The sequence below is a fragment of the Arvicola amphibius genome, chromosome 5 (assembly GCF_903992535.2).
Source record: "Arvicola amphibius chromosome 5, mArvAmp1.2, whole genome shotgun sequence".
In the NCBI taxonomy this organism is placed as follows: Eukaryota; Metazoa; Chordata; class Mammalia; order Rodentia; family Cricetidae; genus Arvicola; species Arvicola amphibius.
Genome location: NC_052051.1, coordinates 153,089,296 through 153,211,191, shown reverse-complemented (window position 1 = coordinate 153,211,191; position 121,896 = coordinate 153,089,296). Strand labels below are relative to the sequence as shown.

The following is a 121,896-nucleotide window of genomic DNA, read 5'->3' as shown; positions in this document are numbered from 1 at the left end:
CTTTCCATTTCATCCTCGCCAGTCCCTAAGTCCCCACTCTCCCCAAGAGTCCTTTCTCTTTAAGTCTCCCCTCACCTCCCTTCGCGCCCCTATCTTCCCTCTTGAACACCTTTGCCCACCTCTGGGTGCCACTGCGCACCTCTGGGAGCCCCTTCCAGTCCCTTGAGTCCTCATTACCCCTTGCTGAGTCCCTTCCCTCTCTGTGTGACTGGCCGGTCCACCCCGAGGTACCCCTGTCCAAACCAGGGCGCCCCACTTGCCCAGTGAACTGCAGCCGCTGCGCACGGAGGGCGGCGCTCCGCGACTTGTCCCCCGGGCCCCGCGCCGGCTCGGGAGGGCAGGGGCGTGATGTCACTGCAGGGAGGGGGCGCGGGAGCGGCCGAGCGGGCGGGAGCCGGGGGAGGTGTTTTCCAGCTTTAAAAAGGCAGAAGGCAGAGCCCGGCCCTGCGTCAGAGTGAGCCCGAGAGGCTCCTAACTGGGCGGCAGAGTCGCCGCAAGGATCAGAGCGGCTGGGAACCGGCTCCCGGGCGCGGCACACACCTCCGAACGCGCGGCGAGTCCCGGCCGCAGGCAGGTCTGCCACGCGTGCACACCTCCCGCATGCCACCTCCCCACGGCTCGCGGCGCTGAGCCCGGCCCCGCGCGTGTCGGCGAGGAAGAGGTCCGACTAGGGAGCCGGCCGGGGGCTGCTCGCCGCGCCAGTTCCCGCTCCTCCTCCTGCTGCTCGCCGCTGCCGCCACCGCCGCGTGGATGCCAAGTACCAGCTTTCCAGTCCCTTCCAAGTTTCCACTCGGCCCTCCGGCCGCAGTCTGCGGGAGCGGAGAAACTTTGCGGCCCGCGCCGCCCGCCGGAGGCACCATGAAGGCGGCCGAGGAAGGTAAGCTCCGCGCCCCTTCCTTCGTCTCCGCGTGCCCTGGCCCCCCCAAGTCCGCCCGCCGCGCCCCTCGCCCATCTCTAGCCGTCCTCCGGGACCAGGCTGCCGGGGCCGGTCTGCGCGTCCAGGGAGGGGCGCGGGCGTCCGGCCGGACAGCGTGGCACACACTGTGAAGGGTGTCCCCCTGGTGTTTCCCCGGCGCAGCCCAGATTTCTAGCGCGCTTTCTTGCCAATAGGTGTCTCCTCTTCTCTAGCGCCGAGTACTCAAACTTGGCTTTGGCTGGGGTCTCCGAGATCCCAGTTGGGGAAACTTGATTCACAGGGGTGAGATTTAAGGATGGGGCGGGGAGGGGGAGGACCGTCAGAACCTGGGGGGTGAGGGCGTGGGGACACCCTAGGATGAAGTGAAGCTTCTTTGGAGATCAGATAAGGCAAGACCACCCGTTAAGGTGAAGAGCGAATCCACGACAATGAAGTTGGAGGGTCTTACACCCTCCCAAGTGGGTCCGATGGTAGGTGCTTCTCACGAAGTAAGGGCTTGGCCAATGGCTCCAAGTGGTCCAGGCTCCTAGATGCTTCTCTAGTTCTGCCTTAGAAAACGCCTTGGAAAAGATGGAAGAAGGACTGCCAGGTTTCAAGCTGCTTCTTCCAGGTAAAGAATAGACGCTGGAATCTTCCCTGACTTGGTAGGACCAGAAGGATAGCATTCCCCAGACCCTCTGTCAGGACCCTTTGTATCCCTTCACAAGAACCAGAAAAGTAACTTTTAGAACATGTAGGCTCCTGCAGGTGTCTTTAGAACACCCTTTAAAGGATGGCTGGCTTTTCAGCAGGAGATTAAGATAGCCTGACCTGTGTACGATGGAACCTGGGAGTCATGCCTTCTAATTCCTTTTTGGCTCCGAAGATGTTACTTAAATTAATGACCACGAGCTGGACCCCTGCTAGGGTTGGGGCTCTCTTATTTATGAGGGTAGCCATCCTTTTAGACAAGCACTTGGAAGGGAACTTTAGCTTCCTGTGAGACTCTGAGGAGTGTGTCAGGCAGGGCCAGGGGTCCCCAGAGTCAGCCCAGGAGACCTTGCTTATCTTCAAACTCAAGACCTATAAGTTCAGCCCAAATGGATCCAGACTTTCCGGGTCGGCTGTCCTGAGTGGAGAGTATCTGAGTCAAAGGGGGCAGGTATTGCATCTACCACCCATCGCCCCCAGTTTTAAAGAGGCCTAAATGTTGTCGAGGATGTGTCGGTGGTCACAGAAGGAGCTCTTGCTACCAGGAAAGTTAACAGTGCTTTTGTTGTGGTTTGGATTGTGAATTTTTTGACACTTATTTCCACACACATTCATCACCTCTCTCTCTCTCTCTCTCTCTCTCTCTCTCTCTCTCTCTCTCTGCACTTAAAGCCTACATTTCTTTAATTGTAGAGTTACTATTTCATTACTCAATAAGAAATCTTTTCTTCTAAGCTGAGCTTGATGGCTCGGCCCCATAATCCTAGGTGTAATCGCAGCACTTGAAAAACCCAGAACAGGAGGATTGCCATTAGTTTTGAAGCTAGCCTGGGCAAGAAACCAAGTACCAGGCCAGTGTCTGGCTACAGTATAAGACCCTGTGTCAACAAAACAAAACACACAAAAATGATTTTGTGTGTGTGTACAAAAGGAAAAGTCATTATGTATATCTGTGTGTGGGGTGGGGTAGTAGTCATCTCTTGTGTAACCTACCTAGAAAAGGAAGTTTGAAATGTCTTTGCTGAAGCAGTGGACTGGAGGTAATAATGCCCTCTGACCAAATCATGTTGGTCATGTTTTGTAGAGAGTATGTGTACATAACTGGGCTAACCAGAGTCTGTGTGATCCAGGCCTGAGACAGTCAAACCCATACAGGGGAAGGGAACTATATGAAGCAGATCAGTGTCCGCCATTGCTGAGGACCATGGGGAAACACTGTTCTTCTTGAAGAGGCCTTGACCTGGGCGCCAACTGCTCTCTAAGGTCTTCCCACTTGGTAGGCTTCTGGATAGAGGCTCACCAGGCCCAGCCATTTCTGAAGGCCTTGTTGCTCTGCTCTGAAAAATTCCAAGAAACACAAGCCTGTAGGTAGCCACGGCGTCAGAGTTGCCTCACACAACACCCCACGGGCTCTCCGGAGCGGAACAAAGCTTGCCCTGTTCCTCAGCCACTTAGTTTCATGGCATTGTTTCCTAATCCAGATTAGAAAATGCTGTGGCCTTGTACCCTGCTTCATCACACCCAGCACTGGAGCCGGCCCATTAACATCTTACAGACTTGGGAGGAATTAGTCCAAGTTAAACACTTCTATCAAAAGTGGAGTGTCTGCCGAACTGGCAAACCAAGCTTCATATCATGTAGAGGACAGGCAAGGGGGCTGGCAGAGGCGTGTGGGAGCATTTCTTAAGTAGCTGTGTTGACTGACTCCTGTGTTAGTGAGCAGACAAGGAGGGAGCCAGAGCAGCCCCTGAGAGAAAGGTCCTGTGGCTTCCTTCCTATGGTCCCAGCATCTGGGGGCATGCGGGCAATAGAAGCCAAGTGCTTTGCAACTTTAGCAAAAAGCTTTATTCAAAAATCAGACAAGAAGGGTTGTTATGTGTAATTGGGGAAAAGGTGGCTGAAGAGAGATCGAGGTTTCTCCACAGAAAACAGAACTTCCATTTCCCCGAAGGTCAGCAAAAAGCAAACTAAAACCAAACAAGGCTCCAACATGCATCTCAAAGTAAGAACTATTATTAGAAACTAAATCAGGCCAGACTGAACTATAGTTTATCACGGGAGAAAGCCAGCTATTGAAACAGGGTCTTGGGAGAAGTGGCAGCCCACGTGAGGCCCAAGTTAGCCTCCGGAAAAAGCCATCCCCCAGGGCCCAGGGCTGCAGGGCAAGAGGAGAACACAGGGGACACTTGCATCTGGCGGCAGATACTGACACCGACCTTCCTCCTCCTTTCCTTCCTGCCTCCCTCCCTCCAGGGTTCTGATACTGGCCTCTCCTGCACTGGCCACCATTTCCCTGATATTCCAGATGTTGGTTTATGTGGTGCCAAGACACCAGGAAAGTCAGAACAAAAAGCTGGGAGAAACAGGAAAAGATGGATGGGGCTGCACAGGCCCAGCCTTTTCCTCCTGATCGCTGTGTTCACGGCACTGTTTGAGTGGGTAACACCCAGCACCCAGTCAGCTTCTGGGAGCTCTGAAGTCACCCCTATCAAAACGGGAGTGTTTAGTGTTCTGGGAGCCGAAAGACGGAGGTCATTAGCCCATGAACAGCATTTGCTTTGAGTGAGGTGCCCACGGAATGAGGTGGCCACCATGGGTAAGCTTGAATGGTTTGTGAGCAACTGTGTCAACCATCAGGAACCCCGACCCATTTCTTCTTGTCGCTTTCAGACAATTTCTTTAGTAAAAGCAGACTTAGTTACTTAGTTACTCCAGCGCTTACTGCTAGAAGTTGTTCAGCTCTGAGGTGGGCTCTGGGATGCCTCCTTGAAGGTGGGGTTCTTCCTCCAGTCATGCTGCTCAAGAAGCAACCTGGAGGAAGCCCTAGACAGATAAGCAGAGGTCATGCTTTTTCATTATATATTTTTTTCCTTTCTCTTCGAACTTTTGAACTAATCCAGTAGCCTTGGTCTTTTTCCTGGTGCAGGGAAACAGCACGACCCAGGGCACCTCCTTCGGCTGTGGACTGCGCACCACGCTGAACAGGAACCAGGGACCGGCTGCAAGGCCCGGCGCCGGGTCTAGGACGCAGCTCCAGCGCCGCCGGCCCTGCGCTCGGGTCTGGAACGACCGCGCACCCCTAGGCTGTTGCGCTCGCCTTGCTGCGGCAGGCAGTGCCGACGTTGGGGAGCGGACGCCGGGGCTGCTTGCGGGGGACAGGGTTCCTGAGGGGAGGGGATATCCTACGGGAGACCGAAGTCCCACGGGGAGGCGGCGGCCCGAGGAGCTGCGCGGGATCCAGCGGGGGACCAGGCATCCTGCTGAGGGGCGGGGATGTCCCTCGGACCGCGCGGTCCTGCGGGCGCGAGTGGAGCCCAGGCTGCGCTCGGGCTCGCGCGCGGAGTTTATTTAAAACTCGGAAGCCGGCGGCCGCGAGCCGCTTGTTTATGTAAACCCGGAAACACCCGGGGGGACAGGGGCGGGACCGGGGCGGGAGGCCGGGGAGGGGACAGGGGAGGGGACAGGAGGCGGGGGCCGCGTCACGCCGGGGACGCGCGCGAGCGCCGGGCGCACCAGTGCCGCGCGACCCCGACATGACAGGGCTGGAGCAGGACCCGGAGTTCGACTTCGATTTCCTCTTCGAGTTCGATCAGAGCGGCGGGGGTGCCGCGGCCGCAGGTGGGTCCGGCGGGGGGCGGCGGGCGCCTGCACCCCGCCGTGGGCCTGAGTTTGCTGAGGTCGCCGGTGCCCGCCCCAACCTGGCAGCAGTCGGGACCCCGGGCCGCCGCCCTATGCGGCCAGGAGCGACAGGGACCAAGTTACTGCCGGCTGCAAGGAGGCGGGAGGCCACCTGTGGGGCGAGCCTGCCGCGCTCACACGCCGGGCACTTCCTGGCATCGGAGCACCGGGCCGCGGGAGAGGGCTCGCCCCTCCTTCCAGGAGGCCCTTACCCGAGGGGAGGCTGTGTCCGGCGCAGGACTTGGACCTCGTAGTTCGGGGACAGATGGTCAGCGGCGCTGCCAGAGGGCGGTCGGAAGCCGCCCTTTCTGAGAGCCCGACTGCTACCGCCGGGCCCGGGATCCCGGAGCCAGGAGGCCCGGCCGTGTGCTGACCGCCACCGCGGCTCCCTCAGCAGGAAGGCACCACCACTTGGGTTTTCAGTCCACACCTCAGCAACCAGAACCTGTCTTTCATTTTCTCTCCGTCAAAAGTAAACCTTCCAGCTAGGCCAATAGTCAATGTGCTCTTTCCCTAAACTTGGTTCTCCTCAACAATAATGTCCGCCCCCCCCCCCCCCCCCCACCCCCAGCAGTTTGACTCTTTTCTCCATCTGACTTTCTGGTCCAAGTTGCACAGGATCCCAGGCAGCTTTCTGTGCTTTCCTTGGGGTCTGCATCCCAGACGTGGGGATGGACACTTGTAGCGCACCTCTGAAGTGAGCGTGTCATGTTTCCCGTAACATCCACTTAAAGTTCAACATCTTGTTTGCCTTTGCAAGTGAGTTCTCCAAGTTGACTGTCACCACCCAGCAACTATCATCGGCTGGTCGCTAAAACCCTTTCCTGACTGGTCTCTTTCCTTCTTCCAAGGCCCAGGTTACAGGGCTCTGGAGTCAGCGGCATCCAAGGCAGGCAGGGTCTGAAGACCTGATGGGAAGAGATCTGGGGCTGGAAGTGGAGACTCTCTTGGCCTTGTTGCTTTGGGGAAGTTGGATTTGGCCACTGTGGCAGTGCCTGGGGTGTTCTTGAGTTCTCTCCAGAATTCTCTCTCATGCTCCAGGCAAAAGAGCCTACTCCTGACCTCTTCTTAGGGTGTCCATGTTGGATTTGGATGAGAGTGGGTCACTGTGGTTCTGGTTCGCCTATGATGCCTTTAGTTCCTGTCTCTTTAGGGATAAAGCCATGGGGAAGGGCATAACCTTCCTGGGCTCCCCAAGCTGCCTGCTATTTGGGTAGGGCCTCACTGCCTTCCTGTGACCCACTTGTTTGCTCTGAAAGATCGAACAATTGACTACAGGCCCAACAATAGGAACAGGGATAAAAATCCAGAACCACATCCAGGTACCTCATGGTTGCCTGTGGACTGCTTGGGGGAAGAGTATCCTGCTGACCTGCTGACTGTTATCATATCTTTTTACCTGGGGGAGGGGTGCTAACTTGGTAGTCATCTCCCCAGACCTAAGCTATGTATCTCTGAGGGCAAGGGTGTGTGTGTGTGTGTGTGTGTGTGTGTGTGTGTGTGTTTGTATACTTGCTCAGGCCAGCATTAGCGACTCTCAGCACCACTAGTACACACCCCCAGGATCTTGACTCAAAGTTGGACACAGAAGCTCTCTCACCAGGGTCTTTCCATATGGAGACACAGAATGCCAAAGCTGAGACTCCTCCAGGCCCATTCATGGAAGGAACACAGGATGCAGGTTTCTGCTGTGATCCATGAAAACGCTGAGTAGCGGCTCTCGTGAGCCCCAGGCTCTCTTCTGGCCTGGGAAGCAGGTGGCTCCTTGAACACTGAGTGGCAAGTGGGTTTAGGTCACATCCTCCCCTCAGGCACGTGAGGGAGCTTTTGATGGTTTTTGTCTGAAGTAGAGTTGGGTGGAAAGGCAAAGCCTTGTGTGTCTCACAATAGCTCAGGCTAGGTGTGGCCCTAACAATACAGTGACCCTGGAAGAGAGTGCACCCTAGAGCCACACAGAGGTGCAGGGATCTGCCTGTGGATGTCCCTGTGAATTGTGGGTCTAGGTGCTGCATCTAAGTCCAGCGCTTGCAGCTTGCAGGTCACGGGTCACTGGAGAAAGCCTGGAGCAAGGGAGGTCAGCACTGGGACAAATTCTATTCTCTTTCACAGTGTTGACAGAAGGTGCTGTAAGTCATTCTACATGTAAATATATGCTACATTTCTGTGTGTGATGTGTGTGTGTGTGTGTGTGTGTGTGTGTGTGGTGTGTAAGAGAGAGAGAAAGAGAAGGGGAGAGAGAGATAGAGAGATTGACTCGGACTTTTCTCTTTCTTATTACCAATATCATAATTACATTTTATTAATTTCCCAATTACATTATTTATAATACCTAGTCATATGAAGTCACTAAACTCTCCAGTCCCTACTGAATGGTAGAAAGACCTTCGCATTATCTGAAATGGGTCTAAACATACATTCACTAATGAGCAAACATTTCTGCGATCAATTGCAAAACCAAGTAACATTTGAGTTTTTACAGATCATACTGAGCACACAAATTCAAGTCCTTTTTTAAAAAGGACTTGGCCACCTCAGAACAAGGGGACATGGTCCCCCTACCACTTATCCATAGAGGGCAGGCTGGGCTGCAGTGGGCCTAGGCAGGTTCACTAGGTTGCTCCCATCGTGTCTCTGCCCTGTTGGGCCTTACCAGTCTCTTTGGAGGGAAGGATACCTGGTGCTTTATTTCCAAAGCGCTCAGCACCTGCTAGCAATGGTGGCTACACAGCAGCCATTTGTGAGCGGAGGAGAAAGAGGGTGTTTGGAGTAAGCAGCCTAGGGTCTAACAGGACTAGACCAACACTCCCTTCCAGTACCAGGCATCCTTCTGTCTCCACCCTGCCAACCAGTGGGCCAGGATCAGTTTTGGAGGAGAAGACAGGGCCATAGGCTCCCTTCTGGGGCTCAGGAAATAGCTGCTTTGCTCGTCAGCTGGGAGGCGGGTGTGCCGCTTCCCGCCCCAGGGGCTCCTGTTTTGTAAGTTATTTTGGCCTGGCCGCTTAGCTCTGTCTCCGTGGCAACTCAAGAGGAAACTGGCCAAGGCCCTGGGCCCAGACAGCTCTGCCCACCGGCTTCAGGCTTAAACAGTGTTCCGGTGCAAAGGGGGCTTTGCCGCCATGGGATTTGGAAGAGCTGTTATTCTCAAGTGTTTTCTTTTGAGGGGTGCACCTTCTCTTTTCCCAGCGGGATGGAGCGGAACCCATGTTGGTCTGTCACTCCCCACTGTAGCAATCCATGGGAGGGAGTGGGCCTTGCCCTAGGAGAGTGTGCCCTGAGTGTGCTAAGGTTTGCTGTTTCTGGAAAAGGACTTCAGTCTTTGCTGGAGCAGCCTCCCTGTGATCAAGTTCTAGAGACGTTTTAATCAACGGCAGACTTGTCCGTGTGAGCAGGATCTGTTAGCTCTGTATCAGGTTTTCAGAGGAAGCCCTCGGCTGGGCAGAGCACCTTGGAAACCGAAGAATCGAAAGTAATGTTTTACTGTGCACCTGGGGGAATGTTGGTGTTCTTCGAGGAAAGATGTGGACCCAGGCTGGACACGGGACCCTTAAGCCTGCTGTGGTGAGCTTACTCGTGGATCGTTGGGTGACATTTTCTGTTACTCCAGCAAGCCCAGTTCTCTAGCCTGTAAATCTCCCTTCAGCACATCGTGGCATGACAGTTCTTCAGAACCTGTTGCTGTCTGTCACTTCCCAGGACTGGCACAGTCACCTCCATGCTGTCCTCCCTAGGTAGCGCCAGCCAACGCGCTAAGGGACCAGCAAGGACTCTGCCGCCCCTGTCCTGTGGTCTTCTTTTGTTTCAGCCCTAAGTGTGGAAACGTTCAGCCTCACCCACACCCCTGCAGACAGGTGCTATGGCGTGTAGAAAGACCGGGGTGGGCAGGCATCTGGGGGACAGGACCTGGCTGGCAGGCTCTCGCTGGTTCTATTTCTAGCATCAAGTCCTGCAGTGTAGTGCGAGGAAAGGCTAAAGGGGTGTTTCCTTAAAACGAAAGGTGAATGTTGGCTGTAATGTGCCGTGCTCTGTGTGCATGAACAATGAGTTCTGGTGGTGGTTCTGATAGCCATGCTTATGGGAGAGGGTCACATACATTGGTGTGGCGGACACACAGCATTGTCATAACTCACCAGGCAAGAGGCCAAGTGCCCCGGATGACAGCTCTTACAGAGTGATTTCTCAGCAGGTGCCATAGGTCACCTGGTGGGCAGCAGGCATTCTCCTGCAGCTGCAGTGTGTTAACAGGAGATATGCCCGGTGCGTTCATGGCATGTCCTCTTCAGAAGCAATGCCTTGGTACAGCTGAAGTAAATTCTCCCGCAGGATCAGAGTATTTTGGTCAGCACTGGCTTGTTGGTTTGCTGAGGCCGGTGTGGAGCTGGCCAGCCGAACAACTCTGGGTTTGTCCAGTGTTGCCTGCACCCCATTGCATCTGCACGCAGCAGGGTGACTGAGAGAAATGAGCCAAGGCCCGATGACCTGTGGTCTCTGCAGAGGACGGCTGTGCCTTCATTATGTCTTGTTACGTGGCAGAGTAGAGGGCGAGCTGTGAGAGCTCTTTGCTTTCGCCTGTGCTGCTCTTCTGTGGTCCCTGCACCTCCATTTAGTGACCCGTTCAGCAAAAGCCAGGCTGCCAGGCATAGCAGTGTCTGATGTTACATAATCACTTCCAACATCTCAGGGGTGGTAAGGGAGTTACTGGGAAGCTTGGCATTCCCTATAGACTCTACAGAGCAGCCCCTTTGTATATATAGGTGGAAGTTAGTGCAGGTGAAGGGCTAGCTCTGCCCCCACAGGCTCAGGCTTTGTGGCAAGAGGAAGCTCAGCTGAAGTCAGCCGCCCGCCATGGAGTCAGTGGGCATGCTTGCTCCAGAGGACTCTGAGAAGAGAGGCAGACACACCTCTCACAAGCAGGCATTTAAGCTTTTATTCTGGAGTTTGACTAAGGAAATTAATGTGTAGGTTAGTTAGTTTTGTTTTTAATATGTTTTTGAGAAGGGGGCTCACATAACCCGATGCTAGTCTCTAACTCACTGTGTAGCCAGGATAGCCTCTAATTCATGATCCTCTGCCTCCCCCTCCCGAGCGCTGAGCTCACAGGTGAGCCTGGTTTAAGTGGTGCTAGGTATCAAACCCAAGGCTCCTCCAATGCCAGGCAAGTATTTACTTACTGAGCTGTCTCCTTAACCTGTTGTTTTTTTTAAAAAACATTAATGTTTTATGGATTTTTTTTTGCCCTGTTGAATACTATTTTATTAAACATTCTGGTTTAAGTAAAGGCCCCTCTTGTAATGTCCTGGGGCCTGTGTGCCACGTTCCACAACTTCCTCTTCCTCTGCATCTGGGCCCAGACTGAGAAAAACCTCCTTCTTCCTCCTTCTTGGGGCCTTAGAAAACCTGTTGCTAGGGTGGCCCCAAGGAGACAAGCAGATATTTGCCATGCTGTTTTTCCTCTCCCTGCCGCGGCCTTGTCTTCTGGAATCTTCCAGTTCCACAGGCAGCTGAAGCCCGTGCCTCATATACTGCAGGGGTGTCAGGGCAGGACTGAGGAGAGCTCATTGCTGGGAGTCTCCAGAGAAGACTTCCAATTTCCCCTTCCCACTGAGAGAAGGTGGTCAGCTGTGGGGCCAGCCCCGATCTGGAGTACATCGGATCCTTTCACTTGGGGGACAGAGAACACAAGAGCCAGGTCTCACATAATCGCAGGTGTGCCACCTTCGGGGTCTCCACACCTCTGTATGGAGAACTGGGCAAGCCCTGGGCTCGGCTTTCTCAGCATATGCACAGCTGCTTGGACGCCAGTGTTTCCCATTAGCCTTAGGCTCATACTGCCTAGTCTTCCAGAGCTGGCTTCCTTTAAGATGAAAACCAGTTCTTTTTTTTAAGATTTATTTATTTTATTTTATGTGTGAGTATTTTGCCTACATGTATAGATGTGTACCACATGTGTGTTTGGTGCCAGCCAAGGTCAGAATTGGGCATCAGATCCCCTGGAACTAGAGTTTCAGGTAGTTGTGAACCACCATGTGAGAGACGGGAATAGAACCTAGGTCTTCTGCAAGAGCATCAAGTTTTCCCAACCGCCAAGCCATCTCTCCAGTCTTGAAAGCCCATTCCTCTCGAGTGTTAGGTTACTGGCAGGCTTCCCGCTTTGCAGAAAGCTCTAGACACATGTGGCAGCATAATATTGGCAAGACTTGACTTCCCAAGCTGATTAGCTGCCTGCTCAGGGCTGGGGCCTGTGAAGTCAGCTCACCTGGGTGCTGTGGGCAACCATGGCACCCCTATGGGTGTTGCCACCGTTCTTAGGATGTGCACCTCTGGCACCTTTGTTCAGAAGTGGCGCCTCTGGCAAAAACTTGCCTTGCCATGCTGCTCCCCATGCCTGCTTAGACCCTTCTGGACCCTGGTAGTACCACGGCTCAGAAGGCTGGAGGGCAGAGCACAGATGAGACCTCATCTTCAGGGTCCTTTGAGTGATGAGCAGGTGGGGTCGTGAAGGGGTCACCCATCTGTGGTGGAACGGTGTCTGTAATTTCTGAAGACCTTGGGAGATGACCAGAAGGAGAGAAGTGATGACTGCCAGAGAAATTTCCTGAAGGGGGCATGTTTCAGAGGATGCCATACACCAGAGAGCACTAATCCAGAAATCCTAGCTCAGAGGTAACCTGAGGAAAGAGAGGCAGACATTAGTTTAAGTAACTGCAAGCCTCCAACACTGGTGAAAGTTTTTTTGAAATAAGTTACCAAAGCACCCACCGTGTTAGACTATAGTTTCCTTCTTCCTTCCATCAGTATTCTAACTAGCAATGACACAGTGACATTTTGGAGTCCCCGCCTTACACTCTGGCTTTTGTGGACTAGTTAAGACCTGAATTCTTACCTGAAGATGGGCAGATCCTGGCCTCTGAACCATAGAACACTGATTGTGCTTTTCTATTGAGAGTTCCTGATTGGAAAATGCTGCGCTAGTGGAGGGAGATCTCCGCAGCAACATCTTTCCTTGTGTCTGCTACCTGTGTGCGACAGCAAAGCAGAGCATGCGTAGAGAACCCTTCCTCCCTGGACCTCCCTCTCCCCCTCCGCCTCCTTTTCGCCTCTCTCCTCCTTTTGCAGAGATGGCTCTTCAGACAGCCTCTGGCAATAACAACAGAGAAGATTGCATCTATCAGTGCTGCTCCCACATGGGGTCCCTGGTAACCTGCTCCAGACTTGCCTGTTGGTGACCTCACAGAGCAGCCAGGTGCCTTTTGTCTTAGGCCTGGTTTTCCCACTTGCTCATCTCATACCTCTACCTACTGGGTCCTTTGGGACTAGTGTTCTTTCTCATTATGTACCACGGACAGTCCATATCCACCCCATCAGTCTTCCCCATTGCTGTACTTGGGGTGGCCTGCCTCTGTCCAAGGCTGGGATACACAGTTGGACATGAAGGGGGGCTTAATGACAGTGGACAGCTCTGCCATCTTGTCCGGTGCTTATGAAGAGAGCCCGAGCTTAGGATTTCAGCAAAGGCCTACTCTGAGACCAGACAGCACTAGCCACCAATTCCGTCTCTTCGGAAGCGTTGCCTTCTCTAGAAAGTGGCTTTAGAGTAATTTAGAACAGTGTCCTTTTCAGCATTAGGCTCCAGCTTCTTGAGGTGTGGTGTTCTGAAGGGCAGCGGTGCCTTTGTATGACAAGGACCCTCCAACTACAGCCTTGGCTGCAGGGTCCACCTGGCACAAAGGCAGCTTCCTGTTTCAGGTTGCTTCTGATTCCTCCAGCTGTCCCTTGTTCCTCTTTGTATCAGCTCTAGTCTTTCCAGAGGGCCACAGTGACCTAGGGATTGAGGGCTACAATGTATCCTCTCGCTGGACTCCTGAGTGGGACCCTTGCCTACCTCATAAAGTGGCTGCTGTGTGGCTGGAGGGATTGTGAGCTCCCCACTAATGGGAGAAGACTGCAGTAAGCAATGATGGAAATTTTCCAACCTACCTGAGGCCTGGCTTGTTCCTCCTCAGAAATATCCTAGGGTTTGGCTAGTGCTCCGAGACCCTAACATTCCTGGAGTTTTCCCTACTGATTTCTGAACCAGGGATCAACAGCTAGCTGTGCCTTCCCTGAGCACACTGTCTCCCAGGCAGACACAGAAGCCCTGGAGCTAGGACTTTCTTGTGCTGATTTCCATTATTCAGAGACCTGGAAACGCTTGTCTCCAGACACACATGAATGGCTCTGGGATGCTGAGAGCCTTTTCTGACGAGAAATCCAGAAGCAAGCCTTTCCTGTTGAGTGCTAATTAGAATAATGATTTTAAAAAAAGTGTTTATCAAGATATAATTAGCACATAATGGCTCCGAGATCTAGCCGTGCCTTAGAACCATCTGTTTTGTTTAAGAAGCTCTAGACGATAGATTTCTAGGTACCAGCCAGCCTTGGTAGCATAGAGAAACTTCAGAATTCACATTCACATCCATCCTTTGAGTGCGCTCTTTGCAGTTGAGCATGTAGGCTGCTGGATAGCGATTTTCCTGTAAACACCTGTTAAAATGTCCGGGTCCCTGTGTCTAAAGCACACACCTCCGTTGACCTATACACCTGTCATTCTTCCTCCCTCCCTCCACAGTCTCCCCAGCCGCTGTCCATTTTTCTGTCCATCATCTGCACTCATGCACGGCCATCCGTGAAATACAATGAACACCTGGCTTGGAACTCACACTCCCCTTGCCTTGCCCAGCCTCTGAAATGCTAGAATTACAAGTCCAAGGCTCTGCAGACAGCCATGAACCAGAAGGCTGGAGCATGGCTTCTACTGGTCAGAGGGATGGAAGGATAAAAATACATGTTAGCTGGTAATGCATGCCAGAGGGAAGGATCGGAGGGGGAGGGATAAATTGGAGAAGATAACTCAGCTATTGAATTAGGATATGGAATCATTACAGTGGCTAGGGAATGTGGAGTTTAAATATAGAGGACAGTAAGGGACAGCTGTGTGGCATTTGGCGGGGAACATCTGGCCGAGGAAGGCTGTTGGGCTGGAACAGAGTGAGGTCTAGAGTCAAGCAGGAGGCCTTGAAGTCCTTGGGGCAGCCTGGCCTCAGGATGCTTCCAGAGGCTACTCCTGGGGCCTGGAGTCCTCAGGGGACGGCCCCCGGTCTTGCCTTTGTGAGTATCTGATGCTGCTCACTGGCCTCTTCTCTTTCTCTTTTCTTCCAGAACACTACAGTTATGCATCCCCTGGCATCACCTCGACTCTACCCCTTCCCACAGCGCACACCTCCCTGCCAGCCCCATGCCATGACCTCCAGACATCAACCCCGGGCATCTCAGCTGTTCCTTCAGCAAATCATCCTGCGAGTTATGGAGGGGCTGTGGACAGTGGGCCCTCGGGGTACTTTCTGTCCTCTGGAAACACCCGGCCCAATGGGGCCCCAACACTGGAGAGTCCCCGAATCGAGATCACTTCCTACCTGGGCCTCCACCATGGCAGCAGCCAGTTTTTCCACGACGTGGAGGTGGAAGATGTGCTTCCCAGCTGCAAGCGGTCGCCATCCACGGCCACCCTGCACCTGCCCAGCCTGGAAGCCTACAGAGACCCCTCCTGCCTGAGCCCAGCCAGCAGCCTGTCCTCCAGGAGCTGCAATTCCGAGGCCTCCTCCTATGAGTCCAACTACTCGTACCCGTACGCATCCCCCCAGACCTCTCCGTGGCAGTCACCCTGCGTGTCTCCCAAGACCACGGACCCAGAGGAGAGCTTTCCCCGAGGCCTGGGCGCCTGCCACCTTCTGGGATCGCCAAGGCAGTCCCCCTCCACCTCTCCACGTGCCAGTGTCACTGAGGAGAGCTGGCTCGGTGCACGTGGCTCCCGGCCCACATCCCCCTGCAACAAACGCAAGTACAGCCTCAATGGCCGGCAGCCCTCCTGCTCACCCCACCACTCGCCCACACCGTCCCCGCATGGCTCCCCTCGGGTCAGCGTGACCGAGGACACCTGGCTCGGGAACACCACCCAGTATACCAGCTCTGCCATTGTGGCAGCCATCAACGCTCTGACCACTGACAGCACCCTGGACCTGGGAGATGGCGTCCCTGTCAAGTCTCGAAAGACAACCCTGGAGCACGCACCCTCGGTGGCCCTCAAGGTAGAGCCAGCTGGGGAAGACCTGGGCACCACTCCGCCCACCTCTGACTTCCAGCCTGAGGAGTTCGCCTTCCAGCACCTTCGCAAGGGTGCCTTTTGTGAGCAGTATCTGTCGGTGCCGCAGGCCCCGTACCAGTGGGCGAAGCCCAAGTCTCTGTCCCCTACGTCATACATGAGGTAAGCAGCCTCCAACTGGAGTTGAACTGTGTTTGGGGGCATGCAGGAGGGGAATGTGGCTGGGGTGGAGGACAGCATTGCCCTGGCTTCTCTGTAGAGATATGGTATGCTGGTACATGTAGCATGTCCCTGCCCCCTTGTGGCTTCCTACAGGCCATCTCTGTCTGCCTGTTCCTTTTCTAAGGACACCTCAAACTAGATTTGAGGGCCCCCAAGAGTATTGCTTCACAGACACTAATATTTTGGAGGTCACATTCACAGGGGCCAGGGCCAGGGTGATAGCACTAGAATTCTGTGGCTGCCGTTCTGCTCAGACTGAGGGTCATCAGACACCCACAGTTGTGTTTTGAATAAGCCCAGTGAGGCAGTCACCCCCCTGTGTGTTCTGCCTGCTGCCTACCAACTTCCTTTCTCTCCCTTAATTGCTGTCGCTGTGCTGGTGCAGATGGGGATCTCAGCTCCACGGTCCCCCAGAGCCGCCAGCTCACCAGAGTTCCAGCACCAACACTGCCACCACCTCCCAGGAGACCAATACATGCTTGCTGGCAGTCTGCTCAACAGGGAGCTAGAGTGTGTTACAAAACTCCACTCTTAAGTTGTTGGTTTTTCTTTTAAACAGGATGTATAGGCTGCTTGCCATTTGCCAGGTCCATTTAACCAGCTCAGGGCTTTTATTTTGAACTAAACAGCTTTCCGGACAGGTGTGCCCCTTGTGACGCCTGGCAGGCTGCTTTCTGCCCCAGGGTTTTCACATGAGGCATTAAAGCATCTACTCAGCTGTTGAAAGCACATGCGACACCAGAATCTGGACCACTTCCACGCGCTGAGGCAGCTCTGATCCAGGTGCCCGTCATGTCGCAGGGACTGTCTAAGGCCTGGCGCTTCCCTTTTGCCTCCTTCCCATCTCTATCTCCACAGGGCAGACTCAGGCCCACTTGAGGCATGGTCACCCAGTATTTGGTACCCTGATCTCTAGTGACTATGAGGCCACTAGCTCCAGAATTTAGTTGGAGTTTTGGGGTTCTTGTCACACAGTGCAGCCACATGGCCATGTGGGACTGGGGCCACGCGAGGGGATGTAGTGACCGGCTGTGATACTACTGGACGCTTCTGTAAGGGGCAGCAGTAGGAAGGAACACTAATGTGAGATGAACTTGTCTTGGGCACAGAATGTGAGCTGAGGGCAGGAGGGTGGAACAGAGCTCTTTCTTGTCTTGCTGGATACAGGCCTCTGTCAGTCTGTCCTCTGTCCCTCCCTCTGTCTGAGGACCTCAAAGGGCTGACAGTTCAAGCCATGTCATCAGAACCTGTCAAGATTTATCTAAAATACTGGAAGCTAAAATAATAAACAACTGTTGGCCGGACCGTACTATCACTGTATTTAACTAAAACCAATAATTTTCAACACTGGCCTCCCAGCTCACAGCCATCAGCATTACACGATTTGTTTGTGGTTCATGGACAGTGAAGGCCATTGTCACTCACTGAGACTTAATGGGACTCCTGAGATCAAGGGAAGAGGGATGTCCTAAAATATAACTGAAGCCATAGCAGTAAGAGCCTTGTAAAATTAAGATTCGGGTAAGCACATGGGTGGTGCACTGGGGCTGGAGTGACAGGAACCACACAGACTGGTGGCTTTCCCACCAGGCATCTGCTCTCTCCCAGGGGCTGGAAGCCCAAGGTGAATGTGTGTGTGGTCAGCTGGCTCCTTCTGCGACTCCTTCCTTGGCTTCCAAATCTCTATCATCTCCCCCGTGTTCCACGGTCATTCCTCTGCCTTCCTTTAACTCCCCAGACCTGGACGTGGTTCATGCTAGTGACACCACCTTGAACACCTTTAAAGGTACTTTCTCCAGATCAGTAACCCTCTGGGGGGCCAAGAGTGCAAGTTAGAACTACGGGGACACAGTTCAAAACTGACTGCATGTCTTTCTTTTTCAGGGAAATAGCAAACCGCCTCTAAACATGAGATCTGTCCCCATGTTATGTTTTTTGGTTGGGTATTTCTGGTGGCGCACAGCTGGCTGGCTGCCCATCTCAGCCTGCCGGCGTCACAGACCCTGGAAGGCGGTTGATGTTGTTTTCCTCTGCTTAGGAGCACTGACAGGAGCCTACTGGCCTGTGAGCCTATGGCCTCTATCTCATAGCCATGAAATTCCTGTGAGCTAACACAAACACCACCCTATCCTGGGGGTTAAAGTTCTCCTTTTCCCACTGTTTTGCTTCACCTAAAATATGTTTCCTGGTCCCTTTTAGTGGATTTCCATAAACTCACTAATGGCTGCTCCAAGCAGCTGGGAGCTCCGGTGGAGAGGAAATGTGGGGTGATTTGGCCATCACCGTGTAGAAGCCAGACTCCCTCCCCACAGATGCTCTTAGCGGACAAGCACCAGGCAGCAGGGACCTGGAGGTACCCCTGGAATATGTCCAGGGAATGTGTCCCCTAGATTTGGTCTGCCTGAAGAGTTCCCCCCGGGGGTGAATCCCTGCCCCCACCCATCCTGGGTACGGTGCCCCGCTCGCTCATACTTTCAATTTCATTTGGGGATCTCGTTTGTTCTTTTCTGTGGCGTGCACTCCCTGTCCTGCTCAGGGCTCTCCAGTTAGCTCCATGGCAAAGATCAAGAGTGACACTGAATTCTTGGTACAACTGGAGAAATTACATCTGTGGCGCTAATAAGAACAGTGGACAAGGTTTCGCTCACGGTTTTAGCCACAGGCTCTAACTGGATGTTGCTGTGGGAAATGGCACAGTTGTGTGGCAACATGCTTGAATCTCAGTGATAGCAATAGTTGTGGCAGATACCTACTATGCAGGCAGAGCCACCATCATGTTGCTGCTGAGCCTGGGGAGGAGTGGGCCGGGGGTGGCAGTGTGAAACCAGGGCACTGGCACCTATTGAAGTGTGGGAAGAGGGCACCCCAGAGTGCCTGTGTCTGGAGATGCCAGTTCACATGCCAGTTCACATTAGCTTGTTCCGGGATGCGGTTTTCAGATTGTGACTTTTAAGGAATTGTGTGTAGTGTATGTACGTGTGTATGTGTGTGTATATATGTATGTGTGTGTGTGTGTATGTATGTATATGTGTGTGTGTGTGTGTGTGTGTACGAGCATGCCCGCATGTGCTCATGCACGCACATGTGGAGATTATAAGTCAACTTTAGATTATTTTCTTTTCTTTCTTTTCTGGGTTTTTTTTTTTTTTTTGAGAAAGCACACAGACCCTGCTAGGCTGGTAGGCAGGTGAGCTTTAAGGTGAGCTTTAAGGATTCACTCACTTTCCCACCCCTAGTGCTGTGGTTACAGATGTGTGCCACAGCTTCCAGCTTTTACATGACTGCTTAGGCATGTTTACATAAACAGCAGGCACTTCACATGCTATTACACAGCCACATGAAAGGACTTTTGGATTAACCCGACTGTCCACCCATCCCATCCAGACTTCACAGCGTACCTGTGCTGTGTGTCAGAGCTCGGGCCAGCTCTCCATAGAGGCATTTTCTTTCCTTCTAGGACAGGCTCATGGGACATGTCTTACTGTCCTAATGTCCTCAGCCAGCACGATCTCTGGACTTGCCTATAAAAAGGCAAAATCACATGAGGAATTCAGATAAAAAGGAACTGGTTTGGGGCTGGTGGACGGCTTTTAACTGTGTCTGTGGCTTTGCTGAGTTGGGTTGCGATGCACCAGCCATTGCTTTCTGAAGAATAGCATTCCCAAAGGGTTGGGCAGGCTTGGCAAACAGCTTTGATTCAGGGAGCTGGCTTGGTTCAGATGATAAGAAACGGGTGCTACGTTCAAATCCGTTTATGTCAGCCGTTGTTTCTTTCAGGCTTTGGCTGTGATGTTGGACGCCTTGATGATACCAGTGGCTTTGATGCTATGCACAAGTGTTAGCTTCAAAAGGGCCAGCCAGCCCTCTTGCATTTAAGGTTATCGGAGTAGCTCAGAGTTTATCCTACGTGGGAATAAGATTAAATACGCCTGTAGATGTTCACAGCAAATCCAGGTCTTGTCTTTCTCCACGCTTGCTCAACCACTCTCATCAGGGGATTTTCACTTCAGATAGCTCCTCTGTGGATCCAGGATCCTTGTAGCCCAGGGAGGGAACAATGTCTGCGAAGATTGTTCTGGCTCCTGCGGGTCCTCAGGTCCTTGGTGGTGACAGCCCACCTCAGGGCTCTAGTGGCCAAATTGGCCTACTCGCGTCTCTGGCATCGGCCAAGAACATCCAGTCTCTGGGCTCTGGGAGGCTCAGTAGAGCCATGATGATTGTGGATTTGTTGTAAGCTAGAGTCTAGGAAGGCCCTCGAATTTTAAGAATCTGCCAAACTGCTAAAACCCTGACTTGGAGGGAGTGTCCAAGGCCACATGCCTCTGTCAGTAACTACTGATGAAGTAGTCGAATTTCTGCTCACGGGCTTCCATCTGAGAAAAGTTGCGAGGAGTCATTGCTAGTTAGAGTCAGGGCTGCCTGAAGAGCAATGGCTGCCTCGGGAGGAAACCCAGGTGAGAAGTAATTGCTCACTTCTAATACACAACTGTTAGCTGCAAGATAATAGGGCTGTGTGTGTGTGTGTGGTGTGAGTTGTGTGGTGTCAGTGTGTGTGTATGTGTGTGAGTGTGTGTTTTTGGTATGTGTGTATATGTGAGTGTATGTGTGTGGTGTGAGTGTGTGTGTGTGGTGTGAGTTGTGTGGTGTCAGTGTGTGTATGTGTGTGTGGTGTGTGTGAGTGTGTGTTTTTGGTATGTGTATATATGTGAGTGTATGTGTATGGTGTGAGTGTGTGTAATGTCTGTGTGTGAGTGTGTGTTTTTGGTATGTGTGTATATGTGAGTATATGTGTGTGGTGTGAGTGTGTGTGTGTGAGAGAGAGAGAGACAGAGACTGGAGGACATTCTCAGGTATCATTTCCTTAGGCTCCAGCAACCACTAGCTTTTTCTTTTCTTTCATTTTTTTTTTTTTGAGAGAGAGGGGTCTCTTACTGTTCTGGAACTTGCTAGGCTAGCTGGCCCTGGAGCCCAGGGATCCACCTGTCTTCCCTTCATAGCCATCATAGCCAGCACCTGGCTTCTCCCCATACTCCCAGAATATGGGTTCTGGGGATTAACTCGGGTCCTGTGCTTATAGAGCACACATTTGACTGACTGCTAGCCCCACAGTTTGTCTTTTTGTAATCTACTCTGAAGTCTCTCCCAGTGGCAGGAGTGTGATGTGTCGGGACCTATGCAGCCTAGTCTTAAAGGCCTTTGCCAGGGGAAGCGCCTGTAAGGCAAAGGAGGACTTAGCTACTACAGAAGCTTAGGCACGGCATATGGACACTGCCCACCACACCTGGCCAGCATTGCAGATGCAAGGGTTCCAGCCCCATGGGAAGGTTTCCCTCGGGGCATGATGGTCATATGCTCATAGTCTTCAGATGCAGACACTGTCGGGAGGTTTGGCACAGGAGTGTCACGCACCTTTGCCCCTGCCATGGGCAATCCTGCACAGGTTAGCACCAAGCTCTGCCCCTGCTCTCTGGGCTGCTGCTTCCAGAAGAGCCACTCAGGTCACTAGGATGAGCACAATGCAGACTTTGAGACCCATGAAAATACTTAGCTCACCCAAACAGGCGAATGTGGCGGTATGTGCCTAAAGCCCCAGGTAGTACTTTCCTATGATAACCTTGTTTTTGCTGGAACCAGGATTCAAGAACCAAGGAGGCCTGGGCAGCCAGTGACACTAATGGCCTAGAATCTCTAAGCTAGGCGCCGAGCTGTGACACCTTATGTGGGTGTTGATTCTACGGGAGACAGAAGACCTGTGGCATGGCGAGGTTCTCTGACCTTGGGCCAAGGTGCCCAGCCTGTTTCATGTCTCCTGATGACTGAGGGATATCTGTCTTGTGACCGCTCAGAGCATCATAGCTAAAAATGAGGGAGCTTGCTTTAGATGACCATAAACGGCTGTGGCTTCTCCGTGGGTTGGCACGGACTTAACCAACTTTCAGAACTTGACCAGCGACTGTTTCAGTATCACTTGGGCACCAAGATGTAGGAAGTCACAGAAGCGCCATGTGACTTGCTTATCCTTGAGCCTCTACTCCCTTGTGCCGCGCTGCTCACGACGCTGTGTTAGTTTGTTTTGTTTTTCATTTTTTCATAAATAACTCATGGCAGGTGTGGCCTAAAGCATTCTCATTATTAAAACATCAGGGATGTGTGTGTGGATCAGCGGCAGCTGCTAGGAGTTGCTCGGTGGCTGGAGGGAGGCACGGTATGGAAGAGGAAGGGGGTGCGCAGGAGAAATGCCGGGTATGCAGAAGTTGGGCCTGCCCCGGGGCCGAGGGAGCAGGAAAGGGCACACGGTTCCTTTCCCACAGAAATCCTCCTGGGAAACGCTCTCCATCTGTCCTTCCTCCTTTCTTTGTTCTTTGTTTTCCAGCTTGAAGCAGGTGGGCAGGGCAGAGACCCAGAGTCTGGTCTCACGGTGCCGGGCTCATGAGTTCAGCCCTCCACACCCACCCGGGTGCCAGGTGGTAAGAGTTATCCGGACAATGATGGGATACCAAGCCCTAGAGGGCAATTCTTGAGCTTTGGATGCACAGGAGGAGGCTCCTGGGATGTCCTTGGGTCAGGGAGGTCTGGGAGTGAAGGGCAGAGTGTCCAAAGAACTGGAAGAAGTGTTTCCTTGGAGACACTCCACACCCTCATTGATGAGATCTCAGAAAGCAGCCAATGTATGAAGTCTGTGAATCTGCAGTTCTAATACACACATGTAAGCCTGGATGAGCACACCCTTGCTTGTGTGCCTACTGTCTGTTTCCTGGAAGTTCCAGATTTGTGACTTTGACTTGGTCTCCTGAGCCAGGCATGTCCTTTGCTTTCTGTTACAGGGGCTGCCTGCCCACCGGACTCTGCTCACCTCCTAGGCAGGAGTCCCTAGAATTCCCTGCCCCACCCCCCACTACTGGAGCAGCACAGGGGTAGAATGGGTAGAGCACAGAATGAGTGGAACACACACTCTGGGCTATTGCCGTTAGGCTGTGTTGGGTCCTAGAGTGCAGGGAGAGCTTTGTACCACACAGCAGTCATGGTAGAGGCTGGACACAGATGGGGGAACCAGGCAGAGGGCAACTTCTTTACCCTGAGCCCAGCTCTAGGCAGGAAACTTGGGGATCGGGTCACTTTCCTTCCCTATTCCTGCTTACACCTGGGGTTGAGGACCACAATGAGTACCTGTCTCCCCCTTAGATGTAGAAAGGAGTCGCTTTTTAGTGGCATGCCCAGGATACTAGTCCAATAGACAAGAATGTCTGGACACTAGTCTCTGGCCAAGACAGTGGCATTCTGGAGCCCTTAGAATACTCCAAGCTGTCCTAGTTAATAAGGTCTTGCTTGTACCTTTACCCTTACCAACTCAAAAGGAAACATTTTTGCTAAGGCTCTGACTGTTGAGTCCCCAGGTCCCTGAGGCCCTCCCAGCTTGTCTGAGAAAGGCAGAAGCTCAGGAAAAAGGCAGGAGCTCAGGAACCAGGGCTAGGCAGCCGGAAATCCTGTCAGAGGTGACCCTGGTGTTCAGGTGGAGTGAGGAAGGCATAACCCACACACCTGCTCCCCATCAGACCATCTTGAGGTTGTCCATCTTGTCTGAGGTAGCCATTGGTCCTCTTCTGTCCAGGCACCGGGTCAGTCTCTAGGAAGGCCAGCCCTGCTTGGGTGAGGCAAGCTTTCCCAAGCCAAGAGTCCTATGGTCAGGGGCCATGGCCCAGATGCGCCCTCTGGACAGTGTTGCTGGGTGGTCCTGGCTTGGCCTGGGATGGATGGACTGATGGAACCCTTGAGGCCCAACCTTTGCAGAAACAGCCAAGAAGTGTACTCATTGACTTCAGCAACCCTTTCTCCTCCTCCCTGTCTCTCCTCCTCCCTCTCTCCATCCCTCCCTCCCTGTTCTATCCTTCCCTCTCTCCCCATTCCATTCCTTTCTGCTTTCCCTCTTTCTTTTTTCTTAATTAAAGGAAGGCCCGTATCTGCTGCCTGGGACAATGTGTTACAAAGCTGAAGTTCTTCTTGTTTCCTTTAACTTGCTTCGATTTTCTTTCATGTGGGCAGACTTTAGGCTTAGATTGGGCTTAGAATAGCGTCATGGATTTTCGCATGATGGAAGCACAGATAGCCCTGTAAGACATGTACACATAGCGCCTTTATCTATGGAAGTTTCACAGTCAAAAGGATTTCACCCAAACTAAGCAAAACCGTGCTCCCCCACCCCCCCGGCAGGGTTCTGATTCTCAGGGATTACTCTGAACTCCTTTGCTCTTGTACCTGGATCTGGGATGACTTTCCATGGAAGCTGATGAATACAGCTCGAGGAGCTGAGTTGAGCTCTCAGACGACACATAAAGCCGGAAATGGTGTGAAGCTGGAATTTCAGCACTCCTAGGGCAAACTGAGAGGTAGAGACTGGCTTCTCTTTAGAAGGTCATGGGCTGCCCTATGCAGCAGGGAACCACCAGCGAGACCCGGTCTTAAGTAGGTGGAAGCCGATGACCTCACCCGTAGACACATACACACACGTGCAAAACTGGGCTCATTACTGTGTAATCGTTTTCTCTATTTCTTGTTTTTCCTGTTTTTCCAAAACAAGGTTTCTTTGTGTAGCCCTAGAACTTTGTGGCTGTCCTAGAACTCACTCTGTAGACTAGGCTAGCCTCAGACGCGGAGATCCTCCTGCCTCTGCCTCCCATGTGCTGGGACTACAGATGTGTGCCACCACAGCCCAGCTGCCATTACTGTGTAATTAAAAAATACATAAAAAGAACCACTTATCATGTATCTTTCTGCCATGGTGATCGTTTTCAGCTCCAGCTCTCCAAATCTGCCCCTCTCAAGTTTCAAGTCTATTGCTTTCCGGTGTAAGGCATTTTAGGTCTGGAGCCCCAGCATGGAGGGTCCTGGCTCTTGTCCTTCACCTCTGCCATGCTCACCCTATCCTCTGAACACCCCTGGGTTTCTCAGAGCTCCATCTGTATGTGTTTTAATGTGCATAAGACAGGAATCCAACCTTCAAAACTGACTGTGACACCATTGACACACCTCGGAACTCATATAGCATGAGCCCCGATCTCAGGCCAGGGTTCACAGCTCCAGAGTCTGGAATTTGTTTTAGCAGTTGTTGGGCTCGGGTTTGGGGTGGATCCCTTCTTCAGTCAGCAGTTCCCTCCCTCACAGCTACGCATTTTGTTTTCCTCCCCTTTTTCTTCCTGGCAGAAATTGTTCCGGACACTCACACCCCCACATGGATCTCGCTGAAGGTGTCACTTAGGGCCCTCTGGATTTGGATTCTATGGTAGCCCGATGGCCTTTGTGTGTGGGGGCAGACGCCTATGTCCGTCCATGGTAGCCCAGGTATCCAGTGACTACTTTAACCCACTTGCCCTTTCTACTGCCTCCCACACAAGGTGGCTATGAGGCCATGCCCTGCCCCCCTCCTCAGAGGTCGCTTAGGAATTTGAAAGGTAGAGGAAATTGCGTGAGACTCGGAGTCGTTAGAGGTCATCTACCCAACCTTGGCTTTGAGCTCTGGGATGAGGTTCATGTTGGCTCCAGTCAAGGCTGTGGTGCTTGTGTGACAGGCTCCTAGCTGGGATTTGAGAGAGACCTGTGTGCCCCCGAACAGCCTAGCTGAGCTGGATGAGGCATGGATGAGGTTGTACAGAGGGCTGCATGGAGGGAAAGTGATACTGGCAACCCCCAGTGGCCAGTTGTAGAGATGAGCGCCCCAGAGAACCTCATGGTCCTTGTGCTTCAGCCTGTGCTGGGAGATGGTGGAGCTGGGGATTGTGGGTCCCGTGTAGACAGGAATCAGAGCCCCCTTTGGCCTCATGTCTGTGATCTCATAAGGAGTTGGTCTCTGTGTTGTGACCTGTGTGCCAACAGCATTTTCACGCTTCCTGTCAGTGGGAGGCGGAGCCCTTTCTCATGGGAACAGTGATTCAAAACAGGAGAGCTGGTGGCTTCTCCCTGCACTACGCCCACATACCAAGCACTGTGGAAGGTCTGACTCGCCCGCCCGTTATCAGGGGAAGCTGCCCATCATTCCCACGCAGCCTATCCCTCCCCCATCCTCCCCCAGCATAGAGGCTACATTAGCCATGGTCCCTTCAGCCCCTACAGCTGGAGGCCAGGATCCTCAGGACCTCAGAATCAAGAAAAAGCTACACAAAAAATTTCTTACAAGAACTCAAGAAAAAAACCTAAATTTGTTCAGAACCACTGACTACCTGCTTTAAGCAGGCTAAGAGGAGCAACGGGTGCTTGATGTGCCTGTGGGGAAGAAGGCGAGCTCCAGATCTCTAAGTCTAGTGGCATGGCCCAACCACAGGCTGCTCACCTCCAGTCTGCCTGTTTTATTTTGTAATCTGTTTCTTTTAGTTATCACTACATATTTATTTCATTATTTATTTTGTGGGCGTGTCACAGTACAGACATGGAGGACAGAGGACAGCTTGCAGGAGGACATTCTCTTCTTCCACCACGTGGGTCCCGAGGACCAAACTCGGGTCTTCAGATGTGGTAGCAGGTGCCCTTAGCTACTGTGCCATCTTTCTGGTGCTTAGTGTGGTTTTTGAAAGATTTCTTTTATTGTTTTTAAGTGTGTGTGTGCGTGTGTGTGTGTGTGCTCGTGCATGCGCATATGAATATTCACACCTGCAGAGACTAGAGTTGGCTATGTGCAGTCTGACACAGAAGCTGGAAGTAAACCTCAGATTCTTTGCAAGAGCAGCCGCTACTCTAAACCACTGAGCCGTCTCTTCAGCCCTGGGACCGTGTCTCAGGGTGTTTGTCATGTGGAGTGAGCAAGGCCTGACATTCTCTCTTGGCATCATGAGACTGTTCATCACAGACGGCAGTTTTAGACAGAGATGGTCCAGACACATGCTAACTGACGAGGGGTGAGTTGTAGAGTCATGGCTAGCCTCTGTTGGGGTGGCGGCTGAGCCCTGGGAAGTGTCGCGAGGTCCCAGAAGATCTTCAGGAAGACACAGGACGGAACTTCAGCAGGTGGCGAGGGGCAGGAAGTTCCACTTTCCTTCAGGGAGAGCAGAAGCATCGCTTTCTTGCAGATGTGTGCTTTACCCGCCACCCACTGCTTTCTGCTCTGAATCCAGGGTTGTGTGGAGGGGCAAACAGCAGCACATGAAGCCAGTCTGGGGGTACAGTTTTGAAGTGAGTAAATATGTTAGGTTAATGTTATGACAAGTTGGGGCTGAGGTAGGAGGCTCCCTTATAGCTCAGGGGAGTGTGAGGCTAATGCCTCAGGAACCCCAAAATGCTGACTCTGCATTCAGGATGGGGCAAATATTAACCCCTGATTTAGTTATGTGGACATCAAGTCAATGGCATTTATACTAGCTATGGACTATGTAGTAATCAAAGTCCAGCTATAAAAAAAATATTTGTGTAATAAAATGTGGTGTGGTGATTAAACCGCTTTTTATCAATACAGTAAGATGCTCAAAAATTGGTTCTTTTTGTTTTAAAGGTCGGGATACCAAATTCTATGTTTTATGTAAAATTCATGCATCTCCACTCCCATTTATTTAGACAGTAGCTTTGGATCAGCGGTGTAGGATACAAGGTTTTAAAGTATGCAGGGAACTACTTCGAATGACTTCATTTGTAGAAGTCGAGGGCTCTCAGGGCCCTGCCTGGCCAGCTATTCCCTGGGTTGCTTTGAGTGTGACTTCCAAAAGGTGTGGAACTGAATTGACCGTGTGCACAAAATTTTGGGTCAGTCCTGAGTGCTCGTCTTCAGCAGGCAGTCACAGCCCCTGCGTCTGATGTCAGCGACCACCCCGGGGGCAGCAGAACCATGGCAGTGCCCTGAAGTTCAGACCCCAGGAGGGCGTAAGTGGGCAAATGGTATTCAGCCCGCTCCCGCCTTGTCTGCAGCTCTGACCCGAGGTGCAGCCCCGTGGTGTTGGAGAGATGTCCGATTTGTGGTGGACATTTCCAACCAGAGTTGACAGTCTTAAACGTGTAAGTCATCCTTCATCCTGCCCCTTCCACAATTTCTGTCTGTCACACTCTTCTTAAGGGTTTCCTAGGGGTTGAAACTAGTTCTTTTCATTGTGAAGCTTTCGTTGTTTTGTTTCTGCTCACGGCAGAGCATAGTCTCTCTGTGTGGATAAGAAACTTAAATGCACGTGTAAGAAATACGACAGAGAGCTACAGGTGTGGGCTGCTTTGCAATTGCCTCCTGCACCACACCTGGGTACCCACGCGGCCTCTGGCTTGGAGCACCATGACCCCACAGCCTTGGAAACACATCCCCTCCTGGAAGCAGGAGGCTGCTTGGCTCCCATGGGGCACCTTCCCCAGGATGGGGCCTCCCTCCCGGGCCGAGCCCTCTGCTCTGTGGCTCTTCCTTCCGCCTGACAGCTGCTGGAAACGGGGTGTGTGACATACACAGGAAACGGCCCTGACAGGCGTAGGTGTGAGCTACCGGGCGCATGGCAGCACTTCTAGTGTCAGGAAGCCTGTCCCTTCGGTAACGCTGCTCTGAAGCCGCAGCGGGCCGAGCTCCGCCACCAGCCAGCATTCATCTGTGCTCGGCAAATGCAGCCCTTCAGGACTGTGGGTTTGCGAGTCAAATTCCTGAAGGGATGGCCCGCCTTGTACCCGCATAGTAACAAACACAGGTGCATCTTGTTAGAATTGGAAGAGAAACAAGGGGCATGCCAGTCTGGAGGAGGGAGTGGGCCCAGGAGTTCCTTTTTTCTCTTGGGTCTGCTGTAACTTAGCATTGCAGGGTAAGTTATTCCTAGAGCCCCATTTGGTCAAGGGTGCCTTGCAGGGCTTCCCCTAGAGGAAGGTGTCCTTTACTGTTCCTAGCAAAGGGTATTCAGAAGCCTGCATTCTATTGGTGGCTCTCCTAGGTACGAGCTGGCTATCTGTGCCTCCTCCGTTGCTCTGGGCAGTAGGTTTGGTTAGCATCTTAAAGACTGACTGGTTTCTTTTATTCTTGAAGCACTGGCAAGCTGTGACCACACATGGTGACATTGTCACTGGCCAGACGGAGACTTTGCTCGGCAATCAGGATGCTAAGGGTGTCGTGTCTGTCAGCGGTGAGCGCTGTCCCGCTGCTGGTGCCTTGGGGACAGCGTGGGTGACTGTGTCTTGGTGTTTACCTGCACTGAAAGCTCCTCTGTTCCTTTGCAGCCCATCTTTACCCGCCCTTGACTGGCAGCTGCCATCCCACTCCGGTCCATATGAGCTTCGGATCGAGGTGCAGCCCAAGTCCCACCACAGGGCTCACTATGAGACAGAAGGCAGCCGGGGGGCTGTGAAGGCCTCAGCTGGAGGACACCCCGTCGTGCAGGTATGGCATCTGCTGTGACCTGCCAATAGCCCATGCCTTGGCATTTCTCAGTCTAAAACTGGTTTTGGATCCACAGCTAGGGACTTCCCTCAAACTTTAGACACAATCACCTCAGAGCTAGTTAGTTAAACGTGCGCTATGTAGTGCACCCCATTTCCTTCTGAGTAGGGATGCTCCTCATCTTCTGTATGGTTGTACCCCAGTGAAAATGCCAGAAGTCAGGATACATTCGCTGTACCTCATTGACCTTGTGTCTTCTCACAGGCACAGCGAAGGCAGAATGTCAGCCACTCCTCTTGTCACAGAGGGGCTGGCTGAGTAAAATACGAAAAATTCAAAGCGTAGTTTTTCTGAATGGGCATCGCTTTCATACTAACCTAAAGTTAAAAGGAAGACAATAAGTGGACCCACGGTGAGTCAGGCGCTGTCTGTGGGTACCAAACAGTGCTTTTCATGATGTCTGTAATGGTTTAAAGGCTCACCCCAAACTGACTTACTCGCAGGCCTGGTTCCATTGCATCAATCCTTCTGCAACCCTATGTTTCCCTTTCTGAACTCTCTGCCCCTGGAGCAGATGCAGACTCTCCACCCACACCACAGACAGGGAATCAGTGGTCAGCCTATGCTTGTGCGCCTGCCTGGAAGTGTCAGGGGTAGGGTCCGAGGGAGCAGGTAATGAGATGGCATGCCAAGGGGAAGAGGGCTGAGATGGGCACAGTCACACCCTTGGGACTTTGGGGAGGGAAACATACTCACTCAGAGGGAAGATTCGATGCTCACCCCTGCTGGCCAGGAGGCACGCTGGAAACTAGGAGGTCCGAGAACATCACAGATCTAGCTTGCCCCTTCTCTGCCTGCACATCAGTATGATATCCCAAGGGGCCGTATGAGGTTGTCCTTGCTTCCCTGTGTCACACCTGTTACCTCGTGAGCTTTAGACCACCCCCTCCCCCCAGACATTACTGTTTTAAGTGGCACAGGGAAGTGCTTGTTTCTCTGGCTGGCTCTGGTCACATGGTGTTATAGAGAGCTCTCTACCCCAGTACCCCAACATCATAAACCCGGGTGCCCAACCCTGTTATTTCAGGACTGATGCAGACTGGAAGGGGGGCTCGGCAGGGAGCCGTGTACTTTTATTTTATTCCATTTAGGTAAATAAAAAGCTGGCCAAGGCAGGAGGCCATGGAGACAAATGGCTGTTTGCCAACGCAGCAATCAGCCCCATGGAATGAGCCAGCCAAGGTGCAGAAATGAAGCACTTTAGCAGGGCTTGTGGGTGATATTAAGGTGATATTTGTGGCCCGTGTGCTTGATGCCAATTAATACCCACTTTGTTAGTGGCTTGATGTGATAAAATGCGGCAGAGACGTCAGCACGCAGCAGCCAGCTTGACATTTTAAGTTTCTACCTCTTCCCAGGTGGAAGTCAGGTAGAGCTGGCCCTCAGCTGTGCAGGGTAACTACAGGCATTTACCGCTCCTTTCCTGCCGTGGTCGTCACTGAATGGAAGTGCATTATTGCTGAATGGAACAGGTTTTAATAAGAGAGGGCGTAAGCCCGTTAAAGGAAGGCAGGAAAGTTAGCGGAGAGATAATGACCAGCCTCCTCCACTTACTTGGATCATATAGGCAAGGGGCGCTGGGCAAGAGCCAGGGGGTGGAAGTACTGTGCCTTCCTCAGAAAGATGAAGCCGCACACGCGAGTCTGTGCCTTTCGGAGTTTGATGGTGGTTGTAAGGATCTCAGTCGCTTTGGGGAGACAAAGCCAGGAGGAGTGTGGGGAGCCCTTGTGTTTGGGTGGGAGGAGTTTGCTGTCTGCCAGCCTCTGATACTCGTTGACTGTGTGTCAGGGGCCAAGTGGACCTGCAGCCTCTGGAGAGCCAGGCTCTGGGCATCTTGGGCACAGGGCAACGTTTATGTACCAGTGCAAATAATATCCAGGAAATTGAGGCATTTCTGAGGAATGGTGAAATTTAAAACAGCGTTTAAGAAGCACCCTCTAAATTATTTAAAGTGGTATTAAGGGAAGGTGGCAAAACCAGGTCAGGCCGGCACTGCTTCCACCAAACAGCCACCCCCTTCCCCAACAGTGTTGATAGGCAAAGAAAAACAATCCCTAACCAAAAATGCCAGGTTCTGTCGCATGTCTCATGGTGAGAAATTAGGAACCCAAGGAGTTTCCTGGAATATTCTTACAAAGTAAGCTCACACCTATGCCAGTGTGAGGTAAACAGCTAAAAAGAGAGGGCATTTTAGGGGGTTTGTTTTCTTTTTTTGGTTGGTGGACCACAAATTAGATAAAAATAGAATTTGCACATAATTATGAAACACGCGAAAATAGAAAATTCTCTTGGTTGCCATGAAAGCGCCGTAACCACAAAGTTCTACCCCGAGCTTCTGGGTTATTTTGACACACCCTTAGTGCCATCAGCTCTGTGCCTAACCTTTTAGCTCTCAGAGGTGGGTACCTTGCACAGTAGTCTGGGTGAGGCCACGGGCCAGCCCACATGTCCTGTGTGCAGCCACTGCACCAGCCACTGTGTGGCCAGCGGTATCTGTTGTGCTCCTAACTGTTCCTCCACCTCACACATGAGCCCCTAGAAGCTCCCTTTGGTCCAACCTTGTCTCTGTAGTGAATACAGCATCCTATTTTCCTTTGAAGTTGTCCATAAAGACAGCAGCAATCTGCAGAATAGGAGACCCTGGTTGTACCCAGGAGGAAAAGGGTGGAAGGGAGGAAGATGTGCCCTCAGAGCTGGGGTCCAGAAAGAGCTTCAGGTCAGTGACCTCTTCCTTGTATGTATTGTCCAGGACTGTGTGGACCACACTTGGACATTTTGGGAGAGTCAAGGGCATGCATTTCAGAACAGGAAGGGGCAGCTGTATCTGGCCTAGCTGTGCTTTCAGTGAGGTCAGTACCTGTGAAGGTCCTGCTTGAACAACCAGCTGTCTGGTGGAAGGACTCTCCCTCTGACACAGACTTTCATTTTGATTGGTGTTCTCTTCTCAGGGATCATCGTTTCCCACCAGGATGGTGTCGCTTCTGCTTCTGTCATGCTAGGACCTAAGTATCCAAAATGGCCACAGGCTCCCACTAGCCATTCTATTACCACAAGCTACCCAGTCTTCAAGAACACTGGCTTTATAATCTGACATTATCTAAAGAAAAAAAAAAACAAGACAAGAAAACCAAAATGTCATGCCAAATCAGAATGAGCAGCCATGAGTTACTCTGGGCTGGAAAGGGCTTACCTTTAGACCGTCTTGGCAGGGCCAGGATCAGTTCGAGACTCACCTTGCAGTGTCTACATGGACATGGTCTGTGTAAAGTCTATGGGGAATATCCTTGGTGACATGGTAGCTCCCCTTATCTCCCTTCAGTTGCTGCTGTCTTCCATTAGTTACCAAGGCAGCGGCTCCCACATCTGTCTACAGTGTGTTGTGGTCTTGCTTCCAATGTCACATTGTAACCAGTGAGAAAAGGCCTAAATTTCCCTTGACTCTGAAATTTGCTTTGGTAGACCAGATGTCTCAAATACTGTCTAAGGTAGAGACACCTGCCTCTCCAGGTCCCCACAGTATGACTTCAGTATTGAGCATCACCCCTATCCAGCAAGGACCCTCCTGACCTTAATCTGGTCTCTGGCTATCAGACCTCTGTGTCTGTTGGGTCTTGGCCACTGCTGACAAAAGTGGCTGAGGACCCAAATTCTCCAGAAATGAGGCAGGTAATGTCTAGGTTATCCTAAAGTGAACTGTGGCCTTGTGGGCTCCTGTCTTTAGGGGCCCTGACTGCAGCACATTGTGGGGTCTGAAGATCACCTCCCACCCTGGGGGTTACAGCATCCAGCTCTGCTTACCAATCACCAAAATGACTTGCCTGATGGTATCTGCAGATCACACACAGGCCGGCTCTGCTTGAATAATTGATAGGCTACTGACATATGAACACTCAGAAGCTGGTCAGTTCCTAACATTTAGGTTTGCAGCATGGGGCTTGCCATTTAGAACAGTGGCCAGAAGAGCCCCTGCCTGGCCATGAAGGATTCAAGTCAAAGAAACACAGATAGTGACCCAGACAGGTGACCCAGCACTCAGCGTGCATAAGTAATATACTGTCAGGGCACAGACAATCGGTACCTGAGATTCTAAAGGAACCAGGGCAGTGTCATAGAGGAAGCCATGATAAGCCTTGGCTTGTGTTCATGTACCAGGGCCAGGCAGAGGCCTTAGGGACCCTTCAGAGGTCACTTAGCTTGCTCCCTCCCATATAGATTTATGGCAGATGGTTTTTCTGTCATACATGACATTTGGCAGCTGAGGACGTCCACTGGGGGATGACTTGCATTTCTCAGGTTGTTAAAATTGTCTTTGAGACAGGCTGTTGTTATAATTACTTTTCTTTCTTGGTGGTGTCTTTCCTCAAGTCCCAGGGGAGGTTAAGGGCAGTTAAAATACTGTGTCGGGGGTTGGTGAGGGTGTCTGACCTGTGGGTAGAAGGTCATTTGGTTCAGTGGCCTGGGATGCTCTGTCACGTGTGAACCTGCTCTCCCCAGTCTCCCAGGCTTCTCCTCTGGAATGTGCACACCTGGAGGCCGACAGAGCCAGGTCCTTCAAGGGCCAGTGAGGGGTTTTGCTAGGTGTTCTGGTCAGAGCAGCAGGACGGGGGTGGGGGAGTGGGGGTATAAAATGCAGCACTTCATGCTGCCTGGGGCAGCAAGCTGTTAAAACATGCATATCGCAGAGGTTAAACTGCAGCCTTGACCCCAAAGCATAAACCCGCTGGCCCTGGTCTGCCCAGAGTCAGCTGACTCTGTGAGGTCTGGATTAATTTTTTATGGATCTGACTGGACAGTGCATGGAGTCCTCTCTTTTTTCAGGACATTTCAATGCAAACATTTTCTTGTCCCTGCCCACCACACACAGGCTGACCCTCCCGTCCCTGCCCACCACACACAGGCTGACTCTGTTGGTCACTTAGATGTTGCTTCTCCCTTCCGCACGTGCCCTCAGCCCCCATGTCCATTATTTAGAAAACACAAGGGTTCCCCTGAGCACACTGCAGCTTTGCTTACCATGCAAGCTCCCAGTGGCAGAGCTAAGGGTCGACAGACAATTGGTGGTGAGAGACAAGTTGTTGTACTGGGAAGACCTCTGGGGACAACTCCCACACCAGTGGAGATGGCCCTGTCGGCTTGCTCTGTCTACAGTAGTGTGATTGAAAAACTTCTCTGGCCTCTGTTTAGTTGCACGGATGTACTCAAGGCTGGGGCTTCCTGTGGCTCTCGGTATCTGCGTGTGAGCTTGTTTCAGAGCCCTGCTCTGGAGTAGAGTGGGAAGCAGCGAGGCCACTCTATGTGCCTGGGAGCAAAGGCAAGGCAGGGCTACAGGCAGAACCCTCCCCTCTCCCAAACAAGGAGCCTCTAGACCTGTCACCAAGTCCCCAGAGAAGACTTGGAAGCTGTGGCTTCTTTGTTCCAGTCTAGAGAAAGTTTAAATGATGACATCTTGGGCATGGAAACTGCAGATGGCTCTCTAGTCGCGCGCGTGCCAGCTGAGCTTGTTCTTAGGGTCCAGACGAGACAGGCCCAGTCGAGCCCCTCTCCTACCCTGGGATCTCAGCTGCCGAACTGGGGTGCCATGAGATGAAGAACGAGAACCAGCAGCACTGACCAGGAAGAGGCATATCTCCAGCTGGCTCCTGGCCATGCGTGGACTCCCCTTCCTGGTGACTCCGTGGCTTTCACTGGCCCCGAGGACCTATAGGCACCCCGAGTGTCACAGTCTACCCCTGTGCAGCTGTTCAGATGTGAAGAACATACAAATAGCGTGTGCAGAGCTAGACTGTAGACAGTGTTCTCTTGGGAGCTGGGGAAGGACTGGTGCTTTCTCTCTGAGTCTGTTAGGTGACTGTCCCCAGCGTGGGCCCACCATGGGAGGTAGGGGTAGAGAGAGACTATTTTTGTATGCCTGCCCTGGCCCAGCGACCTTTTTCTCTGCCACCTGGGAGAGGAGAACACTGGGCTTTTTCCTGTGTGGATGGAGGCAGTTTGCTCTATATCAGCACAGAGGGCCACAGGCCTGGCCTAGGCAGGCACGCACACAGTCACCACCTCACTGGTCATGTGGGCAGATGCCCTCAGCATGGAACTCAGGGCCGAGAGAAGGAGCAAAAGGAGAGCCCGTATGCCTCTGGTGTGACACGCAGGATCTGGGTAGTGTCATGGGACCAGTGCAACAAGAAGCCTTGGTGAGCTTTCAGTATCTTCAATCCCGCCCATCACATCCCAGCCCTCCATCCTCCCTTGGCATTCCTGGGGCTCTAATAGTCTAATGGCAAGGCTCACCCTGAGCCCTGGTAGCCACACTGTAAACAGCAATATTCACCGGCGTGCTGGCAGCCACAGGCCGGACTCTACAAGCTGGAGGCGTCTGGGTTCAGGACAGCAGCCATATTCTCTGGTGTTTCCTTGCGTGTCTGGGTCTGAAATCCCCACGGTGGCATGTTGCAACACACTACCTGGCATGATATAGGGAGGCCGCTCCTGAGGGGCCTCCGCCCTGTGTACAAGGTAAGCAGTAGCCTAGAGTGTCAGTGTGGAGCCTGGATGATTCCCAGGTGGTGGACAGGTGGCTGCTTCCTGGGTCTATTGGGCCTAGTCCACAGGGCAGGGAGGGAGGAGCCTATGTCGGGAGTTTCTGTATCTGCTTGCCAGCTTTGCAAATGGAATCTGCTAGCTTTTGGTGCCTCTTTCCTTGGATTTGGGTGGACAGAGAGTGGGTAAAGGCTGCCATCTGCAGGGCCAGCCTCAGGGATGCTAAATGCCATGCTTAACACAGAGATGATCCAGGTTGGTATGCATGGGGCTGATTGGGCTGTGATTCCTGACCATACTGACAATTCCTAAGGACACCGAGGCCGTGGGGGCTCTTTAAAGCCTTCTTTAGATCACAGAGAGGTGAGCAGTGAGGTCTGCCCCACCTGTATGTTGCCCGAGTTTGTGCCTCTCTTTGTCCCTTGGCCCCTTTCGACCCCTCAGGCCTGGCGGGAATCAGCCCTGCACAACAGTCCCATTGAGCCTGTACAGAACAGATGGGTCCTGATTCGGTCACACGCCCTTGATTTAATATCCCCACACTGTCTTGCTGATGCCCAGATCTTGAAGAGTGATCCTATCCACTTCCATCCAAGAAACCTTCAAGTAAGGGGCATTTCCAGCAAGGGTGGGGGTGGGACTCCCACTCTCCCAAACCAGCATGCAAGGCAGGAAGGTGGCCATTGGGAGAAGAGCAGAGGTGCTGGCCTAAGATCCACAACCGGGTGCATCCAGCTGTGGATGTGAAACAGCGTTCCTCCGATGTCCACTCTGAGCTGTTCTGTGGCTCCTACCTCACAGGCCATAGAATTCGCATCTGATGGTGGTCTGAGGCGCAGGCCGTGTTCCCCTACCCTACCTCCTGTCTGCCCCAGCCTTCTTCAACCCAGGAGAGGAAACATGAAATTTGTGAGTGAATTATTTCCTAGGATGGGGCCAAAGCTCACTTTCCAGGACCCTATAAGAAAGTGGACCTGGACCCTTTGACCCCAGGACGGGCAGCGCTTGAAGCATCTGCAAACGTGCTCTCTGAACATGTGCAGTGCTTCAGGGGTCTATGGATGAAGACAACAGGGAGCCAGGATTCTAAAATCTGACCGGCCAAACACCTCACCAGTTCCAGCTGTAGGCGAGCCATGAAGCTCACGGTCCATCTCTGAAAGCCGTGGAGTGTGGCTTCCTCCCTGAGTACCTGCACTAGGGCCTTTTACCTGAGAAACTCTACCAGATGCTGGGGAGGGGCTAGTCCTGGGAGGTGGGAGGTTGGATTCAGGAAGGAAAGGCATGTTTGAGTCCAGTGCTTCCACAGACAGCACATGCTTTCTCATTGGGGCTTAAGGACGGCAGACTTTCTCCTCAGGGAGACTGTTCCGTGGCGCTGGGGATGAAGCTTGGGTCCTTGGGTGTACCAAGCAGGCATTCTGCCTCTTGAGTTACACCCGCAGCTCTGAGACATGGTTGAGCAAATTAAACAACTGGATCAGCCTCAGGCCCTCAGCAAGGTGGGAAGACTTTGCCAGTGGGAATCAAGTCCCCATGAGGGTGTGACATGCAAGGTTCTCAGGGAGGATCTAGCAGGCATTATCAGTGTGTGTGGTCTCTGGCTTGTATACCCTTGAAGTATTTACACAGATAGGCCCATTTCAGTTCTTTTTTTTTTTTTTATTAATTTGACTTCTCAGAAAGGTAGATAAAGTGTGTACATGAAAAGACCTGAAGGAGCTACGTGCAGCCTCTCACGGTGTCCCTGTGTGGCCCTCAGCTTCAGGCTTTACTGGAAGGGGCCGTGTATATACAGGCCACCGTCCCTCGGGATCTGAGGAACAACTGTAGGCCTCATTTTGTCTCTGTTTATAAATATGGTTTTGATCTTTAGTATGATGATTGTCTTCATGGGAAGAGTCCTCAGAATTATGTTGTATAAATTAAGAACTGCTGTGGGCTCATGGACACATATGTGCACACACAAAACCAAGTGCACACATTACCATAACCGTGTGCTTGCTCACTCAGGCACACATTCATGAAACAAATTGCACAGGCTCCAAAACACATGTATGCTCATACAATTCAGGGTCAAATGCACACCACATACACACATACTTACCTACATACATTCATAACATACACATGTACGCGAATCCAAATAGGTCATATACTTTCATAACATACACATGTACACAAATCCAAATAGGTCATATTTACAGATACTTATATGCTCATACATGTATAGACACATGCATAGACATACACAAACAGGTGCCCACATGTCACATATAGCAGTATACACACACATATACACATACTTGTACCACCCTAAAAGTCAAGGAATAGTTTCTGTGCAGACACAGCCCACTGAGCAGCAGTGACGGTAACTTTGCCTTCTGTGCTAGGGAGCTGTGCCTGGAAAGTCTGCCCTGTGCCTGCCTACCTCATGGGGAAGCCCTGGGACCCTATGTCCTGCAGCCCATTTGCTGGGACAGAGGAGCTCAGGCAGTGAGTGTTCCCACCTAGTTAGGCAGAACAGGACACGCAGTGTCTGTCTGGCATCCTTCCAGGTGCTGCTGAGTACGTGAAGCTGTTTTTGTTTTTGTTTTGTTTATGCGATATATGCCAGGCAGATCATTTACCACTGACCTACATTCCTAATCTCTCATTTAACTTCTAATCGTGAAATAGCAGTCTCCTTGAGTTGCCCAAGCTGGCCTTGAACGCACTCTATAGCCCAAGCTGACTCTGAATGTGTGATCCTTCTGCCTCAGCTTTCTGAGTGCTGAGATTATAGTCCTGCAACACGCAGCCTGGCTCTGGAGTTGTGCCTTAATTGTTCTACTGAGTGTCTGTGAGGGGTCCTGACCCCACTGATCACTTCTTTCCTCCCAGAGAGGTACATGGTAGCATCGGGAGTGACAAACAGTTCCACAGCTGGTGATATCTCCATGATGGTTGTTCTGAAAGGGGTCACCCATGCTTAAGAATAGCAGCTCCCCAGGGGCTGTGCCCCTAGCTGAAGCTGGTGTGGTAGCCCCCACCTCACTAGAGTGGCATTTGGCTCCCACCTTCTCAAGTTGTGAGGCAGGGAGCTGGATCAGACCTGGCTCCAGTGGGTGCATCGAGGTCTCCGGGGCAGAGTGGTGAATTCCCAGGGAACCCCTGTGCCCTGCCTGGAGACCAATGCTCTGTAGTCTCCAGGAGAGGGAAATAGAACTTCCAATAACAGAAAACTTCCTGTCTCCTGGCAGTGGTGTTTGTAATGAGGAATTGGGGCTGAGAGCAGTCTGAGATAATGTGAGTTTTAGTACAACACATGAACTCTTGGTTAACCAAGTGGAGGGAAATGGGTTTAAAACAATAGTGAAACCCACTCTGGTGTGATCCCCAGCAGGAGGGAAAGCGAGACCAGTGTGTGAGCTGATTTCTCTCGTCTTCTGGGACGAGGTGGCATGCTCATGTTACTCAGGGTCTTAAATGCAAATTTCCCTTTAAGTTGATTATTTCAAGTGCACATTATGTCCATGTGGAAGACTGTCACATGACGCTGTCCTTTGCTTAGTAACAAAGTCAGAATGGCTGGCTGAAAGGCAAACTGTTTTCCCCAGCTAATTGGCACTGCTAATTCAGATCTTCCCTCCACCGTGTACGAAGGTGTGCACGCTGGCCCGACTCCAGCACTGAATAAATTTGTCCTCCATCAGTCCGTTGGCCTGTCATTTCCCTGTGTAAGTGCTGAGGTGGCACAGAAGCTAAAAACAAACATTTTAATGTGCAGGAAACTGAGGAGTGCTTACGCCTTGCAAACGAAGTGATGCATTTTGCTTCGTTTAGAGGGAAGCCGAGGAGACTTGGGTTTGACAGGTAACTTTAGAGATGTAGTTCTGACAGACATTGTGAGAAGCCGGAGGGAGACGGTCCCTGCCGTGGGATGTGTGAGGCAGCTTAGATTTCTTCTCTTAAAGTGAACTTCGTGCTTTAAATAATAGATATTTACCTCCCAGCCTAAGCCTTAAATATTCCTATTTTCACTGAAATGGCATGTTTCTAAAGGATAAAATTATACCGTGTTCACTGCCTTCCATCCCGTAGGAAGCCTGGAGTAGCAGGGGTCCTGGGGGAATTTTCAGTTGTCATTTTAAAGTCATCTGACCCAAGCCAGGCTTGGCCTTGGGCCTCTCTGAGGATTGCCCACTGAGAAGGTTTTGGTCGTAGATTCATTTATATATTCTTGTGTTAAATTTCACAAGATAGAATACTAACTGGCACAATTTGCCACTGAATTTCTGATATTTATTTATTTTAGCACATCACATTGTAAAACTACTCTAGCCCCCATACAGAGTCGTGGTTTCTTAGTGGATTTATTCCATTGCAAGAGACAAGTGCCTGGCTCCCAGGTGTTAAGGGGCCTGGACCAACCAACCTTGGTGCTGACCATTCTGGGCACTGTTTGCAGAGACTCTGTGCTCCACACGGAAGATTTAGACAGTTGCTAGCCTAAGGTGGCAGAGATAGCTTTCTGTGCTGATGGCCTTGGGTGGGGGATTCTATGTAGTATCCATTCATTTAGCCAGCTAAGCCCATGGCAAATTGGGGAGAGATTCCTTGTACGCTTTGACTCACCAGACTTAATCGAGGGTTGTCTCAGAACGGCTGGGTACCTGTGGCCTGCAGGCACCCTCCACACTCACATATATGTGCCCTTGGTACTTAGCCCACCTGAAAATATCCACACAGGTGTTTAGTGAATCTGTCTGAAGTGATCAAGTTCATGGCCGCTGTGACTACATAAAATAGAAACAGATGCCTGGCCCGTAACTCCTGACCCAAGCCCAGAAAGAAATCTTTCCAACCTGACCTAGTATCTATGAGTACGCGTGTATAGACAGACACAATTACACTGCCACACAAGACTGTCTCATGCAGGGGTTGACACTTATAAAACCACCCAGATGATGGTTGGAGTCTGTCGGCTGCACCGCATGCATCCATGGCTCGTCACAGGATGAGCATTAATTTTAAACATGAATCAGAGGTGCTGGTCATGCCACGCAGAGGCCCGAGAGACAAGGATTCTCTCGGAGTCACCTATGGTGTCAGGGAGTGGCTGGGCTGCAGATTCATGTGTAGCACGGCAGCATTTCCCACCTCTGCAGCACAGATTCTCCTGTCCATGGTTGTGACGTCTGCGTGGTGCCCGCCACGGGGATGGGTGGCTGTTTTGCTCAGCCCCTCCACCATGCAGTCCGCTGTGAGCTCTTGATGCCCTGCCCTGTGTGGCAATTCACCATAGCGACTGCTGTTCTCAGCACCCAGATGCTCTTACACATCCAGAAGTGAACCGGGGTAAGTCCCATCCCCGGCCCTCAGCTTGCTTGTATAGACTTCTCTCCTGAACGCTGTCAGTAATGGGCCATTTGACAGCGTTCTTTTCTGGGAACGCAAACTCAGAAATAGTTTCTTTCCCTCTACAGGAATCAGAGGAGGGTCTGCATCTTTTGCTAATATAGCACGGAGGGATGGTTCCTGCAGACTGAGCTGGGCTGTGGACACAGATGTTAGATGGGCACAGAGGTCTCTGGACCATTTTTTACTCTCAAGCCTAGACCTTGCATGTCTGTACTGAGGAGTCTCTTGGGTTGGGGGGAGTTCGTAGGCTCACAGAAAGTTCTCCCCACTTGCTTCACAGGCCTTTGCATTGGGAAAACAGAAGGTTTTGCTGAAGAAAATGTTGGAGTACAGGGTCATCCCTCAGATGAGTTCTCCTCACATTTGCCTTCTCAAAGTTGCCAGTGGCTATCACTTTGTATCAGCTCAGCAGGAAAAGGATAGAAGTCCCCCCAAGCCCATATGTAGGTCAGCCAGCCTCCATGTGGAAACTTTCATTCTAGTTGTCAGCCCTTTGTGGGGTTCCTAGTCCACCTGGTCTCCTTTGCTCTTGAGGCAACAAAGCCCTAGGCCTCTGCCCATTAGCCTCTGAGGAGTGGGGAGCACATATTTTTCTTGCTGCGGCTGCTGGCGCTGGGCTGATAATTGACCTTGAGGATCTTAGTAGTACCTGTTTGAATTACAGCCTTAGTCCCCAGTCCTTTCATCTTGAGGTAGAGCTGGCACTGGCCGCATGCCACATGCTGGTGGATCACAGGACGATTGTGCCTCTCCTAATGAACCACTGGCATGCATCAGGCCAGAGGCAGTGGCTGAGGCCTTTGCGTGAGGGACATGCGAGAGGCCCGCTGCCTTGTAAAAACCCAATACCCAAGACCCACATCAAAATCCAGCAGCAGCTAATTACACTGTCTGATTTTCTTGTTCCCATTCCTAGGTTTCTTTGTGTCCTTCCCAGTGTTTTAAAATGAAAGGCACAACCCTCTAAGAGCCCGTAAGGCTTATGCTGGAAAGGCAAGAGGTAGGTGGGTAGAGCCTGGGGTCCCCTGTACCCCTTCTCTTCCCTGTTGCCTCCCTGTCCTTTGGCAAGAATCTGCAGATCCATTTCTTGTGGCTAAGGTTTTTTCCGTTAGGTCTGTTCCATCACAGAGCTTCATCCTCTTTGCTTCAAGATCCTCAGAGACTGCTGGCTTTCTTGAGGGGTGTCCATAGTCCTCCTGTTTGAGGGTGCTGAAACCAAACCCCTGCACTCCAGCAACTCATTTCAGGTTCCCACCTACATGTTCCTCTTAGTTCTGAATTCTGTGTTCCAGCCCTCAGCCTCTCTACCCCATTGTGGCCAGGCTATTCCTTTGTGGCCTCCATGAGGGGCTGTGGCCTTAGGCCTTGGTAAAGTGGGTGACAATGACTAGGGGAGGCTACACTTTATCATAGACTAAGACCTCGATGCTCATTGCAAGCACAGGTGGCTCCTGCATCCCACGGTGTATGTCATCCAACCCGGGCTTCTTTCAGGGTAGCGGGGCACTATGGGACATTGTAAGCATGGCCCATGAGGTGGGCAGATCTCAAGACTCTGAATAGAATGACTGGTGGGGGGGCAGAGCTGCTAGGGGTAAGGAGGAGCCAAAGCCTTGCCTGCAGATCGACTTCCCTCAGCTTGTGTGAGTCTCTCCTAGGATCCTCTATGGTTGGGACGAGCATCACCCTGTGCTGGCATATCGCCTGCACCTGTCTGGGGCTCTTGCTCATGCCTAAATGTTCGTCATGTGTTTGAGTGGAGGCTGTAGTCCTGGGCTCCTGGCCCAATGGAGTTTGAGTTGCTCATTTTGTGGCCGTGACTCGTCTGCAAAGAGAATGGCTTGTCATTGTATCAGTTGCTATTTTCAAAGACTTGGGAATTAGTCCAGAGAGAAGAGAGACCAGAAGAACAGTAGAGAGTGAGCACGCCCTATAGGACCAAGCAGTTTCAGGCCTGGTGGTATCAGAGTCCTCCAGTCCTCTCCTGTCCTCACAGAGCCTTGGAGGCATCTTCCTACCCTGTGATATAGTGCAAAGGGCCCCCATTTGTCCACAGTCTCCACGAGGATGACATTCATTAGCTAATGACCAAAGGCAGTGCTGGAGATGGGGCACACGGGGCTAATGAAGAGCTCTTGAAGGAGGGAAGTTGCACTGGGGACGAAGGAAAGTAAAGCTGATACCCGTGGTGACCCCACTTCTAAACTCTGGTTGTTTATCTTGAAGGATGACTTTTTCTAGCACAAGGCTACTTTATGGTTGTTCCCTGAAATGTAGGCCACCCACCCATGGCCTGCAAGAAGCATCTAGTTTTCTTGTCCTGGTTTGATTTATGCAGATATGGTAGGAAGGATAGTGGCTACGAGCATGGGCAGTTTCTCTGTGTCTTATCAGTGACTGCAAGATATTCTGTCCTCCTGACGAGACAGCTGTGGGGCAGCAGAACAACTGGCATTGATAGGATGTTTGTTGTTACCTCTTTCTGAAGGAGGGGTACTCAGAACAGCCATGAAAGGATGGCCTAGACACAGTTTGGGGTGTGTGTGTGTGTGTGTGTGTGTGTGTGTGTAAAACATTGCACGTGTTTGAACTGTGTATAACTTTTGCATATGATGTACACACAGTGTTTTATGGGAGTGTGTGTGATGGTGTGCATGTGTGCACATTTGCACATTGCCTCTAGGCGTGCATGTGAGTGCATGTGCACACTGCCTGTCTGGTTATCCCTGTTCAAAGGCATGTGTGAGTAGTGCATTTGTACACTGATTGATGCATGTATATGAACATGTGTTGTGATTGTTTGAAGATAGGACCAGAAATGTTCAAATTCTAATCTAGATTCCCACGGCCTTCAGGATAGTGAGGTTTTATTTTATTTTTATTTTTTGAGATAGGATCTCACTGTGTAGCTCTGGCTGTCCAGACACTCTCTATATAGACTCTGGCTAGCTGTGAACTAAGAGATCTGCCTGCCTTTGGCCCGCAAGTGCTGGGATTAAAGGTGTGCGCCACTGTGCCTGGCTGCATTTTGTATTATGATTTTAAGAAGTACTGATGTTACACCCCACGAAGCTGAGGGACTGGGCACCGGGCACTGGGCACAGCTTTCCTTCTGAGCTTTCCCCTGCTGACGAATGGACCCCACTGTTTCTGTGCATGGAGCTCACTGGGAGTTCTTTGTTTTCCTGCCAGCTACATGGTTACTTGGAAAACGAGCCGCTCACGCTACAGCTGTTCATTGGGACAGCCGACGACCGCCTGCTGCGGCCCCATGCCTTCTACCAGGTCCACCGGATCACGGGGAAGACTGTCTCTACCACCAGCCACGAAGCCATCCTGTCCAACACCAAAGTCCTGGAGATCCCTCTACTTCCAGAAAATAACATGCGAGCCATGTAAGCTGAGTGGGGCTCCCTTGGGGATGGGCTCCCGCGCTCTGCCCCAGCATCCAGGGCTCTGTTCCCAGCTCCCAGGCCCCAGAAACTTTACAAATATTTACAACAGATTTGCTTTGCTCTGGGTTTTCAGTTGCTATATAGTGTGTCACCTACAAGAACTGTCTCAATCACAGAGCTGTAAACGCTACCCCCGGCGCCTGCATTTCGTGCCTAAGCACAGCACCTGTTTACTTCTGAATGCAGCCGTGCTCATTCAAGAAATGATTGAGATAAATACCGGAAAGGTAGGGAGGGCAACACCTCTGGATTGTGTTTTCAGTGGAAGCTGCCAATGCAGCTGATGTGGCCAGCTCTGGTGCACAAAGCCCATACGGCACACAGGTTGCTTAGAAAGGAATTCGTTAACAAGCTGAGAGCGCATCACATCACATGACGCTTTGAGGGCCCCGAACTGTGAGTGGAGCAGAGAGACCAGGTGCAGACTGGAAGGCTTGATCTTGCTCTCCAGGATCTGTGTCTCCCGGGTGATGTCTGTCAAAGGAGCCGTGTGAAAGCCTGAGCCGTACATGCAAAGGCTACCGGGCATGGGTGAATTTGGGGTATGTGTTCATGCATGAGGAGGCCAGCATGGGGAGGGAAGGGCAGAAGACAGACAGACTGGTGTGGCTGTATCACGCAGTACTTTGTGCGTGTGTTGATAAGTTCTCCATAACGTTAAGCCTTCTAAGCCCATGGCAAAGGCAGAGCTCTCTGGGTGCGTCATCCTCCATGGATCTGAGGGCGTTACTGATCAGGATTTCACTGTCAGTCCCTAGGTTCTCTTCTCTAACTGTATAATCCAAACTTCCCAAGGACAGGACAGAGCCAGCACATCTCAGAGGAGCCAGGTTCAGCTACAGCTGCTTGGCCACTGTGATACAGCATGCTCCAGCAGGGGACCAGGGTGCTTATTCTCTTCTTGTATGGGGGAAGGAAAGGTACTGGTTTTATTATATCAAGATTTTTGTCATGTTTGGAACATTTTACTGGACTCTAGATTTGAATGAGATTATGAAGTAAAATAAAATTATGTGAAACCCTAGAAGACAAGTTTTACAAATCATAAAGATATCAAAGTGAACAAAGAGAATAATATTTCAGGCCTTGAATACAATGGCTAGAGTACTACAGGATACACAGGGAGCGGAGCACTGTAGGACACACAGGGAGGTGGAGCACTGTAGGACACACAGGGAAGCGGAGCACTGCAGGGTGCACAGGGAGGCAGAGCACTGTAGGACGCACAGGGAGGTGGAGCACGGCAGGACACACAGGGAGCGGAGCACTGTAGGACACACAGGGAAGCGGAGCACTGCAGGATGCACAGGGAGGCAGAGCATTGTAGGATGTACAGGGAGGTGGAGCACTGCAGGACGCACAGGGAGACGGAGCACTGCAGGACGCACAGGGAGGCGGAGCACTGCAGGGTGCACAGGGAGGCGGAGCACTGCAGGACGCACAGGGAGATGGAGCACTGCAGGATGCACAGGGAGGCAGAACACTGCAGGACACATGGAGGTGGAGCACTACAAGACGCACAGGGAGGCGGAGCACTGCAGGACGCACAGAAAGGCACATTCTTCTAGGCTTTTCCTCTCAGAGCTGTTCTGGAGTGTCTATGATGTCTGGGACAGCGACTGTCTGGTCTCCAGGGACTCCAGGTGGAAACTACAGTCTACATAACTGCTCAGTTCCCACCCTCTGACATACATAGATGCTGTAATCTTCTCATAGGCTTCTCTTCAGGGACGCCTGTTCAGCATGGACAGGCTAGGACGTCTAAGTCTTTTGGCCTGGCAGCCAGATGGCTGGTGCGTCTCATATTCGGTGCTGGGCTTTAAAGACAAGCCATGGCTTTTGTTTCTGGCAGCATTGACTGTGCTGGGATCCTGAAGCTCAGAAACTCGGACATAGAGCTGAGGAAAGGGGAGACAGACATCGGGAGAAAGAACACCAGGGTGCGGCTGGTCTTCCGCGTTCACATCCCACAACCCAATGGCCGCACGCTGTCTCTCCAAGTGGCCTCAAACCCCATTGAGTGCTGTAAGTAGAAGTAGAATGAGCTGTTGTTATAACTCGTGAACTGAACTATGCCATCGAAGGTGTGCTTCAGCCTACTTCCTGGGAAACAGGACTCCTTGCAGGAGTCCTGACTGCTGCATCACCATAAGAGTGTCTGGCTGGGGTACATATCCCACATGAAGCTCTTTAGTACCTGACCGAAGTACACAGCGTTCCTGCCCCTGGCAACTACAGACATAAAAAACAAAGTTGGCCATGAAGCAGTCATGTTGACTGTATCTACATTTATTCCCTCTTTATTTGGGGGAAATTGGGAAAAGGAAGTTTGGCTTTGTAGCCACCAGACTGGGCAAAGTGAAACAATTCCTCTCCATCCTTCTCTTTTCCTCTTCTGCGTTCTGCTCTTCTTCTCTTTCTTACCCAGTTCCTCTTTTCCCCCTCCTCTTTGCTACCTGCATCTCCCTTATTCTCCTTCTCTTCTCTTCTCTTCTCTTCTCTTCTCTTCTCTTCTCTTCTCTTCTCTTCTCTTCTCTTCTCTTCTCTACTTTTTCCACATCCCCAGTCTCTCTCTCTCTCTCTCTCTCTCTCTCTCTCTCTCTCTCTCTCTCTCTCTCTCTCTCTCTCTCTCTCTCTGTGTGTGTGTGTGTACATGCTCACACATGCACACACTTCTGGGGATGGAACTCAGAGCCCCATACATGGTAAACCAATGATCTGCCAGTAGACTGTACACCATGTCCCAAACCTGAATTTTGTAACTCTATAAGATTATCTTCCCTGGTGGTACCAAGGTTTTGCCTTTAATATGTGCGGTGGCCACCAGACCAAGAACAGGTATGGCTATTGCCTTCTTATGCTCTGCTTGGCTGGTCCCTGGTTAGCAAGCCTGGTCACTGAAAACCTGTCGGTTCCCATCCTGTCTACTTCTCTGAATGCTGAGAATTGGACTCTATGGGACCAGCCAGACCTCTGAGGAGAGACATAGGCTTGCTGCTTATTTTTGGTGCCTTCAGACTGTTTTGCCCCCTCCCCAGATCTCCTGGCTTTTTCTCCTAAGAGACTCCCACTGTGGGGTCTTTGGTTCCGTGCTCAACTCCCTATTCTACACACCCCTCTGTCAGTGACCCCCGGACTGTGGAGCAGGTCCACCTATGTATCCAGCTAATCCCTGCTTCCCCCAGAACAAGTGGGACCTTCCACAGTCATACACGCTGAAGCCATGTGGCTCTGCCCTCTGTCCCCTTCTCTCTCAAGCCTCTGGAGACACAGATTTCTAAGGCTGATCCTCTTCCCTGTGAGGTTAACTCTTCCCTGCCCCGAACTGTCTGACTCAAGAGAGTCAAGGTCACCCATCTGACACAGATGTTGAGAATGTCACCCCTCTCTCTGCAGCCCCCTTGCATCTACTGCCCTCCTGGAGCTGCCAGTGCTCCACATGGTCCCTCCCAGACACCTGTCAAGCTTTCCACTTTGCCCCCGCCCTTCAGGCTCAGTCTAACGCTAGGACTGGCTTTCCTATCCAGCTCTTCTGAGGGTCACACTGCCCTCCCACTCCAGGGGCCAGCATTAGGAATCGCCAAACCTATTGCTGGCAGCTTCTGAAGACAGCATTCCGTTCTACTGTGGACCATGTCCTGATGGGTTTGCTGCTATACTCCTGACCAATTGGAGCAGCACACCTATGGTAGTCCGCATAACACGGTTTGAGACCCTCTACAAAGTTCTGGGCTTGGTCAGTCCCTTATGTCGAACTGCAGAACACGGGGCCCAGCATCCCAGCCAGGGTTCCTCCAGACATCAAAGACAAAGCTTTACAACTATGACCTCCTCTGATACAGCCCAGCGGTCGGCCCAGGAGCTGCCCCTTGTGGAGAAGCAGAGCACGGACAGTTACCCAGTCATTGGCGGCAAGAAGATGGTGCTGTCTGGCCATAACTTTCTGCAAGACTCGAAGGTCATTTTCGTGGAGAAAGCTCCAGGTATGTTCTCCAGGATGGTGGATGAGCTCCTGCTCTGGGTGCTGCTGGGAACCGGCTCCTGGTTCACAAGATATAGATTCTCCACCTGCATGATCCATCTGCAGAAGGGTGTTGGTCGTAGCACGGGCAGTCACCAGGCAGACAGTCACCAGAGAGTCACCAGTTACCCACAGTGCTCTGTATAGCCTGTGATTGCATCCCCTTTGCAGTTTTGTGTTGCTGAAAGTCAGGTGAAAGCTCCCCTTGGCGTCTCCAGTCCCAGACTGGAGTTAAAGAAGCCTGCAGGCTGGGTATTTGAATGGTCCTTGCTTGGGGTCGGCTGGTTGCCTAGAGTGGAGACTAGGCCTGGCACCTGTTTTTTGCTCTTCCAGCCCTTCCTCCTGGTATCCTCCTCCCCATTTCCCTTTCATGAGGGAGACCTCACTTGACTTCTCTAGGAAGTCAGTCCCCTAAGCAAGTGCCAGTTAGTACCATAGTGGATTTAAGTATGGACCTTCTGACCTTCTTGGTGTCCATAACATGGACATCACAGCCCAGGACAGTATTTTCTTTATTACTGGAACCTTCGGTGCCACAGCCATGTGTGTGAGTGTGCTGTCTATCTCCACAGACCCCTGTACCCTATAAAGATCTCCACAAGAAGACAGAACATGATACTGGCCCTTATAGAAAGAGACAGCAGTTTTGTTTCCCAGCCACTCAGACTCAATCACACAGAAACTATATTAATTAAAACACCGTTTGACCAATGGCTCAGGCATATTTTTAGCTAGCTCTTACATCTTAAATTGACCCATTTCTAGTAATCTATATATTAGCATGGGGCTGTGGTTTACTGGTAATGTTCTCCTTCGGTGGCTACATGGCATCTCTTTTACTCTGCCTACTCTCTGTATCTCTGGATTTCCCGTCTGGGTTTACCCTGCTAAGCCATTGGCCAAAACAGCTTTATTCATCAACCAATACAAGTAAGACATATATGAAAGGACATCTCACATCAGGCACTGTCTCAGCTTTCTTCTCACCCTGTTCCATAATGGAAATACTTTACTAATTGCAGATATGGGGAATCAGAAAGGGTGGTGTCCTGAAGAGTTGTGTGAGCTGTGTATTTTCTTTACATCTGGAGTCATGGTGTCTGTGTAATCCATGGGCCAAGAGGGCAGCCCAAGTCACTTCATTTAGACACTGGGCCAGTTGCTTATCATTTCTGGAACAGTGGGGACCCTTTCTGACTTCAGATGGAGGCAGCAACTTGGTAGAGCTGTGCTGGCCAAAGAGGCTGCTGGGCATAATAGAAAGACCCTAGTCCACTGATACTCAACTTTAAAGAACAAGGGGTAAGCTGGGCATGAGCCTCTCGGGTGTCTATGGGTAGGTGTGCACTCACCCAGAGGTCCTCAGCTATCCTCCTCTACAAACACTGTATGGAGTTTGGAATTTTGGACCCAGGTCTTCCCGATGGCATTTCTCAGGGATGCCGCATGGGCAGCCGGGGCTGCCTCTACTCAGGGCGGGTATGTTAAAGATTTTTCCCCCTTTTCTTACTTACCCACTGGAGTTTTCTTGGAGGTGGTCAGTTGGCACTTACCCTAATCACCGGAAAGCATGGAGACATTCAATAGCCTCCATAATGGGATCTTGATTTTGTGCCATTCACAGGAAACTTAAGCACTTCAATCAACATAGGCTTTCAGATTTAACTCGGCTCGCCTCTGTAATCATGCATATAATTGGAAAATATGTTTTAAATCATAAAGAAAACCCAACTAAGTACAATGATAAAGAGAATTAGCAGTGCCCACACCCTTCTCTGGGGAGGTTCATTCTGAAACCATTTGACCTTCAGAACCTCGGGTACGCCTCCCTGTCAGACGAGGAGCACAGACTTCATGCTTGCACTCTGAACAGAGTACATCTCTGTGCTCAGACTGAGGATAGCCGTGCCCACCCCCTGGCCTTGTCACAAGCAGGATCCAGACAGCTTTTCTGCCTGTTTATGGTTCTTTGGAATGGGGAGGCCTAGGATGGTGCCTCTCACATTGGAGAATTGATCAGAGCTGTAGACTTGGCAGTTCTCAGCCAATAGCAGGCAGCTGGGTCAGAGCCTGGCATGGTGCAGCAAGAAGGTGCAGTGGGGAGAGTCACCTTCCTGCCTACTAAGAGAGAAGCCCTCCACTGACCACAAGCCCCCACTTCACCCCGCTGGAAGCTCATCACACTATCACTGGATTGTTCCTGCCTTCAAGCTAAGTCCACAAGGTTGCATGCTGAGTCCCTGACTTACTCTCCCGGGTTGCTGGTGATCTCTAATATGCATAAGGCAGGCAATACATGAGTAGCTGTCACCAATGCATACAGCACTGTGAGCTTTGGCGTGTGGGAACGCTGCAGTTCTTTGTCTAGACGATGTTTGTTGTTTCATTTTTTTATAATTAGATTATTTGCGTATCCACTCAGGTGTGTTCATGCAAATGGTATTTTTCTGAAGGAAGGAAACCAACATCTGCATAATTCTCTTCCTCTACAGTTGGTTTTCTAAGCAAATGCCCTCACTAACCTACCATACCATGTGAGGTGTGTAGAGATTAGCTTTTTCTAGTTGTTTCTTTCTGAGAAACTACTAAGCTCCATTTGAATTAATAGCAGAACTGGACTCTTGTCTTCTGATAGTATGTCTGGTCCATTTTAAAGTTCTGTTTTTAAACTGCTGCTTGCAGGAGGACCACACTGGGGTGCGAGGAGCCATAGCTCTGTGGAAGCTGCGAGTTGGGCAGTTGTTACCCTCTCTGGAAGGGGCCACCCTGTGGCTGTGACTGTTGTGACCATTGTTGAGTCAGGCAATCAGGACTACATCCAGGGTTCTGTTCTAATGTTACTTCCCTGTGTGATGCAGGATGCCTGAGTCACAGGTACCCCGCTATTCTGTGGGCCACCATCCAGTGCTCTGGGTCACAATGTTCAATGACTCAAAAGTTCTGTGTATCCATCAGAGCCGTTCCCCTGCCAGGAGGGCCATGGGAGTTGGGGCATTTCTGCTGCAGTGACTTGGGTAGGGGTGGTAGAGCCAGTGGCTAGCTCCTGCACCATGCACACCTCACTCTGCCTCTGCACTTAGCAGTTAAGGGAAGTTACCCTATGGTCTCTGAGGCTGGCCCCTCCATGGTCGTCCGTTAATGCTCTCTGGGAGGAATTGATACCACAGGGCATTAAGCAGCCTGACTCTGGCTTATCCGTAATGGAGAGGCTGTGGCTCTTCTCGGGCCTCTTCATCCTATCAGGCAATTGGTTACTAGTTGAAATGAGACTTTCTTTCAAGGATGAAGGTCAAAGGTTTATTCCTGAGTACCAGGGAACACTGCCGGATGATGTAAACCCTTGGAGGATATTTGTCCAGGAAGCTGAGGTAGGAGGTGAGGTGTGTGGGCACTCATGTGGGTCCACACGTCCTGCTAGATGTTGTGGCAGACTTTCGACCCATTCACTCCAAATGCTGCAGGTATCTGTCATGGGAGATGACAAGCCAGCTGTTTGCCCAAGTATGACTGTGTCTTCAGACGTGCAGCCTGGGGGGCATGTTTGAATGTGAATGAGAGCCCCCATCCTTGAGCAGTGAAAACAAGAGGTATCTTCCTGAGGTAGGCTCACTCTTCTTTGAAGAGTGACCCACGGTGAGCAGAAGGTGCTGGTTTCTAAAGCACCACCCAGCTCTGGATGTTGGCATTGCATTCAAAGTTTATACACTCACTTTCTGCTGTTTAAAAACTTTATTGAAGCCTGTTTGGGCCTCTATTACTGCATTGAAACTGTGCCGTCTGAACACCCAAACCCCAACACAGACAGATGACACTGACCCTCCTTATGCCATCTTCTGAACTCAGTGCCACTGCCCTCTGAGGCCCCGAGATACATCTGTCCCCAGAGCACAGACCTGGTATGCTCTGCTGCCCACGGATCTGCTTTCCCGGCTGACCCTTCCTCTGTTGCTTGGGAAGGTGTTGGTGCATGGACACAGGCATGGGTAGGCTGATACTGGAGCATGCAGACAGAAGGTAGAGTTTGGAAACGGTGCAAAGTTGTCTTCTATGTTTCTTTCAGTGGGCACGGGAAGGCAGAACTGGCAGGTGGGCACGTTCCATCCCTCTGAAGTAGGGCAGGTGCTCAGATGGGGATTGCACTTCCTTGCTAGCTGACTTTCCCCATCCTTGCAGAGTAGGGAGGTTTGAACAGGCATGGCGATGTGCTTTGATGAGAGCCAAACAGAAGGTGAACCATGGGAGTGGAAAGTCTCAGGGTAGAAGGGCAGACATGGATCCTCCTGAGTCTAGGAGACTGTGTGTAGGAGAAAGCGCCATCACCACCTAGCCAAGGGGGCCAAGAGACACCAGTTCACCTGGAGGATGGAGCAGAGATACTTCATCACGGCGGTGTGTCTCTCTGGAAACAGCTGGTCCCAGGGCTGGCCAGAGGAGAAGGTGCTAACCTGGGGAAGGGAAACCTCTGGATAGCTGAAGACAGCAGGGCCCTGGGAAGGGTGGGGACCTTGGGCTCTTCATGGGCCATGTGCTCTGACTTTCAGCCTGCATGTTAATTGTGATGCATTCCAAGGGATCTCTGTGTGGGTAGCACCCACTCCTGGCTAGAGCACATGGCCGGGAACCTTCAGTCTCCAGTGCATATAGCTGACAGTCTTTGCTCATTTCTGTTTTATTTTCTAAAGTACAAGTCTGTTCATGATTGCAGACTTAAGGGCATACTGTCCCGTGTCTAGGAAACAGTCTCCAGGGAGATCTATGGCTTTAAGACAATGTGTAGAGAGTAGAGGGTGTCAGTATGGAGTTGTGTCCCTGCATGGGGTAGGTGTGTCAGTATGTATATGATGTATTGCAGTGTTTAATGTATAACCGAATGTGGATGAATGTGTATGTATGTCAGTGTGTCACGAGGTGTGTGTCTGTCAGCGTGTGTATGTGTTGTGTATGTGTGTGTATGTGTGCGTGTATACGTGATGATATTAGTATGTGCATGTGTGACGTGACCGAGTACTCCATTGGCCCCAGGTGGAATGTCCCTGCCACTTTCAATGCTGAGCAGGAGCACTCAAATTCCATGACATCTTTCTACCATATGGCTGTTCCAGTTAGAGACAACCAGCCGTGTTTCATCTGCCGTAGTTCCTACAGTTCCTACCGCCAGGCACTCTCCTGCCATCTATAATCTCCGTGCCTCAAGCCATGTGGCCACAGAGACCTCTTCTCTCCCGCTTCCTCAAGAATTTCTGAAAGTACCCCAGATGCAGCTGCTGTGGGCTTTTTTACTCACCGGGTGTCTCAGGGTCAGCTGTAGGCATTACACATACCCTGAAGCGGTGACCAGCTGTAGGAAAAATGTTTTCCTTTTTCCAGTTCCCTGGCTGTGGTGCTGGGGTGGGCCAGATCAGAGGACAGCGTCTGCGCCCGGGCTCTGTACGTCATCAGCCCTCTGTGCATGCGCTTGTTTTCATCATGGGCATAAAAATACCACTGTGCTGACCTGGTCAGGCAAGGCTCCACGTGGCTACCGTCCATGGTCACTCAGCAAGATTTGGGGAGAGAGCACCCTTGAAGTTCTGCCTCACAGACATGCCCAGCTATACATGGTTCCAGAAATCACTGGCTCTGTGAGTAAAGGAAGCTGGGGGACTGGACCCAGAATCCTTTGCACAGACAGCATTTCTAAGAGCCTTAGGAGGAAATGAATTGGAAAGACAATGATAGACCCACCTTGGGCATTCAGAAATTAGATGTTGCCCAGAAGCCTCCGTGGTAGGAGGGGTCTGCCTTAGCTCCTGGTGCTGACAAGCTGTGTAGAAGCTGTATATCGCTGGTGGGCTTCATGGGCAGTGTGATGGACGCCACACAGGGTTCCCTGAGTGTTGTAGGATCCCATTTGGCCGTCACACTCACAGTCCCACTGGGTTACACCTTTCTGCCCAGTGCCTGCAGACAACAAACAACCAGATCTCTCACGGGGTGCGGTTCCCGTGGCTTTATGCTGTCTGCTCTGTGCCCAGGATGCTTTCATTTTGACGAGAGAGGTCCCTTTTCCATGAGCAGTGGCACAGGTGTGACTGGGTGTGTCTGTGACGCTCTGGTACTGGAAGTACTCATTGGAGAGGCCGTGTGGGAGATGCTGGACTTCATGGGGGGGAGTCTAGTGAGAAGGATGGGTGTGTGTGTCTGTGTGTGTCTGTGTGTGTCTGTGTGTCTGTGAGTCTGTGTGTCTGTGTGTCTGTGTGTGTTTGTGTGTCTGTGTGTCTGTGTGTCTGTGTGTGTCTGTGTCTGTGTGTGTCTGTGTGTGTCTGTGTGTGCTGTGTCTGTGTGTGTCTGTGCATGTGTGTGAAGTAGGGGGGGTCACCCTGAAAGCGACCAGAGTGTTGGTTAGCCAAGCAACCTGTTGTGAAGGGCAAGCCTGGTCCTCAGCCCTCTGGCACCCTGCCTCACTGTGGATCCTCTTCCACACAGACTCCCACATGGTACCATTACTACCAGCCCCCTTCTCCCCGGGACAGAGTGGCTGCTGAGTCACAAGCTTCAGGTGGTCGCCTGAGAATCTATCAGCTCTTTTCCTCCCCATCCAAACGCCCACACCTTGTGGATTTGCCTCTGGGATAGTTTTTGGCAGCAGAGTCAAGAGAGTGTCTGTGTTTTGCTGTCCTGTTTCTTTCACAGGATGGCATTTTCATGCCCCTAGTAGTAGATCCCAGTGCTCTGCTCATTTCTTTGACTGACCAGTACCCCCGTGTGGCCAGTCCACACAGATAGGTTGCACAGTAGATAGGCATGAGTTGCTCCACTCTCTGTGCTCGTCATGAATGAAGTTGTTGTGAACGTTCATAAACAAGGTTCTGTGAGTGTCTGTGCCTTCCTCTTGGCACATACCTGGGCGTGTGTCTGTCCTCAGCTAGCCAGTGCCACCAGGCTATTTTCCAAAATGCTGGGCAGTCTTGGTCTACCTTGGGGTGCTGCTGAGGAGCGCAAAGCTGCCCTCCTAACCAGAGAAAAACAGGCATCTCAAAGGCCATTGGCTGAAGGAGTTTCCCCAGCAGGAACCCAAGGCATACATATCTGCATGGTCCATGGAAGGTTAGAAAACCCACACACGTACCAGGCTGTCCACACTCAGAGCCCCTCTGAAGTGCAGCTCTGCATGGCCTCTGTTGTGCTCCCCAACCTCCTAACACATCCATCCTGGGGCTTCACCAAGCTGGGATGTTTGGACCCGCCCCTCTCTCAAGGATGGTGTGATGCAGATGCAGAACAGGAAGGGTGAAGCCTCCTGCCCCACCGGCGCGGAGGAGGTAGAAAACATATCCCAGGATGCTCCTCCACTCCTGAGGAAACTTCAGCTGGAAACAGTGGCTCAGCCCCTTCCCTGGCCTGTGACTGGCCTGTGGTGGCAGCAGCGTCCTGCAGCCAGTGGAGCCGCTTCAGACCTGCAGGCTGGCTGTGTGGAAACCTTGGGTGGGTGTGGTGGGGAAGCCTTTCCGATGACTCACACTGCAGGGAATTCCCTAATGATTTGGAATATTTTTACTTCTGAACTGGAGCACAGTTTCCTACTGAGAGCCTAGGGAGCTCCCGATAAGATAGGACACAAAGGCCCTTTTAGGATGGCCGGCTGGCTCCCTGCTGGGAGAGGCGAGATTCTCAACAGGGCTGTGTTAACTTGCCTCTGAGCATGGGCTCATTGTTGAGGATGCCATGGGCTCCTCTGGGTCAGTTGACACTCTGATGATTTCCTTGGCATTATAAAGGGCCATCTCCACAGCACTGGGCCCCTGGGCTCCTGCTAGAAGCAGCCTGCCCTGTGTGCATTTGATAGTCTGGTCAGCTGTGTCAGAACAAGAAGAGCCATCACTCAGTTTCCTCACTGTGTGGCAACTGCAGATGGAGGAGTGAGGTCCGGATGGGACCAGTGCTTTAAATACCCTGACCTGGGAGGAAGTGATTGACAGCAGCCCCTTCATCTTGGTGGCTGCAAGGAACCATAATTCAATGGGAAACGGGAATCTGATGAGTTATCTAACTTGGTACAAGTTAGAAGACAGGAATGGAGCTCTGTCTTGTCTGCTGTTGGTAGGCGTGGTGCTGGATGAGAGCTAGCCTATCATGTCATGGCAGCTCTCGATGTCCTCCTTCTCAGTTGCTCTGATAGAGGGAGCATTCCTCATAGGCAACTGTGATAGAGGGAGGGATAAGACCTTTCTTCTTTTGTGCAGCCATGCCCAGAGTGCCCAATCCACCTGTATGCCTACATTTCATTAACTTTTTGCCACATGATTTGAACTCAGGAATTTGAGCATCTCTCCATTCTCAGAGGTGACAGAGCTGCTACACAAACTCTTAAAGGGCATGGGATGTAATTTCCCTCCACAGAGAGCCCCAGTTTCCTTCTTTACGTCTCCAGGCTTAACTGCTGCCTCTCCTTCTTGGACAGGAAGGCTGCACCTTCTCCACATGGTTCTGAGTCTGTGCTGGAGCTTTCGGGATGATGGGGGCCACCCTACAGTTGGTGTGCCTCTGTCTAGGCAGAGAGTGGCCTTGCTCAGGGAGATTTCAGAAGCTGTGGCAGAGGTGGCAGAAATGTGCCGCCTCTGCCCTGTAGACATCAAACCTAATCTTCACATGCATAGCATGTGGCAGGGCTGCACAGCCAGCGCGTGGTCAGAGAGTTGCATGTCGGCACTTCCTACTTGACCCTCATGGTGACATGGTGACAATACTTCTGCTCAGCTGAAGTCCCCGAATTGCCAGGGCCAGGGGGTCCACTCTCGTGACATTCCAATGCTCTAGGGATGGCCAGGTGTATTTTTAGTATCCTGTTGTTTTCTCTGAGGGGTGTGGCTAGGGAATCCAGTTAGAGCTCCTCCTGAGCTCAGCTGATTGGTGATTTGCTCGGGGCCTGGAGCGTCTTGTAGGCTGCTGTGGCCTGGTGAGCCTGGGTGGCTCTTGGAGCCTCCGATGACTCACATTTCCACCCTGTGCCTCCACCCTCCACCCACCCCTGTTCGGGACTGAGGGAAGGAGATGGTGTTTGATTTATCAGTAATGTAGGGTTAGCGACAGACAAATGGACTGGGAGCAGAAATCAAACTGCTCATCTCAGGAACTGAGTTCATTTGGGAGAAGATAAAAGTTGGGATGGATATCTGTCAACTCGGGGGGTCACCCAGCTGTCCCCAGGTCATGGGCCTGTCAGCAGGCCTGGGGACCCAGAGCCTGTGAGTGGCAGACACCCTTCCTCTAAGCACTGGGTCCACACCTCACCGCCAACCGAGAACAATAAGAGCTTTCACTGTGCCTATGGGAGCCTTTTAATTTTTTTTTTGTAACATGCAAACGGCCACTGGACTAAGGTTAAAAATACCACGTGTTTTGCATTTCCAGGTCCTGATGTGGCATGAAATAGCCAAAGAAAGACTTTTCTTATCCTCAGCATTTCCTCTGGACAGAGGCTTGGGCATTGCCCGGAGTTCTCCCAAAACACACAGGGAAGCTGGTGGGATAAGGCACCAAGTGGCAGCACCAAGTTGGGCTCTGTACATGTCTTGCTGGGTTTCGGGGTTTCCCTGCCTCTCTCTCTCTTCTGTTTTTGTCTCCCTCAGAAAAGGCTGAGGTAGGAACCCTCTCTTGATGTGTGCTGGGGCCACTAAGATGTATGTAAACATGGACACAGGGATGGACCATTAGAAACATTCTTGACTGTGTGGGTCCCTCCTACTCAGAAGTTACTCTGGATTTTGTCTTTGGACTTTACTAACTATACAAGGCCAGTCCTTTGAATCTGGTCAGTGCTCACTACTGGAAGGGCCAAATGTCTAGAGAGCCCAGAGCGCTGCCCTGGCCCACACCCTGAGCAGCTAGCTAGGCACTGTCGTTCCCTGATATCACCATTCCTTCCCATTCTCCCCTCCCTGATCTTTGGTTTCTGGGTCACCTGTTTTGAAGACAGACTATGCCCACACGAAGTGACAGATTTCTTCCTGCCCTTTGTTCCAGATGGCCACCATGTCTGGGAGATGGAAGCAAAGACTGACCGAGACCTGTGCAAGCCAGTAAGTACTTAGGATCCTGAATCAGGGACTAGAGGCCAGTCTAGGGCTCCTGTTAAAATGAAGAAATGCAAAAAAAAAAAAAAAAAAAAAAAAAAAAAAAAAAAAAAAAAAAAAAAGACAGAGGCGGTGAGAAAACACAGCCAAAAATCCCTTGCCCAAATAAATGCCATCAGGATAGAGTTGGAGCAATAGCAGTGACCGTGAGGACAGAGACTGGATGGAACTTGAGGCCTCTTTGTGCTGTGTTTGCTTTGTCTTTTAGAGGTACCAGATCCTATCTCCTCTTGCTAATGCTCTACCTCCGGGAGAGCTTGGTGTTCTAAGTCTCATTCATGGACACCAAGCACCTGCCTGGACATGCCACCCTGCCTGTGTGACTTGCCACCACCCTCTCCAGAGAATGCCTCAACTACCGAGCGCTCTTGTTTTGAACTTCACATGGATGAAAAGGGTAGACCTAACCGGATAGCTTAGATCTGCTGGTTGGGTTTGCTGATGAGCTGTGGTAACCGTGTGGCATGACCTGTGGGTGACATAATTAGTCTCCCGCCTGCTCATAGACATGGCACCTGCCAGTGCTGCTTCTTCACCTTCACATCAGGCCGTTGTTGTTTGTGATTGGCTAATTATGTTGGAAATATGTTTTGCTACACCAGTGTGCTTCTGACTGTTGATGTGGTCTCCTTTCTCACGGCCGCCGGTTTCTTCACCTCCAATGGCCGCTGGGGACAAAGTGGAGTCAGGCCTTATTTGCTAACTACAGTCTGTCTCCACCATTCTCATGATTTTCTCTCTGGTTTGCTTGGCTTTTACAGTGCCTGAAGTTGAACCAAGAGCCGCACATGCTGGGCAAATGCTCCACCACTGAGCTATATCCCCAACCCCAACAGTGTATTTTAATTGGACATTTGGCCAGGGATGCTTAAAGCAATTATTAGTTCAGACAAGTCAGAAAACCCTTGCTGAGTTCTGTGTGTGTTCTCTCCAGTCTCAGGATAACAGAACATACTACAGCCAGGGAGCAGGTTTTCGTGAAGGCATCTAAAATCCTCCCCGACTCTATAGCTCATTCCACTGACTGCTTTCCAATAGTCCGAGCAGTGCTCTTGTGAACACAGGACAAAGGGGGCCTTTGGTGTGCTCTGAGTGTGTGGAAGTGGGGTTTAAATGATTTAGAAACCCTGGGCAAGTATGAGTAAAGGGCTTTTTCTCTTGGGCCACCTGTGAACACTGGGCAGCCAGAGTCACATAAACAGGACATGCTGGTAACAGGACTCACAGAGCAGACAGGTGGTCACGGCTCTCATTAGCGTACAGTCGCCAGGGTGTTTGCTTCACTTGTAGCAAGCACAGGCTGCCTTCCCGCCCTCTGGGTGACTCTGTCAGAATGAAACAGCTTTGCTTTGCTACTGCAGTTCCTCTTCCAGGCACCTATCCACTCTCAAGAAGCCTTTCAGAGTCTTTGTCAGGTGGACGAGTCCTCTCTGGCCAGGATGATACTTGTTCATGAAGGTGAACATTAATCATTCATCGGCAGCGCCTGGCTTCCTCCCTCCCACTGAGGAAGTCTTTCTCTGCCTCATTCTAGTTTCTCAACTTCACACAAGAAGCCCTTGTGGAAATATTGAAGAAAGTGGCATGCACCTACGTGCACATGTGCACACACGCGTGCACACACACACATACCACATAGAGGCACACACAAACACACATGCACTGCACACACATTGCATCTGTAGGTATTTCAAAGATGGGTTTCTGCTGTGTTTGTGGTTATACCTTGCATACAACTGAGAATATGAACTTGAGGTAGCCCGTGCTAACTGCAGCTCGTGTTGTCTCTGACAACATTGACGATCTCCCATCATTAGATTTCAGGTCACATTTCATCCAGCTCCTCCCCTGTGTCCTAGGGCGGAGCTCCTGTGGAAGCGGTCTTGGGATAGGGTTGAGGTGCCTTGACGTGCCAGGGAGGAGAGCCTGGCACTCGAGGCCATTTTGTATTCCTTACTCAGGGGCTTCAGAGACTTTTTTTTTTATTCTTTCTCTTTCTTTCTTTCTTTCTTTCTTTCTTTCTTTCTTTCTTTCTTTCCTTCCTTCCTTCCTTCCTTCCTTCCTTCCTTTTATTTTTTTATTTTTTAGGCTTCAGCTTGAGCATCAACAAGACGTGTCTCCTTGTGTCTTCCCTTGCTTCCTTTTGAAGAGTTGTTTCTTTCATTGACGTGGTAGCAGCTGCCGCCCCTGAGTGCCAGCTGTACCTGCAGCTTCCTTCAATGCAGCAGGTCCTAAAAGCCACCCAGTGACAGTCTCTGTCCTTTCACCCGACTGAACTCAAGCTTCACAGTGAGACCACTAAAAGCTGGACACAGCCCAGACCTGAGTGGCCACAGTTTGGGGCAGCCCCCTACAAAGGCGACCATGTAGCCTGGGGAACACACTGCAGCCTCCCTCAGCCGCCTTTTATTTGCCCCTCCCCCACCCTCATTTCTTCCAAATGAAGGGGAGGAAATGCAACAGCTGCAACAGGTTGCTAGAGTGAGCGTTTCCTGGGGGAGGCATCCCAGGGGACAGAGCCCAGCGCACCCTGGCCAGTCCTGCCCTGGGGCTGGTGTCTAAGGGCTCTTAGCACCAGGCTCCCTCTGTAATCCAAGAGGCTGGATCTGAAGTTCTCCTGATTTCTGTTTCTATTACTGAGGTTTTATTATTAACACAACTCAATAAAGTTTGCTGCAATTGATTTGCTACCTTTATAACAAGCTATGGGTAATTACTTTAACAAAAGAAATGATACCATGGATTTTCTGATATATTTTTTTCCTAGTCTGTTAAACTAAAGTCACATGAAAGAAACAAAATGAAGAAACTTCATGGATTTGAAATCGCCAGCAGAAATGTGGTATAACGCTCTAAAGCACTGACCTCTTTAGTGTGACTGTGCCAAGTTCCAGGTTCACCTAGGACCAGGCACCCCCGGGAGTCCCCAGCTCACCGTCTACATTTGGTTGTTTCCACTGAGTTCCAAGGGCTTGTGCCTTGCATATTTGTTTGCCCTTGAAAGAGCATGTCCAAAGCTTGTATATTTCTGTTTAAAAACAGGAAAGACAGCCCCAGCCAGCACAAGCTGTCCAGTTTTATCTTCCCTGTGTTCTCAGCTGTTCCAGGGTCCTGGGCTGAGAGCTGCTTTGTCTTCATTTTGAGGAAATTGGGGATTGTGGCAGACACCGCGACTGTTGTTACAGCTCACTCTGGACAGTGTCCACAAGGAATGCCCCCTCTCATGTCTCCAAGTAGGCAGAGAGCAATTCTTTTTGTCTGAAGGTCACTGGGCCTTGGATGTTGGGGCAGTAGTAGTCCTTAGAGTCTGCTGCCCCAATAGCAGGGAGGCGACTCCATTTTCTGAGAGATGCTCGTGGGTTCTCTCTTCTTGGGCTCTGTTCTGGCATACAGGTCTTCCAGCCTCTAGTGTGGGAATTCAGGGTTCCTCTTCCCTGTGAGTACACCCTATGGCCGATTCATGATCAAACGTGAGCGGGTCACACACCGAAGTCGCCGTCGAGTAGCCAGAGACGGCTGTTTGAGTTGATGGCAATGCCTCAGCATTTCTGGTCTGTGAGATCCTGACTTTCTCTCTGCTGTTTTCTCACCAGAATTCCCTGGTGGTGGAGATACCACCTTTCCGCAACCAGAGAATCACCAGCCCTGTCCAAGTCAGCTTCTACGTCTGCAATGGGAAGCGGAAGAGAAGCCAGTACCAGCATTTCACGTACCTTCCTGCCAATGGTAACGCTGTCTTTCTAACCTTAAGCTCTGAAAGTGAGCGGCGAGGAGGCTTTTACTGAGCCACAGAGGCCGTGAGAGGATGTTGTTATAGAAACAGTGTGGCTGTGTTGCTCTGTTCACACCACGAGATTGCCTATTCACAAGACCAAGTCGCCCACCCACTCAAAGAAAAGCAAAGCCCGGGTGTGTTTGCCTGTGACTGGTGCATGCTGGGGGGATCACTTGCTAGCCTTTCTGCAAATGCTCAGCAGCCAAGCAGCCAAGCAGCGGCACTCAGAAGCTGATAAGGTCGGGGTATATCTATCTACCCTCTTTGAGTCTTTGGGGGTAGAACAAGCATTTGTTAGAGCAATCTTGTAGGTAGCTTCAAAAATAAGCCTGCCACAGCCACTGGGGAGCATACACAATGTTGTCCTTATAGCGATGGTCCCACACCGCATGCAGGGTCCTCGCTTAATAATGCCATCCCCTGGTGATGTGACGCCTTCAGATGAGAGGTCTTCTGCTTGAGTTTGCTCATTTGGGGAATGGCTTCTTTTCATTCAGATATGATCAGTTCACCGTTTCAACTTTCTAGACTGTTTTATTTAAGAAAATACTGTTATTGTTTTTGGGTTTTTTTCTTTTAAAAAAAAAAAACTCTTTAAGGTTGTAGAAAGGTGTGTCCCAGGCATCTGGGGTTTTCCTGTGTGGTGCAGGCCATTCTCCTGTGGCAGGATGTGTGTGCAGAGAACAGAGTGGGCTGTTATCCTGAGTTTTATTGTATTTTGAGTAAGCTCAGCTATGTCAACAACCTTTTTATACTGTTCCTTCCCCCCCAAAACCTTAAGATATGCATATCATTTAAGAACCCTGTCCAAGTCAAGACTTTCACTACCCGTGAAAGTAGCCACATTGCTGTCTTAGTAAAATCAAGATTTTTTTTTTAAGGTTTCAGGGTCTCTTTTTGAAGTGTAAAGACATTTGGAATATCTTAGTAAGAAAAATCGGTATTAAGATGCTGAAATCAACGGTCTAATCAGGCGAGCCCTAGGGATGCCCTTCAAAACTAGAACAATAACTTTGTTAAGTTCCCATACAAGGGCATCCGTGTAAGCAACTGTGAGAGCCATGGTGAGCCTCAGCACAGCTGCCCACACCCCATCCTGCTACTGCTCTGGAGCTTATTCCACAAGGCTTTTTCTTTCATGAAATAATGTACAACCTTTCTTACAAAAACAAATATTTGGTCTTTTTTATTTGTTTGAAAATGCAATGATTATGTCCTGATTATACTTCAAGCATGGTTGATCCAAAATTTACAAAGGTCTAAACCTTATAAAGAAAAAAATTATTTTCTAAAACAATGTAGAAATTTCATGAAGATTAATGTTCCCTTGTTCAGTGGCATATCTGAGTCCTTGACGGTGATTCTGTACGGTGCTCAGTTTAGTAAAGAGCATTGGGGGGGGGGCTCTGTGGTGCAGTGTGTGCAGTGAGGCCTCAGGGCCTGGTGGCCGAAGTTCACCACTGCCTCCCACACTGCCACCCCACATGGAAGCAGCATCTAGGCAAGCCAGATGCTCCACACTTTGGTCTGCACCAGCCTGCCTCCCGCAGTCTGCAAAGCCTCTTGCTGGAACCTCCCAGCTGCCCATCAGCCTCCTGCGTGGTGCAGGTCTTCCTCAGCACTTCTGGGTTCAGCCATATGGTCCCGACTTCTCTTCAACCTTTTCATCTTGCTCCCCTGACTCTTGCCTCCAACCCCAAGATGGCTGTCCACCAGCAGCATGGCCCCGGGGACTGGCTGTGTTTCCACACCACTAGACTGTGAGCTCCTTCAGAGAGACCTTGGCCATCGTAGGGTTGAATCTCCAGCATTATTCATTGCCTGGTGCCTGGCTGGCTATCAACATGTGTTCTTTTTTTTTTTTTTAAATAAATAAACACACAGATGGAGAACTCCCGCTCCCGTGTCCCGTGTTCTGTCTGGTGTTCTCCCTCCGTGCTCTGTGCCATCTCTTGCTCGGGGATGTGTCTCTGAACATGGTCATGCTGACAAAGGGCTGTATTCATAGCACCTGTGTTCCCGGATCGCTGCATTTGAGTCCTGGAGACCCTCCAGGGCATGAGAGCTCGTAATTAACCTGGGTCCATAGTGCTTGCGCTTTGCTCCTTAGACATTGGCTGTGAAGTTACAAGCCTTCCCCTCAAGTCGTCCTGTACTATTAAATGGACTTCACGTACATCCCTATTTCATGTACCTGTGACCACTGTGGACGCAGGTTCTCAGGGCCATAAAATATGCTGTTAGGTGTTTGAGAAAGCAGGAATAAATCCTTTTAAACCCTACCTGTGAAATTCATTTTCTTCCATAGACATATAAAATCAAAGCTCATTTTAGTTTTCCTTCAAACTTAGGTGTGAGTATGCTTCAAAGGACTGCATCAGACCCCCTTGTGGAAAGGTCCTGTTGTTGCACAAACCTGCCCCATGTACAGGCTCCTCTGAGTTTCAGGGTGTTGGAATCAAAGTGCCCAAGGTACTCTGCTCCTTAGGAGGCAGGAGGGACACCTCTAGCTTTCTGCCCCATAAGCTCGATGGGTTGACACCCACCTTGTACCATCCTCCTCCTTCCTTACTCTCAAAGTAAAACCATGATAGGAATCAGGTGGCAGAAAAATTCGATGAGTTCTAGGACCTCTAGGTTCTGGGGCAGTGGCGGGGGGGGGGGGGGGGCTATGTCTTTGGTGCATGGTCTGCGGTGGCTCTGGAAGGGCAGTTTGGCCTCTCCCCTCCCCGCCCCCATTTGGGGTGTGTCTAGCAGGAAGAGTTTCCACTTGAATGTAAGGCACCATCCCATTGGTGAACATCCCATTGGAAACCCTGCACCGGGCCCTGTGGTGTCTCTGGGATAGTCATCAGGCCCAGATGGTAAAAGCACCTGCAACCTGAGAGGAGGCTTCAGAGTCCCAGAGCCAGCCAGAGAGGGCCTCCCGGGCTTCCCGAGCCTCTTGCTCATCACTGGTTTAGCTTTTCTCCCTGCAAGGGGAATATACTATCTTCCTCCCTGAGCAAATAGCAACTGAGATGGACACCATCGTGAGATGGGGCTATGCCGGGAATGTGTAGGTCTGAGCCCATATTCCAACGTGTCAGAATTACAGAGTGATGAGTGGGTGTGGGGATGTGTCCCATCGGAGTTCCAGGATGAGCATCTCTGCCAGTCTGAGCCCCCAGAAGAGTTTTACCCACAGCTGCAGGGGTACTCAGAAGAGAATCGGTTTACCTTAAAAACACACCCCAAAGTCAGTGTTTCTGTACCATGAAAAGATAAATGGAAATAAACTGTGGGATTCTGGAATTCTGTCACCTCATCTGAAGCTGTTTCAGGTGGTTAGGAGCCCTGCCCTTCCTAGCCAGGACAGGGCTGTGCAGGTGAGAGTGAGTGCTTCCTGTCCTGAGCCCAGGACACCTGTCCCTGCCCCCAGCACTGGGGACTCACCTGGTGGCAGAGACCAGTGCCTGACTGTAGGACAGTAAAAACACTCCAGCGGAACCGGTGTCTGGCAAGCAACCCCCTGAGCAGGTGAAGCCCAGAAGGACAGAGCTACCCTAGGATCAGGAGTTGCACCCCGCCACACCCTTCTTTGCATGGACTCTTGGGTGGAGCCATGTGCGACCTAGAGAATAAAATATCACAAGTTACTTTCTTGAACCCTTCCTGGTTATTAAAAAGTGTATCTTCTGGTCATATGCCAGTTATGGAGATACATTTCCGTCTCGGAGAAATAGGGTCAACCATGAGACTACTTCTGCCAGGTCCAGTTATGGAGATACATTTCCGTCTCGGAGGGATAGGGTCAGCCGTGAGACTACTTCTCCCTGGTTCTCGGTTGTGTCACTAGGTTCTGGAATCATGGAGACTCAGATGCAGTGTAGCAGAGAACCTGGGCCCAACCATAGAAGTGGAGCTCCCACCTTATGGTGGATTTCAGGCATCATGGACCCTGTGGCTCAGTCACGGAGCTGAGACCATGACAACCATAACTCCATTGAAAGTATCAGGCCTCAACTTGTAACTGCCCTGGCCTGGGTTCAGAGACCATGATGACATGGCAGAATTGAGCAGAGTTTATGGCTGTCTGCTGTGTACCCACCACCGCTCATGCAGCTGCTCTCCTATTAGAAGCCTGGGGCTGGAGAAGAGGACCAAGATTGCCCTGTTCCAAGAGTGTCTTAGGAGGGGTCACAGAACACAATAGCCTATTAGGATAAAGGGCGGGACAGTTTCCCTCACTTGCCGTTGTTCAGCTTGACCCTGCCTTCTTTAAAGAGCCCATGACGACTTCAAACAACAGGGATCACAATGTGGTGTGTGCCATATATATGGTGTTAATTCTAGGGACTGTGTTGCCTGATTTCCTTCCTGCAAGCTAAATAAAGTCCTCATGAAGATAGCAGAGGGCAGGTTGGGTAAGGGAGAGCTGTCTCCAGCTCCTGGAGCTACAGGTGCCAACTACTCTCAACTCCCGAATGGCCTCAGTAACCAACTGGCCATTGTAGCTGTGGCAGGTGTGTACCTCGATGTTCAGATGACACTGGCCAGTAGGCATTTGGGATAATGGCCAAGGGCTGCCTAGACATCTGGATCATGGAGTCCTGATCCCTTAAACTCTCAAATCCATCTCCAGCAAGGAGGGATCTGTTTGTCATCCTGATACCAATGTGACAGAGAGATTTGACTCTTGCCCTATGCCAGCCTTCTGCATCCATGAGGAATGTTGGGCACCGAAAGAAGCCATTTCTGCATCTTTGTGGTCTCCCAGGTCTTTCCAGCTGTCAGAAGGCCTCAAATTGGAGTGAGAGCTGCTGGCACCCTTGCCTAGATGCTAATATGATAGCACTGAGATGTAGATCTCTTAACATGTGCTATAACTGTGTGCACACACCTGTGTCTGTGCACTTTCTGTTTTCATGTAGGGGAGGAACTGAAGGGTAGAGATTGTCCTGAAGATCATAGGATGAGAGAGAGAGAGAGAGAGACAGAGAGAGAGAGAGAGAGAGAGAGAGAGACAGAGAGAGAGAGAGACAGAGAGAGACAGACAGAGACAGAGAGAGAACCATGGAACCTATGTGACACCCAGTTGCTGAGGAAGGAAGGGTTGGAGAGGGAGGCCCCAGGAGCCCTGCCCTGTGGCCTCTCATGGAGAGATAACAGGACACAATAGCCCATTAGGATGGAGAGCAGGAAGGTAGCTTTGTTTAGAAATCTAAGGGCCATGTGCCACCAAAAACAAACAAAAATATGAGTCAGAGTGAGCTGAACACCCAAGGAGATGAGTACCTAGGCGTGCATGGGCAGGAGGGTGGGCAGAAGGTAGCTCCGCCTGTGCTCTGCCAACAGAGCTGCCTGCCAGACGCTGCCTATGCAGTACTTTCAGGTCCCTGGCTGCCCCACCCAGCTCTGTCCTATGTGGTATCACAGTCCCTGAGCCCCAGCCGCTGGAGGGGGAGTTTTCGTCACAAAGAGAAACTCCGGCAGCTATTGGCTAGAATATCACTGATGAAAGTTTTTGGCGTGTGTGGCCTTTTCAGACCACCACTGCCGTGGAGCATAAATGGCCCTTATCACTCCCTACCTGACTGCGTCACGGCTGATCCATGCGGGCAGTGGGCTGGTGTTCCTTCTTGCTCTGTGTCAAGAACAGCTCCATCGCTGGGAGCTAGGACCTAGTGACACATCTAACCTCCATGTTCCCTTGGATGCTCCCAACCCTCACCTGCAGGACAGATGAGAGGACTAATGAAGCTGTGTACAAAAGGCTTGAGTCAGCCAGTCTTGGCATATGCTGGGGATAGCTTCCACTGCCAGCCCCCAGGGGGCTGAGCTTCTGTCCTTCAGTTTGGTGCTTTCTGCTGGAACATAAACTTCCTTAAGCACCGCCCCGCCCCCATACATCCCTCGGTCCATGTCTAGGCTCTCTGGGAGACTAGCTCCCATGTTCCCAGGAAGCTGGAAGCCACACACATGCATAGCCGTTTTGTATGCTGGATGACAGGTGTGTTTGTCCGTCTGCCAGCTCTTGGGTCCTTGACCTGCAGAATTTGTGGACCCTCAGTGGGAAGATGTGTGAAGCCTTTTGGCCTGGACTTGGATGGCTCTATGTGTTCTCTACCCCTGACGTCTTGCCCCTGAGTTGTCATTCCTGAGCTGCTGATGTTGCTGGTGAGACTCGGGCTTTAATGCCCCTCTGCCACGAAGACAACCTGACTTCTGTTCTCTAGGAATTTTAAACTTTGGACAAAACCTCTTTTGTATGGAAACATAGTGAAGTAATTCGAGACAGAACACTGGAGTGTGCTTGAAAAGGCAGGGGTAGAGCAAGGTGGCCTGGATGGCAGAAGTGCCCGCCTGGACTGAGCATGCTAATGAGGAAGGCCATGGGATGGTGTCTGGTGCCTGTTTCTGCCCATAGCCAGGTTTCACTGAAGGGGTTCTATAAGGGTACCCGACTACCTGCTCCACCACAGTGACAAGATACCGCCAGCTGGCTAAACATTAGTCACCAACCCATCTCCACATAGTCCTGTTGGGGCTTGGTTCTTTATGAATTTGGGGGGGGGCATCCAAGTTCCCCCAGCTTCTCTAGATCCAGAGCTTAGGAAGTAAGGTATGGCCTGTGATTGACATATGCCCAGAATGCCAGGTGAAGCAGGCTGTGTACCCACAGCTCTGCCTCAGAATCCTTAGACAGGGTCCTACTGACTCAGAGCTGGTAGAGCCTTGAGCCGTAGGACTGAATTAAGCCAATGCTCATACCTTGGTCATTAGAGTTTCCATCCTGTCTCGTGTGTTGTGACTGCATTCGTGAGTGGTGGCCTCCCACGTGGTATGCAGGAGCACCTCACACACTGAGGCCTGAGCTGGGCAAGCATACTTAAACAGAAACCCAACACAAGCACCAGCTACACAATTGTGTGGTTTCCCTTTGTGCACACACGCCTCGTGTGTCAGGTGCTGGGTCTTCGACAGAGCGAGAGGACTGAGGGCACAGGAGTCAGATGTCAGTGAAGCTTGGCGGGCGTGGTTGCTCAGTTGTCCATATTTTCTTAGCAAGCTGTCGTCTTTCCCCAAATAAAATGGCTGGATTTGTGAGGTGCTAATAGCTGGGGGAGCCTGGAGCTGATACCCCAGAGTAATGCATTTAAAGTAGGAGCCATTCTGTCTGTCTGTCTCTGTCTGTCTGCACAAAGGCCTGTGTGATGTTTGACTAATCCCAGGCAAAGACCAGGCCCATCTGCATGGCTCTGGCCCACAGTAGATACATGCAGGTTCCCCCGAGCACAGTGTATGTGTCACCAGGCCCCGGCCACTACCCTGCTCCCTGTTTGAGAAGTCAAACCTAGTGTGTCCTGCACCCTGGGCGAGCCACATTCCAGTCCAGCTGGAGGTTATTGACGCCAGTGTGACACAGTGTGCTTGAGATGTCCCAGACGCCTCTCAGGAAGATATACACTATGTTAATCCACAGGAGGGCTGGCATCACCCACTCCCTCATCGAGGCGGCCAGTCTTAAGGTCCAAGGCCAAACTGTGAATCAAGAGCCTCCATCTCTTCTGGGTCCTCTTGAGGACCCTCTGGCTGCCTCTTCTCTATTCACCTAAGTTTCTCAGTGGGTGTTCACGAAATACACACCGAAGTTCCTGGGTGAGGAACCAGCTGTCCACTAGCAAGCCCACAGGGATATGGGGCAGCAGAGGGAGCTAGGATGGTTAGGCAGAAGTGTTTCCAGGCTCACCTTGTAGATGGCTTCAGAGGGGCTGTGGCGAGCAAGCACAGAAGAGCTGGATCTCCTGGGAGCCCTCAGTGTACACACACAACCCCGGTCCCAGGAGGGACTCAACCCACGGTTTCCTTAGCCACGATGTAGAGAGTGCCTCCGCTCTGAGTCACAGAGACCCTGGCTCTTGCTGAGCCTTGTGCACAGCAGGCAACTTTGGAGTGCGCCTCTAAGACATTTTAGAAGCAGAGCTGCCCAGAGTCTCCCAGCCTGACCTGGAAGGACATGTCCCAAGAGGTTAAGGACATGTGAGGCCTAGGAGTAGAACACCAACAGACCGTGACCTGCCCAGTGGCACCCAGATGAAGCCTATTGATCTCATTGGGTGGCATCCTCCACTCGCTATTGCCATGTAGGAACAGGAAAGCATTTGCTAGGCTTAAGTATCAAGTCTGGAGGCCAGGGATTCTCTTAAGTGCTCTTTGGCCCACAGACCATCAGTGCAGGAGCTGCGAGATATTATGGGACTAGGAATGAGCCTTCCCCATCACACATCTGAGCATCTGTCCCACCTATACATGATTTGAGGAATTCTGAAGGCCAGTGAACCCCAACCCGGGACACAAACTCTGAGGTGACTCCAGGCCAAAGATGACAGCTATCCTTAGTCTCTGTGAGGACTGGGCTCCCCGCACCAGCACCTGCCTGGGAGAGTCCCTCTGCACCACGCAAGGGACTTGTACCGTAGGAGGTTGCTAGACTAAGGGTGGATGTCTGTCGGGTACCCATGGAGTCAGGTACGCATGATGACACACCTCTCACGGCAACACAGACACAGCATTGTGTTGTACTGGGTGTGAGGGCCCAGTTCCAGCAGGAGCCGGCAGCCCACCTTCATGAGGGCATTCTTTGTACCTGACAGCTGGCCCAAAAGATTGCCATTAATCCTCCGTGTGCTCGCTCCCCGTAATAAACCGTGTATTACAAACTCACAGCTTGGGTAATGCGATGTTTTCGGCGTGCCATTGCATTGCCCTGCAAGTGAGCGCGGCACCGGATCCCCGTACCTGCCCCCCACCCAGCCTAGCCTGGAGACATTGCGTCACATTCCTGCTTCCCTCTGGCACAGGAGGCAGAGCAGAGCCTGCACAGCCTGGACTTCTGCACAGCACATGTTCTTTCTATTTCCTGGCTAATAGGAAGCAAGAGGCCCCGTCCTAAAAGACCCTCTGCTCCACATGAGAAATGCAGACGACACAGACAGTCTTGAGACGTGTAGGACTTCATGGACACTCTGAGGGGGGGTATGTAACTTCAGTTGAGGAGGCAGCCGTGGGGAACCTCAGGAAAGGGCCAACAAAATATGACTCTTGGTTCAGTTCTCTGCCAGAGGGGTAGGCCAGTCTGGCTCCGAGCAGTCCTCAGCTGTTCTGAGTGACCACCCTATCATCGATGGCCTCCATCTTTGAACGCTATGGGACCCAGCCGCCTCCCTCAGAGATGGACGTGTCAAGTGCGGGACCGTGACAGTGTCCTCAGGACAGGGATCAGGCTTGCCACCTCAGGGTCAGCAGGTGCTAGGAGAAAACACTGTGGCTTCTTTCCCTCTGTGTGGAGTTGTGTGCCATTGCCGTGCCTCCCCCCTTCCCCCCCCCTGCTCCCGCAAACACTGAGCTGGGGTCTAGCTTTGGGGATAAAGGACCTGGATATAAGATAGTGCTGTTGGAATGGTGGTTCCCAAGCCTCTGTCTGTCTCCCTCTGTCCAATCAAACAGGCCACATCCCCAGGGTGGTTGTGTGGCAGTTCTCGAGTGGCACTGATGTCATGGTCCCAGATGGTTAGAAAGAAAGAGACAGCGGCCAGGGTGGAAAAGGGGTCGCAGTGAGGTGTTGGTCCCCAAAAGGGACTGCATAGGCTCCACCGCAAATCCCCATCCTGGTCCACTCTGCCCCTCCAGAGATAGAAGCCTGGGAGTCCGACTGAGACTATCAGGACTCGTGTTCCTGGTAGCCAAGCAGTCTTTTACATTCGTCTTGTCCAGGCGACCGAATCCCAGGAAAAATCTGAGGTGGTCAGCAAGATGCTGCGCCGGTTCAGGGCTGAGGTAGTTTCAACAGGTCCTAACAACAGAATCTCCAGGGCTCCGCAGAGTAACCACCACACCCACACTTTGCCTGGCCTCTGGATTGCTGGCCCAGGTCCAGCCCACGCTCACTGTCCCTGCCCCTATGTGGCAGGTAAATTACATTCTCTGGCTTTTCCTGGGCAGCTGTGTTTGGGACTGTGCCTTTCATGTCATGCTGGGCAGTTGGGGCTGGGTTTTACAGATCTTATAGGCTGCTTTATGGGAGAGTTGCACTGGCCTTGGGACCTGGCTGGGGACCCAGTGACATGAACAGAGAGCAGTTTAGTCTGGAAATAATTCTACCTTCTAGTCATGTACAGTTTAAAAAACACTAGCTCTGAAAATGACCAGTCTCATTTGGAATTGAACCATCATGTACGGATATGGGCTTTGAATGGAGCCGCTCCTACCCAGGAACCTTGTTGCTGGTCTAGTTGCGTTCTCAGCAACATCGGTACCTGTTTCGGGTTAGGCCTGTGCTCACAGACTGGCTGGATACGGTTCTGCCTCCAGGTGCCTCTCAGGGCCTGTCTTCTACCTGTTTCTTGCCAATTCTGCATTTACAACGTGGTTGAGCCAGCTGGACTGCTGCTAAGTGGGGGTCGTTCCTAAAGCACGGCTTTACCCCCACAGAGCTGTCTAGACGGGATCGTGCCTGGAGCTGAGTTAGTACCTGAATAACACATTTCACTGCAAGCTGGAGAACCCAGATGGCCAGGGCTTTCTGCTCCTCCGCAGCTCCTGGGAGATGCCGTCCTTAGGAAGGGTGGGACCCACAGCTGATTTCACATATTCGACTTTCTAATGTCAGAGGGATGGGTTTCCCTTCCTTCCGTTTTTTGTTAAATGCCAGGATGTCCGCCGTCTTTTTTGTTCCTAGCAGAGCCTCCCAGCCTACAAAGCAGTTGGGGAACCTGCTGAGAAAGGAGCCTGTTACCTACCTGAACCTGGGATTTCCCTGGCCTAGGCGAGAGGACAGACAATATGGCTGTTGAGTTGAATTAGGCCTTCACCCCAAGGCTTTTCTAGGAAGCTCTGTGTGTGAGGAATACTTGCCTTGAAGATCCTATTCCTTGTGGGTCCCTCTGCCACCAGAGCTTCCGAGACAACTAATGACCACATGAATGGGGAGGATAATGGGGAGGATTTGGAGAGGAGCTCTTCCAGGTCCCATGCTGATCAGGCCACCAAGGGCCTACCTTCAAGCAATCTGGAGCCTGAGACACTACCATCTCAACGTGCATTTAGTCTTCTTCTGTGACTAGGTCCCCACCCCATCCAAAGGTCCCTTCCTCCTTGCCATCCAGGTTGAAGGTCAACCCTGGATTTCAGGCAGGTGAACTTTAATAGATTTTGTCAGGAGGCCACCCATAAAGCCCACTGCCAGGCCCCCATATTCCCTCTCTGTCATGTCTGACTCACAGGAAATGCTGGCAGCACATGGACCACCTCCCCATTCTCTCACATGACCGACTGACCTCTGACTCCTGGCTAGTCACCCTGGCATCATATGTATGTAGCATCTCTGGCATGAATCCAGCGCAAGCAACCTGGTTTCCAGAGTCATGGTGAGCCCGTGACAAGGTGTCATGAGCAAGGGACCCACAGCCTCTTGGAAGAAGGTTGGGGTGCCACATGAGGGCCAACTCTCTGTTAGCTGTCAGCTGACAAGTCGCACTCTTTGAATGAGCCACCGTGGGATCATCCTGGGGTCACACCTAGGGACGCCTGGACTTGCATGTAGAATCCAGACCTGAAGAACCCAGTGCTACGTCTGCCAAGTTTGGCTTCTGGGCTGAACACAAGTGTCTCAAACTGAAAGTCTGAGTAGCACAAACCGCTGTTGTCGCCTCAGATGGAATGTCTGAACGTCAGCGTCTCCTGAGACTCGGCTGCTGCAGAGCCCGCCTCATCCGTTCAAGCGGGGAGACTAGGATGAATGAAAACGGAATGAGGGAACCGTGGCAGCCAAGGGCTCGATTGCCTTCTATAGGCTGAGCCACTGGCGCTGACTGCCGTGCAGACTTACTACTGAGAGCTGAGGAGGGGCCACCTAGACCAGAAAACCACAACCTGCCCCAGCCCACGTCTAGGGCAGAGCCTCCAGGCCTCCAGTGGGGGCTGTGCTGTGAGGGAGGCTGCCCTTCCCAGGAAGCTCCCAGTGGAGCCAGGCTTCAGAAGAGCTGCGTTCATCCCTCACAGCAGCTGGTGGCGCAGAGGCCAGGCTCTAACGAAGAACACATGTACATTCCCGCTGGTGCAGACCGTGGCTAAAGACTTTTTCCTCAAAATGCAAATATGCTTTTATTTATTCATGGAGAAGCCGGGCCTCCCTTTGCGGCACGTGTGTTTGTATGTGGAGTATGTGCGCCTCTTGAAGAGGCCACAGTGGTTGGGCAGTCCCTAGGTGGCTGACCTGCTGCCAGACCCAGCCATGCGCAGCATGTGAAGAGGTGAGATGTAATAGAGAATTATGCAAGCGTTCACCATGCACACGACTTATGCAGCAGAGTGCTGCTGGGCAGGGGGTCCCCAGAAAAGTATCTCCATCACACAGATGGGTCTCTGTTGGAAGAGGTGGACTAGCAAGAGAACAGTGACCAGGAAACAAATGGGGAGGGTAGGACCCCAGGGTCTGTGTGCCACCTCTTCCTCTGCCCGTGTCCTTCGCTTCTTAACCTGCAGAAACTCAGGCCCTGAGGAGAAGCCCGGCATATGCTCTGGGGCTAGTTCCAGGCCACAGAGGTTACCTGTCTCTGTGGTTCTTGCCTGAACTGAGGGCCTTCTTGCTAAAAGTAGAGAGGGAGAACCGGGAGGCCCTGCTCGGTGCTGTGGGGTCTCCTGGGGCTGCGGGGTTTCCTGGGGTTACCAGGTCTCCTGGGGCTGCCAAGTCTCCTGGGGTTGGCTAGCTGCAGAGTCCTCACTTGCGTGTGGGAACCAGAAGGCATGCATGGGAGACATGGTGCCCTTGCCCAGAGTGCACGGTGTCCTTCTCTCTCAGCGTCTACGGGCTTCCCGACGATCTCAGATGGCCATCCGCCTCTGGATGCTCACGGAAGCCAGCTCAGTGCTGCTCGGTTTCCACACTGACAGACTCACTAGAGCCGTCAGTAGCAGCATTGCTGCAATACCCAAGCTGAAGTTTTCATTTTGATTGCTACAAATCCACGGGCCCTCGGGCCCAAAGCTCCCACTGCCATTTGCAAATAGATTTTTATAGCACGCTAGTGCTGGGGGAAATTCCAAGGAAAATAGCCCTCCTCGTATTAGAACCAGCTGTGAGTTTCTCAGCCAGTGACTCACCCTGCTTTTAATTGGGTGGGAGAACCAGCAGAGACAGAGGGGCTCAGTCAGGACACTGTTTGTTTTGCACGGGGTATCCTAGCCACAGCCTAGCCTACCCAGCTACAACTTAGGTTTATTTAACTTGCTCTTTCCTCCTCACAGTTCCAATTATAAAGACGGAACCCACGGACGACTTTGAGCCAGCTCTGACCTGTGGACCCATGAGCCAGGGACTTAGTCCTCTGCCGAGGCCCTACTATAGCCAACAGCTCACCATGCCTCCCAACCCCGGCTCTTGCCTCGTGGCTGGCTTTGCCCCCTGCTCACAGAGGAGCGCACTGATGACCACACCTCCCGATGCAAGCCCGAAGCTCCATGACCTCTCTTCCACTGCCTACACCAAGGGCCTCACCAGCCCAGGCCACAGTGGTCACCTCGGACTTCAGCCACCAGCTCCGGAGGTCCCCGCCATGCAGGAAGTGCCGAGACCCATGGCTGTGCAGCCCAACTCGCCTGAGCAGCCCCCGCCCGCCCGGCTGCCGCTGCAGGTGAGTCCACATGTGAACAGTAGCTGTCCCCTTGGTTGCCAACAAGTCCTCTGTCCCAACAGCCCCTCTTCTCCACTTCCGCCTGCTGCCCACGAGCCAGCCTGCTTACAGCCCTCAGCCCTCCCTCCTGATGTGGGCCACCGGCAGCAACAGCTGCAGAAGGTTCAAAGGAATGAATCTCCAGCCGCACTGCCAGAGGTGCGTGAGGACAGTGATCATAATTTGGCCCCTATTCCTGTAGTGATCAAGCAAGAGCCCGAGGAATTGGACCAGTTATACCTGGACGATGGTAAGTGCCTGCAGCCGAGCAGGAGTGTGCACAGCCGTGGAATTTGGGAAGGAAGGGGTGACATGGGTGGAAGATGAGTCCCCATGTTGTGCCGTGCAGAACAGTCTCCAGCCAGCAGGCTGCATGTCAGTGGTTTTGCTCTGGTAATCGTGGCAACCCCAGCCTGAGCAATATTGGTTCCAACTTGAGACTCGGATTTGGTGTGAAAAGTGAAGCGAATAGCTGTCCAGGTCACCCTCAGAAAGTCACATCAGAGAAGGCCTGTCGCGGAGTGAGGCCTTTGTGGTTCAAGCATCTAGAAGCTTCCTAGAGAAGAGTGTCTAAGTTAACGCCCAGTTCAAGGCAATGGTCCTGTAGACAGCTATGTACAGGTATTCAAATGTGACAGCGGTGTCACGAGCCCAGGGGTTGGGAGCAATGCCAAGTGGCTGTCTCCACAGGCTTTGGCAGGATGTGATCTCCTTCTGGGACCGTACTGCTTGCTCTGGGCAGAGGGACATACTGGATGTAGTGTGTCCAGCTGTGTCCAGGCTGTGTGTGGTGGCACAGGATCGCTGAACATGAGCGTGGCCAGGTGTGTCTCTGCTGCTTCGCGTGTGTTTGTAACTCTCTCTTTGGACACCTTGCTGCTGTTCCTGTCAAGTGATAATTACTGACCACGTGACTGCCATAGTGGCCAGACATGTGACTGACACACTGCCCACTGGGAATGGGTTCAGCGGGGTTTTCCAGCTTGTTCAGATAGTTTGTGGGTGTTGGGGCCCCCTCGGAGGCCAGCTGGTCTCCCCAGATGTGGGCTGTTTCCCAGGCCAGGTGCAGAGCTGCACACCTGGAACAAGTCCAGCTCCTTGCTGCACCTGGAGTCAGGTGAGGCACAGGACCAGGCCAGGGCTTGCGCAGCTCCCCATCTCTGAGGTTGAGGCCTTGCAGCCTCTCCTTCACTATTCTCCATGCTTCTGTCTGTGAGCCTGATGCTCCTTTTCTCTTAAGGGAACCTTTGAGAGGAACATTTGAAAGAGGGTACTAGGTCCCAGGTTCTGCACCTTCTCCTTGATAGCTTGGGTGTGGGGTGAGCTGGATTAGGGATGAGAGAATATCCCAAGCTCCCTGTGGACAGGCCCAGTGTTGGCCTCCGGGCACTTGGTTGACAAGGATCTTGTGTTCAGAGTTGTAAAACTTCTTGCTAAACATCTCCCTCCAAATTCACAACTTAAAGCTTTGGGGAAATGATTCATGCAAAAATTTTTTCTCAAAAATATGTTCAGTCCTTGAACTTAGAACCCAGTGTCCCGCTCCATGGTACATTTGTTAGCCATGCTCATCTGCCCCAAATAAGCCCTCATAGACTCCTGAGAGGGTCCTGGCCTCGCTGGCCTCTTCTCTTTGGATTCAGTGGAGGACTGTTGCTGCCCTTATCCACCTCCACACCATTCTACTTACACGTCACTTGGGGCTAGGATCACAGTGATGGTGCCCAGTGCAGCTTCCTCAGCCTGAGGATTCTGCCCATGTTCCTCATACCTGCCCAGCTGGACCCTGTGGCCAGGATGGGCACTGGTGCCTATGTCAAGAGTCCCGCCTTCTACTTGGCCTCGGCGAGTGCCGGTGTAAGCCTGTGGGATCATTGTCATCTGGTTAGAAGCAGCGTGACCGGCCAGCCCAGGACTCCCACATCTGGGCAGTGCCCTCTGGCCCAGAGACAGGAAGTCGGTCTTAACCAGGCTTCCCTCTGACCCAGAGGCCAGCAGAGCCTACGTCAGACAGGGCTTTGTTGTGGGCATGGAAAGAGAGCAGGTGAACCTTCAGGGAGGAGAGGACGCTGTGTCCAGGAAGCGACACAGCAGAACTTGGGACTTGGACTGCCCACAAATGGCATGGGACCTATTTTGTTGAATTTTACTGTGTCCCCGAGAGAACATTTCAAGAGTCTCACATGTTGGGGTGCAAAAAAAGAGGTGCTGATTTAGAAAACAGGAAACCTCTACAGGAAATGAAGGTGAAGAAGAGGAGCCGATAATTGGGCATGGGTACCTGTCCTGGGTGCTGTGTCTTTTCCAGGGGGTCTTAGTTTAAATTCCCCGAGAAGGAACAAAGAGAGAGCAGAAATCACCACAAGATCTAATTCAGAAATCCAGATTCCATTTTCCCCAAACCCCCTATTTAAAGGAGGTCAGTCATCAATTTACCCAACAGGGAGAGGTACACGGGGTGGGGAGGAGGACACTTATTTGAAAGTAGGAAGGCTCAGGGGGTAATCACCTCCCAGCCGTTAGGTTGGACCCCTGGGATATGTGAGAAGGTCAGGCTCCAGGCTCCTACCCTCTCCTGGAATCTCCTTCTTCAGCTATCAGAAGGGACTCAGCCCTCTCCAGAGTGCTGCTGGGTCTCCAAGTACAGAGTCACTAATGGGAGGAGCACAGGAACAAACTGGTGACCTGGAGGTTCCCGAGCTGCACAGTATGAACAGTGAACAATCTAGGAGGGTTGACTGACTTAGAGCCAGCCCTTCAGCCCTTAGGGACCTCCTTTAATACGTCTGTGGGCTTCAGGGGTTCACGCAATGCCGTGCTATGACTGCCCCGCCTGAGAGGTAGGGAGGAGATCTTGCTCACATACTGGTTCTCACGTGGTTTTTGGCATTTTGATTTTGCCTTCTGAGAACATGGAAAAGGCAGTACTAAAATATGAACTCTGGTGGTTGAAAGCCAGCAGCTCTCCATACGCACAAATTCTCAGTACTGGCATCATGAGGACGGTGGGAAGTTAGTGCCTACATGAACAACACATGGTGTGCCCCAACGTCATTGGGTCTGCAGGCCACACGTGAGAATTTTCAGTGCAGCACACTCCCCAAATGTCTCCTTACCTAAGGAGTAAATTAAATTATGGATAGAAAACCAATCCCACCTTTTCCAGGGGCCTTTTTCATTTCCACTCTGAAGTTTTGTCGCAAATGTATTTGACCCGTTCATAAGCCTCGGTGGTGATTTCTTTGTCCCGACACTTTGCATAAGACTTAGGCTTTTCATTTCAACTTGCCATGGTTAGATTTTGAAGGTGCTGGCACTGTGGCTCTCACATGATTTGAAAGGCAGACCTTTAGAAGGTCCCACCGAAGCCGCACATTGACTGTTTCTGTAGTGTTTGCTTACACTGCCTGTCACGGGACTGAACCGTGTGACGATGTTCCTGTTGGAATGAGTCCTCTCGGTCGCGTGTGTGAGCACCTCCCTTGCACACAAAGCTCCTGCTTCAAGTACATCTGGAAACTCCTAAAATACCATGAGGCATATAGGGTTTGTTCCCACATCTGTGCAGATGACACCCTGGCATGGAACTGTGTTGGTGCCGTGCAGCCAGCCTGCTTCAGGTTCTTTGACTAGGCAGCCTAGAGTCCTTAGCCTCTTGGTCTCTGTACCCTGCACCCCATACACACACTTATGGTGACCACCCTGTGGCCTCTACCACAATCAAGCCTTTCAGCCCTGTCAGTGGCTGCTGGGTGTCCAGAAGTCTAGATGTCATTAAAACAACAAGCAGGTAGACCAGACAGCCCAGCCATGCCTGTCGGCTGGCTGAGTTTCTTCACCCTCCCCTTCTTTCCTGCGCTTAAGCTGCTCTGGAAGAGAACAAAAAGCTTTCCTCATGGAAAGTTTGACTAAGCTGGCAGCCTGCCCAGACCCAAGCCTTCCCTGTTGCTAGCAATGATGGCAAGAGCCTGTATACAGTGATCAAACACACCAAGTCATGAATACGGCGGACACAGGCCACCCCATGACAGATAGGAGAAAGAATTCAGCCGTGTACCCATCTCAGCAAGTCAATACTCCGTGCCCTGGGGTGCCTGCCCGCGAACTGGGAGGCACAGAAGTTATACCGCACACCACCAGAGTCGGCGACTGCCGTAGGCAGTGTCGACCAGCAGGCTGCTTAAGTAGCTCCTTGGAGTCCCCAAGGGAGGGATCTCCCAACATTCATGAGTTCACCAGGCCCAGGCCTGTAGCTGCTGTGTGGTGGAGTTTCCAACTGCTCCCTGCAGGGCGAGCAGACCACAGAGGGCCGTTTTCCAAGTCTGCGCACACCCCAGGGCGTCGGGAAAGCAGACATTGGCTTAAATCTTTCATTTGTATCAGACGCATGCCTATAGGGCTGCTCTGAGTGTCAGGCGGCCGCTACCAGGAGACTTGCTGGGAAGGACGAGGGGTTAGTGTGTGCTCTGAAACAGAGAGAGGCAGGGCCTTCTGCCGTCTGGGAATTCTCTGTCCCTTCCATGTAGGCAGGCCCAGCAGGTGGTAAGGATCCTAGGCTGTCGGTGGAGTCAGACTTTCTAAAAGGGGTGTGTTTGGCCACTGCGGGCCTGTCCTGGTGCTGTTGCTGCAGGCTGGCAGCTTCTGACTAGCAGTGTCTGTGCTTTTGACACAGCAGGAGGGCCGGAGGAGGGCCATCACCATGCATGGGTGCTGCATGAGGGGCTGGAGCTGAGGTCTGACTCTGCCCTGCTTCCAGCGACACAGCTTAGATGGTTTATGCTATATGGAAAGTACTTGGGGTTACCCTAGATTTTAACTGTGGTGCCCTCCTACAGTCCCATATAGTCTACTTACCAGGCGGGAAATTCTAATATATTGCTAGCAGCCTTTATTAACAGTCTACCAAGCTTGTTTTCTTCCTTAAATAAAGAGTTTGTGGCATTGTGATTTAAAGTAAGACAATAGGGTAGGAAAAAAAAAGCTATAGGCAAGAGCTAGAAAGGCTCCTTCGGCCTCGAGATTATGCTAGTTAGTGTCAAAGATCTTTCAGAAATTCAAGGCCAGGAGGATGCTCAGATGTAACTTTGAGGTGGCTGTGTGGGCGTTTGTGGCACTTCTGCTTCTCATAGGCAAACACTAAACAGCAGCAACGAGTTCGTGTGTGTTCTTTGAGTGTGCAGGCAGTCTTCTTGTATGGAAACGCCCCTTTCTCCTCTAGACAGGTTAAAATCCTCCCAGAGCATCCTAAGGGCGTCTCTCCACGTCTGTCGGTTTATATAGCAGTTTATATAACAGTGCTGTACCATCCAGGCCGCGTCTCTCACATATTCTGTTGATGCTGCAGATCTGTGAGGCAGGGAACAATGGACCGCTCTGTTGGCTCCAGAGCACAAAACCATCAAGTATGGGTGGTATTTAGAAGTACATCCACATCCACCACATTCCATGAGCCCAGCGGTTGGTGGCCATCAGGAGTGTGGTGCCCTCTGAGATCTCTGCCACAGTTGTTCCCGAAAACTGGCAGGGTCCCTTGCTCTACACAGTCCTTCTGCTGGAGCCACAGCACTTGTCTGAAGAATCTTCTAGCTGTGAGAGTGTGTTCTTGCTTCTGTGATCCAGGGGATTGAGAGGACCCCCAGGGTACCCAGGGGAGCTGAACGTTTATTTTTCCCGGGTGGAGAAGAACACTGGTAGCTGGAATCGTAGTGACTGCCCTCCCTCCGATGCTAAAATCATCGCCCTCGGCGCAGGAGGACACATGATGCTGACACACAAGTGGCCCAGGGGCAGCAATGTGTGAGCACGGTAATGGTATATGTAACTTGTCATACCTCCCCATCCCATGAGCAGGAAGGATGCCCATTTTCACCTCTCTGGGCACAAAAGGCAACTGAAGCTTCTAAAAATATTATTTGACAATCCTGAGTAGCAGATCTGGAACTCCAGTGTACTGTCTTCCTAAGGCTCAGTTCTACCATGGGATACTCCTCCCCCCACTGAGACATGCAAGCAAACACTCTCCTCTCCGGCATGAGCTGGCCCTAGAGCCACTGAGGAGCCTGCTCTTTATTGGTTTCTTCACCACAGAATCTCTTCTGGTACTCTGAAGTACTCTACTAGCCTGGCAAGGGTGGAAGATGGAACGGGGTAGATGTTCCAGAACAAGGACAGAGGATCTCAATATGCCAGCCATCCCCGAGGAACTGCGATGCTCACAAATCTACCAGCTCTCCATGTTGGGAATCTAGAAATTAAAAGGGGAAGGCGGCAGGTTGAAAAGCTTGTACTCAAGAAACCTGTCTTATCTTGGGGTCACTGCCCCCATCTTTTTCCCATGGCATGAGGAAGTGACAACTTACCACAGCGAGAGAGCCTGGAATCCCCAAAACCCAATGTGCTGTCTGAGCTCAGGTTGGTCCCTAAGCTTACTGGACAAGTCCCAATCTCAGGTTGGAAAATGCCTGCCACTGGCTCCACTCAATGGTGGTGACACTGAAGCCACTCAACACTGTGGTGTCAGTGGGCAAGCAGGAATCTAGTCAAAGTAGCCAGCCCAGGGTCACCTGAAACCCTGGGACCTTTCTCAGTAGCCCAGAGAGCCGCACATGTGCAAATGGATGTGTATGCTCAGGAAAAGAGGCCAGGTCCTTGCCTCTGCTGCCTCAAGACCACACAAGCAGAAGAGACGTCAAGCTGGCCCGCATCCTGCAGATCAAGGTGTGGCCGAGTGTGGAACATTTCCGGGTGAAAGCTCAGGACTTAGAAAAACCTCCTGACCAACTGACCATCCGCAGACCAGCAGCTCGGCAGACCTAAGTCCGAGCCCCAGGAAAGAGGCCTGCTGAGCAAATAAGAGTTTCTAGAAAGGGAACTGAAAGTTTTGCATCACTGCCCTGCAAGGAATACAGAATCTAAAGAATTAGTCCAGGACAGTCAGCAGCCAAATGAACAAGAGGCCCATGCCCCACAGTAACAATTCCTGAGGGATAAAACCCTTTACCCATAGCTGCTGTTATATACTGCATGTCCAATCCTAAGGCCAAAAGAGGAGATATACAAATTAACAGAAAATATGTCTCATAAAGAGGAAAAACTACACCAATGGAAAATGTCCCTGTGAGGTCTCGAATCTTAAACTAGGTAGCAAAGGCCTTTTAAATTGGCTATTTAAATATTAAATTCAAAGGGCTACAGGAAACAACACTTAAATAGTTACAGTGAAGTATGATAACCACATCTCACCAAATAGTGAATATCAGCAATGACACAGACTAAACTTTATTTATTTATTTATTTATTTTTGGTTTTTCGAGACAGGGTTTCTCTGTGGCTTTGGAGCCTGTCCTGGAACTAGCTCTTGTAGACCAGGCTGGTCTCGAACTCACAGAGATCCGCCTTCCTCTGCCTCCCGAGTGCTGGGATTAAAGGCGTGCACCACCGCCGCCCGGACAGACTAAACTTTAAAAAGACCCAAGTAAAAATTCTTAGATTCTTGGGTTTGAAAAGGTCAACACTTAAACACTTCCTCAAAGTGTGGAACCAACAGATTTCAGGTGGAAGAGAAGAATCAGCAAGCTTAGGGAAAGATCAAACCCTTTATACAGTCTGAGGAACTGAAAGCAAAAGGTGTGGGTAAAGACAGAGCAGAGCCCATGACGCAGTGAGCAAGGTGCCTGCTGCCAAGCCTGATGACCCAGGCTCCATCCCTAAGACCCACACGGTGGGAGGACAGAACCGACTCTTGCAAGTTGTCGTCTGACCTCCACATCTGCACACTGTGCAGCATGCACCCCAACCTCTGCAGACACGAAATAAATGAATATATGTAAAAACTATTTTCAAAAAGTAAGCAGGGTCTTAGAGACTTGGGGATGGCACAGGTGTGCAGACAAAAGCATGTTGGGAGGGAGATAAACACTGGAGTAGGAGGGTAGGGAAGGATTTGAACAGGAAGTGGAGGGAAGCATCCTAAACTTGGTGTGAACGATTCTAGACATCTGTAGAGGTTTGCGAACTCCAAGTAAGATCAGTTAAGAGAGATTCACACTTAGATACGTCATGACCAATGTCCAGAGTCACAGGAGGCAATCCTGAAAGATGCAGGACAAACCTTTCAAATGGACCATGTAGGAGACAGACCCTGAGTGTTGTAGATGCAGATACAAGGGGACTGTACATTCAAACCCCTGAGAGGAACTGCCAACCAGGAAGACTTCTGATAAAACTAGCCTTCAAGAGTGAAGGAGAAATAAGGTTGTTGGTTTTTTTGTTTTTTGTTGTTTTGGTTTGTTGTTGTTGTTGTTTTTCAAATAAATCAGGATACACAGACTGCATTGCCAGGGACTCTGACCTACAGAAATACTAAAAGCATCCATATAGACTGACAGCAGATTCATGCAAGGAAGTAAAAAGTACTTGTGTGACAGAATTCTCTAGAGGAACAGAACTAATAGGATGGTGTGTGTGTGTGTGTGTGTGTGTGTGTGTGTGTGTGTGTGTGAGCATCAGAGTAGCCCCACAGTGTCTGTCTCTCACTGGATGGCAGAGCCACCAATAGTTGTTCAGTCCACAAGACTACTTGGTTCAGCAGTCCAAAATCTGGTGCTAGGAGCCTGAAAGAGTTCTGGGAAGCCGCTGGTCCCTAGAGTGCTGTGAAGTCTTGTAAATCTGACCTCAACAACAGCAGTGCACATTAACTCAAAGGGGGTGAGAAGGGAGGTCAGATAAACAAAAGTTACCTTCCTTCTGCTAACACTTTTCCATCTGGTCTGCTAGCAGAAGGTGCCGCCTGCAGTAGAGGTGGGTCTTCCCACGTCAATCAAAGCAATCACAACACTCTTCAGGTGGGGCTCCCTACTCAGATGATTCTAATTAGTGGCACGTTGACATTAAAGCCAACTATAATATCTGGAAAAAGTTATATAAAACAGGTGATATTGACAGATTTTCATTTCTTCTGACCTAAAGCTGTATAAAACAATGGTTATAAAATTACTTGTGGACTTAACAGTCTTAAAAATACATCATTTGTATGACAGTAGTTCACAAAGGAATGGGTAGGAAAGAGCTGCAGCGTGTCAAAGTGTTTATATATAACTAAGAACTAAATTAGGATAACCTGAAATGGCAAATGGAAAAGTGCCATGCCTAAACCTGTCTACAGAAGCATTGCATTAAACGTAAATGGACTGAGCACATCAATAAAAAAGATAGAGACTGCCAGACTGAATTAGGAACTGAATCAGGATCCATCTATGTGTTACATATACAAGACGTACTTTCAGTTTGAGCATAGCAGCAGGCTGAAAGCTAATGGTGGAAAAGGGACATCTTACCAAACAGCCCTGGAGAAGTCGCACTAAGGTGAGGTTCAGCCAGCTTTTGTGGCTGATGAAGGCCTGGCCCAGGCTTGCCTATATGAGGCTTATTTAATCATTATTCGAAAGGGCAGGCTCACACAGTGCTAGAGCAGGCCACTTTGGGAGGAGCCGATCTCAGCTGCATCCCATCATGACAGAAATGTATGAGGATGGGAACACCTCATCAGGCATAGAATAAATCAGTGAGAGAGACCGGGATTCCACAGACCCTTCTAAAGGACAGCCCATCACATACTGGACCCATCTCCAGATGGTGTCACCTCTCAGTGCCACCACATGGAAAACAAACCTCGATTCCCCTTTGGAGGCTCAATTAAACCACAGTCAAAGTAACTAACACCAGATAAGATGAACTTCAAGACAAAACAAGAGTTGCTGTTGAAAATGCAGTGGCGGTGACGTCAACAAGAGCATTTTGTGATTGCAGTTCAAACAAAATTGGTAGCGCAGTAGTGCCCCATAGGAAACAAAGCAAAACATTCTAGACCTGAAGGAAGATGTAGACCACCAAAACTGCCAGGTGTTGCAGTACTCATCTCTCAGTAGAACAAAACGATTGCACAGAAAATGAGCCAGGAAAGAAAGCAAGCGTGACCCAAGAGTTGTGTGTAGAGCCTTCTAGAGAAGCACGCACGTGGGAGATTCCAGAGCGGAGTTCTGCCTAGGAGGTAAAGCAAAGCATGTGAGCTTATAAATATTGATTTTGAGAAGCCAAAACATTACTCTTTGAAAATAAAGACATTGATAAATCTTCCGTTTGATTAAAAATAAAAAAAGTTAGAACTAAAAGGTGAAATTTCTCCTGGCTCTGTAGTTACTAAAAGGATTATAAAGAAGTACTATAAATAACATGGTACCAACAAATCTGACAACCTGGATAAAATGGAAAAATCCTTAGACACAAATTATCTAACCTGGCTCAAAAGGAAACAGAAGGATACGAATAGATCTATAGCAAGCAGAGAAAGTAAATTAATAATTTTAAAACATGACCACAAAGAACAGTTCAGGCCCGGACAGCTTCATTGGTGAATTGTATCAAACATTACAAGGAGCACAATAATGTCAGTGCTTCATAAGCTTCCAGAAAACACAGAGGGAGCACCACCCTGCTGATACTTGATTATAACGGCAGATGAAAGCCAGAGGAAAAACATCACCAAAGGACCAGAGACAAATGCAGGATGTGCCTGCATAGGCAAAAGCCTATACCAAACTGGGCCTGGTGGACAACACGTAATAAATGATAGCACACCATCACCAGGTGAAATTCTTTCCAGTAACATGATGTTGGTATCACACCTGAAAAGCAAAATACCACCTGAGTAAAATAAAAGACAAACATTGCCCAGTCCTCTCAATAGATGGAAAACCCCATCCAATGCAATCCGAGCCCTCACCTGGTGGAGATCCCTAGCCCACAATGGATATGATGCTCACTGACAAGGGTGAAACACCATTCTCCTGAGACAAAGAACGAGATAAGGAATCCACCTTCACTTGCCATTCAGCATTGATTTGAACAGGCCTATGCAATCAGGCGAGAAAAAGAAAAGATTAGGGAAAACATAGGTAAAATGTCTTCCTGTATAGATATATGACCCCATATGTAGAAAATCCTAAAAACTCTGCCCTCCAGAAGAAAACAAACCCCATATTTAAACTTATTCATAACCAGATATGAAATTAGAGAATATTTCTACATCTTCATATAGTAAATAATTTAAATAAAACTGAATGAGTCCTACTTATAATATTGTTAAGAGGACTAAGATGCTCATGAATACGTTGACTTCCCAGCACTGCTGAGGGGGACGTGGGCTCTGAATGAACAGAGGCTCTGTGTCCGTCAAGAGATAGTATGTGACAACGTGACAGCCTTCTCCAAGCTGGTCTGTAGAATCTACACGACCCCTACCAGACCACAGCAGGATTGCCCCTAGGGACCGACAGAGCCTCAAAGTAAAGAGAAGATTTCCAAGAGGCAGAATAGCCCCAACAATTTTGAAACCAGAGAACAAAGTCAGAAACCTCACACCCGTAGATCTCAAAACCTGCTACGAGAGGTTGGGAAGACGGCTCAGTGATTAACAATGCCTGCTGTACAGCATGAAGACCTGAGTTCAAATCCCCCACACCAACATATATGGCTAGACCAGATCACGCCTGTGTCTGTAACCCTGGCGTTAGGAGTACAGGGTGCAAAGTGGAAGCTCACTGGAGCTTGCCAACCACCAACCTACCTCCCAGTTCATAGAGGGACTAAGGCAGAGTCACAGAGTAGGACACATCCTCTGGCCTCCAGCATGTACAGAGACAGACACAGACACTTACACGTGACACCAAACATACACTCTCATGCAAAAATAAACCCCATACACAAAAAATTACTATAGTTCTTAAGACAGTGTGACTCGGGCGTAAGACATATACACCAGTGGAATGGGATCCAAAAAATGTATCTTTCTGGTAATCTGGTTTTTGACAAGGATATCAAGCCATTCAATGAGAATAAAGACTAGCCCTTGAAACAAATGCTACTGCATCAGTTCTGTATCCAAATGCAAGCAAACTACCAAGCAAACACAACAGCGCATGTCAACACACACACACACACACACACACACACACACACACACACCTCGCTTGAATGTAGACTTAATACTTTTTAATAATATGAGAAACACACTGTTATTGGGCTAGGCAAAGGTTTCTTAACTATGACATTAAAAACACAGACCATAAAGTAAAAACCTGTCAAATTGAACGTCATCAAAATTAAACATTGTTGTGCTTCAGAAGACACCATTGAGAAAGAGAAAAGACGAGCAATGGTTGCCCAGTACCACACAGCTATCCGATCAAAGACACCATCCCGAGTTTACAAAGGATGCCTGCAGTTCAGCCCAAACTGCCAGAGATCAGAAAGGCATTTCCCCAGAGCTGTGTAGTCAGGGGAACATGTAAGATGATACTTTTGTCAGTTTGGGGTCACCTATGAAAAGTGGTCCACACGGTTATGTCACTTGTGAACGGATGCCGTGGCCCCTGTAGTCTGTAGGGGTGCATTCTGTGGTGTCCCCACAATGATGAAACTGCCCAAGGGACGCACTTTCCAGACTATCCCCACATGCCACGGAGTCACACATGATTACCTAGCTTTGTCATTGGGTTGAAAATCATAGCAAGATTTCATTAGTGTGACTGAAATAGCAAATTTTGTACAGGACGTTGGGGAAGTGAACTCCTGGCAGGAGTAAGGTAGACTAGAGACTTGAACAAGTTCTTAAAAGCTAAAGTAAGTCGACCATGTGACCCATCCTAAGTGATACAAGTATTCCTTGGAGTTCTTCAGAAGAGGCAAACCCTTGAAACACCTATGACATCCAGCAATTGGCATAGTCAGAAGTGTGATTCTCCCGTAGATTCAAGAAATAACCCCTGGGTCATGTTGGGCTCAGATGGACCTGAAGCTGAATAAAGAATGATAGGCAAATGGGCCAATCCTCCAGAGTCCATTTATATCAACTGTCTTTAGAAGGACGGGGCAGAGATCCACCATAAATGAGGACAAGTAAGTTTCCAGGGAAGTTCTGAAACACTCATTAGGATCACATAACTTTAAGCTGGATGTGGTGGCTTTTTGTCTAAAAAAAAAAAGAAAAGAAAAAAGAAAAAAATTAATAAACTTGTTAACTTACTAAAATATCATTGGATGGCACCTCTGAAGCAAGACTATTACACTGTAAAAAAAAAATACGCTTTCACAAACCTAATGGGACCAAGGTTAAAGAGTACAGCCTTCTGACTTGGCGAAAGTGAATTCTCCGTGTGACCTAGAGAACTTCACTGTGGTCTTGTATATGTGGCATAGAACACCTTCCTTGAGGTCCTGCTCAGAATTGGACGGCCATGTATCGTCATCTGGGTCTTTCTCTGACCTTCCCAGACTGTTCTCCGTGGGGTCTCATGCGAAGAGATGGGACCCGGTGGGTGGAAAGAAATGATGGCCTGAGGTGCTCGTCTCTCTTCCCCAGTGAGAGTTCAAACTCAAGTGCTGTTTTGTGAGCTCTGTCAGCCTTTCAAACGCCTCGAGGCCAGAGGAGCAACGGGGGCGTTCATGCGGTCCCTAGGCACCATTCTCCGAGGAGTGTTAGAAGAAACAGGATGTGAACCAACTTTGATGGCGGACATCCTCATAGGAAATAAGCCGTGGGCTCTCATCGCTGACTTACGGATCGCTTTGGGAAGATAGGCAGAGGGTGGGCTCCTCGGTCTAGGTCTCCTGGTGTGGCTGACTGAGCTTTCTGACATACCTGGTGTCTCTGATGTCACTTTGGATGGCTGCATGGAATTTTGAAAATTCCTTGACTGTGTTCAGTTTTAGTTGTGAGACTGGGTTCTTCCTTCCTCCTAGATTATGGAGTGGCCACTGACACTTAGGGGTGTCTGCCTCACCAGCCCGTAGGTCTAACAAGCCCGATATGCAGGACAATAGGCCAGGCATCCAGGCCCACAAGAGGTTATCTGTCCGCCAAGAGACTTTGTTCCCAGGCCACAGACAGTACAGGGGGCTGTCCCGGTCGCTCTCTGGGAGGGATAGTGTTATCAGCCCTGTTCCCACACTGAGGTCTCCTCAGATCCAGCCTTGCCCTATCAGGTCTTCCAGCTGCTGCTTCTGATATGGCAGGAGGCTGGGATCTGGGTCCTCTCAGAGCAGGCTGATTCGGGGACGTGGGACTGGGTCCCAGCCTGGTGGGTCACTCGATAGTCGTGTGGGTTATCGGGGCTATGCTTCAAAGAGCCAAGGCGACAATCACAAGTGACATTTGAAGGCTTAGGGTGGCCCAGGTCTGTTGTCCCACCCTCCCTTGCCCAGGGCTCTTGCTTTTCAACCACTGGTTTGTTGCAACCCTCCTCCCTTCCCTCTTTCTACCCGTAAAGTAGATGGGTCTACTCTCGCTTGTCTCCACAAATGACTTGACCAGGCTGGAAGTTCACCCAGCAAGGACTGGAAAATCCATGGCAGAGGCTTGGTAGCAGGCTCTCTGTGGCAGATCACTTCAGCCTTCAAGCTGGGAGGAGCCCTCCACCCAGACACAGCGGCCTTCTTGATGACAGGCTGACTTGGCGCGGTATTCACTGGGCCGTGCCTTCAGAAGAATGGAGGATGGGGAGAGAAGGGGTGTGTGTGTGTGTGTGTGTGTGTGTGTGTGTGTGTGCGCATACTCATGCATGTGTGTGAGTGTGTGTATTGCTTGCATGTGCGTGTGTGTGACTGTGTGTAAGTGTGTATGCGTGCGTGTGTGTGTAAGTGTATGCACTGTGTGAGAGTGTGTGTGTGTGTGCATGTGTGAGTGAGTGTTTGTGAGTGTGTCTGTGAGTGTATGTGTGCATGCATGCGTGCGTGTATGAGAATGTGTGTGTGCACGCGTGTGTGAGTGTGTATGTGAGTGTGTGTGCATGTGGTGGGCGCAGACCTGGGGAACTCTGTTTCATGTCGGCTCTGCAAGCCGTTCCCTGCCCTTGGCCAAGAGCCCCACTTCCACAGCATCAAACTTAGAATCGCCTGCGTGTGCCCTTTCCTCTTTTTCCACGGTAGCTGTTGCCAGCGAGCTGCAAACTACCGTATATCACTCCAGTTTAAGAACCTAAACTTTAAAACAAATTAAACTCTTGTTGACATTGTAATAAAAATCAGAATGAAGCTGAATGGCTCAGTAAAAGTGAACTTCAATTATTTTTGTGGATTTCTGATTGTTTCCTGGGTTTCCTAGACTCCAGTGTGGGGAAGTTATTTCCTCTTGGCAGATGGCTGGAGAGGGAAAAAAAAAGTTGGAGGAATGGCGGGGTGAGGTGGCAGGCGCTGGTGAGGTCTGGGGAGAAAGCCAGTCTCAGGCACCTGGATATTTGCTCTGGACTGATCGGCAGCTTCTGGAGTCAGGGGTGTGGGGACAGGGTTGGGGTGGCAGGAAGACTAGGAAGGAGCGGTGACACGAGAGTCTTCAGTGTTTTTACTGAAGAAAGGAGATCAAATGTCTGTCTGATCCTGTATGCTAACTAAGTAGTCATGCTGGATTAACAGAAGCTAAAGGCACACTGCTGCCCTTCCTGTCCAAACCCTGATGAATGAGTACGATAGCCTCTCATGCCTCTCTCTCTGTCTCTCTGTGTATCTCTGTCTCTGTGTGTATCTGTCTCTGTCTTTTTGTCTCTCTCTGTCTCTTTGTGTGTCTGTCTCTGTCTTTCTGTCTCTTTCTGTGTGTCTGTCTCTGTCTCTTCCTCTCTGTCTCTCCCTTTATCTCTCTCTGTCTCTCTCTGTGTGTCTCTGTCTCTCTCTGTCTCTGTCTCTCTTTGTCTTTCTCTGTCTCTCTGTGTGTCTGTCTCTGTCTCTTCCTCTCTGTCTATCTCTCTCTCTTTGTTTCTCTTCCTTTCTTCCCCATCTTTCCTTGTCTCTGACTCCATGTTCCTCTCTCCTTATATCTCTATTGTCTCTCTATTGCTGTCTCTTTTGTCTCTAGTTTCCTTGTCTCTGAATCTCACTCTTTCTTTCCCTGTCTCATTTCCTATGTCTGCCTCTTTCCTCCTCTCTCACTTAGACCATTTCTTTCATCAGCATATTAACTGTGGTGTTCGAATATTTTTTTTCTTTTTGAGAAAAAGTTTCTTTCTCTGGCTGAATGGAAATAGCTCTCCTCAGGACTGAGGGCCAGTTTTCCATCCTTCACGCTGTTTCCTGTTGTGGCCATCCAGAAGTAAAACACAGCACCGCAGCATGACTCAGGGCAGGCGATTCGCTGATTTGAAGAACATCCTTTGGGAGGTGTGACTCGGGGGAGGGGACCCTTACCTGAGTTCCAAGCCAGGCCTCTCCATGAGGCCCTTGTGGTCCCCTCCTTAGCAAGCCACTTCCTGTCTCCTCCTGCTGCTTCCTGTTTCTCTGCTTTCAAGGCCAAGCTGGAAACAAGTTCATGACCTTTGGTTCCTAATGTGCCAGTGTTCGTGAGGCACCTTTCGGGTCAGCTCTGCTCGCAGCTGCTTTGCGGGCCTGGGTGCCACCTCCCCCAAACCTAGGAGTTGGCAAACTGAGACCTGACCATTTAGATGAGGAGCTAGCCCTGGGTCCCAGGTGGGCTCCCAGCCCAGTGATTGCCCTGTGTGCCTATCTGGAAGCTGGGAGAAGGCTCTGGACTTGCTCATGCTTTGCTCCCTGTAGAATCTTTGCAAACATGGGTCTCTTTTTAAGCAGCTGGTGGCCAGAGCTTGATTGGCTCAGAGATTTCTAACAGCATCTAACGGTGCTTCTGGAAGTGAGCAAACCTTGACTCGGCAAAGTCTACTGTTTGTGAAGTGGGAATGGAGCACGAGCAGGGAGGCCCCTGTACTGTGCCCCACAGGCCCTGACTCCTGTCCTGGAGTCTGTCTCCTTACCTGGGGAGTTTCCCGTATTCTGTCTCCTTTACCTTGGGGTTCACCCCTGTCTACCCTGTCTCACTTGGGGGATCTTATCTCCCCAATCTCCTCACTCAGAGATCCCTGTCTCCCTTGTCTCTCCACCAGAGACTCCGCCTCCTCTAAATTTTCTCCCTGGGTCCTTGTCTTCTCATTGGAATCTCAGTCAGGGAAGTCAGAACACACACAGTGTGTGGCATGTGGAAGCTCCTATGATTCTCAAAGCCTCTCAGAATGCCTCTGGGCCTCATGCTGAGTCCTGGCATCCTAGGAACTAACCATTTACTGTCTGTGTGTTGCTCTTTATTCTGCAGATGTGTTTAAGGTTCCTTAGATATCAAATTTAAGGGAGTAGAGGAGGAAATAATGCTAAATTGACAGAGCTCTGTCAGTAGCTCTTCGGAAGGAATTCCACCAATGCAGACCGTGCGTAGCCCCCGAAGTGGCAATTGCACAGCGGTGCTGCTCGCAGGGACTGTGAAGCCTTTCTCCATCCCTGATGCCCAGCGTCAGGGAAGAAAGCAAGCAGCATGATCTGCTGCAACCCTGACGTCACTTCACCCCAGCACCGTTTCCTGCATTGCACCGCAGTGTCCCATAAACAGGTGCAGTTATTACAAACCAATCACAAAATCAAAATCCAGTCTTGGGAGCTAGATCAGTCATTTGAGTGCTTACCAAGAGGATCGAGTTTATTCCCCAGTGCCCATGTCACAGAGGCTCACAGAGATCCTGTAATTCCAGCACTAGGAAGACAGAGAGGCAGATACCTGGAGTTTGCTGACCAGCCAGCCTAGTTTGCTTGGCAAGTTTCCAGCCAATAGGAGTCCCTGTCTCAAAATAAGTTGGTGGCATTCAGGAATGATAACTGAGATTGTCCTCTGGCCTCCAGATGTGTGTGTGTTCACATGTTCATGCACACACAATATTCCCAAGCCTCTTTGCCATCACCGTGGTAGGTCTATGAAGCTATCCGATCTCTGACCCCTCAGGAAGTTGGATGGAGGTGATAAGGAGAAGTTCAGCACCCGAAGTCTGTACAGTGGGTGACAGGAAGGATTGTACTCACTGTCCCCATGAGTCAGGATTAGATCCAGGCTCTTGCTTTGGACCTGAAGGAGCTGAGATTGCAACAAAACAACCACGCTGGATCAGCAGGAGGGCTCCCCAGAGGAGCGCTGTTCCCACCCCAGCTCTCTGCTGGTGTGGGGGCGAGGGCTAGCAATGAAGGCAGAGCTCTGAGGACTAGCTCCTCTTCCAGCCAGGCTGCTAAGGCGTTAGACACTCCCACCCGGGTCCCTGAAACCCATGCTCCGGATGGGGCTGGAGGCCGTCCTAGAGACCATGGTCTTTGGGAGCCAGGGTCCTGCAGTGAGGCCTGGTGTTGGGTCTCACGCTAGTGGCGTGTGTTAGCACACAGAGTCCATTAGAGCAGGTGCACACCAGTCCTGTTGATTTGATTTAGGTCTGAGGAAAGCTCCAGTAATGTGCAATTACAAAGAACTTAATGGCCCTTTATACTGAATGCAACTTCCATGGCACCTAATATACTTTGATGAATTGCTCATTATGTGCAGTGTCGGAATAGCCTCCATAAAGATTAATAATTGGATAATCAATACAAAAATTCAATCTTGGGATTTTTTTTTCACTCCAGGGTCAATATGTGCTCAAGATCGCAGGGTCTCATTTGCCTGCATGCTTCTGACTCTTTCTTCCCGCCCCCTGATTTCTACGCTAGGAATCTGTTTTCCGTCCAGATCCCAGAATAATGAAACAGGGTCTGTGACTGAAGGCTTTGTCAGCGGTGGATGGCAGGGCAGGCTTGCCTTCAAAGTGGCTTCATTTGGGTGAGGAGGGGGCACTCGGGATCCCTGAGGTGTCTCTGTCCTATCACAGGAGCTGTGAGAATACAGGGGGTAAGCTAAGTAGTCTTTTGTAGATGGTCAGAAAGGTAGAGTATGGACATGCGTGTCCTGGGTAGAAGATTACAGGGCGAGAAGTGTCCTGCACTCAGGAGGTAGAGGGTAGCCTGCAGAGTTGGCCAGGGCTGCGGGAGCTCAGAGTTCTATCCCCATGTGCCTGACTGTAGCCCAGGAGGGAACAACTTTGGTAGAAGTTGATGTAAGAAAAGTCCCCTGGCAAAGCATTGTATCTGAACTGATCTCAGGGAGAAGAGCTGGCTTTGTATCCCCCTGGAGCCTGCCAGGGGGTCAGCAGACTCACTGAGTTAGGATGAAGGAGAGGAGGCAGGCTGTGACAATCGCCACTAGAGAAGAGGAGCCATCCTCCACTACACCCAGTGGTGGGAGAGAAAGACAGGGAGCCTGGAGCCGACAGGCCTGTTGGTATGGCAAGTTCTCTCTGGCAGGAACATCTGCATCTAGAGACTGACCAGCCACAGCTTAGTGTTAAGTGGATGTAGACATCAGTGACTGAGAGAGCAAAGGCTGATGCCAGTCAGTGAGTGGGAGAACAAGAAGGCAGAGTCAGGGTACCACCACTGGCCCTGGCTGAGATGGACCTAAGGCCCTGGGAGGCAAGATAAATGGCAAGGTGCTGGACTCACAGGCTGGAGGTAGTGGTGCACAACTTTAATCCCAGTACTTGGAAGGTAGAGGCAGACAGGTCTCTGTAAGTTCGAGGCTAGCCTGGTCTGCATAGCTGGTTCCAGTCTATCCCATGCTACATAGTAAGAATAATGAGACTCTATCTCCAGTTTCTTTATGAAAACAAATAGACAGTTTAGTGGTGCATGACAGTATACTGGCGCCTCAAGGAACAGGGTCATGCTCTCCATCCCTGTGAAAGGGGAATCAGATGGCCACCAAATCCAACCCCAAACTAATGTCCTATAAACTCAGGGTCCTTGCTGTGGACGTGCTAAGATGAACCCACCTATCTGCTGTGCCTCTTGGCTGCATGACTTCACAGGGGCCTTTGCCTAAGAGATATGAGTTACAGCTGTCATAGTCAAAAAGAGTCCTGTAAAAGCCATATTGCTCACCCCAGAGGAGATCTACATGAGTGTCATTTGAATTCCCTTTCCAGTATCTGAGAAAGGTCTAGGCAAGCCATGCCAACTCCCACAGACTCAGAGCAATCGGGCCCAGCTCCTGGCCTCAGGTGACCCATGCTGAGCAGGTAAGCTCAAGTTGCTGCCTCAGGTGGTCCCAGGGTTTGGGACCACTCCAGTGGGTATGTGTGCCAGGCTCTAAAACTGTGGCACAGGAGGGTTGCAACCTCCTGCTTAGCTCGGCCTCTGTAATGGGATTCAGACCCCCGGGAAGCATGCAACCTCAACCCCTCTGTCTGCATCTCCACTCATGGTGTCCTTCCTTCTTCCCTAATACCATCTGCTGCCACATCCCGGAGAATCAGTAAGAATCCCAGAACCTTAGCCAAAATATCATCTTTAGCATTATGATTTCAGTTTTTAAGAAACAAATTCATGGGGCTGGAAAGACGGTTCAGTGGTCAAGAGCACCAGCTGCTCCTCTAGATACCCAACACCTCCATGGCTACTCACAACTGTAAATGACGCCAGTCCCAGGGAATCGGACTTTTGTAGGTACAGCATGCATGTGCTACAGAGGTATACATGCAGGCAAGGCACTCATACATATAAAATAGGAGTAAAAAAATATAACAAATTCATAATTGCTTCCTGGGATTTGGGCAATATTTGGACTATTTGAAGAGGAAAACGTGTTTTCCCTGGGGAATGCGCACTGAGTCTGCATGGAGCAGCTGTAGGATGCTTAGGATATCATGCTGGGACAGAAGGACAGACACGGCCTTAGGCTCTCCTGATCTCTTCTGTGGACACTGCTGTGACATGGATCAGCCAGAACCCATGGGTGTTCTGATTGAGCCCATGCTCATAGGAGGTGTGCAAGGAACACAGTCCTAGTCCCCAGTCCCAGGTTCTGCTCACTGTGACCAGCTGCAGGAGTGGGGAACCTGTGGCTCATGAAGACTGAGGATGTCAAGGTGGTGCCAGCTCCGAGAAGGTTGTGAGCATCGTGCTTACATAGCCTGCCCTGCATGGGGGACAGGGCTCAGTTACATCAAGAGATAGATTAGGAGGTAGGTGTGTTCTGCCAATCATCACTGAATCCTCCTCCCTGAGTTTCGTGTGTGTGTGTGTGTGTGTGTGTGTGTGTGTGTGTGTGTGTGTGTGTAGTGTCAAAGGCAGCCATGGTGTCATTTCTCAGGAGCTAGCACTTCGTTTTTGAGACAGAGTCTCTCCCTGGCCTACGACTTTCTAAGTAGGCCCGTGGCTAGTCAGTGAACCCAGGCATCCTGTCTCTGACTCCACTTCCTCAGCTCTGGGGTTATAAGCACACACCCCAACACATGACTTTTTATGTGGGTTCTAGGGACTTGAACTCAAGTCCTCATGCTTGCATGACAAGCCCACTAGGGACACCTTCCTAGAGCTCCAGGGCCTTCTGGGACAGGTGCTCATCTTCACATGGGACCGTTCCCAGCAAGCATATGACAAACCAGGCAGGTGCCCTCACCTCACACCCACTTCATCTGCCCTGACCCCAAACGCCAAGGCTGCTGGGTCCTTCAGACATCAGATCCTGACCTCTCTCCCTTGCTGTACCATTTTAAAAGTGGCTGCTTCCATACACGAAATGTGGTAGTTACACCTGACAGACTTACTGCATACCTCAGGGAATGTGAGGCTCCAGGTTAAGGTCAAAAGAAGCAGGTCCCACCTCCCCTAAGCAGAAGGAGCAGGCAGCTCGGAGCTGTCCCGTTTGCTGAATGCCTCACACCACCTGCTGCTGGGGTCACTCAGCTGGGGTCTCCCTAGGCTCCAGGTGGAAACCAGGCTACTGGCGTGTGGCTTCTGCATCTTGGTGTGGTCCCTTGACTTTCTCACATATCAAACAGCAACACATGAATCCCACTGTTTCTTTCTTTGTATTGTGAAGGAAGGAGGGCCTAATGTGGCCTTTGTACCCAAGACTCCCCTCTCTCACCAAATGGGCCAGAACAATACGAGGAAGACAAAGTGGGAACTCATGCTGGTCGCTCTCTTCAGGTCCACTAGTTTTATTTTCACTTAAACTTTTTGTTTTCTTTTTTTCTTTCAATTCCTTAAATTCTGTTGAATGGCAATTCCATAATTTGGGGAGATATTATATTTCTAACAACACAAGGAAAGCCCTGGAAAAAAAAAACGTACTTGTTGGTGGTTTAATGATCCTGGTGAGTAATTGCTGAATGGAGCTTGGCACAGATAAAACAGCAGAGCAGATGATATGGAAACATTCTCCAGCCTGCATCAACTGGATGGCCAGGCCTGTGGAATCTCCCGCCACGTGGCCAGCCCCGCTGGAGTTTCCACACGGCTGTCTGCATGCTCGGGAGTTTTCAGGCTAAATAGGGAAGCAGGCTACCTACGGTAGGAAAATCATTCCGTCTTCACGGCTGACAGTCCTGCGTAGTGGCAGCGCCCGCCCGGCAGCGCGAGCCCCGCTCCAGGTGGAGGGTCATGTTTTATTAAAACTGTGACTTGTTGCCACTCAGTCCTTCCACTGTCCCGCTCTCTCCTTCCAGAAATAGCAAGCCCCGTGGCGGTGGCTTATTATGATTAAAAGATAAAAATAAGCGAAGGCTGAGACAGACACAGGACCCCGAGTTAGGACGGCTGCTTACTTTTTAATGAAAGTTGAGAAGCTGTGCTATTTTCACTGCTTCCCAAAGCATCTTCCAGAAAACCAGAAGCGTGGACCACGCTCACCCATGCTGAGGGTGTGCATTTTCCAACTTGAAGTGGCCGTGCATGGCACACGTACTGGAAACCGGTGTCCTCTGCCCGGTTCACAGACACGGCCCCGGAGCCTGCAGGGCTGGGCTGCTGGCCATGGGCAGTTGAGAGCATGCAGACTACTGGGCACAGGATAATGGCAGATCGAAGGGCAGGCTTGTCAAGGAGAGCCCCATCTCTAGGTCGGTGTTCCTCCGCCTTCCCAATGCTGTGGCTCTTTAATACAGTTCCTCATGTTGTGTTGGCCCCAACCAGAAAATCATTTTCTTGCTACTTCATAACTGCATTTCTCCTACTCGTATGAATAGTAATGTAAATATATGGTCTGCAATCCAAAGGGGTCGGGACTCACAGATTGAGAACCACCGCTCTAGGGGGCTGTGCCTCCTCAAGAAATCTAATCTTTCTAGGGGTACAGGCCCTAGCCAAGCCTGGATGGCGCCAGGACGCTAATGGTGGGATAAAAACATCTCTTTCTCCCTCTTCCTACACTCGAACCTCTAATTCACGCGACATTTTTCTTCTTAGCTCCAATCTAGCGCAGTGCTTCATGTAAAAAAAAAAATCCAGTCTGTATGTGCAACATGTAGAAATGTCAAGAACCATGCCTCCTGCCGCTCACTGAGAACCCAAAGTGGCGAAGACGTGTACATAGCCCTGGAAATGAAAGTTGCGGCAGCGGAAATGTGTGTGTACTGAGTTTCAACCACCATTATGACACGCTGCTCTTGTTCCGAGAATCATTATATCGTAAAAGTTCAAAGTGGCAAATGCAAGGTACTTCTTAGAAGTTAGTTATTTAAGAATCGCATTGGGCTTTAGGTATTTCTGGTTCTGCTTACCTAAATCACTATCCTTTTAGATTCCAAACCTAACTTTAGCTAAAGGTTTTAGCTAAAGGTGCATTTTCTGGGGAGGTTAACGAATACTTTTTTGTAATTATCTTTTAGTCATAGGAATGGGAGAGAATGCCCTTCCTGTTTGGTTTTACTCCCCAAAAGGTTATTTTGGCTTCCCTTAAAAATAAAAATATTCTCAATGGCTTGAAGTCTGGGGAAAACATGCATTCTTCTGTCCCTCAGGAAACTGGAGGCAGCAAGTAGCCATTGCTTCTGTGTCAGGGACTTGTTGATGTCGTGTGCCAGGCCGTGTGGGAGGGTCCACAGGACCCCTGCGTGGTCCAGCGTGGGGTTCTGTAAGGATTGTTCAGACTTTGCTTCCCGTCCTGGTTCTGTGGGAAAGATCGAGAGAGCTCTGAGAAAAGCGCTGTCTCCAGAAATGAAGGGTTCCTTTGTGCCTGCAGGCGGCCCTTGCTGAGGGTCCCCAGTTTGTATCACGGGTTCCTGGGGCTAGGTGCACAGCTGCTTTCCTTGTTGGAGCTGGTGGCACTGGTGGAGAGGCAGGGAGTTTGTGTCACGAAGTGAACAGTGTCTGTGTTACGCGGAGATGGTTCTAGATGCCCCGGAAGTGGTGTTTTGACTGCTTTTTGGAAGTATGGCCTTTCTCTCTGCTCAGTAAATATCTTGAATGTGAAAGTAATGCTGAAATTGATGAACCAGAAGTCTAAACTTTTAAGTCTAAGTTCTAAGAACTTAGTCAGTGTCTAAGAACGAGAATCAGGCATCTGAATATCATCAAAAACATTTTTACCTGTCCCTCCCGGTTCCTCATTCCCCAGGCTGAGGGCGGCCCCCTCCCCAGCATGGTGGCATCAACTGGTCTCTTAGCTTATTTGGGTCACTGCTCAGCCTCAGATAGTTCCACCCAGAAAGAGGGACAGATGGACCACGTGGGCATGTGGGTGGCCGTGTAGAGGGGACTCGGCCGTATCCGTTTTGCTGGATGTCATGGCTACATCTGCCAGGAGGCTTATACAGCTAACCTTAGCACTGACCTGAAAGCCCAGCATAGATGTTTGTTCTGATAACCAAGATACACATGCATACTACAGGGAACCTGGAGGATAATGCTCCCAAGTCCGAGGTAAGGCTGCAGAGCTACTTCTGGGTAGCCATTTTGAGCCCCATGCACGGGCTGGGCTGCGCAGTGCGGTTCTGTTCTGCTTTGCATTCTGTTCAGACCTTGTGATTTCCAGTCCACTGCCAGGGCCTTTCCTCATCCTCCTGACAGTCAGTGACTAGAAACTTCACCAGCGAACACTAGCACCCTTGTGACTGTCAGACCCAGAGACGTGGATGAATGTAGTGCGGGCACCATTGCTTTGCCCTGCGGTAACCTGGAAAAGGCTCTGTTCCCTGAGGTAGTCACAGCCAGCCTTCCCACAGCCGTCTGGGTGCTCCCGAGTGACAGTACCACACCCATGGGCCACTTCCCACCTGTCCCTGCCTTCCCTCACCACCTGAGCACCAGCCAGCCTGACCTCTAGGTCAAAGTAAGACTTGTAGTAACATGAGACTCCTGAGAGCCACACAAAATGAGGCCCGTGAGCTGTTCATCCCGTACATGGTGGGCACTCGGTGGATGTTAGATGGGCTATAGGGAGAGCCACACAAGACGAGGTTCCTGGGCTTTTCATAGCGGGCATTCCATGAATGTTCATTGAGTTAGTAGAGAGGCCAGGCATGGTACTCATAGTGGAACTGGGCTGCCATCACTCCTGATTTGACACTCCTGCTCAGAGGCCATTTACTTTCCCGTTAGCTGATGGAAGGACATAAAATATGGGAGACCCCGGGGCCTGCTGCCATCCCCCCCAACCACACGTTTCTCACCATAGCTTTCCCAGGCCCAAGGTGAGTTCTCGGGAGAAAAGTCTTGGATCCTCCACACAGAAGGTTATTTACAAGTTTGAGTGATGCTACCCCTGACCCCAGCCTGCAGACGCTCCCAGGAAATATGTGATAGGCTGGTGCTTACTGCAAACAGGGCCAGGGGATTTTCTCACAAGGTACACGATGAGTTTCAAACATTGCTCCCTTCCTGGGGTTCTTTTGGGCCACCATTCTGATGATGAGGCATCCTGCATTGAGGTGACAAGCTAGACTTCAGAGCCTGGATTTTTCTCTTAGGATAGTCGCTTTCTGCTGCAGCTTCAACACTCAGCAGAGTCCCATCACAGACACACAGACACAGCCCGGGTCAGTTTGCCTAGGGCTGTTGTTAAGGTGTGTGAGGTGGACTGGGTTGAACTCTCCGAGGGCCTGGTTGGAGGATGTCAGATTTTAAAACGAAGCCAGACGCAAAGAAATGGTGCTCATGTCAAGTTGGAGCCTTCTTCTAAAGCTTGCCTTGTCTCAATCCCCACTGCTCCCAGCCAAGAGCAGCCCACCCGACTGAAACCCAAGGTAATGTGAATGTAGTTTCTGATACTGTGCCAGTAGCTTTGCCCAGTGCCAATTGAACTACCTGCTTCTCTGAGGGATTTGTTCACTGGCTGTGTGCCTCATAGCAGGAGAGACACTACCTTAGGGCTGTTTGTTCTTGCAGTGTCCTGGAAAACCAGTGACAGCACGGGCTTTGTGTGGTTCTTCCCTTGTTTACCTCCATCTGCCCACCTGAAGTGGGAGATTTAAGTCCAGGAGAAGGGATTAAAACAAACAAAACAAGCTGGCTTTTTAGCCCAACAGAAGCCCAGTGTCGGAGCTGGTAATGGGGCAAACACCGATGCGCAATGCTTTGTTTCATCTTAAGAGACGCGGGCAGCAGGGAAAGAAAGCAATAGTAAATACAAACATTGCCAAGGAGACAGAACTCTGTGCCCTGGGGAGCTTGGCAAGTTCAAACGGTGAAGATCAGGGATGGCGTGAGAGTGAGTTCAGGAGTGGGAGCTGGCCACAGGATTTCAGAAGCCTGTGACCCACGTTCCCTGCCACCTTCTCATGGGTCCTGGGAGACCAGTCTGGGCTTTTCATGAGTTTCCTAGTGAAGGAGATTTTTAAAATTCACGTCTAACCCTGTGGACTTTGCAGTGGGAACCCAGGCAGCAGAACCAGAGGACAGTGGGACCCTGATGCCCAGACCCAGCTCCATAGACTACAGTGGTTGGAAAATAAAGGCCACCAGTCCCCATGTGGCTTCTGTGGTCTCTCCCTGACAGAGATGGTTACTTCAGAACCTGCCTTATTCCTTCCCATGACTGCTACAAGGATCCCCCAAATACAGACTGAAGCCTAAACTCCACAAAGGGTGTGTAAATGGTGGGCCAAATAATTCTTCATTTCTTAAAGTTTGACTTAAGACCCCCTTGGACAACTTTAGAAACTAAGAATTCAACCATGTCAGACAACTTTGCCTAAAAGCTTTGTCCTTCAAAGGACAAAAGAGAGGTGGCAACAGGCATGCTCTCATGAACCGTTGCTGGTTTGCAGTGTTCCCTGCACAGATGCACAAAACCCACAAGTGACCAGAGATGCGAGCTCTGTCTCTCATGGGCACCTGAGATTCTCCTGCCGGTTTTCTGAAAGGCACTGAAAAAAGAAGACACAGCTACGTGCACATGACTGCCTCACTGGGGAGGACCTCACTGCCTCACTGGGGAGGACCTCACTGCCTCACTGGGGAGGACCTCACTGCCTCACTGGGGAGGACCTGACTGTCTCACTAGGGGAGGACCTCACTGTCTCACTAGGGGAGGACTTTACTGTCTCACTGGGGAGGACCTCACTGCCTCACTAGGGGAGGACCTCACTGTCTCACTAGGGGAGGACTTTACTGTCTCACTAGGGGAGGACCTCACTGTCTCACTAGGGGAGGACTTTACTGTCTCACTAGGGGAGGACCTCACTGCCTCACTAGGGGAAGACTTTCTGCCTTGCTAGTAAGTTGCACAACTCGTAGGTGACTAGCCACGAAGCCTCTCTGCAGAACTTGGAAGACCCTCACTAGGAGTTATAAGAACTGTGAGCACAGGTGGAAGACTATGCGGGCACTTTGAACTCTTTGGCTCTTATACTTGAGAAAGAAATTGCTGACTTTCTATTTTGCTCAATTCCAGGCATGCACTCGGGGGTGGGGTGAGTGTGGGGTGTAGATAAGATTCACAGGGACACACGCAGCCTGTGGGCACATCCCGGGTTACTGTAGCAATTCAAAGTGCCACACACATGCTTGAGAGAGAGAGAGAGAGAGAAAAGCAATAGTTTCCACCTTAGGAGCATTTTAGAGAAAAATCAAATATAAGGGAAAAAACCCTTCTTACTTATTAAATTGAATTGTGGTCTAACAGTTTGCCACATCCTGTCGAGGGACATCTGACTGAGTGAGCAGAGGTTCCTCTTTCAGGCAAGTCGTGAGGGTCACATGTCACCTGCAGTTCAAAACACCTCTATAAAGAGAAGCCTCCGTGTCAGTGGAAAAGCTGAATAAGAAGATGGAAATTATCAGTGGAGAGAAGACTCGGTGGGAACTCGTGGGTGGCATCACCACAGCTGTATCAGAGAGAAAGCCACCCCGGAGGAACCAGCAGAGCCAGGGAAACGTGGGCTGATGGGGACCCAGAGCGGTGACCTCATGGAAGAGAAAGTGGTGGCAGGAAAAGAACAGGGGGGATCGAGTTGTTGGTCAGCCATCTCCACCAGCTCAGAGGTGTCCTTTACCCACCTATAAAATGGACGTGTGGACGACGTCACAGGCTGTATCACAGACATGTCTGTAGAAAAATGTACCCTTCTGTCATATTAATAGCAGAGTGGCATGTCACCTACTGTCTGTCCCAGCAGTATGGACAGTTGTCCGGAGTGCGGCTAGAAAGTAGCCCTCCATCTTGCCTGTCCATCAGTTGCCACCTGACCTGCTCAGCTCCATGGGCAGCTTTGGAAAAGCTCTTTATATGGGAGGGTGTTTGTGCTTGTGGAACTAACTGGACATTGCGAGCCTGTCAAATGCTGGGACACACCTCCAGCCCACAGCGTTAGGGCAGGGAAGCTGGTCAGACCCTGAAGGCGTACAACAACAGGCGCCCACAGGGACAGGCCTTGAGCTCTCCAGAGATCTCGGTGGAAGCCCCAAACAAGACTGAGAAAGCAAAGCCGACTGCTGCCTCCAGTGGGAGACCCCTGCGGCTGAAGACCACTGAGTAATTTCCCCTCCCTCCTGAGGGCTCTCCCTTTGAGACTCAGGTGCCCCAGTGGGCTGCAGGGGGAAGCCCACATCTCATGTTTCTTCCTCTTTTACCTTTAAAGCATTTTTTTTTTTTTGTGGTCTTGCCAGGCCCATGAGTAACTAGAAGATTCTCAGCTGCTTTTTAATGTCTCCGACACAGGTCATCATCCTTAACCCTTGGAACTCCCATGCTCACAATTGCTTTTCCGATCTTTCTGTCCCGTTTTTATTACTCCTCAGATCTCTCTTGTGGTCCGTCATCACTCTGCCTGAGGCCACGTAGTTATTCCTCCAACATCCCCCTCCCATTGTTAGGGTCCCTCAGGCTTCTCTCTTAAATCATCTTTACCCCTCAGAGCTCCTTTATATCTTTTATATCTTAGTATTTCTTGAACCTTCTTTCTCTCAACGTCAGCCTTACTCCTCCATTCTCTTTCCGTGTGTGTGTGTGTGTGTGTGTGTGTGTGTGTGTGTATGTGTGTGTGTGTGTGCGCGCGCACGCGCACTGTATGTACACACACATGTGTGAGTACATGCCTGTGGCACACAGGGAGGCTAGAGGAGGATTTGGATATCCTGTTCTGTCGGTCTCCATACCATTCCCTGGAATTGAACTAGGAGCTAGACCAGCAGCCAGCAAGCCCCAGGGATCCTCCTGCCTCTGTAGCCCACAGTGCCGGGATTACAGGTGTGTAGTAGCCACACCTGGCTTTTTACCATTATTGCTGGGGATTTGCACTCAGGCCCTGACCCTTGGACACTAAATGCTCCTACTCACCTTGTCCCCAGCACCTCCCATCCTTCATTATTACTCCCCAACCCTTCCTTGCTCTCCCCATCCTTAGTGTTCCTTAGATCTCCTTCTGTTCCTTGGTTTCCCGTTCTCCTCAGCATTATCCTTTACTCCTCCCTTTCTCGTCTGTTACTGTGCTTCAAGCTCCTTTTCACCATGAAGCCTTGCCGGTGGAACGGTCAGTCTGTTGTTCAATCTGTCCTACAATTTGAATGAGCAGTAAAACGCTGGTTCCCTTAATGTAGTATGTCTGAATGGTGCCTCGCTTCTTGTATGGAGCCTGTCTAAAACGTATTTGGAACCCCTGGAATTGCTTCTGCCCTATCTCCCAGTCTTGGCATTTCGTACCCCACAGACATCTCTCCCAGCCCCACGTGCCCATCTGCCACTCAGAGATGGTCACCCATCCAGAACCCCAGGTGGAGTGTTTGTCTTGACTCCGCCCTTACCTGGGAACCCAGTCTGGGCAGTGAGCACCCAGAGCCCTAATGCACATAAGACTTGGGGACAGTGTAATACAGATGGGACACCCTGGCAGTCAGGCACAGCTGTCTGTCACCGGAACAAAGATGGGTGTGGCACAGTGGAGGGGCCTGTGGCTTGTCTCCACCTCTGCACAGAGCTCTGAGCTTCAGCAAGGGTCTAAGCCCTTCTGACTTGACCCCCCCTCCCAAGAAATCCTAATGTCAGGCAAGCCTTTTTCCACCGAGAGAGAGAGAGAGAGAGAGAGAGAGAGAGAGAGAGAGAGAGAGAGAGAGAGAGAGAGAATGAAATTTGTGGTGTTAGAGCAGATGGTGCGGCTCCAACATGAGGGCTACACAGGGAAAGGGAAAGAAGAATTCAAGCCTCTTGTCCTGAGGTGTCCCTGCCGCGGAGCCGAACAGGAAAGCTCAGCCTAAGGAGGTTGTCGAGAGAGCCCTGAGAAAAGCCGTGAGACTAAGAAGGGATTCAGGAAGGACATGTGACAGTGGCTTCCACTGAACAGAGCAGACGGCCCTTGGTCCCCCCCAGGGGACCCTGCTGCCCGGCTGCTTCTCAGGGCCGTGCAGTGGCCCCGCACCCACACCCCAGTATCATGGAAAATGTTGGTAGCTACCAGTGCGCACTCCAGGGACAAGTTGAATCCTGATTGCTGGTCCCAGACCAGCCTGCGAGCACCTGGGCCTTGTTATTCCTCATTAGTGGCTGTGAAGTCACAGGGCCAGAGGGAGCCTGCCTGCCTTCTGGTATTTTCCACACTAAAGACTGAGCCCTCTCCACAATGTGCTGGGCCCTGTGGTCAAGCATCGATCCTGGATCTGCACTGCCCCATGAAGCTGGCCAGGAAGCAGCCGTGGTTCATCTTTGCGAGTGTGACTCTGGAGGGAACAGCCTGAGGAACGGCAGGGGAGTCCGGGAGTGGCAGCAGCCCTGGTCTAGGGAGCCTTGCTCTTGTAAAGTTCTTGCCAAGGCAGCCCCTTTAGGGCGAGCCTGAACTGTTTGCCACCAGGCTTCCTTCTGCTATCAGTTCCCATGACACAGTTCCTGGTTCCGCCAGTTGCGTTTTATTATTGTTATTCTTAAAACTATTGCTGGGGAAGGGGTGTTGAAAGGCAGTTTAGGGAAGGGAGTGGTGATGAAGCACACGCCCCCTGATGGCTCCAGGAAGCGTCCTCAGACAGGCTGGGGCCTCCATCCCTGAGCTCCAGGGGCTTATCTAGGTGTGGGGCGGGCGCTCCAGCCCATGGGGAAGGGAAGCCCGGGTGGTTCCCTGACGTCAGCGCGGGTGCCCTGCCTTCAAACTCTGTTAGAAAATGGGACGTGGTGACAGCCGCCCAGTGACATTTCCTATCTCAGTGTGGATCAGGTGGCTGGGCTGAGAGGCAGGGCGGAGAGGGAGAGAATGTTGTGCTGTTTGCTGGCCACAGCCTTTCCGAGGTTCTCTCATTTCCTGCCCATCTGCCAAAAACCACACGCTGATAGTGGCCATCACTGGCTTGTGGGGGCCGCTGTGACTTGACCCTCTTCAGAAAAACAAATGAAGCATCCCAAACAAAGGGAGGTCCCCCCAACCTTCTCTCCCAGCCTCTGAGTACACTCCACGGGATGTTGTAGTGTGTCAACATCTTGTCGTTCAAACTTAGGGACGTCCTGGAGTTGACTCCTGCCCTGGAGAAGGTGTTCTGGGCCATCTCAGCGTCACAGACTGAATATGACCAGTTAGAAATGTGTTGTTGGCATTCCCTGCTCTTAACTTGGAGGTTGGCAATAAGGGACCGTTTCCCTAATACTCTCTCCTCTCGTTTTCTTGCAGTAAATGAAATCATACGCAACGACCTCTCCAGCACGAACCCCCACTCCTAATTCAGCGCCTCAGAGCTGGCAGAAGCTGTGTGGAGCTGGCTCGGTGCAGACAACTGGGCTTCAGCGAGCGAGACTTTGCTGAAATAAACTGAACCCACATCTGGTACCACTCAGAAATCCCAACTTACCGATTCTAGGAGCTTATGTCTGAAGAAGTAACTCTCTAACAAGGATGGAGCAGAAGAGGAGGCCACTGCAACTCCTGAGAGAAAAGTCATCTCAACGGAAGAGAAGAGCTGGCCTCTGGGGCCAGGAGCAGATGCTGGCCCACGAAAGAAGGGCCTGTATGGCAGACTGACCCCAAGTCTGACCCTCCTGCCTACCGGAGTAAAACACTGGAAGTGCCTTATTTCATCCAACCACCACACCAGGGCATTGTGAAAGCAAGCGTTGAGTTTTCTACCGTGAGAGAATTTGTAGGAGCCAAAGCTATTTTAAAAACAAACAAACAAACAAACAACACTTTGTTAGGAGCCTTTATCCTTTGTATTAACTGATAGGTTTCTGGTGAGCCATGGCTTCCTATTTATTTCTGACTTTGCTGGCTGTCCTGCGAAGTTTGCCTGCCGTATCCAGTGCGTTCCAGAGGTCTTCCAATGGTCATCTCGGCTCTTTCCTAGTCAGCTCCGTCCGTGTGACTAAAACCACAGCTTTGTTAATAATAGCATGCTGAGCTTTTTGTTCTTAATCTGGCTTCCAACACAGCACAAGGAAGTTGAACGGCACAAGACAGGGGTCCTGGACAGAACAAAACCTACCGGCTACAGGACAGAACCTTGTGTTTGCATGCATGTACATAGAGGCGTATATTTATGTATAGATATTCAAGAACGGAGATGGTGATGACCAGTCCAAGCCCGGCGGGGGCTCCCGTGTTAGCAATAATGAGTGTCCACCTTGAGATGCACCTCAGAGTCCAGACCCGATTTTCCAGCACCTTGCATCAATGTCCGTCGCCCCTGCACAGGCAGGTGGCATTTTCCTATCTCAAGTAGTTACCGAGCGCTCTAGACGTAGGAGAGCTGTGCTCAGATGAGATGCCCATGGCTACTGAACGGCCAAGTCTGAAGGTGGTTGGTTGTAAATAACCGTTACAGAAGGAGTGTAATATATTTGTTCAATTATAAGATTATTATTTCACAGAAGCCTTATAGCTCTCTGCTTCATCTAAGAATACAATTACCAAAAACGATGTTTCTGTATGCAGTCTGTGGATAGTGTGTTTTCAGGTTAGTTTCTGGTAACAGATAGGCTGGTGTCGGCTGTGTGTAATTAGCTGCTTATTACAGTTACTAGCAGTGACCTATTATTTCTTATAACCAAAAAGCATGGTTTAATTAAAACATGTTTAATGATTGTGCCTTAGGAGTTAATGCCCCCTTCTGGAACATGCCTGAATTGCACCTGTGGGTGGACGTTGTAAGTTAGTCACAGACGAAGTCATGACAGGAAAAGCTCTCTCATAGGAAGGAAGATGCATCTTTAGAATGTTCGTCTGTAGATGGTGTCTTACCTTTCCCCAACTCTCAGAAAGAAACAAATGTCTGAAAGCCATATCGAACGTTTTTACACGACTGTGAAGAGCTGACGTGCGCCACCTTGTACACACACAGCTCCTGGTCGCCTGCAGGCTGCCTCCTGCCTGCATCTAGTATGTATCTGTGTTTGTTAGCATCATGGAGTTGCATGACCCATTCTTAGTAGACTGTCGTATGAAAGCAAGCGTTGGATATTTGTGTCAGCTATCTTTGTAGTTAGAAAATGGATCTCCAATAAAGCAGTATTTTTTTTCTTTTTCTCCTTCGTGGCTGGACAGTCTGTGCGGGAGTGAGTATGGGTCGCCACGCTTTCTTCTGTATTGCACGTGAACATGAGGACCTGTGACAAGTGCTTTATGAAGTGGAGCTGGCTGTTCCTGTGTCGTCTGAGCACAGGAAAAAGCGTGTCTCCCCTTCCGGAAAGGAACGAGTGGATATGTGGTGGTGTTCTTAGGCACTGTAAACAAAGCACTTCAAAAATGCTCATCCAGGCTAGGTGGGGAAGGAACTTCTGCTTATGCCAAATACTTTCACTTAGAGAGACTCTGGGTGAGGCTCTGGCCACCCACATGCTCACTGGTGATTGGGCAAGTTGCTTAATCAAGAGAGGGCTTGTGCTTTAGTTGACATGGCCAGTGCCTTCTCTCTCCTCTCGTTCTACCCTGCTCTCCTCCCCCACACAGACTTCCCTTTAAGCTCTGGTGAGAAACCATATTGAGATACTCACAGACCAAGGAGACACGGGACAGCTATAGTATAACTGACCTTAAGTATCTCTGAAGCAATATTCTGTGCCCAGGACTTGAATGCCAAGGTTCTTGGTCCTTTGCTGAGAGTTTACAGATCCACTTACAGCACGAGAGAAGCTACCCTAATGTGATGTGCATGTGTCCACCCCGTCAGGGTGCTGCCCCAAGCTCATGGGACCTGCCCATGGAGGATAACAAGAAAGGAATAGAGGATGATGTGGGAGAAGATGGCAGTTTATTGTATTCAGAATCCTTGCCCTGTGGCTGAATGTTGAGTCTCAGATCCAGGATGCTGGCTCTAAGGGAGGCAGCAGACTCGTGTGTCTGCTGAACAACTCTGAAGCTACTGCTCCCTCACTGCACTGGGAACTGGGATGGCTGGGCTTTGAGCGTGGTGGCTTTGTGCAACCTAGGATGCTGGGAGTTGTCCTTATCAGCATGTGCTTTGTAAAGTCCCACCCCCCCATCCCAACAGTAGAATCTTCTAGCTCCCCTAGTACAGACAAATTTACAAAATTATGGATGGATTCCGCCCAGGGAGATGGGCTTCTGGAAATAGCACTGTTAGTTTTTTTTAACCTGGGTTGATTTTGATCAGTGAGGAAATGCTGAAGTGTCCCTGGGCTCACTTGTAGCAGGGAAGTTGTGCGGGTTCGCAGGAAGCAATCGGAGCGGTTGTGTGTGGCCCTCATGTCTCCCTGAACAAGGCTACAGCTCTCGGGAAGTGGAGGTGGGTAGGAGAGGCCGCAGCTTAACTGGGATGGTTGGGTCCTCTGGAGTACTTCCATGCTCTGCTGGATACTGGCTTCCCATAGTGTCTGTCCTCAGTGACCAAAACTACTCAGGGGCCTTAAGGACAGGTGGATTTCCTTAGACTCGTTGAATGTGAGAGAGAAACAGCAGCACAGAGCAACCCCACATCTGCTTCATTTCTGAACTAGGACTTCAGGTGAAGACTCTGATTTGTATACAATTTGTCCTCATGATCCAATGCAGATGTGCTGGGGTCCAGCTGCCTACCCTGGGGTCTCCCAAGCTGGGTAACAATGTTTGACTGAGAGTACAGTTAATCGGTCCCTGTTGATGGAGGCCATCCTGGGGTCTGTGACCTCACCCGTGAGCACCACCGCAAACCTCCTGCTTACTTCCATGATTAGACTGTGGGCAGGCAGATGTGGATGAGCCGGTCTCTTGCCAGTGCCAGTAAAGTGTGTGCAAAATTTGTTCCCCATAGAAGAGGTAAAGAACTCTTACAGAAGTGTCTCTGTGTCTCTGTGTGTGTGTGTGTGTGTGCGTGCATGCATGCGTGTGTGTGTGTGTGTGTGTGTGTGTGTGTGTGTGTGTAAAGAAGATATCTTTGGATTTCAGCTATGTACTGATGTACCTGTTTTGTTTAGTTTAAATATGAGTTCTGGGGATCAAATTCAGATTCCCATGCTGTCTGAACCTTGGTTTTGGGATTCACAGATGAGGATAACCATTTTTTAGTGTGAATCACTGTGACCTTGTATGAGTGTGTGTTCACGCGATGTGTGGCCCGTGTCCAGTTTCAAAATGTCTTCATTACCCCCAAAGCAAAACCATGCTTGTTCCTGGGCCCCAAGATACAGACACTTAACTCTGCCCTCAGTAGTTTTCTGGCTTGGGACAGTTGGCACAGATGGGCTTACATCCCAGTGCCCTGTGAACCTGGCTTCTGACTCCTGCCCGTCTCTGACCTACATACATCTGCAAGGCAGTGCCTGTCATAACCCCGTGGATTCGCACATGGCTGCATCGTGCAGCCCCCGTTGGCACACACTCGTTCACCACAGGCAGATGCTGACTCCTCTTCGCTTCTGCGAGCGCAGCTCTTGTAAACGCTCACATGCATTTATTCTCAGCTCTGCAGCCGACGCTGAAGAGCGGGGCCCCTGGTCATATGGCAACTGAGTGTAAGTTTACAGGACTGTTTAAATTATCCATCCCCGAGACAGACCCGGCTCACTAACCTAATTTGGAATTACACATGTGAAGCACGTCACATTTATAATTCTTTATGCCAAAAAAAATTAAGTTAGGTCAAAGATGACTGAACGTGTGCTTAGACAGAAGCCGAAAGCAGACCCTTAGCCCGCCTGGGACAACTCTCGGCAGAGCTGGACCGCCTAGGGTTTCTGCCGGGAAGCTGGGACCACAAGCTATGTGAGTCATTCCTATGGTGCCAGCTGAGCCCCTGGTGACACTTCTTTTACTGCATGCACAAACTAACCCAGTGAAGGAAAGAGCCATGCATGGCAAAGACTTCCAGATCTGGGAAGGGCCAAGCCTGGAGTGAAAATGTCCTCAAATGACAGAGTAACTGTGGATATGGGCAAAGGAACAAACCCAATCCTTACATTCTGCAAGCAAGGCTCAGTGTCTCTGTTTCTAGGTGGCTTTGTCAAAAAGCAGTCTCGCTGTCTCTCAGCCCTGTAACCAATGGGATTCCAGGCTTGGCACCTGTACCCTCCATTTGACAGCACACAGGGGTTCTTGCTCACAGGGCATAGGACAGAGAGGTAAGCCGTGCCGCTGCGGAGAGGCCTCTATTCCAGCACTGACATCACCCTTAGCCATCCTGTTCTCCACAGAAAAGGGAAGCAAAATGGAACTCTTACCTGAGGCTGACCCGGAGTCTGTGGAAAGCACCCTGGTTGTCAGGTTCACTGCCAGCTTGTCCCCCATGCTGTCACCTGGTCTGGCTTGGTCTGATGAGAAGCTGAGCCTGCTTACTCCCACCACCTTCCTTTCTCAGCCACGAGTCTGCCACTGGCACAGACTTCTTCAGGACAAGGGTATTACCCATACCATGTATCGCTTAGCTTTAACCCGTAAGACCTGGAAGTCAGTTTGCAAAGTGTCTCGGTTCTCTGTGCACCACAAATTCTCAGAAATGCCCTACCTTACCTTGTCCATCACAATAGAGGCCACCCCTCTCTGCTTAAAGAGACCTGTTCCGACTTTGGGGTGGGGGGGCTTCGTCATCACTGGCTAATCTCCCTACCTAGACATTTGCCTTCAGTGGCAACAGTGAAGCCCTGAACTTCCAGGGACCAAGGCTGGCAATGGCTATAGAATCCAGTGTTGCTTCTGGTCCAAGTATAAAACATAAATTGCATCCCTATGTAAACAATGGGGTTTGGATGTGGACAGCTGTATTCACAATCCTGCTTGGACATTGGGACTAAGGTGTGGATAGTTGAAACCCGCTATGGACACTGGAGCCTTAATGTGGATGTCTGCACCCACAACCTCTCTACAGACCCTGAAATCTGGGCATAGACAGCACTATGCACAGCCCCTCTGTGAATTCTGGGGTCTGGCTTCCTTTGGCCCATTGTTTAAGGGAATTGTTCCAAACCCCAGTTTCCTCATACAGAGAAGTTGCTCAGTGGTGAATCAGGAGGCTGCACAAACACCCACGGGGCAGAGGGCTTAGTGGGGAGGGAGAAGCTGAAAGAAGCCCCACACTGGCAGATCTTGGCTCCTGAAATCTTTTACCCCTCTCTGGACATGGGACGACTTGGTGCCACCTGCTGAAGAAGTGCTCAAGACTCCCAGAGGTACCAGACTCAGGGAGGGCAGGACAGCTTCCTCCCATGGTCACGGAGGCTGCTCCCCCATGGGAACCAGCCTTTATGCTGTGGACAAATCTGGCCACAAAGAAGGCCATATGAAGGTGAGCACTGCTGGAGCCTGCTAACGCCTCCCAAATGAGTAAAAGAAAGGAGATAAAGTATGGGCTGTTGAGCAAGGGTGAGTTTTCCTGCCCAGACTTGGGTCTCCCGGGTGGACACAGGACCACAGGGCCCAGCTGTGCCTGACGAGCTCCACCCTATACAGACATCATTAACTTCAGAGGTCTGTGTTGCATGTAGGCAGAGGCAAGGGTCTGGGGATGTGCAGGGGTTTTGTTTGCTACGACAAGGAGTAGACCTCGTCCTCTGGGACAAGGGGGCTGCAGCAGAGCCGCAAGGCTGTTTGCCAGATAGGCTTCTGAGAACAGGTTGTAAAGGAGGAGAGAAACGTGATCAGAAGCTGATCAATCACCAGAGAAATCATGATGAAGGAAGAGCCATAATCACACAAACATGTCAATAAACTTAGCGATCCAGGATGTGTCTTGAGCAAGGGTCACCAGCACAGCCACCATGGAGAGAGTGGAATGTAGCATACCACAATCCCAACATGGCACTGGCCCAAGGCACATCCTGGACCAGCCAGTAGTGTTCATATCTCTGTACAGCCATCCTCTGTGCAGGAAAGATGTGACTGTCTGCTCCAGGACCTAATGTGACCATGGCTGCCCTCTAAGGAGCTGCTGAGGGCCGTCTAGGGCCACCAGTACTCACCCCCACGTGAGCCTTGTTCTTTTGTTCCCAGTCCCAGCTAAGGAAATCACTGGCCTGAAATCTCTCGTGGCCTTCTTGTTTCTGGTACTCACCTCACATGCCCTGAGTGACTCTCCAAGTGACTATCTCCACTTCCCTTTTACTCCCAAGGCTTCCCAAAAAGACATTAGTGTCCCTGCCTATAGAGGATGGACAGAATCCCCTTGCAAACCCCTTGCAAAAAGAATTCCTTTGCCATCTATGGAATTTGTGATTTTTTTTTCAAGTGATAAAGAAAACACTCGAGAACCTTGAGCAAGTTCCAGGCCATTTAGGTTGATATCCAGCAACAGAGGAAGCATATCCAGTGTGGTGTGTGCAGGTCCCAACACTGTGTTCTCCCAAGGGTTTGGCACCCACAAGTCTACTAACGGCACAGAGAGTCACAACCACTTCAAGCCTGCATCACCAAGTCTCTGAAGCACAGCCTCTACGCAGCCTACTGCCCGGTCCTCCCATGCACTCAACAAGTTTTATATTTCAACAAGCAATGACTTGTATGTTTGCTTTTAATGCCAAATCGAAAGAAAGTTCAACTAAAATACTCCATCTCGATGGGACATTGCTGTTTGTAGTCTCCCTTTATATAAGGTTTTACTGGGGTGCCTTTTGTGACAGGACTCCACCTGAGAAGGGGGGCAGTCTTTACTGGGATCCTGTGCACCCTATAGTGTCTCTGCACGTCCAGTCATGCTGGAACCTTCTCACACCCTTCTTTCTTCACAGCCTCCTCACCACTCCCCGTGGTCTCTAATCCCCTCTCCTTTTAAGAGCCACACCGGCAAGGATTCAGGGAAACACCCCAGGCAAAGACTTGGTCCAGGAGACTGGGGAATCCTAGAACCCACCTCAGTTCTTTTTCAGACACAATGCAAGCCTGGCATGGCTTCACTCTACACATGAGGAATGATGGCCCAGCACAGACACTTGCTTCTCCTCTTTTTAAAACAATAATTTATTTAACTTTATTTTATGTGGATTGGTGCTAAGGTATCAGATCCACAGAAACTGGAGTTACAGACAGTTGTTAGCTGTCATGTGGGTGCTGGGAATGGAACCTGGGTCCTCTGGAATAACAGCCAGTGCTCTTAACCGCTGAACCATCTCTCCAGCCCCCACTTGCTTTTCTTCTAATATCTTTGTCTGATTGTAGCATCATACTGAAACTAGCCTCAGACTAGGATGGGAAGAACACACACACACACACACACACACACACACACACACACACCTTTAGTCCCTGAAGTTTATGTGAAACTTAGATGTAATCCCTCAGAAAACCATCCAGGTCTGCTGTTTTCTTTACAGGAGTTTTTTTTTTTCTAATACAAATTCAATTACCTTAATAGTTACAGTGTTACTTGGTTGTTTACAGGTTTCTTATTTGTTTGGTGTGTGTGTGTGTGTGTGTGTGTGTGTGTGTGTGTGTGTGTGTGTATTATATGCCTGGTATGTACAGGCATGCACACAAACAGTGCAGAGGGGGATGCTGGGTGTCCTAGTCAATCTCTCTCCACTTGTTCATTCGAGAAAGGCTCTCTCATTGAAACTGAAACGCTAGCAGCCACCCTTCTCCTTCTGCTCCCACAGCACTGGGGCTATAGGCATGCCTATGCGCACCTGACTTTTTACATGGGTTCTGGGGGGTTGAATACAGGTTCTCCTGCTTGTTTAGCAAGCACTTTGAATCAGTGCGATATCTCCCTAGCCCTGAGTTTGGGGAAGTTTTTACTGCTGACAGTTTCTGAGTTTTTGGACAGCTGTCCGTGTCATCTAAATTACAGACTATTGGCATGAAGTGCCCAAAGATTACCTACAGCTGCGACACCTCTTTCACCAGTGACCTTGGCCATTTGTATCCTCCCCAACCAATCTGGCTCCAGGTTCACTTTTGTGAATATTTCTAAAGGGGCTGTTCGCAGCTGAGGCAATGCTCGTAGGGCCAAATTCGTGCATTAGTGCATCTTCAGAGTGTCCTTTGGGGGAAGAAGCTTAGCATGCTCCCAAGGATTTCCACCCACCATCCTTCGTCTCGAGCTGTGCCTTACACCAAAGGTGCAGCTCTCCCACGTGAACATGTATAGACACCTCAAATCAAACCCCAAGGCTTCCTTTGTTCAAGGAGGGCATAGCTTTGGAAGTAGGTCCTGTACTCTCGTTACCTGCTGCTGGTAGTTAAATCTGTCTCCACTCTTTATTTCTTGGCAGCGCTGGTTCTGGCTCCGCACTCCCTCACCAGGCTGTGAAACACTGAGCTCATTACCAAGCCGCTTCCAACTTCATTCATGAGCACTGGTTTTGATCCTCTCGCTTTCCTACCTCGTTTTCATCCCCCGCTGTCCTGGATAACTTTAAGTGTCCATTGAACGCATCCTGGAGTCATTTGAGAAGGCAGTCTCAGCTGAGGGACTTACCAGGTCAGATTGGCCTGTCAGCATGTCATAAGGGTTTATCTTGACTTTAACTGATGTAGGGACCAGCCCACTGTGGGCAAAGCACCATTACCTGGACCGGTGGTCCTGGGCTGTGAGTCTGCTAGGGAACCAAGAAGCTGCATCTGCCACAGTTTCTGCCCTGACTTCCTTCAACGATGAACTGTAGCCCAAGCACTGAAATAAACCCCTTCTGCCCCTAAGCTGCTTCTGGTCAGCATCTTATCACAGTAAGTAACACGTACTTTCTAAAGATAGGAGCTGAGGTCACAGATCTGAGACCTTTGCCAGTGTAGGTTTATGGTGATATGATTTTCCCTCAATCCTTCCTTCCCCACTGCTTATTAAATATACTTTCAGTTCATGACATTCAAAGTCACTCCTTGACTTCTTGAATCCACCGGAAGTGGACATTATCCAGACTGCCCAACATCGCTTGTACAATTTTTACTTTTGAGACTGACTGAGCCTTATTCTATAGTGCAGAACATGGGTTATCATTGTAAGAGTCTCAACACTTGGTAAGATAAAATGTGTATAGTTGAACGGACAGAACATTCTAGAAATCCAGTTAGGTAAAGCTGCTTGATAATGCTGCCTGAGGGTTCTGGCTCCTGGCTGAGATTGCACCTTCTCGTTAAGAGGTGCTTTTCTTCATAATACGGGTTTGTTTGTTTTTTTTTTGCCTGGAACTTGTGTATTTTGAAACCCTGTTATTTTGCTGTTTAGGTTATTTAGAATTGATATGAGCCCCAATTTAATGAACTCCTTTGTTTTTTGTGGTGTTGCCCTCTCTGTCCCTGGAAACACTGCTGTGTAATTGCCCTGCTGTGGTTTCGTTAATTTTGATTAGTGTAACATGGTATACGATTTATGTATTAATGATTGAATTTTAACCCTTTCACATCTTCTCGTGTAAAATATGTTTATAGGCATGTAGGTTGGTAGGAAAGTATATTTACTTTCATTTTTTTCTGCCTCTGAAGCAGGGTGGTTTAAACTAAGCTACTGCATTTAATATAATTATTCAAGTGGTCAGATGTAATTATATAGTCTTGTTTCCTATTTTTCCTATCTATTAACCCCTTCCTCTTTTCCACCTATTTTGGGTTCCTGTATTAGTTACTTTTCTTGTTGCTATGATCAAATTTCTGAGAAGAGGCTACTTAAGAGGGGCTTGTTCCAGCCTACAGTTCAAGAGGATGCGATCCACCTTGGGAAGGAACAGCAGCAGGCAACTCATGTGGCAGGAGCAAGCAGCGAGGGCTCCTTTATTTCATCATATTTCCGTAGATCAGGAAACAGAGAGTGGGCAGGAAGTGGGGCCAGAATATAAAACCCCAAAGTCCACCCACAGTGACCTATTTCCTCTAGCAAGGTTCCACCTCCCGAGGTTCCTACAGCCTTCTCTAACAGCGCCCCCAGCCGGAGTTCTAGGGAAGCACCCCAGCCTGTCAGGGACATTCAGATTCAAGCCACAACAGTTTTCTCTGGGACCTTTGTCTCTGAACACCCACTTCTCTGCACCGGGCTTTTGTGCTTTTCCAGCTATGCACCTGATTGCTCTCCAGGCTGCAGGTCCTGCAATGTGTAGCATTCGTTTGCTTAACGAGTAATTATATGCTACAGAGATTTTCAGAGCTGGTCCATTTCATACAAGTTTGATCCCTGAGGTCTTTCTAGGAGAATCTAGAACCTTCTATTCTACGCCTAGGCCTGGTAAAGAATGTTATTTCAGGCTTTGCATATGGAAAGCTTTTAGGTTGTCTCTTTCCTTAATTTCTGCTTCACATAAGTTTAGATTCACAAAAAGTTGTAAAGACTCCTTAGCACTTTGGGAGATGACTTAGTAAGAGTATTCACTGCGGGAGTTCTAATCCTCAGGTTAGTTCTCCACACCCACAGCAAAAGCTAGGCATGACCATATGTGCCTATAACGCCAGTGCTGGGACAGCCACGGGAGGATCACTGGCATAATGGACGCAAGACCCCATCTCAAGGGAATACGGCAAAGCGTAATAAAGCAGTCCACCTGGATCCCTCTCACCTGAGTGTGCACAGCACACACACCACAGAAAGCCACTGCACAGGCCAAAATTTCTAAAGTGCATAGAGGCCCTACTGACGCCTCACCACATCCCCCTCAACACAGGAAATCAGCACAATTGCAGCTCTCGGTGTGCACTCTGCTTCCCTGGGCCCTGTGCTGAGTCCCCTGGGCTTTACTTGTGTGTGTATATTATCATAGCCAACACCAGGATCAAGCACTCAGACCGTGCCTCGGTTTCCTTATGCCCCACAGCTGCTAATTTATTCTCCACATTTGCAATGTGCTGTGTTCTGTGAGTGTGGCAACCTGCACCCCAAAACTACTATCCTCTTACCCAGCCAGGCTGCCTCTATATCACAAGCTCCAACAGTCCCCGTCAACAGTGTCCATGGTGTAGATGGATCAGGTTTTTAACTACTATCCTGCAGAGGGGTATTTGAATTTGGGGAGGGTGTCTCTTATGTAATTTTTTTTTTTACTTTGCTACTGTATTCAAACCCAAGGCCCTGTGCATGCTGGGCAAGTGATTTAATGCTGAGTTATAGCTCTAAGCCTGTTGGTTATTTTAGTTTTTGGATACCATGAATAAAGCTACCGTGAATGGTGGGTCCAGGGTTTCAGTGAACACAAATTTCCATTTCTTCGGGATGAAAGCCTAAGAAACCAGCCGTACGTCAAGCGGATCTTTCATTTCTGAAAACCTACACACGTCCTATCCAAAGCTGAGGTTCTGGTTTATATTCCCACCAGGGATACACGAGTCCTTGTTTTTATTAAAACTGTTCTGATATGTGTATAGTGACATTTTATTGTGGTTAAAATTTGTGTTTCCTTGACAACTAATGATGTTGAACATATTTCTGGACGTCTAGACTCATGGGTATCTACAAAGTGTCTCTCAAGTCATGTCCTCATGGGTTGTCTCCTGGCAGGCCCAGAAGTCCCTTGCGTGTCCTAGACGTAGCAGCTCTGTTAGGGATCTGGCTTATGTGTATCTTCTGCTGGTCTCTAGCTTTTTTCCTCAGTCCCCTGATAAACTCTTGAGATAGAACTCCCTTTTCGTTCTGGTGAGATCCAATTGACTAATTTGCCCTCGTCTAGGTCAGCGTCTGGTATCGAACCTAAGAACTCTGCACTCAGTCCTGGATCCTCTTCTGTGTAATCATACATTTTGTATTTCCGTGCGTGATCCACTGGAGTTCGTGTTTTGAGAAAGGCAAAACTTAGGTCAAAACTTGTCTTTTTGTCTTGCTCCTCCAACTGGTCTAGCACCATTTGTAAAAAGGGCCCCTTTGTACTTTTCATTGTGGAGGTACAAATGCCCTTCTGAACTCTCTGCTCCTCCTTCTTGATCTGGGCGTCTCTCCTGGCCAACACCCTCTGTCAGCATGACCATATCAGCCGCACCACCCATTGCCAAATCCACCACAAGGCCAGCACCACTGTGTGGTCAGCACCGCCATAATCGCCCTTGGCATCTGACCAGATGGCTCTTCCACTTTACATTTCTTTATCAAAACCACCCCAGATACTCGAAGTTCTCCCTCTGCTAATTTTAGAATAGGCCTATCTATTTCTAACAGAAACCTTGCTAGGATCTTGATAATGATTATATTAAACCTGTTAACCAGTTTGGATAGAATCAACATGTTTACTAGCCCACGAGTACACTGTATCTCCCTGTTGTTTGGGATTCGTTAATCTTTCACCTGCACTAAAAAATGTTGGTTTGTTTGATTGATTGATTGCTTGGTTGTTTATGACAGGTTCCCTCTATAGCTGTCCTAGATCTCACTATGTAGACCAGGCTGGCCTTGAACTCAGAAAAATCTGCCCACTTTTGCCTCCACCTCATGAGTACTCAGATTAAGGGTATGAGCCACCACACCTGGCCTGCACTTTAAATTTTAACACAGACACACACATTGCCATTGTTTATATCTTTAATGTCATTTGCCTCATTGTAAATAACATTGCTTACCTAATTTAGATAGATGCGGAGATTGCTAGAACTCGGAAATGTGGCTGGGTTTTGCATTCTGATCTTACTGCATCACTATTAGCTCTAGGAGTTTGCTGCAGAAGCCTCAGAATTTTCTACATAACTAGGTTATATCAAATAAGGGCATTTCGATTGCTCTTCCTACGTCTTCCATGTCTTTTTCTTTCTTCCAAAGATTGAAGGGGTTTTTTGAGCATAGATTTTCTGTTCACTTCTTTCCTTAGGGTTCTTTGGTCTTCACGTGTGCACACTCGCAGGAATTGTCGTTTTACAGAAAGCCACAACTAGTTAAAATGCAGAGAACAACCCACCTGACACATCTACAACACGATCCCTACACCAAACGCCCAGAGAGCGTCAAGGAAGAGGAGGTGGAATAGCTGTAAGAACCAGAGGACCCGGAAGTCTGCTGTGAGATCATGCCTTTTAGATGTGACAGGGAAACCACACCCACAAAATCTCAACAATGTGGCTATGCAAACAAGACCTGAACAATAACACCAGCTGACAACCCAGTTTATATGGGTGAAACATCAGAGAGCCCTACCCTTAGATGAAAACCTAAAAGCAACCTTCAATGGCTTAGAGAGGGAGAGTCGGGCTTCCCCAGAGATGAACCCCCTAAGTGGTTATCCAATCCCAAGTGGTCACCCTAAAAATACAAATACAAGCAGTGCTAACCAGACTCAACTTGCTGCATCTATATATTTGCTTGCAGATATATAATAATATGAATAAGAGGCCATGGATTTAAAAGGGAAAGAGTGTTGTGGGAGGTGTTGAGGGGGTTAAATGATATAATTATATTTTAATTAATTAAAGAAAAATTCTCCAATCGCATGCTGGACAACTCCTTGCTGATGTGGGAGGGT

At 50.5% G+C, this 121,896-nt stretch overlaps 1 protein-coding gene across 3 annotated transcripts; it reads left to right on the top strand.

Annotated features, from left to right (window-relative positions):
• Window positions 1-750: 750 nt before the first annotated feature.
• Window positions 751-109,639, top strand: Nfatc1 (nuclear factor of activated T cells 1). 3 transcript variants are annotated; one of them, XM_038330851.1, is made up of 10 exons: window positions 751-877; window positions 14,480-15,581; window positions 28,794-28,953; window positions 44,143-44,345; window positions 46,258-46,430; window positions 48,248-48,388; window positions 58,429-58,484; window positions 62,132-62,264; window positions 75,601-75,986; window positions 107,792-109,639. In XM_038330851.1, the coding sequence occupies exons 1-10, from the start codon at window positions 751-753 to the stop codon at window positions 107,792-107,794; spliced, it is 2,484 nt and encodes an 827-aa protein (XP_038186779.1). In that variant the 3' UTR covers window positions 107,795-109,639. The 3 variants fall into 3 exon arrangements, with proteins under 3 accessions (XP_038186779.1, XP_038186777.1, XP_038186778.1); XM_038330849.1 differs by having other exon boundaries at window positions 75,601-76,275; XM_038330850.1 differs by lacking the exon at window positions 751-877 and adding an exon at window positions 5,090-5,224 and having other exon boundaries at window positions 75,601-76,275.
• The last annotated feature ends 12,257 nt before the right edge of the window (window positions 109,640-121,896 follow it).

What these genes read in the sequence shown, in the direction of transcription:
- Nfatc1 (XM_038330849.1), top strand. Translation starts at nt 751, where the DNA reads ATGCCAAGTACCAGCTTTCCAGTCCCTTCCAAGTTTCCACTCGGCCCT. An exon ending in CATGAAGGCGGCCGAGGAAG is followed by an intron (nt 878 to 14,479) that starts GTAAGCTCCGCG and finishes CTTTTCTTCCAG; the next exon opens with AACACTACAGTTATGCATCC. An exon ending in GAGGACACCCCGTCGTGCAG is followed by an intron (nt 28,954 to 44,142) that starts GTATGGCATCTG and finishes TTTTCCTGCCAG; the next exon opens with CTACATGGTTACTTGGAAAA.